The following is a 144,179-nucleotide window of genomic DNA, read 5'->3' as shown; positions in this document are numbered from 1 at the left end:
ATATATTTCACAAAACACTTCAAAAAATTGGAAAAATCCAGAATGACACGTTTATAACGCTCGCAATAAAAAAATTAAAAACAACCGTTTCTACATCAATTCAGGATAATATTTATACACAAATTATAATTCTAATAAATATTAAGTTGGACTAGTATGACCGTTAGCGAAAAGAATTCATCTCTTATTCTAGGTAATAAAATAGAACAACAGTCAAATATTTGATTGTATTTCACAAAAAAGCTTCACAAATGATATCATTTCGATACTTGCATGTTTAAAAAATTTCATGTGCGATAAGTAACCGTAAAAAAATTCTCAAAACTAAAGTATTATATAAAAATCTTAATCAATAAGTTAACTCGTAATTATGATTAAATTAATCGTTAAAAATAATATACGTAAAGATGTAAGATTTTATCTTATAATAGAAAAAAAAAAAAAAAGTTACGAAGCCTCTTTGAGATTTTATAACCTTTAAAAATGCGGAATACAAACCTCAGCTATATTATTGAGCAATCCAAGAACTTTTGTTTCTACGTTAGATTCATTTTGAAAACATTCAAGAACCTCTAAAAAAAGTTCCATTCCACCTTCTGCAAGAAAAACCTGACAGGTCATAGCGCTTTCATCCGTTAGATTCCATAACGCACTTAAGGTAAATTTCATGGTAATATCAGCAGATCTCACTTGAATTTTTGATCGTACCATTGAAAGAAGTTTTGCCATATATTGAGGCTTAGCACCAAGCATTGATGTTTCTACTGTAGAAATTTTAGCAGCCAAAATTGAGCAAATAGCAACTGACATACGATTCATAGAGACATCATCAAATGCAGAGAGACAATTCATTACTAACTTAGCGCACCTAATAACATATGAAAAGTGATTATTTTTTTCTAATTAAAATTCTAGCAATAAAAATAAATTCATTAAATCAAAATTAGTTTTTGTAATATATTAGTTACAAAAATCAAGGAATAATAAAAAAATGTAAAAGTCTTAGACGATTTTCAAAACTGTAGTCAGGAACAAAATTGTAGAGAGAAATTATCATTATTCAAGAGACAAATTTTTTTCTACAATTAAGCTTAAAAAAATTAGGAAATTTTTTTTTCAAGTCCAAATCAAAATACTCAAAACTTAATGCTTCGATTTTTATTTTTTTCAAACTCTGTATCAATCATCACTATCTAGCAACCTTTAAAAACATTTCAGATTTTTTTTTATTTCTTAATTCTTGTGGGTAATGTAGAAATGCTCAAATCTCCTTATAGTGACCAATTCCGTATATTATAATTTCTTGTAGTACCTGATCTCTTTTAAGTTAATATTAATACTTATTACCGTCGTATTTTAATTTCCTTTAAAATTGCACGACTCATAGTGCGAAGCATAATAGTGCTTTAGGATCGATAAATTTTTTTTAAACTCAATTTTTTTATGCGAAATATTGTTTTGCAATAAGAAGTTTTTTCATCATATTTTAGAAGTTATAAATCGAAATTATTGCAAAGTATTTTTAATGTGTAATTTAAAAATTTTAAAGTATTAAAACTTTTTCAAATATGTTCCGTGTAATATTTAATTAAACTTATGAAAAATTGATACGTAGTACTTTACGTGTGAGGTATCACACGCCAAATCGATTACTTGAGGACCTGGCTTTCTTCGATTTGGTAAAAAATTTTTTTTTTCATTGCTCTTTTTCAGATTTTCCGGAAAAACAGAAAACTTTTCGATGATGACTTTTTTTATATTGAAAACTGACATTTTTTACAAGTTTTCAAATTTTTTTAGGGTTTTTTTTTTATTTTTACGGATGAAAAAAAATTTTTTTTCAATTTAAGAAAAAAAATAGAAATCGAACGACCTTTCTGAAAAAATTTGAAAAATGAGAAAAAAATGTGAACCAAATCAGAGGTAGTCGGGTTCCAAATTAGTCGATTTGGCGTACAATACCCCATACATACTCTGCGCTGTAGATTATTTTAAAGTGCGTTACTGAACTGGGATCAGATCAGCTGTAGTAAAGGTTCTAAGATAGAAGACAGGATAAGTTGCTTTAGATAAATAATCTAGTTTACTTGAAAAAGAGTCACTATAAGAAAATTGAAGTATTGTAGTAAAATATATATATATATATATATATATATATATATATATATATATATATATATATATATATATATATATATATATATATATACAATAAAAATTATATTACCTGTATTTATCGAAAGGAACATCTTGTAAAATTCGATCGCTACATAAAGTTAATAGAGTATTTTTTTGCAATTGATAATGATTAGGATAAGACTCCATAGCTGTGAGTGTTAAATCAACTATTTGTTTAAGAATAAACGGATGTATCTTCGTAGCTAATTCACCTTTAGTTAAGTTATAAAGACAAGCTGTCGCGGCCATCTGTACTTTAAACTCTTCTGGATGAGCTCTCATACCTGGTATCACAAGTTTTATCACATCAACTCGTGGCTCATTAAAGTGTGGAGTCAACCGAAATAGATTGTACAAACATTTTTGCACATATGTTGGTCTATGCGGATATCTTCGCAAAGCTTCTAGAATTTGAGCTTCTGTAGCCATACCGCTCACCTTAAAAATAGTAATAAACATTTGTTAATAAACAAAAGTTGATAATATGATTTAACTATAAAATATTTACTTTTTTGCTTAGTCGAAAAGTAAAGGAAGAAAAATAATTTTTTGTGATATCAACCGCGAAAGATGGATTTTCGAGCAACACACAGAGGGCGCAAAGAATACGATTTCTGACAATCTATAGTTTAGTTAATTTACCTCGCACTAGTATCGAAAAGTAACTTCTCTCTCTCTCTCTCTCTCTCTCTCTCTCTCTCTCTCTCTATCTGTCTCTACATTTTTGCACGATTACGCTAAAATACGCTATAGATGAGTCGAATTATCTTTTAATTCGACAAACGTCCGCTGAGTGGAGTAAAACTCGCAAAAAGAATCTAAGCGACAGTTGAATCTTGCAAATGTAAACAACTTTAACATATACATGCGTTTAATCCATCACTATTTAATATCGTGTGACATAATTCTTGTGCCTTTAAATAAAATAAACAATAATTGAACATTCTTGACTCTTCTCTCAAATCCAACTTCCGCAATTGATATGACAAAAAATTATGTTCGATACTTAATGCTCAAAGGTAGGGACCCTGACAAACTTGAAGTGAAGGCACACGTTTAAAGCTATGGATACATTCTCATCAAAACCTCGTATTATATCCGGACTCGCTACGCTCGTCCGGATAAATAACTCGGTCTTGATAATAATGCGCCCATAGCCTCAAACTTGTGACGTCACTTCAAGCCGTCAAAATCCCTACCTTTGCGCATACGTATCGAAAATAACTATTTTATTGTTAAAGGTTTTTTTAAAGACTTCGATTTCATAAATAATATATTATCATTTTTACTTGTATACCCATTGGTTTTAACAAGACTGTAACCGATACTTTCCACTTTATGCTATTACCACAGTTATTCCACTTTTTATTCTCCGTATATATTGTTAATTTGCGGCTGTGGACCGACTTGTGCTTTCGTACTGCCCCTGATTAAGAAATCTAATTTGAAATAATTTAAATGCATCGGATTTGAATACTATATAGATATTCAATTAACATGAAGGTAATCATTTCAAATCATCTTTCTGAATCAGGGGCATTCGCCCTATTCCTCACCTCTTTTTTCTATAGGCTGTTGGAATAGTGACATGGGGAAACCACAGAAAAAACCCATGCCAGTACAGTTCGGCTACTGGAGCGACCCCCGGCGGTTGGTTTTGAAACTATTCTAACAACCATCGGGGCTCGAACCCTCGCCTCATGACACGATGTACGAATGGACTAATGTCTTATCCCACTCGGCCGTCATGCCGCTTGATTTCATAAATAATAATTAAATCAAGAAGCTAAAGCATTTTTCAGAAAATCATCTAAAATGTAGAAAATATTGTGAGCCGTAATGATTTGTGGAATTTTTTTTCTTACTTTGTGAGATTCAATAATATCAACAATCAGTTGGTCAAAGAATCTTTATTAGTAAGTACTAGAATTTGAATTTGCGCGCGCAAGCGCGCGCCTGACTGTAGCATTTGCATATATTTTCATGCTTATGATATATTTGACCAATCACGTTACGAATAGTTTGTCTTATTGTGTATATTTTCATATTTTTCATCTAAATTATAAGAGTGGATATAAAACTTGATTGTAAAAACACTGTTTTGATAACAATATCTTTCAAGCAAATTAATCGATGAAAGTTGTAACATTTAACGAATTTTTTCTCGGTCTAAAGCTTATTGTATTTTCAAATTGATCAAAAGTAGATTAACGATTATTTTTTGAACAAAATTTCTGTAGCAGTTGTGAAAATATTTTATCAACTTTAGATATTTATTTTGAATCTATGATCCGAATCGAAAAATATGAAAATCAAAAAATATTTATACGAATTAATAATTAATAATGAATTAATAATATATATACGCTAGTTAAAAAAGTTATTATAAAATGCAGACTATGATCACTTTGAATCATTCTTATACTTAATCAATCAAACTTACACTTCTAATCAAACAAAAGTAACTTGTGAAATGAATAAAGTATAACTTATTAAACTTACAATCAATCCTGGTCTGTAATCTTTATTGGCGGGATTAATTAGACTATCTTCATAACAAATATTTGAGTGCACAAGTCCCAAAAATTCCAAATGTGGGTGATTCTTCAAAAATTCTTTAAGATCTTTTACTTCGATTTCGTCTTTTCCAGAAATATCTAGGCGAGTAAGATATGGCATGCAATTAACTGCTCGCAGTAGGTCTGTTATCTTTGATCGAATAGGAGCAAACATCTCGAACGAGTTCGAATCTTGCTCGTCAGAAATATCAAGGTTTCTAAGTGAATCAAGTTCCGAAAAAACAGTTTTGAGATTTCCATATCCAGTGATTCTGAGTTTATACATAGCAAGACTTTTCAAACGATTTTTACATCTTTTTAACGGTGTGATGTCATCTACTCGTGTATCTGAAATATCCAGACTCTCTAATAAAGGCAAATCTTCAACAATTATCTCTAACCCATGTTTGTTAAACTCTGTTCCAGAAACATTTAATGTGTGAAGAGCTCGTAATTTACTTAATGCCATAAATACACAAACTCTAAAAAGTTGAATTATAAATCATTTTTATTTACAAATGAAACTTTGGAGTATTCGGATTATTTTCTTCTTACCGAGAACAATCTATAAAGCTTCCTTTAGCAACACTTAATGATCTAAGATTATTTAAGCTCCATTGTCCAAGGCATCCTATTAAATCATTGATGGTAATCCTAAGTCCATTAACTTCTAAATCAATAATTTTATGTTGTTTAAGAACTTTTAAACCTTTAACAGAAAGTCTCGAAGCATCGTTGAGCCTTACGTGTCTACCAGACATATAATAATTAGTAAGACATAATGACAAAAATATTTCTCATCAAATACCTCAATATGGTCGTTCTTGAATCAAATAAAGTTATTGTGAGATCAGATAAGGCTTTTTTTTCACAAAGAGAAGCTAATAATTGCTCAGAAATCTGAGTTGGCAAAAAAATATCTGGATCCTTGAAATTCAGTCTCGTTAAGGAACAAAAATTGATATCATTTACTGATGAAGCTATTGATGATGTAGTTACTGCTAAACTATTATCATCGGTGGTGTTCTCAATGAATGGCTCTTCTAAAATGAAAAAATTTAGAATTTTATTTCGGAAATCGTTATGGTTATTATTTTACTGATAAATACCTTCTGAACTTGCTGTTAAAATGGGATTGAAATTTGTACGTCCGGAATTACTTGAATGAAATTCACAAAGCGCTAAAACGTTATCACAAATAAAGTCAACACAAACTTCTTGTAGACTTCTTGGTGACTCAAACATTTTTAATCTTAATTTATAACTGTTCAAATATAATCTTGAATATTAATGATTAACATTAATAACTGCACCTATAATCTGTTTGCATGAAAAATTTTTATTTGTATTATTATATGTTGTATGTAAGTTAAATAAACTGGTTGACATTAAAGTAACAATTTTTTATTGAAATTATGACAAAAAATACATCTGCATAAGTAGATAAATATGTAAATGAATTCATATACATATATATGTATGCATACTTCTATAAATATGAATCTATACACATGTAATATATATATATATATATATATATATATATATATATATATATATATATATATATATATATATATATATATATATATATATAAAATGTAAATACGCTAATTTTTTTCCCCTTTACGTATATCTAATTTAATCATTTCATCAAATCGGATATCTAAGATCAAATTCGAGCTCAGTAGATCGAAATTAATAAACGTAGATCTAAAAATTTTTTCCTAATTATTCGATCAACAAAAACCATTCTTTCAGTCAACACTTATTAACTTGTAAATTGTGTGTAAATATGTTGAAGTCAAAAAAAAATAGGTAGAAATTTGACATTGTTATTTACTTACCCTTATAAACAAAACTACTTAGTAATAATTAACGAACAATAATTGTATGCATGACATTTTTTCATAATTCAATAGCGAAAAGTAATACTGATAAAAAAATATTTGCTTACACCTTAATTATAAAATAAATTGTAAGCTTAATAAAACTTATCACATCACATTTAAAAAGAATATGATATCTTTTAGAATTCACGTGTCATTTAGTATGAAATAAATAAAATATTTTTCTCATAAGCAAACTTAACAGATTTTAATGAGGTAATCCTAAATAAAATTTTTAATGTATTCTATTATTATTGAAATTTTTACCAATACGCACTTTATTATCACTAACACACTAACTAATTTCAGAAAGTGACGCGAGTTTTTGTTAATACTAAACTTCTGCAATATCGCAAGATGTTTTAGATGTCACTACTAGTTAATTTGGCGGAAACTTCAAAAACTAAAATTGACACGCGTAAATCATGTTGTTTGAGTATATTTATTAAGGATAGAAACAGAAAGTTCCAGGGATAGTTTTCATGATCAACGGCTTTTAAAATTTCTATTTTTACATTTTTACAAATTGAAAAAAAATTTTTTTTGACAATTTTTCAAGGAAATTTTTTTCTTTCTTTTTTCATAAAGTGAAACACCGTTATCGATCAAAATGTCAAAAAAAAATTTTTTTTTCATTCTGTTATAGATAATTTACGTTTATAAAACAAAAACATGAACCTTTAATTTTTTTTTCAACAATTTAATGGAATCTTAACATAAAAAATTGAGATGAAATATATGTGAAGCCATCAATTTAGTTGTGATGTGATTGGTCGAATATATCATAAGCATGAAAATATATGGGGCATTCCATGCCAAATCGACCACTTTTGACACCGACCCTTTTCGATTTTTCTGAAATTTATGTATCTTTCTCTACACTATTGGAAACAATTTTCAGAATTTTTTCAAATTTTTTTACCCAACCAAAAAAAAGTTACGAGTTATTTAAAAAAATAGCTTTTATTTTGTTAAATAACCATAACTTTTTTGAAAATTGACTTTTTAGGATGTTTTTTTTTTTTAATTTTTAACTTCCTGCTAAGAAAATTAAAATCCCGCATTGATCGCCACATAGAGCGTCAGAATCGGTTGATGCGTTCGTGAGATATCGTTGTCGAAAAAAATCGAAAAAAGTGTTTTTTTGTAATAACTCCGAAATTTTTTATTAGATCAATTTTTTTGTTCAAAATTATTTATAGAGCTCAAAAAACTACATCGATCGCCACCAACCTCGTGGAAATCGGTTAATTCATTCAAAAGTTATAGCAGTTTGAAAATTTAAAAAATCGTGTTTCATCGAACTTTGATAATATTTTTGAGCTCGAAGAGCTCCAAACCATAGGAAAGCTATCTCTTTGAGTTCGGAGAGCTCAAAATAACACACAAATTATATTTTTGAGCTCGAAGAGCTCAAAAACGTCATGAGTGCAATTTTAAGTGCCTAAGTATGGAATTGCAGGGATGGCCTTCAGGGTCAACCGTTTTTCTAATTTTTTTTTAAATATTTGTTTTTCGTTATACCACTTTGAAAATTTTTCAGCAGATTTAGAAAACTTCAAAATCCGAGTAAAAAAAGTAAAAACAATAATTAAAAGTGACAATCATCGATGAGATTTGATTATTTTTCAATAAAGTTAGATCAAAAAATAAAAGAAGCATTGAATTATTTTTTCGTATTTTTTTTTCCAAAACTACATGCAAAAACAAAAAAATTAAATTGTTGTTCGAACCATTTTGGAGAAGCGCATGAACTTTCAAAAATTTCGAGGCAATTAATTTAAAACAAAATTTGTTTGAATCTTTTAAAATTATTTTTCTCGGCAACTGGTAATGTGTGTTCAGGAACTTACTACATGAGACATCTGTATGTATGTCTATACAGTCTATCAGTCTAAAATTAAGTGATACAAACGCCATCTACTGAATAATCGACAAACTTTATTAAAATCCTAATAGTTTTTATTCCCTGATAGCCACCTTACCTATAACTTACTGTCAATCTACGTCCGCAATTTGAAGCAAACTTGACGGAAAGAGTTGGCAAAGCGAGCGATTACCTCCCTGATAGCCACAGTTTCAGACCAACCAAGTTGGTGTCAGATAGTTGCCACCAACTAAACGACAACTTGCGGTCAACTTCCGAATTTGTAACTGTTGGCGTCAAGGTGGCTACAAGTTTCTGAGAAAAACAAGACCAATCTACTGCCGCAATATGTCGCCAGATTTCTTGAGAAACTTGTCGTCAACTTGGTGCGAAAGAGTATCGAAAGCAATTTTTGCCGACAACTTGGTGAACAACCGAGTTCATTTCCAAGACTTGCCGCCAACTTGGTGACAAGTTGCGGCAGTAAATCGACGGAAAGTTGCGACCGACTTGGCTATCAGGGCTATTAGTTACCTATAACTTACTCTTTAAATAGACGTCAAAACTTGCTGTACAAGTATTTCCATCAAATTGTAGTAAAGTTGAAAGGAAATTTAACTATACAAGTTTGATTGTTAACTTGTATTCAAGTTGCGGCCGTAGATTTCCGTCAATTTGCTTACAACTGTTGTTGTTGAGTGAAGAATTACCACCAACTTGATGTATAAATTAACCGTAACTGCTGGAAGTCAACACTTACTGAGAAAGCGCTGGCTATCAGGGTTGTTTCACGTATATATTTCACCAAGGAGTTCTTCAGTGTCAACTAAAAATTGCTTTCTTAGCAGTTCAGATTTGATTTTTATTGTGGATTGATTGTTTTTTTTCTTAATACCCAAAAAATCATGATTTACATCATGTCTACTAATTTTCCATTTAATCGTTGTAGTAATCAATTTCATATCAAAAACCATTTGAAAAAAATGAGTTTGCGTAAAGCAAATCAAGATTGCCAAGAAAAATTAGGTATAAGGTAAAAGACCCAATACCGGAATGACGAAAGGTACATGACTGATTTTTATTACTAAGAAAATATTCAAATGGTTCATTAGTAATAATAATTCATCCAATCTCATATAGAATAAATATGTAGTTACACGAAAATAATTAAATTTATCAATTTTGTCGAATTTAATATTAAAAAAAACATGTTTTTTGAAAAAGTCTAAAAGACCCAGTATCGGAACACCTTAAATGCCTAGTCCTAATACCGGAATATGGTTGACCCAATACCGGAACGATAAATAAAACTAATTTTTTTAATCTAAAGAGTCCGCTTTTCGTAAGCTGGATTAATTAAATAATTAATTAACAAATCATAATACTTTATGTGAATTTTTCTGAATTTATAAAACGAATTTATAAAATGTTATCTTCGACTTAACTTTCGGCATCCTACTACTACCTATAACAAATTAAGCAGTTAATTCAGAACTCAAATGACATGTATGCATAGTGAAACTAACAATAATTATTTAATATTAAAAAATCAAATAAATTTTTACTAAAAATCAAAAAAAAAAAATTAAACGATTCGAGGTTATACTTGACGACACTTATGTAAAAAAGAAAATTTCAAAACAGAAATTTGCTTTTGTTCTTCAAGTTAAAATTTACGAATATTTGAAACAATTTTTATAATAAAATTACTTTCTGTATTAAATGTTATTTCACAAAAACTTTTGTTGTTGTGCTTGATGTAAACAATCAACACAGTATATATTGTAAATGTAAAATAAATAATATTGTAAATAAATAATATCAATATGGCTGACTGTTCCGATACTGGGTATTAGCTCATTTCGGGTGTACCAGTAGACGAACAGTAAATTTTAAATAACAATAGGGTTTTTTTTGTATTATCAATTAATTGCATCGAATTCTTAGTATTTGTATTAATACATAAAAAAAAAATTTTAGTGAAAAGTATTTTCATTAGGTTTCTATGAGCTTAAGATCATCGAGTGATTTCTTAGCAAAACCATTAAGAGACCTTGATAAGTCAGAAATCTAAGACTATTGACATCATTAACATTTTTTTTTCAATATTTCCAATATAATTTGAAGTTTCATTCATATTTTATTATGTAAAAAAAAGATTGAGGTTTCTAGTAAAGAAAAGTTTGTTTAACTTGATTGAGTACGAGATAAAATATAAAATAATAATTGTCAAATCGTTCCGGTATTGGGTCTCGTTCCGGTATTGGGTCTTTTACCTTATGTGGTAATTTTTACATATGCACAGAATGCAAACATAGAGTTTATTCGAATGCAAGTTCGTCAGACATTAATTCTTCAGTACCCACGTTATGAGAATTTTACTCACGCTCGGTTTCAATCTCAATTATTCTTTTAAATTCAAATGGAAAGACCACTTGAAATTTTTTTTACCTTCCGAAAATTTTATATTCTTTTCAACTGTTTATTAGAAAATTACTTATTTTCATTATAAATAAAAAAAAAAATTTTTTTTTGGAAGACTGTGAGATTTTTTCTCATGACGAGAGTAAGTATTAAAGGTTGTTAAAAATCGAGCTATTCGGCTCCTTACGGTGTAGATCGGTCCTTTTCGGTAAGCGCTCCGCCGCCATATTTGTTTAGATCGTATGTTAATTAAACGTGAGATTTTTTCTCATGGCGAGAGTAAAGAAGGTGAGCCGAATAACGTGGGTTCTGAAGGGTTAATGAAAATTCTAATCGTTCTAACCTTACTGATGTTAATCCAAATATTACTGGTGAAAATATTGATCATGACGTTAGTTATGAAGAAGACATGGATGTTGATGACAATAATTATGAAGGCAATTCTGATCAGGATCAAAGCTTCTTTTCATTTTTGATCTAACTTTATTGAAAAATAATCAAATCTTATCAATGATTGTCACTTTTAATTATTGTTTTTACTTTTTTTACTCGGATTTTGAAGTTTTCTAAATCTGCTGAAAAATTTTCAGAGTGGTATAACGAAAAACAAACATTTAAAAAAAAAATTTTTTTTTCATTAAAAAAAAAATAGAAAGAAAAAAGATACCACTCTGAAAATTTCAGGGAATTCGCAGAAAATACTGAAATTTTTTATAAAAAAAAAAAAAAAGTGTGTGTGTACTTATGTACGCACGTAAGAAGTTATATTTCTTTGACGTAACAAAATAAAAATCTTTCTAAATATTTTAACTATCGCGTTATCCTACGTTTGTAGAAAAACACTAATAATAGAAAAAAAAAGTATTTAATACATTGAAAGTTTTATTATAACGCATTATCTAATTAAATAAAGTTTATTTAAATAGTATAAAAAAATTATTTCTACATAATTAACCCTTTCCCGGTCGACCTTGAATCCCTACTCTCAATTTGAATCGTACGTCCCAGGAAAAAATGATCAGACCTGAAATCCGACCTGTTCATGTATGATCAGGCCTGATCAGACCTGTCCATGCCTGTTCATGTCTGAATCGTTAAATACGCTCAAACCTATTCATGTCTGAAGTGTTAAATACACTTAGACCTGATCAAGCCTGTTCATGCCTGCTCATGTCTGTTCATGCCTGCTCATGTCTGTTCATGCCTGCTCATGTCTGTTCATGCCTGCTCATGTCTGTTCATGCCTGCTCATGTCTGTTCATGCCTGTTCATGTCTGAAGCATTAAATACGCTCAGACCTGTACATTCCTTTTCATGTCTGAAGTGTTAAATACGCTCAGACCTGATCAAGCCTGTTCATGCCTGCTCATGTCTGAAGCATTAAATACGCTCAGACCTGATCAGATCTGATCAAGCCTGTTCATGTCTGAAGCATTAAATATGCTCAGACCTGTCCATGCCTGTTCATGTCTGAAGCGTTAAATACACTCAGACCTGATCAGACCTGTCTATGTCTGATCTAGCCTAAAATAGATAAGGATTAAAACTCCATATATCAGCTGACAAGAACTGTTCATACATGATTTGCCCTCTTAAATGATATTTTAAGTCTGGAAGAAAAATTTTATCGAACTATAGACTGCAGTTCTATTTTGAAAATTAATTTGTTCCGTATGACGTATCAGTTTCTATCCCCTTATAAATTTTAAATGTACAACTTTTATCAAAAATTTCGACTTATATAAGCATGAACTTTTTAATTTTCCATGCCAAAACGATGATTTTTAACGATGAATTTTGACGCAATGACATAAAATTTTTTACTGTGTTCCATTGAATACGCGAAAAATAAGATTATTTAGTAAAAGTTTGAGTTTGATAGCGTGAAAATACCAAAATATATCAGTTGATATCGATAGGCGATAAGTCCTTTCAAGGTGTCTGTTATTATCTTAAGCTACGCCTTGATCCATTGCAGTAGTGTCAAAGGCTGCTAAATTGTAGAACAAATAATTCTTCATTTCCTATACATTTTAATTAAAAAAAACTTCAATTTTAAAAGAAAAAAATAAAATTATAATCACGGAATAAACCTTGAAGAAATTTTTTTTTTACTTTACATAGAACCAAATGTTAATGGAGCGAAAAAAATACATAGCCGTCCCAAATAAATCACTCTAATATACACAGTAAAAAATTTTGCGTCATTGCGTCTAAAATCTTAGTGTTAAATATTTAACACTTTTATGTGTAAATTTAACATTTATTCTGTTAAAAGTGTTAATTATTAATAATTAATAAATTAAGTATAGAACTCCGTTAACTATAAGGATAAGTCATGTATAAAATTTAAATTACTTAAAGTAGTTTGAAAGGTACGCTAGAGTTAAGATAAGTCATTGAGTCAACAGGTAAAGTGTCAGTCTACCCGAGTCGAAATTTTATTTTGCTTAAATTCTGTTTCAACCTAACTAGACTAAAGTCAGAGTGTGCTAGGTTGAAATAGAGTTTAAGATATAGCGATCTACGTTGAAATTCATTTCTGTTTCAACCTAGTAGCGCCTACTTAACTGCATTTTCAGGCGAGTTAAGGCCGAGGAAGGTTCTTAATAAAACCCTGTTTCATTCTTTTAGAGCCTAGCTGGGCTTGCGCAATATATAGGATTTTTTTACCTCAGACGAAAAAGTGTCAGGCATGGTTTTATTAAAATCTATTTCAACCTTATATAGCCTAAATTAGTTTATATTCATGGTAAAAAAAAAAAAAAAAAAAAAAAGATAAAAATTATTAACCAATTGTTAGTTACTTCAAGTTATTATTTGCTTGACGGTCAAGGTAATTATATCTATCAGTAGTCTATCTAATTCTGATGAATCCTAGAAAAAAAATTAGATGATGAGTTAAATTATTTTTCTTTACCTTTGCGTCGTAACTTATGTTGGTATTTTTATACACTTTAGCTCATCAATTTACGAATCTAAGTTAAAAGCGTTTTTTTTGTGTAAAGATTTTTTTTTAAACCAAAAGAACATATATCAAAAACATTAATATATCATAGACTTTAGATTTTACAATTATGTTTATTTTTCAGTCAATCGAAGAAATAGAACTTAAATTGTTATCTCGGCCTTTTCCCTCTTAAACAGAACCATAAGAACTTATTTAACTTTTAGCTTTTTTTAACGTACGTACATGGAAAGGTGAAGTATGACGGCCCTCTTCAAGAATTTTGCCAACAAATTTTTAATTAATTTAAACTTCTTTAAGCTAAAAACAATTTCTTAGCATAAGAATTTTTGTTCATGACTAAAGATAATTTCATTCTTATTAATTATCTTGTTGCTTTAATGCTCGCCAATCAATTTAATTTAATAGTTAATTTTATATTTTGTTGATGGCAAAAGTCTTTAATAAAAAAAAAAAAAAAAAAGAAAAAAAAAACGAATTAAACCACTGAAATAATTGTATTTGTCTTTTTGCCATTAATATTCATCAATTGATACATTTTCGAAATCATGATAATAATTTTTATTACTATTATTAACTTCGAAAAATTTATAAAGTTTAAGTCTCTGTTTCACCCTAGAAAGCCTACGCAATAAAATTCTCATTAAACCCCAGCTCATTCTTCTACAACCTGATTTTAGACGTATAAGGTTTAAATAGAATCTTAAAATTTAAACTAAACCCCGACTCAATCCTCCTCACCCTGACATAAGACGAGTTAGGTTGAAAAAGGTTCTTAAATCAGAGCGGCATATGTCTACATCAAAGGAATCAGGCTCTACTAGGTTAAACTAGAGTTTTAAAATTTCGACTCGGGTAAAGAGCGCAACGTACATGGTTCGAATCCCTGTCGGCACCAATCTTTTTTTTTTTTTTTTTTTTTTATGGACCTCATCTCATCAGACATGAACAGATCTCATCAGACATGAACATGCCTGGCAAGGTCTGATCAGACCCGGTCATTTTTCATATCTGATCAAACCTGAAGACTCATGCCTGTTCATATCTGATCAGATCTGATCATTTTTTCCCGGGGTCTTATTCTTAAATTGAGAGAGATATAGTCTATTTTTTAGAGAGGGGCAAATTTATCGGTAGATAAGTACCGACATGTCTTCGGAAGGTTCTGGGTTCGAATCCCAGTCCGAGCTATCTAATAATTTTTTCTCGCATATTCTATAAACTCACATTAAGATGATCCTCTCCACATTCCTTTCTCAATCCTTTCCTACCAATATCCTGTTACGTGAATGTGGAACGCTTCACGTAATAATTACCGTAACTCCTATTCTTTTCCGCTTCACAGCATTATTTATATTTGTAAAAATGTGGAACGCTTCACGATTTTGCGTGTCATCCGCAAAGAGGGCCGGAAAAATGGTAAAAGGGGACGCTTGTCTACACTACCACAACTAAACTTTCACTCATACAGCCTTACAACGGACTTTGATTGGCTCTATCCCCACTTGACTCACATCTAGACTTACCGATACTCCGAGCCGGGAAGGGGTTAAAAAATCTGGGAATCGGTTGACCGTGCAGGCCAACCCTAGAACTTTCTGCTAAGTTTGCATTTCAAGCACCTTAAAATGTGTTTTTTGATGGGTGGACATCAATGACCCATAATCCGATTGCCCAGACCTAGTATTGGACACAATTCTTTTACCCAGAATTCGTTTGCCCAGATTTTTATGATACAGTGCATCTTTTACCCGGAGTTCCAATTATACAGAATTTCTATTACACAGGCATCCGGTAACACATGATATCTTTTACTCAGTAATTCATTTACACAGGTTTCTTTTGCCCAGACTCTTCAATTTGATCTCAGTAGTTCTTGCAATAAATAGCGCCAGCATAAGTAATTATAATTTGAAAACATTTTTTTTATTTCAACAATTAACAAATCAGAGCCGCCTTATTTTTCTGTAACATTTGTTAAACTCCTGGGTCATTCCATGTAAAATCGACCAATAGTTGGAATCGACCCCTTTCGATTGGAACGAATTTTGGTTTGAAGTTTTCTTTTATCATGTAACAAAGTTCTGCCAAAAGAAAAAAAAAATAAAAAAAAAATTTTTCAAAAGATATGCAAATTCAAAATTTCGCGATTTTTACAGCTTTTGAATTTCATTTTTGTAATATCTCGAACGCTATTATAGATACAGGAATGGCCTTTCGTTTCTTAAAAAGGGACACTTGGTGCTACTGAAAAAAAAAAAAATATTTTGGAAAAAAATTTTGAAAAATGCCAAACAAATTTTGAATTTTTGAAAATCGTCAAAAATGACGATTGAGATTAAAATTTTGGCTCATTTTTTTTCGTATATAATACCTTGTACTGATCTTAAAAGATTCTGAAAATTTGAGAACACTGTTTTTTGTTTTTTTAAAAATATGAAATTTTGAATTTCAAGAAATTATTTTTTTTTATTTTTTGTAACTTATAAATAAGGTAAAGTTATGCAGATACATAGTATTATAATTTTGAAATAAAAAAAATTAGGAAAACGGTTGACCCTAAAGGCCATCCCTGCAACTTCCCGCTAATTCCGTCAATACCTGACCGCTTTTTTGAGCTCTTCGAGCTCAAAAATACAATCTGTGTGTTGTTTGGAGCTTTCCGAGCTCAAAAAGATGCTTTTCTATGCTTTTGAGCTCTTTGAGCTCAAAAGTCTGATAGAAGTTTCATAGAACACTATTCTTTGAATTTTCAAACTGCAATAACTTTTGAATGAATGAACCGATTTTTACGCTGTTGGCGGCATTCTACACAATTTTTTAAACCTCATGAAGAATTTTTAAATTTCAATTGGTCAAACTGTAAATTTCGGAGTAACTCCAAAAAAACACTTTTTTCGGTTTTCTTTCGTTCACGATATCTCTCGAACGAATCAACCGATTTTGACCGGATTGGCGGCGATCGACGTGGTTTTTCAAGGTTGAGAGCTGATTAGTTTTTGAAATCGATCGGTTGAGCCGTTTAAAAGTTATCCCAAAAAAAAGACTTCAGAAAAAATTTTTTTTCCTATTTTTTTTTTAGATTTATCCAAATTTCTCAAAATCTATCGGTCTGAATCGGTTCAAATTAACAGGAAATCTAAGTTTGGCGAAGTCTTTTCGAATGGCACCAACCGCGATGAAATCGGTTCAACCGTTCAAAACTTATAAGAGGTTTACATACTTACACACACACACACACACACACACACACACACACACACACACACACACACACACACACACACACACACACACACACACACACACACACACACACACACACACACACACAAACGACCACATCAGCGTCCTCCGTAAAGAGTGTCATAGAAAGAGAAGAATCTCCCAGCGCGGCTATCAACGGCTCAACTCAGTGGAGCTGATCGCAGAGTACAAAAAGGCGCGTCGTGAACTGAATAAAGCCATCAAAGAGAGCAAAAGAATATGCTGGAAAGAGCTTATATACGAGATGGATAAAGACGTGTGATGTAGGTCTTATAAGGTGGTTATGACCCACCTGAAAAAACAACAAATGCCATCACCTACGTGTCCTCAACTTCTTCAGAAAATCGTCACTGCACTGTTCCCACAGCAACGCAACTTCGATTACCAGTTGGCGCCAGGTGAACTGGACGACATTCCACCTGTCACTGAAGAAGAACTGCTGGAGGCCTGTAACCGTGTAGGGAATAATAAAGCGCCGGGATTGGACGGAATCCCTAATATAGCCTTGAAAACCATCATAAAGGCAGCTCCAACATTATTCCTCGACGCTTATAATGCATGCCTCAAGGAGGGGACATTTCCTCGTAAGTGGAAACAGCAACGATTGGTACTGTTACCTAAAGGGAAGAAACCACCAGAAGAACCGTCATCTTACCGACCACTTTGCATGCTAGATACGGCGGGTAAGATATTTGAGCGCATAATTCACCAGAGAATTGAAGCAGTAGTCGACCCACTCCTGGCAGACAATCAGTATGGATTCCGGAAAGGACGATCAACCCTGGACGCAATCAAACAGGTTGTTGATATGGCCAAGGAAGCAATCGCAGGAACCAGATGGAAAAGTGGAATGAAGAAGTATTGCCTGGTGGCGACACTAGACATCAGAAACGCCTTTAACTCCGCCAATTGGAAATGCATCATGCAGGCCCTCCAAGAGAAGAATGTACCAGAATACCTGCTTAAGATCGTAGCAAGCTACTTTGAAAACAGGGTCCTGAAGTATGACACGAAGAACGGTCCGAGGGAGTATGATATTACTAGAGGGGTACCACAAAGTTCAGTTCTAGGCCCGCTCCTGTGGAACATTATGTATGACGGTCTATTAAGACTAACTCTGCCAAGAAACGTCAAACTCGTAGCATAGAACCTGCAACTGGCGCAACACAAGACTGAGGCAGTACTTATCACCAGCAGAAAAGTGGTAGAGACCATTAAGCTGAAAGTCGGCGAACAAGAAATTACATCACAACCTTATATCCGATATTTGGGAGTGATGCTTGATGCCCGACTCAACTTCAAGCAGCAAGTGGAACATGTCAGTGCCAAAGCGTCAGTAGTGAGGGCTAGTCTCGCACGACTGATGCCGAACGTCGGAGGCCCAAAACAGAGCAGGAGGCTATTATTGTCATCAATAGTCACATCGGTGCTCACTTACGGAATATCCATTTGGGCCGACGCATTAAAGACGCAAGAATAATGGAGAAAGGCTGGACCAGTATATCGACTGAGTGCCCTACGAGTAGCTAGCGCCTTCCGCACAATATCAGAGGAAGCAGTGTGTGTTATTTCCGGTACTCTGCCTCTCAGAGTCCTAGCTGAGGAAAGACGGAACCTATATCAACGAAAAAGGTCAACCACACTGAGCCCTGAAGAACTTAGAAGGGAAGAACGGCAACACAGCATCGCAAGATGGCAACAAGACTGGAATGCTTCAGAGAAAGGTCGGTGGACGTACCGTCTCATACCTCGGATTGATGTGTGGTTCAGCCGGAGTCACGGTGAGATCAACTATTATTTAACGCAGATGTTATCAGGACACGGATGTTACCGGAAGTATCTTCACCGCTTTAAGCACGATGATACCCCAGAGTGCCCGTCCTGTCCAGGGGTCAATGAAGATGCGGAGCATGTTTTCTTTGTGTGTCCACGTTTCAACCAACAGCGCGATGAGTTGGGGAATATTCTGAAAAAGAGAACCAAACCAGAGTCAATAGTAGAAGCAATGTTGTCGTCAGAAGCTGCCTGGAACGCCACAAGCACTTTTACTGCAAAAGTGCTTACCGAGTTGCGATCCACTGAGAGGAAAAGAGCGAAAGACAGAATCTAAAAGGAAGAAATAACATCTTAGCCACCAGAAGGAAGAGCGGCAGCTAATTCCTCCCCCCGCGAAGAAATGCCTTACGGCGGTACCATGGGGGATCAGAGGATAGAAGAGAAAGGGGTTTAGGGTTTAGTGGGTAGGGGCGTCAGCGTCGAGTTTTAGTATGACGCTGCGTCGAGTCGCCACATATCCAGGCCAAACAGCTATGCCTAGAATCCGTAAAAAGGATTCCCCCCCCCCTAAAAAAAAAAAAAAAAAAAACACACACACACACACACACGCACACGCACACGCACATTAGGGTGGGCCAAAAAAAACTTTTAATTTTTTTTTCTTTAGCTACCGCGAAAATATCGTCCAAAATGACGAAAAAAAAAATTCTGGTAGAGTTTGAGCTCTTAATATCAATATCTAGATGTGACACATGATGATTTTTGATTTCTCATTTAAATAACACGAGATTTTTTTTTTTTTTTTGGAATTTTGATATATCTCAACGAGTTATTGTGTAGTGAAAATAAATAGATATTTTTGTACTGTTTATTTGCTACTTGCTACTTGTTACTTGCTACTTAATATTAAAAATACATTAGAAATAAACTCTCTTTGTTGCTGTAAGATGGACAGCGGGGTTGTAGGTCCACCTCAGTATACCCCTCCCGTGCGGTGTGTTTTCATGCAGGGATAGGTATACGGTCAGTAACAATAAAGTAGTAATTAGGTGTAACTTAGGTGTAACTTAGGTGTAAATTAGGAGTAAATTTGCTACTTGCTACTTGTTACTTGCTACTTAATATTAAAAATACATTAGAAATAAACTCTCTTTGTTGCTGTAAGATGGACAGCGGGGTTGTAGGTCCACCTCAGTATACCCCTCCCGTGTGGTGTGTTTTCATGCAGGGATAGGTATACGGTCAGTAGCAAAAAAGTAGTAATTAGGTGTAACTTAGGTGTAACTTAGGTGTAAATTAGGAGTAAATTTGCTTCTTGCTACTTGTTACTTGCTACTTAATATTAAAAATACATTAGAAATAAACTCTTTTTATTTGCAACTCTTTCTATTTGCAACTCGATTAAAAGTTATTCGCAGTTAAAGTTCAACTTAAAATAATATACGATGACTTTCACAAATTTTTATACTTTTTAACAATAAAACGGCTTAAAATCATAAAACAACATATTTTTCGTGATTTTTCTCGTTTTTACTTCCCTAGCAGTTTCGACGACTCAGCGTAAACTCGGAGCTTACGCGGAGTTACTATGGAGTATACTCCCTCTCGGAGTTTAATCGGGGTATAAGCGGAGTTTACGCGGAGTTTACGCGGAGTTTTAGAGGTGTATGCAAGGAGTATTGTGTGCAGTTACGACACGGAGTCACAAAAGTGTATTATTAGAGTTTTCGAGAAGTTTTTGACGAGTTTTTTCGGAGTCGCTATGGAATTTTCCTCGCGTTTTTGTCGAATATTTTCGGAGTTGCAGTGGAGTTTTTCTGGCGTTTTCGTTGAGTTTTTGATGAGTATTTTCGGAGTTGCTAGGGAGTTTTTGTCGAGTTTTTTTCGATGTTTTGCAGAGCTTTATAAGAGTTTCGCTGGTGTTTTTTCGGAGTTTTGCTAGTGTTATTGTGGAGTTTACTCGCGATTAATAATACTTCATGGCATGAAAATTAACTTTGATTTCACACAGATGACTATAAATAAATCATTTTTCAATTACGGTATACTTTTTATTAATTAATTAATTTATTTATTTACAAGTTGAAATATATTTATCTACATCGAATATTCCAACAAACGGAAACGGATTAGCGCTCAATGCGATTCAATACGTTTTTGGAAACGGATTGAATCGTATTGGAAAGTATAGAATCGGATAGGGCAAATTAGAAGTAGAAGTTGAATTGACCGACAGAGCCGATAGTCTAGTCAACATGTGCCTTTTAGGTCAAAATTTTTTAACCGCCTCGGAAAATTATGATCGAGGTGTCATTCGATTCGTAATCGCATCAAGAAACTTTTTGAAAAATTTGGACTGGCGCTGACAAAAATTACAAAAGTTATAAACAATTTAGTTAAAAAAAGGGGTTTTGTTTTTTGCGAATATCTCAAAAAGTATTTAAAATTTTTGAAATTTGAAAAAAGATACAAAAAGAGAAAGAAATTTCCTAAAAAAAACTTCTGCCTCCCGGAACTCTAGGATCAATATTTATAATTTTCTAGAGGGTTGAAAATACGGCCGAAAACAGGAACTCTCGCTTACGTAAGCTCCGCCCACTTCGGACCTTTAATAAGAAAATATTATTTAAACTTATTAAATATGAAAATTAAGAAATGAAAAAATTCAGGCACCTACAGGATAGATCAATGAACAATAATCCGGCGATCAAAAATTGGAGTACCTTCTTACGGGGCGTCAGACTTCTAGTTCTGGAGAAAATTTATTTTCTCAGGTTCGAGCTGGTGGTGATATTCACCCTAAACTTCGCCAATATTACGCTACCGAATGCGCTTGATTGCAGTGGCTTAGTATTTATGTGTCCCTGCGTCTGTATCATATGAAGACGATGATGAGCCGTACTACATTGAATTTCTCAAGCAAAAAAAAACTGAACTCCAAACTACTAATGATGATTCACAAAATTTCCTTGAAATTCCGGTAAATTGTAAATTATCCGAAATACAAAACTATGGGCTTTATTACCTTTGTGGTTGGGCAGTGTTTACTTGTGCGAACGGTTGTAATGATTGTGAGGCAGCAATAATCTCTTCAGTTCCTTTGCCTAACGCGAGTACGGCTTGGACGGATGCAATAAATCGAGAAAACTTGAAACATCCGACAGAGGCAGTATATACACTTTTGAAGACTGCGGAAGAAGTTTTTGCTACTTACAGAAAATCTCTTCTCCATTTGCAATCTGTGCATGAAAAAGTAATGAAGAGTGTCCTGGAAACTGCCGATCAATCATTAGTCTTCCCAAAATGTCATGGTATTCGCGACAAAATACTCGGAAAATTTATCTCATTGCGACTCCATGTTCTCGCAAAAGACATTACCGAGAAATTGCCGAGTTTCGAACCCGGACTTGGTAAATGAAAAGTTATCAAAAAGTGTAGGCGCCACAATAGAGCTTAACATACTGATGTGAGAGGTAAATCATAAACTGCGTTTAGGAAAAACCGGTTTAACCGGAGAATTTACGGATGCAATAAAAAAAGTTATTTAAAGGTTTTTATTTAATTATGATTATTTATTATTATTGATAGAGGGTGAAAATAATTTTTTTATGCAATGATTATTGATTAAATAAAATTTATTATTATTGCGAGAGTTAGCATGAAAATACTTTAGTTGCCGGTTAGTGTGTCTGACACACTCGTGGTGGCGCGACCGCTTGACACATTTCCCATCATGCATTCCAGGATTGGAATACCTTCTTATATATTATCTTAGGTCTTGCTGGGTCCCGCATCGGGCGCCTCCCCAGGTGGCGGATAGGGGAATGCCCGGCATATCTGCACGTCAGATGCGTCGGGTACCGAGGAAAGAGAATACTCGGGGTGGACCAAAACCTAGCAAAAGATGGTATGGAAATGTCAGAACAATTTCAAACATCGTCTACGGTGCAGAGGAGGGATACCTCAGTGCCGGCGAGGGAAGGCGTACAAACGGGCCTGAACTCGTCGTTATCAAGCGACCGTTTGAACAGTGGAGTAGACCCCATGGCTCTGCTGTCTAGCAATGCTAGCAATACTACAGGGAGTAAAGAAACAGCTCTGATGGAAGTAGACGCACAGCAAACAAACTTTCCTCCAATAGGTGGAAGACCTGTTGCTCCCGTCAACACTCATACATGCCGAGGGAGGATAAACTCTCTACCGACTGTCACCGGTCAACAATCGCCAATGGAACGGCTCGGTAGCAAGATCGAAGAATTATCTGAGTTCATAAAGGATAAACGAAATCTCCACCATGAACTCAGAAAAATAGTAGCGTCCATTGCCACGGCATATAAGTTGGCCAACAAACCAGCAACGAAGTCGGCGAGAACTACGCAAACATCTCCGGATCTGAACAAAAAATCCCAGACGTTTTCGGTCACTCCTGAGAAAACACAGTATAGAGAAGAGAAAAACAAGAAGAGGCCGCTATCCACGCCCAGCCCTTCCTCGGAAATCGATAAGCCAGCACATAAGAAGACAGCCCGGGGTGATACCTGGACCAAAGTAACTCGGAAAAACAAGAAAAAGGAAGAACAGGAGCCAGTGGCTCAATCTGCTACAGCCCAAAACCAGCCAAGCAATGTTGGCTCCAAGAAACCGAGGAGGAAGAAGATAAAAACTAAAGCTGTGCTTGTCCAACCAGCTGAAGGGCGAACATACGCCGATCTCCTCAAGGAAATCAAAGCCAAGGTTAATCCGACAGAGACTGGAGTAGACATAAAGTCTATCAAACAAACGAAGCGAGGGGGCGTTCTTCTAGAAATAGGTCGCAAGACTGAAAACACTACCGCATTCACGGCTGCGATAAAAACAGCAACTGCTAACATCGGTACAGTCAGAACGCTTACACCAAAAGCAACGATCGAGATCCTGGACTTGGATGCCATCACTACTGAGAATGACGTCCGCGAAGCACTCAAACGTGACTTCACCGACAGCCTGGAGATCAAACGGGTAAATTTGACAAAGCCTACTCGACGGGGCAACCGGGCAGCCTTCTGCGAGATAGACGAGGCTAGCGCGTTCAAAATCCTTGACAAGGCTCGTATAATGATCGGATGGGTCAACTGCCGCATTCGACCAGTTGTAAAAGTAACACGCTGTATCAGATGCCTCGGATACGGGCACGCGACGAACTCCTGCAAGGGGCCTGACAGAAGCAAGTGCTGCTTTAAATGCGGGGGAGGAAACCACAAAGCTGCAGACTGCGTTGAACAGCCAAAGTGCTTCCTCTGTACACAGGAACAAGAAGCTCCAGATAGCTTATGTCATATTCCAGGCTCCGGGGCTTGTAAGGTATTCCGCACCGCACTTGCCGAAGCTACGAAAGGGCAGAAATGACACGCATACTTCAAGGAAACCTGAATAGATGTGCGTTGGCGCAGAATTTACTTCGCCAGCGAGTCTTTGAAGAGAGGATCGACGTTTGCTTCATCTGTGAGCAATATCTAAACCTCCAAGATAGAGCATGGTTCGCAGACAAAACTGGCACGGCGGCATTCTGGATTGCAAATACAAAGAACGTTACCACCATCAACAGCGAAAGTGGAGCAGGTTTTGTCTGGATTCAAACCCCCATAACCTACTTCATGAGCGTTTATCTCTCACCTAACGAAGGGATTAGTGTGTTCCGACAGAAACTGGCAAATATGGAGGATGTGATTACCAAGTTCGACGGCGAAGTTATCGTAGCTGGTGACTTCAATGCTAAATCGGCTGAATGGGGCGCTGATTTCTCCGACACCAGAGGCAACGAGGTCGCTGACGTCGTGGCTAGACTCGAACTCATAGTGCTAAGTACTGGGAGCACCACGACTTTCAGAAGACCAGGGTACCAAGAGTCCATCCTCGACATTTCGTTGGCGACTCCAAAAATTGCCAACATGATTGAAAACTGGACAGTATCCGAAAAATACCGTGGCAGTGATCACCAGTTCGTGACATTTAACGTTGGATTGGCATCTGCTCCGGTATCACAACACGACCTTTCTAAGCGAAAGTGGAATATCAGAAAGCTGGATCTAGAGGCACTGCGAGCTTCACTTGCACGGAGCTGGTCTATCCTTCAGAACAACCCGACTCCGGATACTTGCAGCGAGACAGAAAGGACAGTACTAAATACGATGAAGGAGATTTCCGCCGCATGTGACGCCTCTATGCCGCGGTTGAAAAACCGGAGTTTTCGCAGGCCGGCGTACTGGTGGTCAACAGACATAGCGCAACGAGAGCCGCCAAACGCTCCCCAAGCCAGGACTTGTATTCAAAAGAGTACAAGCAGGCCAAAAAGACGCTAAATCGAGCCATCAAAGCAAGTAAAGCAAAGTTGTGGAAAGAGATCTGCAACGATCTCGACAATGACATCTGGGGTAAAGCCTACCAAATTGTCGCCAAACGACTTGGAAAGGCTTCACCAGAGGCGCCGAAGTCTCCAGCCTTAATGGATAGCATCGTAGCGGAGCTTTTCCCCAAACAACCGCCGCGGGAGAAGAAACACTACACTAAAAACAACGAAGTAACGCCCTTCACAACTAAGGAACTACAAGACGCGGCCAAGTCACTCAAAACAGGAAAAGCACCTGGACCTGATGGCATCCCGGCATCGGTGATCAAGATTATAGCCCTGGAATACCCAGACTTACTCCTGAACACCTACAACGCATGCTTGGCAACTGGCACCTTTTCCGCGGTCTGGAAACGGCAGAGATTGGTTCTCTTAGACGAAGGTAAGGGAACCCCCTTAACACCTTCGTCGTTTAGACCACTCTATATGCTAGACATTGCTGGAAAACTGCTCGAGAAGCTCATACAAGGGAGACTTCGCAACGACATCGACCGTGCTGGAGGTTTTGCCACCAACTAGCATGGCTTCCGGAAAGGTCATTCGACAGTCGGAGCGATCAAGAAAGTCATAAAGACAGCAATACAAGCATGGTCTGGTAGCCTCAAAGCTCGTAAAGTATGTCTTCTCCTCACGCTAGATGTCAAAAACGCATTAACAGCGCAAATTGGGGAGACATTTTAGACGCTCTGGAGCATAAGTTTGACGCGGAGCCACAAAATCTGGCACTAGTCGACAACTACCTTGACGATAGAAAGCTAATAGTGGAAACTACTGAAGGCTCACAAGAATACGCTATAACGGCTGGCGTGCCGCAAGGCTCAATAATGGGGCCTGATCTATGGAACGCAGACTACGACGAGCTCCTTGAAATCCCGTTGCCAGAGCAAGTAGAGCTAACAGGCTTTGCAGACGACGTTGCAGCCACTATAGTGGCGGACAGCGTGGAAGAGGCCAAACTAGTTCGGGAAACCATCGACACCGTCGAGACTTGGCTCGATAAGCATCACCTAAACTCGCCAAACAGAAAACCGAGATGGTCGTTTTGACCCGTCAAAAATGGTTTCCAAAACCATTCGCTATGCACATGGGAGGAACAATGCTGACGTCAACAAGGGCCCTGCGGTATCTAGGGGTAATGATAGACGAGAAACTATCTTTCCGTGAACACCTTGACAGTGCATGCAAGAAAGCCAGCAAGACTTTGTCTAGCCTAGCACGAATTATGACCAACACCATGGGACCAAGAACAAAAAAGAGAAGAGTTCTTCTAGAAGCAGTCCACTCGGTACTGCTTTATGGAGCGGAGATATGGGCAAACATATTAAAGCAGAAGACCTACCGGCGAAAGATCGCAGCAGTACAGCGGCGAGGCACTCTCAGGGTTGCCTGCGCCTACCGCACAGTTTCCGAAGCGGCTGTATTGGTCATTGCAGGAGCCGCGCCCATCGACCTATTAGCGTTCGAAAGAGCAAAACTCTATGACGCTAAAGACAGTGATGATAACATGAAGGACGCAAGAACGAGGATAAAGGCAGAAACGCAGCAAGAGTGGCAGGACCGATGGTCATCGGGAGAGACGGGCAGATGGACGGCGCGCCTGATCCCAAACATCAACGTCTGGCTCTCTCGAAAGCACGGGGATACGGACTATTTCCTGACCCAGCTATTGACGGGACATGGGCAGTTCAATGCCTATATTTTCAAGATGGGTTTGCACAGCACACCAACGTGCAAAGACTGCCCGGATAAAATCGGCGATGCCGAACACACATTCTTCGAGTGTGCTCGATGGAAGGAATACAGAAAAAGCACTGAAGAGATCATAGGCACCAGGCTCTCCCCCTCAAGCCTGGTGACCTATATGATCAAACAAGAGGAAAACTGGTCAGCTGTTGCAGTTTATGCACAGCACCTCCTGAAAGACGAAATCGCAGAAAGGGACCAGTAGCCAGGAGTAGGCGTCGTGAGACGCAGCACGACTGGATTGAAGTAATGCTAACGCGGTTCCAATCCAGTTCTCCCCGTACCATCTAGGGGAGAGGGGAAGAGGAATGTTTTTTTTAGTGGGTAAAAATCTCCACACTACCGACTATCGATATCTGCCGGAAGATGGGCGGCAGAGTTCACGATACCGGTGTCTTTTGAAGATCTTTTTTCGTACCTCTTTACAAAAAAAAAAAAAAAAAACACACACACACACGCACACACACACACACACACGCACACACACACACACACGCGCACACACACACACACACGCGCGCACACACACACACACACACGCGCACAAACACACACACACGCACACACACATACATACTCGGGGCAGAAGAGATACTGCTACCGGGCGCGTCTCCCCGAGCGGATGGAAGAACGCTCGCTGTCCATGGATGACACTTAATCTCTTAGTTGATGAGGTACAGCGGGTAGGAGCCAAGCAAAATAGCCAAACAAAATAAGCTCCCGTGGACAAAACTCCCCTTCAATGGGTTGGTCACACTAACTGACCTAGCAAGACGATTGGTTCCTGCTGTAACTCACTGGGAGTGTCCGGAACCTGTATCGTAGTTTCCGACGATGCAGGCCACGGCTGATGTGAGCTTACTCTGCCGAGGTGAAAGTTGCAGTAGTGGATCAGGAGCCAGCCACTTCGGGCCTTGATCAGGAAGTACGCAGTGAGTGTTAGAGATCGGAATCTTCACCGCTCCGAGCGAGTCTAGTCCGTCCGTGTATTCCGGGACTGGCTAAGTATCGGCTAGGCCTCAGGGAACTGGGGTAGGAGTACTATCTCCGAGGGTACACCCGTTCCTAGTTATGGCAACCCGCTCCACTCCGTACGATCCGCTGGTAAATCAAAAAAGTATGAGTAACTTACAGGAAACAAACAAGAATAGAAACGGGCTTCATGCTCAACAAGCAGCGATTGAAGCAAGCGCTGACATGAAGAGAACGCAAGCGTTGGAGCGCCTTGAGAAGCTGACCATTGAGCTGCAAGAGTTTGTACAAACTAAGGTCAATATCCACAAGGAGATAAAGACCAAGACAACCGGTGTAGTCAATGCTCTTGGAAGATTCAAGAAACTGGACGAGGAATGGCAGTCATCACGACGCCGCATTGAAACTGAAACTGAGACGGAAGAAGCAATGGACACTGGAGCCGACGGTGACGGTGAATCTGCTGCTGAGGACAAGGGTGAAACTGACACAAGGTCTGGAAAGAGAAAGGACCGAGATTCGCCAGAGCCAACCGACAAAGTCACAAAGAAGAAGGACTTGAAAAAAAGCCCTCCCCAACGACTGGCAGGGCAGGGCGACGAACCTAAGAAGATGACTGACTGGGAAAAAGTACAGTCTAAGAAGGAGAAGAGAAGGCTAGCTAGAGAGCAACTCTCAAAACAGCCGCCGAAGGAGCCCAGGCCAGAGCCTAAGCGGAAAAAACCACGCAAATGGATCAGACCCGACGCACTGATCATCCGCCCGGCCGAGACAACAAAGTATGCCGAGATTCTGCGTCGTATAAAGCAGGACGTCCCAGATGAGCAGGTTCGTTCAACTGTGGATAAGATCAACAAGACCAGAAGTGGTGACTTGTTGATTACGATTTCGAGGAAGAGCACTGACAAAGGCCAAGGTCTGCAAAAGACGATCGCGGACATCCTTAAGGAGGAGGCCAAAGTGATTTGCAAAGGGCCACAGGAGACCATCGAGATCCGAGATGTCGATGACGACACGACGAAAGAGCATATTCAGACCGCTCTAAAGAGGGAAGCTGGAGAAAGTTGTGAAATCCCACCAGAGGCAATCAAGATCCGTAAAGCCTTTAGGGGTACATAGACAGCCACAGTGTCACTACCAGCAGCTGCAGCACAAAAGTTACTGGAGGGAAACTGCAAAATAAGGATAGGCTGGTCTAATTGCCGAATGAGAGCAACGAAGAGACCTATACAATGCTTCAAATGCTGGCACTTTGGGCACTTCGGATCGCAATGCAAAAGCGAAGTCGACCGGTCTAAGCTCTGCATAAGGTGCGGAAAAGAAGGACACAAAATTGCGGATTGTAAAAATCCAGCTAAATGTGCACTGTGCTTTGAACGGCACGGCGTAGAAAAGGCGGCTCACCATGCAGACACGAACAGATGCCCCATCTTCCAAGAAGCGCTCCAGAAGATAACGAAGCCAAGAACATGAAGATAGTGCAGCTCAACTTCAATCATTGTGAGGCTGCGCATGACCTGCTCATGCAAACTGTGCGCGAATTAGAGGCAGATGTAGCACTTATAAGTGAGCCTTATAGACATCTGAGTAACCAACCCTGGGAATCCGACAGCACTAACAAAGCCGTCATCTGGTCCTGCGGTAAATGTCCTTTTCAGAGAACAGTCAACAATAAAGAAGCTGGCTTCGTAGCAGCATGGATAGATGGCCTCCGCTTCTACAGTTGCTATGCACCACCTAGTCTCTCTAATGAGCATTTTGAAGACTTCCTTGATCGGCTAACTGAGGACGCAAGAAAACACTTTCCCGTGGCAATAGCTGGTAACTTCAATTCCTGGGCAACAGACTGGGGCAGCAAGTTCACTAATACACGTGGAAAAGCACTTCTCGAGGCAATGGCCACTCTGGACGTGATCCTTCTTAATACCGGTGACACGCCAACGTATACTAAGGGAGAGGCAAACTCAACTGTCGACCTTACATTTGTCAGCAGTTGCTTAGCTCGAAGAGGCTTTTCTTGGAAAGTATTGAACATCTATACAGCCAGCGACCATAGTGCGATACTATGGGAAATATCAACTGGCCAGAAACTAACAAGAGACAACAGGAGCGCTAGCGCGGTTGGGTGGAAAGTTAAGTCTCTCGACCCCACTGCTTTAGTAGTAGCCTTAGACTGCAATCCGATCATCGTAAAAACTGCTGAAGAGAAGACCAAGGACCTAATGAGAAGAGTCACCCAGGCTTGCGACGCTAGTATGTCTCGGAAACGTCGCATAAATTCAAGACCTTCAGTGCACTGGTGGAACGATCACATTAGTATTCTACGCTCAAAGTGTCTTAAAAAAAGAAGAAAGTCTCAGCGTGGCTACAGACGATCTAACTCCGCAGAGCTGTTGGCAGAGTATAAAAAGGCCCGTCGAGAACTGAACAGAGCCATCAAAGAAAGCAAAAGACGTTGCTGGAAGGAACTGGTCGCAGAAGTCGAGAAAGATCCTGTAACGGAGTACACGGGGCCTTCTTTACCCAGAGAAGGTCTCCAATCCGCGTGAGTTAGTTATCGACTGATCCCCCAGAGCGCTGTACTCCGAAGTACTCGCGCCTCTAGCTATAAGTTAGTGAGTAAGTCCCTGAGAGGGAAACGTCGGCGAGGAGAGTGAGTGGGGGAGACGGAGCGAAGAAAGAAACGTACCGACAAAGCTCAGAATATTCATTGTGACCGAACAGTCAAATCTAGCGGTCGCACAAAAGTTAACAAACATCAAAGCACAGGTAATTATTTTTATTTCGCTCAAGATATAGTGGAACGAAGCGATACTAATCAATTAATTTATTGCTTGCTAGGCCTTCTGCCAGCTTGCGTAAATTGATTTTAATTAGTGATAATTTCTAATGCTTATTTGCGGTTACAGATTTTGTAAAGTATTCGAGGAACGAGTGACGGTGACCTGGGTCTCGCCGCCAAGTAGATTCATCCACCAAAGAGGGACTTGTACCAGCAACGACGACAAGAAGTTGTAGCTCCTCGAGGGAGTTCATTAGCGTCGTAAAGGAAAACTCCAGGTACAAATAAAATGTCTCAATAATATCTTGGTGGTGCGGTATCAGCCAGGCATTGAAGTCGGCTGAAGGTCATCGCCATTTCACGTTCGGTCACAATCATTAGTTTAAGTATTATATCGTAGAATTTACTTAATTATTATATTGAAATTTATTTATTAGAATTTACTTGGAATATTATTTGGGATATTATTTAAAGAATTATTTAAAATATTGTTTAGAATATTCTTTAGGAGGTTAGTAAGAATTTATTAAAAATAAAATTCACAATGAAATTAAGAAAAATCCAGAATAAAATTAAGAATGAAGTTAAGAACAAGTCGGGAATAATTACTAAATATTTAATTAATGAAACCAGGAATTATTTCGGATTGTTAATTAACTACGTAGGCAGAGTTTGGACTGACTTTACCAGGAATAATTTCGGTTGGCCATTTCATGACTTCGGTGCCATGTAGAACAAAATGTCATCGATAATCGAGTTGGTCGGATTTATTTAATTAATTGCTTAAAATAAAATCAGTAAAATGTTTTAGAGGAACTTTAGTAAAAATCATTGGCAGGGTGGAAAGAAGAAATACTGCTTGGTGGCTGCTTTGGACATCAAGAATGCCTTCAACTCCGCTAACTGGGACTGCGTTATGCGGGCTCTAGAAGAAAAAAACATACCAGGATACCTTCGCAGAATAGTAGCGAGCTACTTCACGAACAGGCTCCTGAAATATGACACGATGAATGGTACGGAAGTGTACGAAATCTCCGGAGGAGTGCCACAGGGATCAGTCTTAGGTCCTCTGCTATGGAACATCATGTATGATGGCCTCCTGAGAATAGCATTGCCTACGGGAGTCAAACTTGTAGCATATGCGGATGACGTAGCTGTCGTGATTGTCGCAAAGCACCTCGAAGAGATAGAAATGGCATTTGATATTATCTTATATTCAGACGAGTCAATTTGTGGATGAACATGATGAACTTGCAACTAGCCAAGCATAAAATCGAGGCAGTGCTCATCACCAGCAGAAAAACGGTAGAAACCATCAAGTTGAGAGTCGGAGAACAAGAAATCACATCACAACCATTTATCCGTTATCTGGGAGTGATGCTGGATGCACGACTCAACTTCAAGCAGCAGGTGGAACATGTCAGTGCCAAAGCGTTAGTAGTGAGGGCTAGTCTCGCACGGCTGATGCCTAACATCGGAGGCCCAATGCAGAGCAGGAGGCTACTATTGTCATCAGTAGTCACATCAGTGCTCACTTACGGAATATCCTTTTGGGCTGATGCACTGGAAACCCAAGAATCATGGAGAAAAGCTGGACCAATATACCGACTGAGTGCCCTACGAGTAGCTAGTGCCTTCCGCACTATATCAGAAGAAGCAGTGTGCGTCATTGCTGGAACCCTACCTCTTAGAGTTCTAGCAGAGGAAAGACGGGCCCTTTACCAACGAAAAAGGTCAACTGCACTGAGCCCTGAAGAACTTAGAATTGAAGAACGGCAGAAGAGCATAGGCCGATGGCAACTACAATGGGATGCTGCAGAGAAGGGTAGGTGGACGCACCGTCTCATACCTCGGATCGACATTTGGCTTAACCGGAATCACGGTGAGGTCAATTATTATCTTACGCAGATGTTGTCGGGACATGGGTGTTTTCGAGAGTATCTACACCGCTTTAAGCACGATGACTCTTCGGAGTGCCCGTCCTGCCCACGAGCTGCTGAAGACGCGGAGCACGTCTTCTTTGTATGTCCTCGTTTCGATCCACAGCGTGAAGAACTGGAGAGGATCCTGAACCAGAGAATGCAACCAGATTCACTAGTGGAAGCAATGTTGTCATCAGAAGCTGCCTGGAACGCTACCAACACGTTTGCAACAGAAGTCCTTAAAGACTTGCGTTCCACCGAAAGAAGAAGAGCAAATAGCAGAAGATAGAAGGAAGGTAGTTAACACCTTAGCCACCAGAAGGAAGAGCAGTAGCTAGATCCTCCCTTCACGAAGTAATGCCTGACGGCGGTTTCCATGAGGGATTAAAGGAAAGAAGGAAAAGGGGTTTAGGGTTTAGTTGGTAGGGGCGTTAGTGTCGAGTTTTAGTATGACGCTGCGTCGAGTCGCCACATATCCAGGCCAAACAACTATGCCTAGAATCCGTAAAAAGGATTCCCCCCCCCCCGCTAAGGGAAAAGAAAAAAAAAAAAAACACACACACACACATACAGACATAGTGACACCCTCGCGGGAATAGTCAAGAAAGCTTCCTAGGACCTCAAAACGTCGAGATCTGATGAAAACTCGATTTTCGAAGAACGAGGTAAAACCAATATCTTCCCGATTTTTGAAAATTTTCAATTTTCTTAGCGGGAAGTTAAGAATGTTTTCAAATTATAATTAGTTATGCTGGCGCTATTTATTGCAAGAACTACTGAGATCAAATTGAAGAGTCTGGGCAAAAGAAACCTGTGTAAATAAATTACTGAGTAAAAGATATCATGTGTTATCGGATGCCTGTGTAATAGAAATTCTGTATAATTGGAACTCTGGGTAAAAGATGCACTGTATCATAGAAATCTGGGCAAACGAATTCTGGGTAAAAGAATTGTGTCCAATATTAACAAGGGGAGGATACGACCTTGGGGAAACCGATTTTGATAATCTTTGACGTAGTGGTAGTACACTATGTGGGTATACTACCTCTGAAATACTAAAGTGCAATACTCAAAAATGGCTGAGAAAAACGCACTCAAAGTTTACCCAGCACTATAATATATTAATAGGTAAATAATTGATACATTAAATTATTCTTTAATAAAAAATTTTTCAATTTTAAACTTCATTTCTATAAATTATCTGCGGTGGTACAAACAAATAATAAGTCGAAAATTAAATGGAAAATTATACATTTTTTTAATTAATTAAAGCAATATTTTATAATTACGTATTATGAGATATTATTACATGATCCTGAGTGATACTTATGATAAAAACATTCAAAACAAAAAGTTTTTCTACACCAAGAACAACAAATAAATGCTGCTTTTTTACAATGACACGGTATTTTTAAACGGTCTAATGAGAAACACCCATCATTGACATTAGTAAAAAAATTTCTTGTGTCACAAAGCCCGCTGGCGAACCAGGCATATTCCATCATGTCTCGAAATATTGGCGCTGACAATTGGTGATGAATAATCGAATGAATTTTTATGCAATCCTCTCGGGAATGAATTTCATAATTCTTGTCTAGAAGTTCAGCGGTACTTTGCAATCGTTTGATAAAATTTTTCACTTGTCTATAGAAATAGACATCACATGGTTGAACTAACGGAGTACATTTTGGAGGTATAACTTTAAATGTGCATGTAGGCATTTTTTTATCATCCTGAAATATTTCATCATATAATTCTGGCTTCACTTGTCCTGTCCACGAGTCAATAATTAAAAGAAATTTATTTTTTTGAACATATGGCATTAAACATTTCTCTAGAAAATTTTTATAGAGAGTAGTTGTCAGTTTTCCTGATTTTGATGATGTGACAATAACATTTTTGTATTTTTTTAAATATTCTTCTACGTTTTTCTTTATTCTTGGCCCAAAATCACCTGTAGGCTCTTGCAAACAAATAAAAACATGTGGTAGTAATTTTCCAGATAATGTTATGCTATATTGTGCAGTATATGAGTGTGACACCTTGGTCATGTCTTGTACTTTTGCAAACACTGTTTTGCTTCCTTTTTCCGTCAGTGTCCTATTAAACATTGATTGGTATTGACATCCTGAAAATATGAATTTTAAAAATCTAATGATTAACTTCGATTAAATTTAATAATGGAATAAAAAATAATTAGTTTACCGTTAGAAAATTTATATACCTGTTTGATCTGTATTAATAACGAAGTCACTATCGAAGTTAGATATCAATTGTTTTGTTTGAATGCGAAACATTTCTGCAGAGGCGATAATTTCTGGCATGGTGTGAACTTCTTTGTCTGTTACAAATTTTTGTAATTTTGCGTTGACGAATGTTGTGTCTTTGTTTAAATTTTTACCCATGGGTCGGACGCTGTAAATTGAAGATTAGGAAACTGGCTGGCTGCAGCTAAAGCCCATTGCTGCAAATTTCGTGTAGTCACTTGTTGATAATTTTGTCTTGCCTCGACGAAGCGGTTATACGTCCAAGAATCAATCACATGATATTTATCGAATTTAGTTCCACCATGTTCAACATCTTTTTCCCATACTTTCAAATGATCCATTCTCTTCAAATGACTACATCCATTTTTTTGTAATGTCTCTAGTTTCCATGAAGGGTGAGCTTTTGCTATGTTTAAAACTTTAATTTTATATTCCAGAGGAATATAATCCATCATTTTGTTTTTTTTTCATCTGGAACATAGTCATCAACTGAATTATCTTCTACTGCTTCAAAATTTCCGTCTGGGCATTCTTCTTGAGCATGAATCAATTCTTGATCGCTTACGAACTTCTTTTTATTTAACATATCTAACGTATTATCATATAATTCTCTATCAATCAACATAGCATCTTCAGATAGAGTGTCAGAAGATGTTTTTGCAATTAAATCACTTTCAAGAAGTAAACCTTCATAATACACTACTCCATCTTTTAGCCGTTGCTTCGATAAATCACTATGTAAGGATGTATCAGGAGTGTTTTCATCTCCATGAGAAGAACTGGCTTCGCTTGATGACATTTTATAAATTATAAAACAATTTTTAAAGTAAATTTCACTGCACAAATACGTCTGTTCGTGTCGAAATTCAGAAACTAACTGCTATAGTCAAGCTTCTGAAAAAGTGGTGGGACTAACATAGGTTCAAGGACAACAACATGACTATTCTTCCGGTGGGCCAACAGAGCTCGAATCGATGTAATATGCTTATAAACAAATAGCTGTAGTTCCGCGAAAAATCATTCGATTTACTTTTTTTTTTTTTTTTTTTTTTTATAGTTATTGTGGTCTTCTATAAGTGAAAAAATCAGCTAAGCTCAAAAAAATTTTTTTGAATTTATTTGAATTATTTTCAGTTTGTCGATTTCTGCATTGAAAAATAGTTGAAATTAGGAAAAAATTATTTTTTTTTTCATATGAAAATTTTTCCGGCAGCAAAGAATATGAAAAAAAAATTTTTGTTTTTAATTTTTTTTAGTGTAAATATATAGTTAACAAGTTAAAAAAATATGAGCTCTACGGGGATTCGATGTCCGGATCCGAGGAAGGGGAAGCATCCTAGGACCTCAAAACGTCAACATCCGTTGAAAACTCGATTTTCGAAAAACGGGGTAAAACCAATAACTTCCCAACTTTTGAAAATTTTTAATTTTCTTAGCGGGAAGTTAAAAAAGGGGTTTTGTTTTTTGCGAATATCTCAAAAAGTATTTAAAATTTTTGAAATTTGAAAAAAGATACAAAAAGAGAAAGAAATTTCCTAAAAAAAACTTCTGCCTCCCGGAACTCTAGGATCAATATTTATAATTTTCTAGAGGGTTGAAAATACGGCCGAAAACAGGAACTCTCGCTTACGTAAGCTCCGCCCACTTCGGACCTTTAATAAGAAAATATTATTTAAACTTATTAAATATGAAAATTAAGAAATGAAAAAATTCAGGCACCTACAGGATAGATCAATGAACAATAATCCGGCGATCAAAAATTTTTATCGCGATTTTTCCAATAATTATACATTAATTAATTAACAATTTTTTGTAACACGAACATCAACATTGAAAGTGCGATAATTGTTAAACTATTAATCTGGGATTTTTTTCCTTTCATGAAGCTATTTTACAAAGGCTATAGAATAGATTCCCGTTGGAAAAATTAAAAAATTGTTAATTTTTACTTTGTTATTAACAATTTACTTAAGTTAAAAATTATCAATCTTGATGAAACATTGAAAAAAATATTTTTTTTATAATATTGCTATTGGTCCGTTTTCTTATGATCATAAAGTACTTAAAAATGATTTTTAATCATTTTTATCCCATATTGTTTAAAAAATTGTTATAAACAAATGCGTTGTTTATAAGACAATCAAAAAATTTTTTTTGATAACACAATCTTTAATGAAAATTATGATTTAGAAAAAAAAAACCGTTTCTTAAAAAAATTTTTTTATCGCTTAAAAACGCATTTGTTAATTAACTATTTTTTTTTACCACTTGTTATGAAAATTAAGGAACCATTTTTTTTTTTAATCATTACTCATCTTGCTAATGCAGAATAAAAAATATATAAGTAACTTTTGTCGTATCTGTTATAGTTAATGAGATATTTCGATTTTAAAAGCAAAAAAAAAATTTTTTTCCTCCAATTTTTATAAATAATTGCAAAAAAAATTATATAAATAATTAAGTTAGAGCATTGGTTTGGTTATAAATTTGTTGAGTAGCTAATTTAGCTAAATAAAGATTCTATTTGAATCACTCTATGTGGATAATAATATTGTTTTTCACTTTATTTATTATTTATCCTATTCATAACTTCCTACATAAGCAATATTAATAACAAATAAAAAAAGCGAGCGCGAAAGGTAAGTTTAAATCTACAAGAGAACTTAAAATTAAATAAAAAATCAAAAAATCAATTTTTTTCCTAAAACTGATACTGGGCTGTTTTTGTTGCATTTGTTAAAGTAAAAAAAAAATATAAATAAAAAATTCAATTGTTTATAACAAATTGTTTACTGTATAAACAATTAAAATTTGAACAAAAATAAAAAATTTTTTTCAAACATCGAAGAGCAAGATGAGTAATGATTAAAAAAAAAAATGGTTCCTTAATTTTCATAACAAGTGGTAAAAAAAAATAGTTAATTAACAAATGCGTTTTTAAGCGATAAAAAAATTTTTTTAAGAAACGGTTTTTTTTTCTAAATCATAATTTTCATTAAAGATTGTGTTATCAAAAAAAATTTTTTGATTGTCTTATAAACAACGCATTTGTTTATAACAATTTTTTAAACAATATGGGATAAAAATGGTTAAAAATCATTTTTAAGTACTTTATGATCATAAGAAAACGGACCAATAGCAATATTATAAAAAAAATATTTTTTTCAATGTTTCATCAAGATTGATAATTTTTAACTTAAGTAAATTGTTAATAACAAAGTAAAAATTAACAATTTTTTAATTTTTCCAACGGGAATCTATTCTATAGCCTTTGTAAAATAGCTTCATGAAAGGAAAAAAATCCCAGATTAATAGTTTAACAATTATCGCACTTTCAATGTTGATGTTCGTGTTACAAAAAATTGTTAATTAATTAATGTATAATTATTGGAAAAATCGCGATAAAAATTTTTGATCGCCGGATTATTGTTCATTGATCTATCCTGTAGGTGCCTGAATTTTTTCATTTCTTAATTTTCATATTTAATAAGTTTAAATAATATTTTCTTATTAAAGGTCCGAAGTGGGCGGAGCTTACGTAAGCGAGTTCCTGTTTTCGGCCGTATTTTCAACCCTCTAGAAAATTATAAATATTGATCCTAGAGTTCCGGGAGGCAGAAGTTTTTTAGAAATTTCTTTCTCTTTTGTATCTTTTCAAATTTCAAAATTTTAAATACTTTTTGAGATATTCGCAAAAAACAAAACCCCTTTTTTTAACTAAATTGTTTATAACTTTTGTAATTTTTGTCAGCGCCAGTCCAAATTTTTCAAAAAGTTTCTTGATGCGATTACGAATCGAATGACACCTCGATCATAATTTTCCGAGGCGGTTAAAAAATTTTGACCTAAAAGGCACATGTTGACTAGACTATCGGCTCTGTCGGTCAATTCAACTTCTACTTCTAATTTGCCCTATCCGATTCTATACTTTCCAATACGATTCAATCCGGTTCCAAAAACGTATTGAATCGCATTGAGCGCTAATCCGTTTCCGTTTGTTGGAATATTCGATGTAGATAAATATATTTCAACTTGTAAATAAATAAATTAATTAATTAATAAAAAGTATACCGTAATTGAAAAATGATTTATTTATAGTCATCTGTGTGAAATCAAAGTTAATTTTCATGCCATGAAGTATTATTAATCGCGAGTAAACTCCACAATAACACTAGCAAAACTCCGAAAAAACACCAGCGAAACTCTTATAAAGCTCTGCAAAACATCGAAAAAAACTCGACAAAAACTCCCTAGCAACTCCGAAAATACTCATCAAAAACTCAACGAAAACGCCAAAAAAACTCCAGTGCAACTTCGAAAATATTCGACAAAAACGCGATGAAAACTCCAATAATACACTTTTGTGACTCCGTGTCGTAACTGCACACAATACTCCTTGCATACACCTCTAAAACTCCGCGTAAACTCCGCTTATACCCTGATTAAACTCCGAGAGGGAGTATACTCCATAGTAACTCCGCGTAAACTCCGAGTTTACGCTGAGTCGTCGAAACCGCTTGGGTTGGTTGAGAAATCTCGAAGATATCTTGAAAATTACCGAAAAACAAAATTTTACGAATTCTTAAAGAACTATAACTTTTGAATGCGTCGTTCGATTTTCATTTTTAAAAAGGCATTCGACGCAGTTTTTTAAGAAGAAAAAATGTTTGGGTCATTCCATGTCAAATCGACAAATAGTTGGAATCGACCCTTTTCGATTTGGACAAATTTTAGTCAAAAGTTTTCTTTCCTCATATAACGAAGTTCTGCTAACCCGAGAAAAAATGTTTCTATATAATCATATATAATTGTATATAGTCATATATGACTATATATGATTATATATGGAATTGTATATAAGATTATATATATTTATATATGACTATATATGGAGCAATATACAGCCATGCAGGATTATATATAGTTCCATATACAATCATATATAAGTATATATAATTATATATAATCATATATAATTATGTATGATTATATATGGAGCAATATGAAACCAAGCAAGATTATATAGTTCCATATATAATTATATATAATCATACATGATTATATATGGAATTGTATATGAGGTCATATATAATCATATATAATTATAAATGACTATATATGGAGCAATATACAGCCATCCAAGATTATATATAATCCCATATATAATTATATATAAGTATATATAATTATATATGCTTATATATAATTAACATATATAAAAATTTTTTCTTTGAAAAAAAATTTTTTTTTGGTAATCACGAAAAGTGTAAAATGATGTTTATAATTACTTTTAAATAATTCTGAAATACAAAATTTGTTACATTTCCTATGAGATGTTTTGGTCTGCTCTGCTACTACCTAATAGTAAAATCATTATTTATTTTATTTAAATAAGTGTTATATTATGATGAGATTTGGTCAAATAAATAAATTATGAATTATGACTATCCAAATATATTATAAAATCAATTTTTATATTATATTTATGATAAACTCATATGATACATTATGTAGATCATAGAATCATTGTCGTCTAAGACAGCAGCACAGCAGACAGAAACTGCAAGACGCACGGAGATCACTAAAGTTAAGCAGCATTGAGCAGGGTTAATAGTTGGATGGGTGACCGCTGGTGTTATAGCCGTAAAATTATAGCTAGATATTTTTTTTTACATTATAATTGGTTACAGCGAATTGCGTAGGACCATATTAAATACTATATCCATAAAATTAACCCAATAATTAATTAGATGTAATAAATATATAATTAAATATTGTTATATATAATTATATATGATTAGATATGATTATATTTGGCCATTTTTCATATATAATCATATATAACCAATTTATATATAAATATATATAAATATTTTTTCTCGGGAAAGGAAAAAAAAAGTGTGTGTGTACTTATGTACGCACGTTAGAAGTTATACTTCTTTGGCGTAACAAGATAAAAATCTTTCTAAATATTTTATCTATCGCGTTATCCTACGTTTGTAGAAAAAACGACACTTATAATAGAAAAAAAGGTATTTAATACATTGAAAGTTTTATTATAACGCATTATCTAGTTAAATAAAGTTTATTTAAATATCATAAAAAAATTATTTCTACATAATTAAAGAAATCTGGAAATCGGTTGATCGTGCAGGCCAACCCTAGAACTTCCTGCTAAGTTTGCATTTCAAGCACCTTAAAATGTGTTTTTTGATTAATATTTGAGCTTTTCAAGCTCAAAGCACAGTTTTTCACATTTTGAGCTCGAAGAGCTCAAAATGTATTTATTACTCAACGATAACTTTTAAATGTATTGTTCGATTTTCTTTTTTAAAAAAGCATTCGACGTAGTTTTTAAAGCACAGTAAGAAAATGTACAGGTTTATATTGATTGGTTGAGAGATCTCGAAGATATCATAAAAAATATCGAAAAACAAAATTTTACGAATTTTTAAAGAACTATAACTTTTGAATGCGTCGTTCGATTTTTATTTTCAAAAAAGCATTCGACGCAGTTTTTTAAGAACAAAAAATGTATACATAGTTTTGTTATTAACTTTTTCGCACGCTTTGGAGTTATTTTTAAAAAACAAAAATTCAAATTTTTTTTTTAATTTCTTCGGAATGGCTTGATGAATTAACTCTTAATTCTAATCAGATCTACGTTTTGATAGACCCTTTTGAATGACGTGTCGTAGAACTCAATCGGTTGATTCGTTTTTGAGAAACCGTACGACAAAAATTTATTGACACACACACGGCCGGACACCTCGGCGAGAATAATCAGAATGGCTTCCTGGGACCTCAAAACGTGGACATCTGATGAAAACTCGGCTTTCGAAAATCGGACCGAAATCAATAACTTCCCATTATTGGAAAATTCGACGCAGTTTTTTCATCAAACAAAACGTTACGTGGTTTCATTATGATTTTTTCGCACGCTTTATATTTGTTTTTAAAAAACCATAAAAATTCAAATTTTTTTTTTGATTTTTTTTTAATTTCTTCGGAATGGCTCGATGGATTAACTCTCAAATCTAATCAGATTTAAGTTTTGATAAACCTTTTCAAATGATGTGTCGTAGAATTCAATCGGTTGGTTCGTTTTTGAAAAACCGTAATGGATTGAGATTTGCTTGGTAGAGATTATTTGGTTGAGATTTATTTGCATCAAATAGATCCTTATTGGTTAAATCTGAAAAATACATAAAATTTGTTAGAACAATAATAGTATTGTACATAATTTTCTAATCACCAAAAATTCACATAAAAACTTTTTTAAACACTTACTCTCACCGATACGTCCCCATAGAGTTAACGACTGATGTTGATACTGCATGTTTAACTCTAACAATTCTTTTTTTTGTTCTTTTACTTGAAGAAGTTCCTTTTTGAGCCTTTCATTTTCAAGTCGTAACTGTAGGCATAGATTACTGCAATTATTTGAATTATTCTCACTTTCGCTGTTGTCAATATCATTTGAGGACTGGTCATGTGAATCAAGTATTTGGATCTTATAAGACAGTGGATTAACATTGATCGGTCGATCGCTATCTGGTTTTTTCGTTCGTAAACTTTTTACACTTTTCAAGCGTTGAGTAATCGGGTCTGTTTCACGTTCATTGCTGGTACAATCTCGTTCCACTGAATAACTGCTAGATGGAGATGGAACTATATGTTCGGGTTCCGAATGGGAATTATTGAAACTGATTAAATATTTTTCAGGAAAAATTTTCAATCTATTTCGTGAGTTCAGCTTTTCCACATCTGCTTGTGTATCTAAAAAAATAAAAAATTAAAAAAAATAATAATTCTGAATAATATAATAACCATTCGGGTATTTAAAAACAAATTAATTCGTCAGGCAAAACTTTTTACTCGTAATTTCTTCTATAGACGACAGTTATATTTATTTATTTGGGGCATTGCAAAGGGGGGCAGGTTAAAGTTTAAAAAATGTCAGCGAAATCGACAAATGTCAAGGTCGAAAGTGGTCGATTTAGTGTGGCATGTTCAATGTACTTTCCGGTCATCTCAATGATCACAGAAAGCCTCTAAATTCTAAAAGTTCATTGTTTAACATTTAGCACAGTAAATATTTTTTTTTTATGCTATCGCCCAAAAAATTTTATCATTTCTTTTGGTTTTAAAAATTCATTTCTCAGTTCGACACAAAAATAAACGTAGCCTTTTAAATCGCCAGATAGTTTAGACGCTGTATTACGTTTTCGTTAACTTTTGAGGTCGTTGTAAAAAATGAAATTATTTTTATGTTTTATGACCCGCTGAAACCGAATGTCACCGTCATTTTTTCGAAATCCCCAGCCACCAATTGTTCCTAACCATGTGTTGAAACAATTGCTTAAAAAATAATTTTTTTGTGGATTGGTTATTTTTTTTTGTAATATTTTAGGCAATTTGAAGACGAAAGTTACTCTTATAAAATTTTCCTAAAGTTGACAGTTTCTAAGTTATGAATTTTTGAAAATCTAAAATTCTCGATGTTGACAAATTTAGATGATCAATTACATTTAAATAAATTACGTAATACTAGGCCTAAGAGCGAGAGAGACAGTAAATAGTCGCTTTGCGTATGCACCGCCGAGTCGAGCGAGTTACTCTATGAATGCAATTACTCTGATTATTTTTTTTATTTTTATACCATCCTTAAAGGAATATTATTGTTTTAATAAAAACTTTGAATATTCTGCTTTACGATCATGTAAATGAAGCCTAGTATAACGTAATTTTTTTTTATGTAATTGATCATCAAAATTAGTGACCATCGAGAATTTTCAATTTTCAAAAATTCATAACTTAGAAACTATCGACTTTAGGAAAATGTTATAAGAGTAACTTTCGTTTTCAAATTGCCTAAAATATTACAAAAAGAAATAACCAATCCTCAAAAAATTATTTTTTAAGCAATTGTTTTAACACATGGTTATAAACAATCGATGGTTGGAGATTTCAAAAAAATAACTGCGATATTCGGTTTCAGTGGGTCATAAAACATAAAAATAATTTCATTTCTTACAACAACTTCAAAAGTTTACGAAAACGTTTTACAGCGTCTAGACTAAGATTATCTCGATACTGTTTTTATGATTTGAAAGATAAGGTAAAAGCCGTAGTAGCTGCTCGTGTACCAATACATGCTCACATATTTGTAAATATATGTAGATACACAAATGTAGATATAAAAATACATAGAGTGAGCAGATACATGAGCCCTCGGCGCGTAACCGAGAGATCTGGGTTCGATTCCCAGTCTGGACTGTCTGATTATTTTTTCAATTACGGAAAAATTCCCACTGAGTAGGTCCCCCCTTTTCCCTATCCGTTCTTTCCCAACTCCCTTAAAATTTGCTTTAATATGGCGTAAAATTATTTTCTTTATGTAATACCGATTATTTTTTTTTAATAAATTTAGAATTGAATATATTTTATTAAGTCTCTTTGATTTAGTCAATTATGATGAAATTTACGTGCTAAAATCGTGGTCAAATACAATACACTGTCATATCTGTTCAAGTACTGGATACTTTACCTTATGTTTTTTGTTTCTATGATAAAAAATTGTAATTACAACAATACTTGGTGCCAATTTAAAAATTTCGAATTTTAATTTAATGCAAAAATAATAAAATTTCAATAATTTTCTAACTTGTATAGCACATGAAAACTAATTAATGCTGATTTCATTGTTTAAGGGCGTTGACAATGGAAGAGAAACCACCGAAACGTTATAAATTATTTTTAAAACACGATTATTATCCGGCTTGCGTGAGCAGAACAGAACCCTTAAGCGATGGACTGAAAGTACTGCGTCAGTTACAAGAGAAGCAGAAGAATTTAAAGCAAAACGTAAGTATACGAACGTAACGTTGGATAAATTTTTGATAATAAAAATATTTAAAAAAATATAATAATAACAATAATAATAGAACCTCATACTACCTGAAAAATATTAATTTTAGAAAGAAGAGAAGAAAGTTGAATTGAATAGTGAAAATAGCTTTTTGAAAAAATGGTTGTCTGTAAAGTCGGTTTACGGACGATATTTTTACGTGATAACGTCATAAAGAAATATTGATTAAAATTGAATTCTTTTATAAATAAATTATTTATAATGAACATTAATTATTTTATAAATTTATTATTTATAATTATTTATAAGACGTTATCACGTCAAAAAAAAATGCTTCCGAATACTAACTAAGTTAACCAATTACTTAATTTTTAATCAAAAATTTTATTATTATATTAATAATTATTATTTTAATAATTTATTAATAAATTTGTTATCATTATATACAATTTAAAATATTTATTTCATCGAATTTCTATAGCAAAATATTTTTTATTTATTTTTTTAGATAATTCAAGCAGGCCTTTGAATATTTTTGACCTAAAAAATTTTGTAAAATCTTCAATTGATCGCGGCCCGACTAGAAATTACTTTGGGATTACCCAGCGTATACATCTGGACCTGATTGGGTCCCGAAGAGGCATGCCCAATTGGGAAATCCTTATAAGGGCCTAATTAGCCCCCAATCGGGCAATCCCAACGTAAAAATAAAAATTTTTATTCAGTTTTTCTCAATAGGGCCCTGTGTGGGGCCTAAATGGGAAATCCCAACGTAAAATTAAAAATTTTTATTCAGTTTCTCCCAATAGGGTCCTGTGTGGGACCTAAGAGGGATAACCCAACGGAAAAAAAATCCAATTTCTAAATTTTCCCCAGTGGGATCTGTGTGAGATCTAAGAGGGATAACCCAACGAAAAATAATAATAAAATTGCTAAGTTTCCCCGAGTGGGATCGGTGTGGGACCAAAGAGAATTTTCCCAACGTAATGTAAATAAGGCATCGATGGGTTTTCCTAACTGGGCTCGTAGTAGTATCCAATTGGGATAACCCAACCTGAGAGTAGATGCATGAAGAAATAATCTTTAAATTTAGACAATCGTTTATTTATATAAAAAATCAATCACCCAAAGATCTGTGAGCTTATATTATTAGCATATGTTCATTGTAAATTAATTAGAAATAAAAATAAAAATTAGCCGATAAGTATAGAAAAGAATTAGGAAAAAAAATCATTTAACATTGATAAATAAAAACTACAAAATTTAGCTTCATCAAATTTTACATAACCTTATATTTTGAAAAATTTAATTTTACGAGATTAAAAATACATTGTAAAAAATCGGAATGAATTCGGAGTAAATCTTAATCCAAATTAAAATTTAATCCCATTACTCGAAGTTTTGGTGTAAAGTAATTAAACAATTTACGTGTAGAGTGAATCCGAAGTTTTTTTAGCGGAGTTATTTTAGATTAATTTGGGATCAATTCCAGATTAAATTCAAGTACTCCACAGAAAGAAAAGGTTCACTTGAGCCAAGAAAATATTTTTCTTCCTAATTATTTTCTTGAGCGAAAAAAAAAATTTTTTTTGGCACAATAAATTTCACTTATTCCAATAAAATTAATTTTCTTGCTTTAAAAAAAATTTATCTTTATCCAAGAAAATTTATTTAAATCAAGAAAATCTTGTTGTTTTGGGAAAATTCAGCCTCTTGCTCCAAAAAATTTAGTTCTTGATAGAAGTAAATTTTCTTGTTTTGAGAAAATTTCGCTCTTGCTCCAAAAAATTAAATATAAAGATAGAAGTAAATTTTCATCAATATTTTTATTGATTAACATGTCAAATGGTAAGATCAAATAATATTTCATCATTTTTTTTCATTCAATATGTATAATTGCTCGCTAAAATAATATGAAATGGGTATCAAATATTCACAAGAAAAATTTTCTCAAGGTGAGAAAATTTTTTTCTCAGCTGAAGAAGGTAGCACTGCTTCCCTAAAGTATCTAAAAATCTTGATCAAATATAAAAATTTATTGTATCAAGTATTTATGATAAGTTGAATTAAGAAAAAACTACTTCCACCAAGAATAAAATTTCAAGAAAAATTTTAACTTCGGCCAACACAACTTCGGTCTTCCTTCAGGCATCCGAAAATTTTCTTAAACCAAGAATTTTGCTCTCCAGTAAAGGAATTCTCCTTTCTGTGTGAGTTCTTAGACTGAAATACATTTTGATGTTGCTGAAACAAGATTCATACTCAGAATTTTTACTTCTTATTATAAAAAAAACTTTTAATTGAAGATAATTTTTATTGTCAGTATGAAAAATTCAATTTTTGAAAAATATCCAATTTTTGAGGATTTACATTTGTAAAAGAATTTATATTGTAAAAAAAATTAAACTTTTTCATAATTAAATTTTTATCCATACAATAAAATTTTAAAAATTAACTTGCATTTCAAAAAAATTTTAATTTTCAAAAAAAAATTTTTTGTGTTAGTATAAGGGGGATTCCAAATTAAATCGGACAGTTATAAGGAATTTTATTTTTTCAATTTTTTTACATTTTTCAGTAAATTTTTTTTTTTTATTTTTCAATTTTTTATTTAATTTATACAAAAATTGTATTTTCACGTCAGTAAAGTGGATAAATAAAAAAAAAAAAAACAATTTCTTAAAGCTTGAGCATAACATGAATAATGTCTCAGTCAACCGGTAAAGTTCATGTATACGAGATAGGAACTATCCTCATCAGCACCTTCGCTTGGACCAGCGGTAACGTCAAGGACTGAGGACCCAGAGGATGCAAGTTCGAGCCCAACTCACGACAAGGATTTTTTCGATCAACGATTTCATTTCAATTCAAATTAAATTTACTAATGGGGTCTAATATAATATGAGTATCTGATCCCAAATTATTTTTAATCTTTTCGAAAATCATAATATTTTTTCTTTCAAAATTTAGATTGGGTTCTGATAGGGATTTCCCCCTTGGGACCTAAAAGGGATTGCCCAATGAGGGCCGCATAGGACTTTGCGTGACATCCCCATGTGGGGTCCTAGTCTAGTCGATAAGCTGAAAATGGTACAAAATAGAGATACTGCTCTTAAAATTATGTGCGATAGCTCATTGGATCCGGAATGACGTCTAGAAAAATGTGCCAAAAGCGTGTATTAGCACTTAAAAAATTGCAAAAGTTATAAACAATTAAAGATGAAAAGAAAATGTCATTTCGTTTTTTGCCAATATTTAATAAACTATTGATATTTAAGAAATTTCAAAAAAAGATTCTGAAAGAGGAGGAAATTTCCAATAAAAAACTCCCAACTCCCGGAACTCTATCTCCATTATTTATAATTTTAATTTAACGCTGAAAATAGGTCCGCGCGTGACATTTTTAGGATGCGCGCGTGGCGTCAAAAGCGAGTACGGCACATTAATTAATTTATTTAAGGTATTGAATATTTTTTTTTAAATTTGAAAAAATTATAGTGTGTTCTGAACACTATAATTAATTTATTCCCGTTGGAAATTTTTCTTAAAGTTAATTTTTCAACAAGTTAAACAATTGTTAACTAACGAAATTTTCTCGAACTTCCGTCTTAATTGTAAGTGAAAAAAAATGTTTAAATAATGGTCGTAAAAAATTTTCGCTTAGTAGAGCCTTTTTTACATATATACTTAACAAGATCGTGCCATAAAAGTTAAAAAAATATTTATACTTTGTTTATAACAATTTTTTTACTCAAACAAAAACTTAAAAATCCAAGTAATGTTGTTAAAAAAAATTTTTTTTTTCTAAATCATCATATTATCGTTTTTTTATTAATACAAGATATTTATTGATTTGCAAAAAAAATTTTTCCCGCCATTTGTTGATAAATTTTTTATAAACAAATTGATTAAATCAATATTTTTAAAAAATTTTTTTTCACAACTTTATTACATTACAAATACTATGATTTAAAAAAAAAAATTTTTCCTTAATAACAATTTTTAATTGTTTATAATCATTTTTTTTATATTTCTATTGTTTAAATAATTAGTTAAGAAATTATTTTTTTTCTAAAAATCATAATTGACAGTCCTTTATAAAGTAACAAAAAAAAAATTTTTTTTTATCAACAATTCTATTGTTTGTTAACTTACCAATTTGTTATAAACAAATTTTCAACTTTTTTTTATTTTTTTTCTAAAACTTCTAAAATTAACAAAAACAACCATATATAACAAAGTATCGAAAAAAATTTTTTTCAATTTTTTATTGTACTTTTAAAAAACACGTGTTACAAAAGTTGCAGCGGCTGCTTCGTTTGTCTACTAAAAAACTAAAATAACTTTTAAACTATTAGAGATACGAAAATAAACATTCTAGTCGATTTTATAAATGGTTAAACTATCTTTTAAATGAATTATTAAAAAAAATTTTAGTTATTACTAATTTATTGTTACGTGCATTTGTTTATAAAAACTTATATTTTTTTCGATGTTTTTCGAACTTTCGTGACTTCTAACTTTTTAAATAATGAAGATGACGATGACGAAAATGAAAATTGTGAATAAAGTTGTGAAAAAAAATTTTTTAAAAATATTGATTTAATCAATTTGTTTATAAAAAATTTATCAACAAATGGCGGGAAAAATTTTTTTTGCAAATCAATAAATATCTTGTATTAATAAAAAAACGATAATATGATGATTTAGAAAAAAAAAATTTTTTTTAACAACATTACTTGGATTTTTAAGTTTTTGTTTGAGTAAAAAAATTGTTATAAACAAAGTATAAATATTTTTTTAACTTTTATGGCACGATCTTGTTAAGTATATATGTAAAAAAGGCTCTACGAAGCGAAAATTTTTTACGACCATTATTTAAACATTTTTTTTCACTTACAATTAAGACGGAAGTTCGAGAAAATTTCGTTAGTTAACAATTGTTTAACTTGTTGAAAAATTAACTTTAAGTAAAATTTCCAACGGGAATAAATTAATTTAGGTGTTCGGAACACACCATAATTTTTTCAAATTTAAAAAAACATATTCAATACCTTAAATAAATTAATTAATGTGCCGTACTCGCTTTTGACGCCACGCGCGCATCCTAAAAATGTCACGCGCGGACCTATTTTCAGCGTTAAATTAAAATTATTGCGCTACGTGTACCAAGATTATTTACACTTCACCAAAAAAATTAATTAAACACGATGAAATAATATGCGACGAATGTGAAGAAAAAATTAAACTAAATTCTTTTAATGAAAATTACTTTTTATCAATAAATCTTCAATATCAATTAGAACAGCTTTTATAATCGAAAAAAATTTATTCCTCGATAATAAAAAGCTTTGATTATGAATATCACGGTAGCTCGAAAATTTCAGATATTACGGACTCAGAATCATTTATTAAATTTGCAAACCACAATGAAAAAACTATTTATTTGAATGTCAGCACTGACGGAGCTCCAATTTTCAAAAAATCGAAAAGAAGTATGTGGCCTTTGCAAATAATTATAAACAATTTACCACCCAGACTTCGATTTAAAAACGTGATTATTGCGGGCTTTATGATAGTTAAACACGAACCTACTCCAAAATTGATGAATTTGTACATGGAAAGCTTTATTCAACAAATTAATAATTTAAATAAAACTGGATTAAACATAGTTGACGGCCAAGACAAAATTAAAGTTGCCGTTTCCAATTTTTCAGCGGATTCTGTTGCTCGAGCAGTATGTCAAAATAGAATGAAACATAGTGGGTACTTCGCCTGTAGTTATTGTTACATCATGGGAGAAACTTCTGAAGGTGCAAGACACTTTCCATTCAGTGGTAATATCGAAGAATTGAGAACTCATGAATCGCATATGAAAGATGTTACAAAGAGTATTGAGAAGAAACCTAAACTTGAATGTCGTGGGGTCAAAGGACCATCAGCATTGTCATCTTTACCAAATTTTGACATGGTATGGAGTTTTCCATTTGACAGCATGCATACCTGGGATTTAGGTGTAACGAAATTTTTGTGGGAGTTAATATTAAAAGGATTAAATAAAGAAGAAAAAATTAGAAAAACAGTTGACCCTGAAGGCCACCCTGCAACTTCCCGCTAATTCCATACTTAGGCGCTTAAAATTGCACCAATGACGTTTTTGAGCTCTTAAAAAATTTCCAATAAAATTTTCACACACACACACACACATACAGACACCGTGACAACCTCGCGGGGATAGTCAGGGAAGCTTCCTGTAACCTTCAAACGTCGAGATCGGATGAAAACTCGATTTTTGCAAAACGGGGTGAAAACAATAACTTCCCGATTTTTGAAAATTTTAGCTTCAAAATACAATTTATGCTTTTATTTGAGCTTAAAAATACAATTTATGGGTTATTTTGAGCTCTCCGAGCTCAATGAGATTGCTTTCCTATGCTTTTGAGCTCTTCGAGCTCAAAAGTCTGATAGAGATTTGATAAGACACTATTTTTTGAATTTTTAAACTGCAATAACTTTTGAATGAATAAACCGATTTTCACGCGGTTGGCAGCATTCGACGCAGTTTTTCAAGCCTCACAAAGAATCTCAAATTTTGAATTGATCGCGCTAGGAATTTCGGAGTTATTCCGAAAAAACACTTTTTTCGGTTTTCTTTCGTTCACGATATCTCTCGAACGAATCAACCGATTTTGACCGGACTGGTGGCGATCGACGTGGTTTTTTGAGGTTAAGAGCTGATTAGTTTTTGGAATTGAACCATCAAGCCGTTTAAAAGTTATTTCAAAAAAACCACATTTGAAAAAATTTTTTTTTTCAGTTTTTTGAAGATTTCTCAAAATCTATTGATCTGAATCGGTTCAAATAGTTTTCAAAATCTAAGTTTGGTCAAGCCCTTTCGAATGGCACCAACCGCGATGAAATCGGTCAAGCCGTTCAAAAGTTATAAGCGGTTCACATACTTTCACACACACACACACACACACACACACACACACACACACACACACACACACACACACACACACACACACACACTCGGGGCAGAAGAGATACTGCTACCGGGCGCGTCTCCCCGAGCGGATGGGAGAACGCTCGCTGTCCTTGGATGACACTTAATCTCTTAGTTGATGAGGTACAGCGGGTAGGAGCCAAGCAAAATAACCAAACAAAATACGCTCCCGTGGACAAAACTCCCCTTTAATGGGTTGGTCGCACTAACTGACCTAACAAGACGATCGTTCTCTGCTGTGACCCACTGGGAGTGACCGGAACCTGTATCGTAGTTTCCGACGATGCAGGCCACGGCTGATGTGAGCTTGCTCTACCGAGGTGTAAGTTGCAGCAGTGGATCAGGAGCCAGCCACTTCGGGCCCTGATCAGGAAGTACGCAGTGAGTGTTAGAGATCGGAATCTTCACCGCTCCGAGCGAGTCTAGTCCGTCCGTGTATTCCGGGACTGGCTAAGTGTCGGCTAGGCCTCAGGGAACTGGGGTAGGAGTACTATCTCCGAGGGTACACTCGTTCCTAGTTATGGCAACCCGCTCCACTCCGTACGATGCGCTGGTAAATTAAAAAGTATGAGTAATGCACAGGAAACAAACAAGAGTGAAAACGGGCCTCATGCCCAGCAAGACGCACTGCTACTTAGTGCAAAGATGAAGAGGACAGATGCGCTGGCACATCTGGAGAAGCTAGTCTGTGGACTGCAGGACTTTCTCCAAACCAAGCAAAATGTCCACAAGGAGATCAAGTCGAAGTCGACGAACATCTACAGTGCCCTGAGAAGGTTCAAAAAACTGGACCAAGAATGGCAGGAAATCCAACAACAACACGGTAATATCGTGATGAAGACGAGTGTGACAGCGGTTCCACCAGCAAAAGCCGACACGTTTGTCGAGGAGATGGACACAGGTGGCGAGGGTGACGTCGAGTCAGTTGTCGGAGACGGAGAGGAAACTGGAACTGAAATCAGGCCTGGGAAAAGGAAAGAACGAAATTCCCCAGACTCAATGACCAGCCGTACTAAGAAGAAGAAGGACCTTAAACCAAGTCCCCCGAAAAACGCGGTAACACAGAACGGCGGAAAAAAGGAGGTGAATGAATGGCAAAAAGTCCAGTCAAGGAAGTCCAAGAGAGAGCAAGCAGTAGAAAAGCTCCAGAAGCAACCGCCGAAAGAGTCCAGGCCAGAGCCTAATCGGAAAGAACCGCGCAAACGGATTAGGCCGGACGCACTGATCATCCGCCCCGCAGAGACGGCAAAGTATGCTGAAATTCTGAAGCGAATAAAGCAGGACGTCCCTGACGAACAGGTCCGTACTACAGTGGATAAGATCCAAAGAACTAGGACCGGGAGCTTGCTGATTACGCTTTCGAGGAAGAGCGCTGACCGAGGCCAAGCCTTACAGAAGACCATCGCGGACATCCTCCAAGAAGACGCGAAGGTAATCTGCAAAGGGCCACAGGAAGACGTCGAAATCCGAGATCTTGACGGTACCACAACCAAGGAGGATATTCAGGCTGCATTGCAAACGGAAATCGGAGAAACCTGCGAGATACCACTAGGGACAATTAAGATTCATAAGGCCTACAGAGGTACTCAGACAGCTGTTGTGACACTACCAGCAGCTGCAGCGCGCAAGATATTGGCAGGAAGCGGTAAAGTCCGGATCGGCTGGACCAACTGCCGAATCAGAGCTACGAGGAGACCAATCCAATGTTTCAAGTGCTGGCACTTTGGACATCTTGGATCCCAGTGCAAGAGCAATGTGGATCGGTCTAAGCTATGTATTAGGTGCGGACAAGAGGGACACAAGATTGCTGAATGCAAAAACCCAGCGAAATGTGTATTATGCGCGGATCAAAGTGCGGAGAACTCGGCTCATCATGCCGGCGCATCCAGGTGCCCAGTATTTAAAGAGGCACTCCAGAAGATAACAAACAAACAGACATGAAGATATTGCAGCTAAACCTAAACCATTGCGAAGCTGCACATGATCTGCTTATGCAAACAGCAAGAGAACTAGAGTTAGACTTAGTAATGATAGCAGAGCCATATAGATACCTGAATACCCAGCCTTGGGAATCTGACAGCACCACCAAGGCTGTCATCTGGTCCTGTGGTAAGCATCCCTTCCAGAGTGTAGTTAACAATGATAATGCCGGCTTTGTAGCAGCAACAGTTAACGGCATCCGTTTCTACAGCTGTTATGCACCACCTAGCCTATCCATTGTTGAATTCACTGAATTCTTGGACAAACTGACCGAGGACGCCAAGCAGCATTATCCAGTCGCGATTGCCGGTGACTTCAACTCCTGGGCAGTAGACTGGGGCAGCAAGCAGACCAATGCGCGAGGAAAAGCACTACTGGAAGCTTTAACTACACTAGATGTAGTCCAGCTCAACAGTGGTGATACGCCAACCTATACTAAAGGGGAAGCAAGCTCTATTGTAGATCTCACTTTCGTCAGCAGCAGCCTCATCAGTGGGAAATACGACTGGAAGGTGATGGATATCTACACAGCCAGCGACCACAAGGCAATTCTCTGGGAAATATTACATGACCGGAATACAAGAAGACCAATCAAGTCACTCAATACCATTGGATGGAAAGTGAAGTCTTTTGACACAAGCACATTGATAATAGCCCTGAATAGTGAACCGATTACTACTGGACCCGCAGAAGAAATGACCAAGGACCTGATGAAAAGAGTTGTCCAGGCCTGTGACGCAAGTATGGTCCGGAAATGCAGCATAAGCCAACGCCCGGCAGTACACTGGTGGAACGACCACATCAGCGTTCTTCGGAAAGAGTGTCTAAAGAAAAGGAGAATATCCCAGCGTGGCTAACTCTGCGGAGCAGACACACACACACACACACACACACACACACACACACACACACACACAGACGGTGAATCAGTCGCGGAAGACAAAAGTGAAGCCAGCAGCAAGTCAGGTAAGAGAAAAGACCGACCTTCTCCTGACCCAACAATCAATCGAGTCGTGAAGAAAAAGGATATGAAGAAAAGCCCTCCACAAGGAGAGGCAGTGCAGACCAGAGAACAACCGAAGGCGCTTGATTGGAAAAAAGTACAGTCTAGGAGCGAAAAGAAGAAAGAAAGGAAGAAAGAGCAACTCCTGAAGCAGTTGTCTGAGAAGTCACCACCTGAGCCTAAGCGGAAAAAACCGCTAAAATTCACCAGAGCGGACGCATTAATAATTCGGCCTGTTGAAAAGGCGAACTATGCTGAGATACTGCGCCGAATAAAGAAGGAAGTCCCTAATGAGCAAGTCTGCGATACGGTTGATAAGATCCGCAAGACTAGAGACGGAGACATGCTCATCGAGCTCTCTAGAAAGAGCACTGACAAAGGACAAGCTCTGCAAAAGACGATCCAGAGTATCCTGAAAGAGGAGGCCAAAGTCATCAGTAAGGGCCCACAGGAGCAATTAGAAATCCGGGACATCGATGACACAACAACTAAAGATGACATCCAGGCGGCGTTACAGGAAGTAGCTGGAGATAGCTTTGAGATACCGGAAGGAGCTATCAAAATCAGACCAGCCTACAGAGGTACCCAAACTGCGCTAGTAACACTACCAATAACAACAGCGCAGACAGTACTGGGAGAAAGGGGCAAGATCAAGATCGGCTGGTCGAACTGCCGGGTTAGAGTTGTGAAAAGACCACAAGCATGCTTCAAATGCTGGCACTATGGATACGTTGCTGCCCAGTGTAGAAGCGGAATAGATCGATCAAAGCTCTGTCTTAAGTGCGGACAAACTGACCATCTAGTAGCTAAATGCCCTAATGAAGCAAAGTGTATGTTATGTGATGAAAAACCCGGCTCAACAGATACTGCCCACCGGGCTGGTTCTAGTAAATGCCCAGTTTTCCAAGAAGCTCTCCAGAAGACAACAAATAAACGAGCATGAAAATATTACAGCTAAACATTAATCATTGTGAGGCTGCACATGACTTGCTTCTGCAGACAGTGCGTGAACTAGGGCCTGACCTTGTACTAATAGCTGAGCCATATAAATGCCTTAAAGGCAAATTATGGGAAACGGACACGACCACTAGGGCCGTCATTTGGTCCTGTGGCAAGCTCCCATTCCAGAGCGTAGTTAATAATTGCAATGCCGGCTTTGTAGCAGTATCAGTAGATGGCGTTCGCTTCTATAGCTGCTACGCACCACCTAGCCTCTCTATTGTTGACTTCACTAACTTTCTGGATCGACTGACAGAGGACGCGAAGCAGCATCATCCAGTCGCGATAGCCGGCGACTTTAACTCCTGGGCAGCAGACTGGGGTAGCAAGCTAACTAACGCACGAGGTAAAGCGTTACTTGAGGCTTTTACTGCATTAGACGTAGTCTTACTCAACAGTGGTGACACACCAACCTACACCAAAGGAGACGCAAGTTCCATCGTAGACCTCACGTTCGTCAGTAGCAGCCTCGCGAGAGGTAACCTCAACTGGAAGGTGCTGGATATCTACACTGCCAGTGACCACAACGCGATTCTCTGGGAGATATCAAATGACCAGGATACTAGAGGAACTAGTAGGTTACCTAACCACATTCGGTGGAGAGTACAATCTTTCGACGTGGGTACGCTGACGACTGCTTTGGATAATGGCCCGATCACCGCTGGATGCGCAGAAGATCAGACTAAAGAACTTATGAAAAGAGTGACCGAAGCTTGTGACGCCAGTATGCCACGAAAACGAGGCATAAATAGAAGACCCGCGGTGCACTGGTGGAACGATCACATCAGCGCTCTTCGTAAAGAATGCCTCAGGAAAAGAAGAATATCACGGCGTGGCTTCCGTCGACCTAACCTTGCAGAACTGGTGGCAGAGTATAAAAAGGCCCGTCGGGAACTAAACAAAGCCATCAAGGATAATAAAAGACGCTGTTGGAAAGAACTCGTCGAAGAAGTGGAGAAGGACCCATGGGGCAAACCGTACAAGGTGGTCACGGCCCACCTGAAATACCAGCCAATGCCGTCGCCTACGTGTCCGCGGCTCCTAGAGAGGATTGTTACTGTGCTGTTTCCTCAACAACCGGTATTCACCGGCCAGTTAAGGCAGCTAAACCCTGAAGACATTCCATCTGTCACGGAAGAAGAACTAATGGAGGCTTGTAACCGCGTAGGGAATAACAAAGCGCCGGGACTAGACGGAATCCCTAATATTGCCTTGAAAACAGCCATAAAGGCAGCACCAACGTTATTCTTGAAAGTTTACAATACGTGCCTCAAGGAAGGGACATTTCCTCGGAAATGGAAACAACAACGACTGGTTCTACTCCCTAAAGGAAAAAAGCCACCAGAAGAGCCGTCATCTTACCGTCCACTTTGTATGCTGGATACAGCCGGTAAGATATTCGAACGCATAATTCATCAAAGAATAGAAGCAGTTGCAGATTCACTCCTGGCAAACAACCAGTATGGATTCCGAAAAGGACGATCAACCCTGGACGCGATCAATCTGGTTGTTACTACGGCCCAGGAGGCAATTGCAGGAACCAGATGGAAGGGTGGTACGAAGAAGTACTGCCTGGTGGCGACGTTAGACATCAAAAACGCCTTCAACTCTGCTAACTGGGACTGCATTATGCAAGCTCTTCAAGAGAAGAACGTGCCAGGATACCTAAGTAAAATAGTAGCTAGCTACTTCACGGATAGAGTCCTCAGATATGACACAAAGGACGGTCCGAAAGAGTACGAAATCACCGTAGGTGTTCCGCAGGGCTCTGTTCTTGGCCCACTGCTGTGGAATATCATGTATGACGGGCTTCTAAGGCTAAAGATCCCAAGAAATATTAAACTTGTAGCGTATGCGGACGACGTGGCCGTAGTGATTGTCGCTAAACACCTGGACGAGATTCACCACATGTTTGATCTAGCATTCCAGCAAGTAAACCAGTGGATGGACACAATGAATCTTCAACTGGCGAAACATAAGACTGAGGCAGTGCTTATTACCAGCAGGAAAGTGTTAGAGACCATCAATCTTAGAGTCGGCGAACAAGAAATCACATCACAACCTTATATCCGATATTTGGGAGTGATGCTTGATGCCCGTCTCAACTTTAAACAGCAAGTGGAACACGTCAGTGCCAAAGCGTCAGTAGTAAGGGCAAGCCTCGCACGATTGATGCCTAACGTCGGAGGCCCAAAGCAGAGCCGGAGACTATTGTTGGCAACTGTAGTCACATCAGTGCTTACGTACGGAATATCCATTTGGGCCGATGCGCTAGAATTACAAGAAGCATGGAGAAAGGCTGGACCAGTATATCGCCTGAGTGCCCTAAGAGTAGCTTGCGCCTTCCGCACAATATCTGAGGAAGCAGTGTGCGTAATTTCTGGAACTCTACCTCTCAGAGTCCTAGCTGAAGAAAGAAGGAACCTTTACCAACGAAAGAGGTCAACAACACTGAGCGCAGAAGAACTCAGAACGGAACAAAGACAGCACAGCATCGCACGATGGCAATCTCAGTGGGATGCCGCAGAGAAGGGTAGATGGACAAATCGTCTCATACCAAAGATCGACATTTGGCTGAACCGGAAACACGGAGAGGTCAACTACTACCTAACGCAGATGTTGTCAGGACATGGCTGTTTTCGGGCTTATCTTCACCGCTTTAGGTATGACGATTCTCCGGAGTGCCCGTCCTGCCCTGGAGTCACTGAAGATGCGGAGCACGTTTTTTTCGAGTGCTCGCGTTTTAATCCACAACGTGAGGAGCTGGAGAGGATCTTGAAGAGGAGAAGTCAACCAGAGTCAGTCGTAGAAGCAATGCTGTCTTCAGAAGCTGCCTGGAATGCAACGAACACTTTTGCCACAGAAGTGCTTACAGAGCTGCGTTCCATCGAGAGAAAAAGAGCAAAAGACAGAATCTAGAAGGAAGAAATAACATCTTAGCCACCAGAAGGAAGAGCGGCAGCTAATTCCTCCCCCCGCGAAGAAATGCCTTACGGCGGTACCATGGGGGATCAGAGGATAGAAGAGAAAGGGGTTTAGGGTTTAGTGGGTAGGGGCGTTAGCGTCGAGTTTTTAGTATGACGCTGCGTCGAGTCGCCACATATCCAGGCCAAACAACTATGCCTAGAATCCGTAAAAATGATTCCCCCTAAAGGGAAAACACACACACACACACACACACACACACACACACGCACACGCACACACGCACACGCACACACACACACACACACACACACACACACACACACACACACACACACACACACACTGGAGACTTCAATAGCTGGAGACTTCAACGCCTGGGCAGTGGAATGGGGCAGCAAACACACCAACGCTCGAGGTAAAGAACTACTGGAAGCTTTTTCTACGTTAGATGTAGTATTGTTAAACAGCGGCGATGCGCCGACGTACACTAAAGGAGACGCAAGTTCTATTGTGGATCTTACTTTTGTCAGCAGCAGCCTCATCAGAGGAAACTACGACTGGAAGGTGATGGAGATCTACACGGCCAGCGATCACAATGCGATTCTCTGGGAAGTATCAAAGGACCAGAATCCTAGAAGACCGGCTAAGAAACTTGACATCGTTGGGTGGAAGGTGAAATCCTTTGACCCAGGTGCTCTAGTAGCTGCCCTAAATAGTGAACCGCTTACTACTGGATCTGCAGAAGAAATGACCAAGGACTTGATGAAGAGAGTGACCCAGGCTTGCGACACCTGCATGCCTCGTAAACGGGGCATGAACCAAAGACCTCCGGTGCACTGGTGGAACGAACACATCAGCTTCCTACGGAAAGAGTGTCTCAAGAAAAGAAAAATATCTCAGCGTGGTTATCGGCGGCCTGACTCAGCGGAACTAGTCGCAGAATACAAGAAAGCTCGTCGAGACTTAAACAAAGCCATCAAGGATAGCAAGAAGAACTGCTGGAAAGAGCTAATCAACGAGGTGGACAAAGACTTGTGGGGCAGACCTTACAAGGTAGTCATGGCAAACTTGAAATACCAGCCAATGCCGTCTCCTACGTGTCCTCAACTCCTACAGAAGATCGTGACTGCACTGTTTCCACGACAGCGCGTTTTCAACTACCTGTTGACACAAGACGAACTGAATGATATCCCACCTGTGACGAAAGAAGAACTGATGGAAGCTTGTAACCGCGTCGGGAATAATAAAGCGCCGGGATTGGACGGAATCCCTAATATTGCCTTGAAAACATCTATTAAAGCAGTGCCAGCGTTATTCCTCGATGTCTACAACATCTGCTTGAAGGAAGGGATTTTTCCTCGGAAGTGGAAACAACAACGGCTGGTACTACTTCCTAAAGGAAAAAAGCCACCGGAAGAACCGTCATCTTATCGTCCACTCTGCATGTTGGATACAGCCGGTAAGATACTCGAACGTATAATCCACCAAAAGATAGAAGCAGTTGTCGATCCACTATTAGCAGACAATCAGTACGGATTTCGAAAAGGACGATCAACCCTGGACGCAATCAACCTGGTTGTCGGTATAGCCAAAGACGCAATCGCCGGTACCAGATGGAAGGGTGGAACGAAGAAATATTGTCTGGTGGCAACCCTAGACATTAAAAATGCCTTCAACTCGGCCAACTGGGATCGCATCATGCAAGCTCTTCAAGAGATGAACGTACCAGGATATCTACGAAGGATAGTCGCTAGCTACTTCACGAATAGAGTCCTTAGATATGACACGAAGAATGGTCCAAAGGAGTATGATGTTACTGGAGGCGTCCCGCAGGGTTCTGTTCTCGGTCCACTTCTCTGGAATATCATGTACAACGGATTGCTGAGACTGAAACTACCAAGAAATGTCAAACTGGTAGCGTACGCGGACGACGTAGCCGTAGTAATCGTCGCCAAGCATATTGATGAGATAAATCATATGTTCACGATCACCTTTGAGTGAATTAACCAGTGGATGGACACAGTAAACCTACAACTGGCTAAACAGAAGACCGAGGCTGTACTTATCACTAGCAGAAAAGTGGTGGAAACGATCAATTTAAACGTCGGAGACCAAGAAATCACATCCCAACCATTCATTCGATATCTGGGAGTGATGCTCGATTCCCGACTTAACTTCAAACAACAAGTTGAACACGTGACCGCCAAAGCATCAGCAGTAGTGGCTAACCTAGTACGATTGATGCCCAACATCGGTGGCCCGAAGCAGACAAGGAGGTTATTGCTATCATCAGTAGTTACATCGGTCCTCACGTATGGGATATCCATTTGGTCCGACGCACTTGAGACCCAAGAATCATGGAGGAAAGCATGTCCGGTTTACCGACTGAGCGCGCTAAGAGTAGCCAGCGCCTTCCGAACAATATCAGAGGAAGCAGTGTGCGTCATTTCTGGAACTCTGCCGCTTAGAGTCTTAGCTAAAGAAAGACGGGCCCTTTACCATCGAAAGAGGTCAACTACACTGAGCGCTGAAGAACTAAGAACAGAAGAACGGCAGCACAGCATCTCGCGATGGCAACTTGAGTGGGACGCCGCAGCAAAAGGAAGATGGACACACCGCCTCATACCAAAGATCGACGTTTGGCTGAGCCGAAACCATGGTGAAGTCAACTATTACCTAACGCAGATGTTGTCAGGATATGGGTGCTTTCGAAAGTATCTGCACCGCTTTAAGCACGACGATTCTCCGGAGTGCCCGTCTTGTCCAGGGGTTATTGAGGACGCAAGGCACGTTTTCTTTGTGTGTCCACGTTTCGATCCTCAGCGTGAGGAGTTAGAGAGGATCCTGAACTGGAGAATCCAACCAGAGACAATAGTAGATGCAATGTTGTCGAATCAAACTGCTTGGAACGCTACAAGCACTTTTGCCACAGAAGTGCTTACAGAGCTGCGTTCCATTGAAAGAAAAAGAGCAAATGACAGAAACTAGAAGGAAGGAAAAATAACACCTTAGCCACCAGAAGGAATAGCGGTAGCTGGATCCTCCCCTCACGAAGTAATGCCTGACGGCGGTTTCCATGAGGGATTAGAGGAAAGAAGAAAAGGGGTTTAGGGTTTAGTGGGTAGGGGCGTTAGGGTCGAGTTTTAGTATGACACTGCGTCGAGTCGCCACATATCCAGGCCAAACAACTATGCCTGGAATCCGTAAGAAGGATTCCCCCCCCTAAGATAAAAAAAAAAAAAAAAAAAAAAAAACACACACACACACACACACACACACACACACACACACACAGATGGAAGGGTGGAACGAAGAAGTATTGCCTGGTGGCGACCCTAGACATCAGAAATGCCTTCAACTCCGCCAATTGGGAATGCATCATGCAGGCCCTCCAAGAGAAGAATGTACCAGAATACCTTCTTAAGATCGTAGCAAGCTACTTTGAAAACAGGGTCCTGAAGTATGACACGAAGAACGGTCCAAGGGAGTATGCTATTTCTGGAGGTGTACCACAAGGTTCAGTTCTAGGCCCGCTCCTGTGGAATATTATGTATGACGGCCTATTAAGACTAACTCTGCCAAGAAACGTCAAACTCGTAGCATATGCAGACGACGTAGCCGTAGTGATCGTTTCCAAACATCTTGACGAGATAAACCATGTGTTCGATCTCACTTTCGAGCGCGTTAACCGGTGGATGGACGCAGTGAACCTGCAACTGGCGCAACACAAAACTGAGGCAGTGCTTATTACCAGCAGGAAAGTGGTAGAGACAATTAAGCTGAAAGTCGCCGAACAAGAAATCACATCACAACCTTATATTCGATATTTAGGAGTGATGCTTGATGCCCGACTCAACTTTAAGCAGCAGGTAGAACACGTCAGTGCCAAGGCGTCAGCAGTGGGAACAAGTCTAGCACGACTGATGCCGAATATCGGAGGGCCAAAGCAGAGCAGAAGGGTACTGTTATCATCTGTAGTCACATCGGTGCTTACATATGGTATATCTATTTGGACCAACGCTCTCGAGATGCAAGAATCATGGAGGAAGGCTGGACCAGTATACCGACGGTGTGCCTTAAGAGTCGCCAGCGCCTTCCGCACAATATCCGAGGAAGCAGTGTGCGTTATTTCCGGAACTCTGCCTCTCAGAGTCCTCGCTGAGGGAAGACGGAACCTTTATCATCGTAAAAGGTCAACTACACTAAGCGCTGAAGAGCTCAGAACTGAAGAACGGCAAAACAGCTTCGACCGATGGCAGCTCCAGTGGGACGCTGCAGAAAAAGGAAGATGGACGTATCGTCTTATACCGAGGATCGACGACTGGCTGAACCGGAGTCATGGAGAGGTTAACTACTACCTTACGCAGATGTTGTCAGGACACGGCTGCTTCCGAGCCTATCTTCACTGCTTTAAGCACGACGATTCTCCGGAGTGCCCATCCTGCCCAGGTGTCGCTGAAGACGTGGAGCACGTGATCTTTGCATGTCCTCGTTTTAACCAACAGCGCGATGAATTAGAGAAGATTCTAAAAAAGAGAATTCAACCGGAGACAATAGTAGAAGAAATGCTGTCATCAGAAGCTGTCTGGAACGCCACGAGCACCTTTGCCACTGAAGTGCTTACAGAGTTGCGGTCCATCGAGAGAAAAAGAGCAGAAAACAGAAACTAGAAGGGAGATAGAAATAAAAAACATCTTAGCCACCAGAAGGAAGAGCGGCAGCTAATTCCTCCCCCCGCGAAGAAATGCCTTACGGCGGTACCATGGGGGATCAGAGGATAGAAGAGAAAGGGGTTTAGGGTTTAGTGGGTAGGGGCGTTAGTGTCGAGTTAGTATGACGCTGCGTCGAGTCGCCACATATCCAGGCCAAACAGCTATGCCTAGAATCCGTAAAAAGGATTCCCCTACAAAAAACACACACACACACACACACACACACACACACACACACACACACACACACAAAGCGCAGAGAACTCTGCCCACTACGCCGGCAACCACAAATGCCCGGTATTCCAAGAGGCGCTTCAGAGGTTAATAAACAAAAGAACATGAAGATACTGCAGCTCAACCTCAATCATTGTGAGGCTGCGCATGACCTGCTCATGCAAACTATCCGCGAACTAGAGCCTGACTTAGTACTAATAGCAGAGCCTTACGAACACCTGAATACCCAGTCTTGGGAATCTGACAGCACTACCAAGGCTGTCATCTGGTCCTGTGGTAAGCATCCCTTCCAGAGTGTAGTTAACAATGATAATGCCGGCTTTGTAGCAGCAACAGTTAACGGCATCCGTTTCTACAGCTGTTATGCACCACCTAGCCTATCCATTGTTGAATTCACTGAATTCTTGGACAAACTGACCGAGGACGCCAAGCAGCATTATCCAGTCGCGATTGCCGGTGACTTCAACTCCTGGGCAGTAGACTGGGGCAGCAAGCAGACCAATGCGCGAGGAAAAGCACTACTGGAAGCTTTTACTACACAAGATGTAGTCCAGCTCAACAGTGGTGATACGCCAACCTATACTAAAGGGGAAGCAAGCTCTATTGTAGATCTCACTTTCGTCAGCAGCAGCCTCATCAGTGGGAAATACGACTGGAAGGTGATGGATATCTACACAGCCAGCGACCACAAGGCAATTCTCTGGGAAATATTACATGACCGGAATACAAGAAGACCAATCAAGTCACTCAATACCATTGGATGGAAAGTGAAGTCTTTTGACACAAGCACATTGATAATAGCCCTGAATAGTGAACCGATTACTACTGGACCCGCAGAAGAAATGACCAAGGACCTGATGAAAAGAGTTGTCCAGGCCTGTGACGCAAGTATGGTCCGGAAATGCAGCATAAGCCAACGCCCGGCAGTACACTGGTGGAACGACCACATCAGCGTTCTTCGGAAAGAGTGTCTAAAGGAAGGAGAATATCCCAGCGTGGCTATCGACGACCCAATCTCTGCGGAGCTGGTCGCAGAGTACAAAAAAGCCCGTCGATTACTGAACAAAGCCATCAAGGATAGTAAGAGGCAATGCTAGAAAGAGCTCATCAACGAGGTGGACAAAGACCTGTGGGGTAGACCGTACAAGGTGGTCATGAATCACCTAAAAGTCAAACAAATGCCGGCACCCACATGCCCACAACTTCTGCAGAGAATCGTTACCGCGCTGTTTCCGCAGCAACGCGAGCTTCACTACCAGTTAGCTCAAGGAGAACTGGAGGACATTCCAACTGTCACGGAAGAAGAACTGACGGAGGCTTGCAACCGCGTAGGGAATAATAAAGCACCGGGATTAGACGGAATCCCTAACATTGCCTTAAAAACAGCTATAAAGGCAGCACCGGCATTATTCCTGGATGTTTACAACACCTGCCTCAAAGAAGGGATTTTTCCTCGAAAGTGGAAACAGCAACGGTTAGTGCTGCTTCCTAAAGGGAAAAAGCCACCGGATGAACCGTCATCTTACCGCCCACTGTGCATGCTAGATACAGCGGGTAAGATATTCGAACGCATAATTCACCAGAGAATTGAAGCAGTAGTCGACCCACTCCTGGCAGACAATCAGTATGGATTCCGGAAAGGACGATCAACCCTGGACGCAATCAAACTGGTTGTTGATACGGCCAAGGAAGCAATCGCAGGAACCAGATGGAAGGGTGGAACGAAGAAGTATTGCCTGGTGGCGACCCTAGACATCAGAAATGCCTTCAACTCCGCCAATTGGGAATGCATCATGCAGGCCCTCCAAGAGAAGAATGTACCAGAATACCTTCTTAAGATCGTAGCAAGCTACTTTGAAAACAGGGTCCTGAAGTATGACACGAAGAACGGTCCAAGGGAGTATGTATGTATGTATGTATTTATTTAATATGCCAAGGCAATTAGCCGAATGGCAAAGGTTTGTACATAGTTTTATAAATTTTCACTTAGAATTTTAATACAAAGTAATAAACTTAAGTGTAGGTGTACATCAAAATCTTATTTATAAAATAACAATTATAATTTTATTTTAGATTTAACTTTTGTTTTAATTTAGATTAAATTTGATTTAATAAATAACAATGTAATATTTATTCTAATCCACGTATTTAACAATATAATGGTAGTTGCTTTGACTAGTAAGTAACAATAGTTTGTAAGAATATTAGAATATATACAGAAGCCAACGTGAAGGTAATTTACTGAAAGTCAAGTTCTAAGAAATAGTCATAGATCTTTATTTTAAACACTTCTAGACTGCTTGCATTTGCAATTTCTGCAGGTAAATTTTGCCACAAACGTATTGTAGTTACTACAAATGAATTTTCAAGATAATTTGTAGAAAAATTTGGCAATTCAAAATTTACATTATTCGTTTTTATAGCTAATCTTTCAGAACGTCTAGCTTCATCTTCAACAAATAATTCCCTAAGGTATGCTATTTCTGGAGGTGTACCACAAGGTTCAGTTCTAGGCCCGCTCCTGTGGAATATTATGTATGATGGCCTATTAAGACTAACTCTGCCAAGAAACGTCAAACTCGTAGCATATGCAGACGACGTAGCCGTAGTGATCGTTGCCAAACATCTTGACGAGATAAACCATGTGTTCGATCTCACTTTCGAGCGCGTTAACCGGTGGATGGACGCAGTGAACCTGCAACTGGCGCAACACAAGACTAAGGCAGTGCTTATTACTAGTAGGAAAGTGGTAGAGACAATTAAGCTGAAAGTCGCCGAACAAGAAATCACATCACAACCTTATATTCGATATTTAGGAGTGATGCTTGATGCCCGACTCAACTTTAAGCAGCAGGTAGAACACGTCAGTGCCAAGGCGTCAGCAGTGGGAACAAGTCTAGCACGACTGATGCCGAACATCGGAGGGCCAAAGCAGAGCAGAAGGGTACTGTTATCATCTGTAGTCACATCGGTGCTTACATATGGTATATCTATTTGGACCAACGCTCTCGAGATGCAAGAATCATGGAGGAAGGCTGGACCAGTATACCGACGGTGTGCCTTAAGAGTCGCCAGCGCCTTCCGCACAATATCCGAGGAAGCAGTGTGCGTTATTTCCGGAACTCTGCCTCTCAGAGTCCTCGCTGAGGAAAGACGGAACCTTTATCATCGTAAAAGGTCAACTACACTAAGCGCTGAAGAGCTCAGAACTGAAGAACGGCAAAACAGCTTCGACCGATGGCAGCTCCAGTGGGACGCTGCAGAAAAAGAAAGATGGACGTATCGTCTTATACCGAGGATCGACGACTGGATGAACCGGAGTCATGGAGAGGTTAACTACTACCTTACGCAGATGTTGTCAGGACACGGCTGCTTCCGAGCCTATCTTCACCGCTTTAAGCACGACGATTCTCCGGAGTGCCCATCCTGCCCAGGTGTCGCTGAAGACGTGGAGCACGTGATCTTTGCATGTCCTCGTTTTAACCAACAGCGCGATGAATTAGAGAAGATTCTAAAAAAGAGAATTCAACCGGAGACAATAGTAGAAGAAATGCTGTCATCAGAAGCTGTCTGGAACGCCACGAGCACCTTTGCCACTGAAGTGCTTACAGAGTTGCGGTCCATCAAGAGAAAAAGAGCAGAAAACAGAAACTAGAAGGGCGATAGGAATAAAAAACATCTTAGCCACCAGAAGGAAGAGCGGCAGCTAATTCCTCCCCCCGCGAAGAAATGCCTTACGGCGGTACCATGGGGGATCAGAGGATAGAAGAGAAAGGGGTTTAGGGTTTAGTGGGTAGGGGCGCCAGCGTCGAGTTTTAGTATGACGCTGCGTCGAGTCGCCACATATCCAGGCCAAACATCTATGCAGAACATCTATGCAGTACATTTATAAAAAACATCTATGCCTGGAATGCGTAAAGAGCATTCCCCCCAAGGAAAAAACACACACACACACCCCGTGTCGGGCTTGCTGGGTCCCGCATCGGGCGCCTCCTCAGGTGGCGGATAGGGGAATGCCCGGCATATCTGCACGTCAGATGCGTCGGGTACCGAGGAAACAGAATACTCGGGGTGGACCAAAACCTAGCAAAAGATGATATGGAAATGTCAGAAGATTTTCAAACATCGTTTACAGTACAGAGGATGGATACCTCAGTGCCGGCGAGAGAAGGCGTGCAAACGGGCCTAAACTTGTCGTTATCAAGCGACCGTTTGAACAGTGGAGTAGACCCCATGGCTCTGCTGTCTAGCAATGCTAGCAAGGTTACAGGGAGTACGAAATCAGCCCAGATGGCAGAGAACGGACAGCTGAGCAACATTCCTTCAAAAGTGGAGGACCTTTTGCTCCTGCCACTAATCAAACCCACCGAGGAAGAATGAACTCTCTACCGACCGTCACCGGCCAACAGTCACCAATGGAGAGGCTCGGCAACAAGATTGATGAGTTAGCCGACTTCATAAAAGACAAAAAGAATCTCCACCATGAGATCAGAAAATTGGTTTCGTCTATTAGTACGGCATATAGGCTGGCCAACAAATCACCAACGAAGTCGGCGTCAACGACTCAAACATCTCCGAGTCTGAACAAAAATCACAGCCACCTCTGACCACTCCTAAGAAATTACCACAGCAAGGAGATGGCAACAAGAAGAGGCCGCTGTCCACGCCCAGCCCTTCCTCAGATATTGACAAGCCAGCACAGAAAAAGACAGCCCGGGATGATACCTGGACCAAAGTGACTCGGCAAAACAAGAAAATGAAAGAACAGGAGCCAGTGACTCAAACTGCTACAGCCCAAGACCAGCCAAACAGCGGTGGCTCCAAGAAACCAAGGAGGAAGAAGACAAGAACTAAAGCTGTCCTAGTCCAACCAGCTGAAGGGCGAACATACGCCGATCTCCTGAAGGAAATCAAGGCCAAGGTAAGCCCTGTCGAGACGGGCGTAGACATAAGGTTTATTAAAAAGACGAAACACGGAGGCGTTCTCCTTGAAATGGCTCGAAAGTCCGAAGACAGCAAGGCATTCACCGATGCAGTAAGGGCAGCCACTGCAAACATCGGCACAGTCAAGACGCTAACACCAACAACAACGATCGAGATCCTCGACTTAGATGAAATCTCTACCGAGAGCGAAGTCCGTGAAGCACTCAAACGTGAATTCACTGACAACCTGGAGGTCAAACGGGTAAATTTGACAAAACCCACACCACGAGGTAATCGGGCAGCCTTCTGCGAACTAGACGAGCCCAATGCGATTAAGGCTCCTTGACAAGGCCCGTATACGGATCGGTTTGGTGAACTGTCGTATACGCCCAGTAGTAAAAGTAACACGTTGTTTTAAATGTCTTGGTTATGGACACCAAACACGTCAGTGTGCGGGACCAGACAGAAGCAGGTGCTGCTACAAATGTGGCGGAGAGAACCACAAGGCCGTAAACTGCACGGAGAAGTTAAAATGCTTCCTTTGTGCTTCGGACAAAGATGCCCAGGATAGTCTATGCCATATTTCTGGCACTGGAGCGTGTAAGGCATTCCGCAAAGCACTTGCAGAAGCCATGAAAGGTCAGAAATGACACGCATACTACAAGGCAACCTGAATAGGTGCGCCTTGGCGCAAAACCTGCTGCGCCAGCGTGTTTTCGAAGATAAAATTGACGTCTGCTTTATCTGCGAGCAATATCTAAACATCGAAGGTAAAACATGGTTCGCAGACGAAACGGGCACGGCAGCAATTTGGATTGTGAACACAAAGAACGTTATCGTCAACAACAGCGGAGGTGGAGCAGGTTTTGTCTGGATTCAAACCCCCACAACCTACTTCATGAGCGTCTATCTCTCACCTAACGAAGGGATTAGTGTGTTCCGACAGAAACTCGCAAATATAGAAGATGCGGTCACTAAGTTCGACGGCGAAGTTATCGTAGCTGGTGACTTCAATGCTAAATCGGCTGAATGGGGCGCTGATTTCTCCGGACACCAGAGGCAACGAGGTCGCTGACGTCGTGGCTAGACTCGACCTCATAGTGCTAAATACTGGGAGCACCACGACTTTCAGAAGACCGGGGTACCAAGAGTCCATCCTCGACATTTCGTTGGCGACTCCAAAAATTGCCAACATGATTGAAAACTGGACAGTATCCGAAAAATACAGTGGCAGTGATCACCAGTTCGTGACATTTAACGTTGGATTGGCATCTGCTCGGTACCACAACACGACCTTTCTAAGCGAAAGTGGAATGTCAGGAAGCTTGATCCAGAGGCACTGCGAGCTTCACTTGCACGGAGCTGGTCTACCCTTCAGAACAACCCGACTCCGGATACTTGCAGCGAGACAGAAAGGACAGTACTAAATACGATGAAGGAGATTTCCGCCGCATGTGACGCCTCTATGCCGCGGTTGAAACACCGGAGTTTTCGCAGGCCGGCGTACTGGTGGTCAACAGACATAGCGGAACTTCGCAAAATGTGCCATCAACTACGTCGCCGCGCAACGAGAGCCGCCAAACGCTCCCCAAGCCAGGACTTGTATTCAAAAGAGTACAAGCAGGCCAAAAAGATGCTAAATCGAGCCATCAAAGCAAGTAAAGCAAAGTTGTGGAAAGAGATCTGCAACGATCTCGACACGACATCTGGGGTAAAGCCTACCAAATTGTCGCCAAACGACTTGGAAAGGCTTCATCAGAGGCGCCGAAGTCTCCAGCCTTAATGGATAGCATCGTAGCGGACCTTTTCCCCAAACACCCGCCGCGGAAGAAGAAACACTACACTAAAACAACGAAGTAACGCCCTTCACAACTAAGGAACTACAAGACGCGGCCAAGTCACTCAAAACAGGAAAGGCACCTGGACCTGATGGCATCCCGGCATCGGTGATCAAGATTATAGCCCTGGAATACCCAGACTTACTCCTGAACACCTACAACGCATGCTTGGCAACTGGCACCTTTTCCGCGGTCTGGAAACGGCAGAGATTGGTTCTCTTAGACAAAGGTAAGGGAACCCCCATAACACCTTCGTCGTTTAGACCACTCTGTATGCTAGACATTGCTGGAAAACTGCTCGAGAAGCTCATACAAGGGAGACTTCGCGACGACATCGACCGTGCTGGAGGTTTTGCCACCAACCAGCATGGCTTCCGGAAAGGTCATTCGACAGTCGGAGCGATCAAGAAAGTCATAAAGACAGCAACACAAGCATGGTCTGGTAGCCTCAAAGCTCGTAAAGTATGTCTTCTCCTCACGCTAGATGTCAAACCCGCATTTAACAGCGCAAATTGGGGAGACATTTTAGACGCTCTGGAGCACAAGTTTGACGCGGAGCCAGAAAATCTGGCACTAGTCGACAACTACCTTGACGATAGAAAGCTAATAGTGGAAACTACTGAAGGCCCACAAGAATACGCCATAACGGCTGGCGTGCCGCAAGGCTCAATAATGGGGCCTGATCTATGGAACGCAGACTACGACGAGCTTCTTGAAATCCCGTTGCCAGAGCAAGTAGAGCTAACAGGCTTTGCAGACGACGTTGCAGCCACTATAGTGGCGGACAGCGTGGAAGAGGCCGAACTGCTAGTTCGGGAAACCATCGACACCGTCGAGACTTGGCTCGATAAGCATCACCTGAAACTCGCCAAACAGAAAACCGAGATGGTCGTTTTGACCCGTCAAAAATGGTTTCCAAAACCATTCGCTATGGACATGGGAGGAACAACGCTGACGTCAACAAGGGCCCTGCGGTATCTAGGGGTAATGATAGACGAGAAACTATCTTTCCGTGAACACCTCGACAGTGCATGCAAGAAAGCCAGCAAGACTGTGTCTAGCCTAGCACGAATTATGACCAACACCATGGGACCAAGAACAAAAAGAGAAGAGTTCTTCTAGAAGCAGTCCACTCGGTACTGCTTTATGGAGCGGAGATATGGGCAGACATATTAAAGCAGAAGACCTACCGGCGAAAGATCGCAGCAGTACAGCGGCGAGGCGCTCTCAGGGTTGCCTGCGCCTACCGCACAGTTTCCGAAGCGGCTGTATTGGTCATTGCAGGAGCCGCGCCCATCGACCTATTAGCGTTCGAAAGAGCAAAACTCTATGACGCTAAAGACAGTGATGATAACATGAAGGACGCAAGAACGAGGATAAAGGCGGAAACGCAGCAAGAGTGGCAGGACCGATGGACATCGGGAGAGACGGGCAGATGGACGGCGCGCCTGATCCCAAACATCAACGTCTGGCTCTCTCGGAAGCACGGGGATACGGACTTTTTCCTGACCCAGCTATTGACGGGACATGGGCAGTTCAATGCCTATCTTTTCAAGATGGGTTTGCACAGCACACCAACGTGCAAATACTGCCCGGATAAAATCGACGACTCCGAACACACATTCTTCGAGTGTGCTCGATGGAAGGACTACAGAAGAAACACTGAAGAGATCATAGGCACCAGGCTCTCCCCCTCAAGCCTGGTGACCTATATGATCAAACAAGAGGAAAACTGGTCAGCTGTTGCAGTTTATGCACAGCACCTCCTGAAAGACAAAATCGCAGAAAGGGACCAGTAGCCAGGAGTAGGCGTCGTGAGACGCAGCACGACTGGATTGAAGTAATGCTAACGCGGTTCCAATCCAGTCCTCCCCGTACCATCGATATCTGCCGGAAGATGGGCGGCAGAGTTAACGATACCGGTGTCTTTTGAAGATCTTTTTTCGTACCTCTTTATAAAAAACACACACACACACACACACACACACACACACACACACACACACACACACACATACAGACACCGTGACAACCTCGCGGGGATAGTCAGGGAAGCTTCCTGTAACCTTCAAACGTCGAGATCGGATGAAAACTCGATTTTTGCAAAACGGGGTGAAAACAATAACTTCCCGATTTTTGAAAATCTTCGATTTTCTTAGCGGGAAGTTAAAAAAAAGACTAGATAAAATGATAAATAATATTAAACCACCTTGGATTGTTGGGACTCTTCCAAAAACATTTAGTGACTTCAACAATTTCAAAGCTAAAGATTTTAATGCTCTATTACTGTATTATAGTCTACCTATCGGGATGGATTTAATTTGCGACGACATTGTATATCTTTTAGCACTATTATCTAAAAGTTTGTTTATTTTATCACAACATGAAATATATGAAGAAGAGTTGAACGCCTGCGAAGAAATGTTGATAATATTTGTAGGTAGCTTTCAACAATTTTTCGGTCAATCTGCTATGAGATTTAACGTACACCTGCTATTGCATGCGGTTGATTCGGTGCGTAAAAGTGGCCCTTTATGGACAAATTATACATACCCTCACGAAGGTAATATTCATTTTTTGAAAATGCTTGTCAATGGTCCTAAAGGTGTTGACCTTCAAATTGTTAAAAAATCGATTAATATAAACAGTTTGAAAACGGAATTCGATGAAAATATTAAAATAACAAATAGAAATGTGAAAACCTTTTGTGAAAATCTTTTTTCTACTACTGAAGAGTTTTTAACGGGTACTATGTGTAATGGTGTACTTTATAATCAAGCCGACTGCGTATCATCAAAAAGTACTTTAAATAAAAAATATTATAATAAATGTGTTTATTAAAAAATTATCTACACAACTATGTTCTATAAAAAAAGCATCAAATGGGATGATAGTTATATACAACTTAAAAGCGGTAAATTCGCTCGAATTCAAGAAATATTTTTTAGCGATAATAAAAATTTATTAACTGTCAAATTAATAGACGCTGAACAAATAAATATTAACGGTATAAACATGACTCATTTATGGAAAGTAAAAGTACAACGAGCTAATGCCGTACCAATGTCTTTAGAGAACGTTCTTAGAAAAATCATTTATATTAAAGGTGAAAATGTTGATTTTATAACATTACAACCTAGTAATTATAACGTTAATTAATTATTTCAAAGTTTAAAATAACGTTAATTAATTATTTAAATTGTATAGTAAAAATGTAACATAATTATAACTGTAGAATATAATGAAATGATTGTATTTATTTATTTACTTGCCGCAGACATTTTTTGTCTAGTTTATATTTATAATAAGTTACTTTTAATTGTATAGTTATGAACAAAGTGTGTATTATTATTAATAAAAATTATCTATTAATAAATTAAATATTTTAAATAACATTTTACTGTAATGATTTAAATAGGACCCTGAATAAAAACATTTATTAAAATTTAATTATTTGACATCTACAAATTTTTGCAATTTTTTTTTATTGAAAAAATTATTGAAAAAAATTTTTTTTTTAATTTTCATTCATAAAAAATTAGAAAAACTGTAAATGCAATGTAAAAAAAAATTTTTTTTGTTCTAATTTAATGAACCAAAAATAGACAAAAAAATTATAAACGTCGGCTAATTTTAGTATCATAAAATTTTTAAATATTTAAAATTATTTTTTAATATTTAAATACATAATTAATATATATTATTTATAAGAAAATTTACTTTTCAATAATAATAACATCTAACTGTATTATCAGTATCGTTGAATAAAGTAGAAAATGTTAATTTAGTTGTCGGTATAGAAGAACTTTTAGAAGTTGGTAAAATTTTTACTATACCCTGATAGCCATCTTAACTCAAACTTTTATTCAATCTACTGTCGAAATTTGTAGCCAACTTGATGAAAAAAGTTGCAAACCAAACGTTTTTACTTAAGTTGTCTACAAGTTACACTGCAATTTGACGTCAAGACTTGTAGTACAAGTATTTTATTCAAGTGGTAGTAAAATTGTAGTACAATTTAACTAAAAGTTTGGTGTTAACTTGTATTCAAATTGGGGCTGTAGATTTTACTCAATTTGTTTACAACTGTTGTACTGTAAAAATTTACGGCAAACTTGATGTCAAGTTAACTGTAACTGCTGAAATCCAACTACTTTTAATCAAAGTGTGGCTATCAGGGTACCCTATTAGCACAAGCGAAACGAAGTTCACGTAAACCTGCGGCCGGAATTTGACGTAAAGTTTACGCTAACAGTAGAGCAACAGTTATACTTATAACAGTTGACGTGAAGTTAACGTTAACTTTCTGCAACTTTGCGTTAACTTTGAGCGAACCTTTCGGAAAATTCCGGCAATAGATTTACGCTAACTTGATGTGTAAGTTAAAGTCAAGTTCTGGGAAACTGTTGCAAATGCAGCGGTTGACGCGAAGTTAACATAAAGTTGACGTAAACTATTGAACATCAACCTAGTTGATGGTCAACCTGTGCTAACTGGGATAGTTATCGAACACTGACGGATCGAATTGAATCGTATTAGCAGCCGAGACCAGTGATTGCAGTTTCAATCGGCTTAGCGAAACGAATGGAAATTTTGAAAAAACGTTTTTAGAGATAATAGATAATTTAATAAACTATTTTACCACAAAGCGTTTTTTTCAAAAATTTCATTCGTTTCGTGAAACCAATTGAAACTGCAATTGCTCTGCTGTTGGGAGTGTGACAGAGATAGTTCCGTTGAACTCCGTGAGAGCAAAGCGAGAAAAAGATGGTCTCGCCTGTTAAGACGGATTGAAAAACGAAGATTTCAGAAATTGGATTGAATCGTGTTAAAGCGGATAGGATGTTGAATCCGATTCAATCCGACCCCGTTTGCTGGGCAAATTCCATATTTAATCGACGATTATTTGCTTCAACGTAATTATTAGTTTTGTCTCTACACCCAAATACAGAAAAGTTTTTTGGTTTTATTACCTTCAACCAATATGATTCATAGTAAAGAAGAAATTGATGGAAAGCTGCATGAAACGCACTGTATGATGTAAGCAACCAATTATAGGCAGGTATGATTTGATGACTTGGTAACAATGCTAAAGTGATTAATTTTCGAAAAAAATCTTGTCCATCGTCCCAATCGTTTAATATATCCAGCAATTTAATCTTTTCAGCTTTTTTCATTAATGCCTATAAATTATAAACCATTAATAATTTCAACTTTATTTCATTTAATGTGCTTACCTATGCATACTTTTAAATATAACTTGTAAATATAACTTGTAACTATAATTTCTAAATATAACTTGTAAATATAATTTATAAACATAACTTGTAAATATAATTTGTAATTATAACTTGTAAATAATAAAATACCCACCTGGATATAATGAAAATAACAACCCTTTAAAACGGCATTCGGATAGAGTCCATGAAGGATATTTCTTAAACCGACTTCAAAATCAGTTGTTATTGATAAAACTTGAAGGTGTGGTGTTAATTGCTGGAAACGATTCATTACTGAATGGTAACAGGGCATACTTTTATGGGACATAAAACTCCAAGCCACGGGAAGCACCTAAAATTTTTGGTATTAAAAAATAATAAACCAAGTATTGAAAAAGTACTTACAGTATCATCGAAAGATGCCATTATAGTAAAGAACTGATAAATTTTTTCGTTTGGCTGTCTTGGGCATACTTTGTACGTTGCATCAATATAGAGATTTACATTTGTAAAGTTTTGCAGCATAATTCCATCTATAAATACCGTAGCTACTGATCCATCGGTTCCAATAATATTGCCAACATCTAAATTGCTATCATTTGAAAAGAAACGAGATCTCCATCGCTGGGAATTTAACAACTGAACATATTCTTGAATTGTCTTTGGTACTCGAGGACAACTACTTTTGCACCATCCTTGCATTGTTTTTACAATACTAATGTATGGTACTAATGTGGATGCACGTAAATGTTTGTAATAATATTATTTGTATAAAAGTCTAAAATTAATTATTTTTAAAATGTACACAGAAAAAAATGTTCACTTGAGCCAAAAAAATATATTTCTTCCGAATTATTTTCTTAAGGGAAAAAAAAATTTTCTTTTGACACAAAAAATTTCACTTATTCCAACACAATTAATTCTCTTGCTTTAAGAAATACGTATCTTGATCCGAGAAAATTTATTTTTCAAGAAAATCTTGTTGTTTTAAGAAAATTCAGCCTCTTGCTACAAAAAATTTAGTTCTTTTGACAGAAGTAAATTTTATTCTCTCGAGAAAATTTCTTTTTTGCTCCAAAAAATTAAATATCTCAATAGAAGTAAATTTTCATTAATATTCTTATTGATTAACATACCAAATGAGAAGATCAAATAATATTGAATCATTTTTCTCATTAAATATGCATAATTGCACGCTAAAATAATATAAAATGGGTATCAAATATTTAAGAGAAAATATTTTCTCAAGGTGAGAACATTTTTTTTCTCAGCTGAAGTAAGTAGTGCTGCATCTCTAAAGTATCTAAAAATCTTGATCAAATATAAAAATTTATTGTATCAAGTATTTATAATAATTTGAATTAAGAAAAAATTACTTCTATTAATAATAGGGTTTCAAAAAAAATTTTTACTTCGGTCAACACAACTTCGGTCTTCCTTCAGGCCCCCGAAAATTTTCTTGAGCAAAGAATTTTGTTCTCCAGTCAAGATATTGTTCTTTCTGTGTATTGTTAAATGTTATTGAAATCTAGTATACTGATAGAAAGACTAGCTTGACTCAAGACGAAAATTCTTGAACCAAGATTACTACAAGAAAAACGATCAATTTCTTAATAATAGAAAAAAAACTCTTGAGTCAAGAAATTTTTCTTTAAATCCAGAATTTTATCTTAGCTCAAAAATTTTTTTTATCAACTCAAGAAATTATTTGATTCCCTTATGATAAAATTTTTTTTCTTCAGTCAATATAACCTTTCTATCAGTACATGCTAACAAAAAGTTTATGATAAATAAATTTATACCTAATACTTATTTCGTTAAAAAGAATACGTAAATCACGCGTAGTAGATGTTACAGAAGAATGCAACTCATGTTTGAAATTATAAATCAATTCAATATCATAATTTCGAATATGGTTGTGATTTCTTGTTAAAGAAACAAAGGGTGATTCAATCTTCTTCACTCCTCGAGCTGGACATCTGCGGCGACTTTTCTCACGACATTCAAGATAATATATATATATATATATATATATATATATATATATATATATATATATATATATATATATATTATATATATATTTATATATTATATAAATAAGATCTAAAGGTGTCAACAAAAATGAAATCTACTTTATTAACAAATTAAATGATTGAAATTTAATCAATTAAATGCATATCTTTGCATATTAGATACTAAATAGATACATTTACATAAAGCTGTTATTTTTTAATATATATTTATTGCAAACCGGTCGTAAATTTTTTATTTATATTTTCCTAAAAAAATTGAATTTGAAATTTTCATCAAAAATTAAAGTAGTTCTATCTATATGTATATTATTTCATATCGCTAGGGGACATATTGTCGCGGGATTTATTTCCTCTTCTCAGAGAAACATAAAACAAAAAACTACCGACTTTTGTTACAACCACCGCATTCTTGGCTTATTCTTACTTATGTTAACTATCATAACTACGCGTTATTTTATTAACTTAACTGAAAATAACTGAATTTCACCAAATAAAGTGAAAAAAACCAGTGGTTTATACAAATTAATGCAGTATTGACAAAAGAAAAATAAAAAATAATAATATATGAATTAAAAAACAGCTAAAATTAGTTATTAAAATGATGCCGCGTATAATTAGTGAAAATGGCCACTCTTATATAGTCGAAAAGGTGTTACATGGACGAAGGTAAATATTTAAAATTTGTTTAATTCATTTGATTTAGTGATAATTTAGTAGATAATTACATAATACTTGTTAAACTTTTGCTAATAGTGATAGTATTGTGAATCAAAAGTTAGCTGACTGAGCCCATAATTTTTTTTTTAATTAATTGAATATCCTGTAATTTAAAAAAAAATTAAATTTTTACAATTCTTTCAAAATTTGAAAGATTTTCTAATTGATTTCTAACCACAAGATATTTTATTTAAAAAATAGCAGGTGCAGTGGGCTAAATTTTGGCTTGCACGTTAGTATGATACATGATGATACTCTATAAGCATCAATAATTAATAATTATTCTTTTTTTTATAGTTATTTGCATTGCCGTTTACGCTTGCGAGATCGCTGTCCAGCTCGTGGCGTAAAAATTTATAACAACCCTATTATTTTAACTAAAATTCATCATCACTCGGGAGTCTTGCGACTAAATCAAATGCGTTCAAGATTCAAAGCTGCACTAACAGCGTCAGTCCGTCAGACTTTTCTTCCCTTGCATGTAGTGTATGATGAAGTGGCTGCTCGGTAAGATTAATTTTAAATTATTTTTTGTTAAGTTTATATACTAATGAATTATTATACTAATTTATTAGTTTATTATACTAATGAATTCAACTTGACTAATTATTCTACTTATTATATATTTTAGTTTTGCGGATCCGGTTGTTGCCAGTTCACCGTTTGAAACCGTACAAAGACTGATGGCTAATTCTCGACAAAGATTTGTTCCTGATGTTGTAGAAAATTACGTCGATTTAATCAACACATTAAATAATCAAAATTATTTTCGACTACGCGAATACTACACGAACTACTCGATTGAACTTTCAGATTTGCATGATGACGCCCTGATTATGGGAGATCCAAGATTGATAGCTGAATTTGCGTTTGAAACATTTTATTTTACGACTACGACGAGTGTCTTGCCTCAATTAGGCAATACGCGTTTAATAACTAATATTGTTGCTCAATACCATAATAATGTAAGTGATTTTTATTGTCATCTTTTCTTTTTTTTTTAGTATTTTTTTAATTTCATCTAATTTAATAATTAGTAGATTTCATAGAAATCTAACTATTGCATTGGTCCTCATGACGGAACTTTTGAAAAATTTTGCTATATTTCGACTCAGCTCGTCAAGCGAATTCAGAAAATGCATATGGTTCAAAAGTTTATATATGTATGTATTTATATATATATATATATATATATATATATATATATATATATATATATATATATATATATATATATATATATATATTTATATATATATGGGATATAACGCGGCTTGTCAGGACGATAGCGTCGCCAATTTACAACGGATCTCTACCAAACTCAACATACTTATTCTACAGATAAATACCAAAGTCAAGTTCGAAGATGAGCTTAATCGGTCAAGTAATTTAGAAATACGAGGATTTCAAAATTTTGAAAATCATAAAAATTCATATTTCTTCACTTTCTTACTCGAATAACTTTTGAATGGGATAACTTATTGAAATTCTGTAAAATGCATCCGAAAGCTCTTTAAATAAGCTTTAATGTGAGTACCATGTCATATGTGTAGTCTCAAAATTATGCCCCATTCCCCTATGCCAATTATGAAATTTGCTATTGCACTGGTTTTAGTATTTGTCCGTCGATATATATTTTTGTCGATTGCATATAAGTTAAAAGCCCTAGTTCTGTATACAATCTTCGTTATATTTTTTTCTATTCATGATAAAATCTACTTCCATTTCGGCTGCCGAATGGTCTTTTTACTTTTTTTTATTTAATGTAATACACTTCTTCACAATAATTAATCATAAAATTAATATTTTATAGGTTTTTCCTGTTGCAACAATTTTATGGTCCAAAATGGATGCAGACGTAATTGCAGAAGTTTTAAACCAACTTTCTGCCGGATATTTAGTCGCCATTAATATTAGATATATTTTTGGAGACTTATATCTGAGAGATTGTTTGAAAACAGCTTTCCCAAATGCTGAAGTAATAAGTACCTATGATAGTTTTTGTCGGGTATGTATAATTTCTTAGTCAGTTTGAATTTAAAATTTAAACAGAAAAAATAAAATATAATTTTCGATTTTTTTGTTTAGATGATTCATCAGCAAGCAATCAATCATAATGTTGATTTTCAAAATCTCGACCAAAAAAATTTTATGATTAAAACGATAGGTATTACTCTCCTTCCCGAAGATATGATGATCGACGCATTTGATGACTTAGTCAACACTTTGAGTGTACCGGTTCGTGCAGCGCTGCAAGGATTCATCAATTATCTGTCAAATAGCTGTATTAATGGCAATCTCCTGGTAAATTTCTACAACTCTCCGAATGCCTTTAATAATGCGGCGACATTAGCAAAACGGGACTTACAGAACCGTGTAGGAGTTAATCCTACCGCTTAGGATTTTCTAAGTAATTGATTATTGATTTGATAATTATTTTTAATAATTTGCTTTACTTATTTCTATCAATTGGATTTACTTATTTCTATCAATATTAATTTCCTAACAAATTTGCTGAAAATTTCATAATTTTGTTTTTTTTCTTTTTTTTTTTTTCCAGAAAAATACATCTTGTACATGCATGCGATGCGAACAGGTTTGAATCGGCTCCAGGCGAATCCAACAACTGTACTTACTCGATTCCCTCGAGCTAACAATTCTTGCCTAAGAATACCATTATTACGCCGATTGTGGAGACTTATAACGCGACGCGAGATCTCTATTAATGGATTCTTGGAAAGATCTGTTTATGTTCAAGATGAATACTGCGATAATTTAATCTTTACCAATGAATTATTACTTGAACATCAACTAATCAAAGTAGAAGTTTCAAATGGTAATGAATTAATGATAAATTATTATTTATTAAATTTAAAACTACATAGAAAAAAGTTCACTTGAGCCAAGAAAATATTTTTCTTCTTAATTATTTTCTTGAGCGAAAAAAATTTTTTTTTTGACACAAGAAATTTCACTTATTCCCACAAAATTAATTCTGTTGCTTTAAGAAATGCGTGTCTTGATCCAAGAAAATTTATTTGAGTCAAACAAATCTTCTTGTTTTAAGAAAATTCAGCTTCTTGCTCCAAAAAATTTGATTCTTGATAGAAATAAATTTTCTTGTCTTGAGAAAATTTCTCTCTTGCTCCAAAAAATCAAATATCTCGATAGAAGTAAATTTTCATTAATATTCTTATTGATTAACATGCCAAATGGGAAGATCAAATAACCCTGAATAAAAAAAAGTATTGAGACAAAGAAAAAAGTATTGAAAAGTATTGGATTGATTAGAAAACCAATACTTTTCAATACTTTTTTCTTTGTCTCAATACTTTTTTTTTTATCAGGGAATATTGAATCATTTTTTTCATTAAATATGTATAATTGCACGCTAAAATAATATAAAATGGGTATCAAATATTCAAGAGATAAATTTTCTCAAGGTGAGAAAATTTTTTTCTCAGCTGAAGTAGGTGACGCTGCTTCCCTAAAGTATCTAAAAATCTTAATCAGATATAAAAATTTATTGTATCAAATATTTATGATAATTTGAATTAAAAAAAAATTACTCTCACCAAGAATAGAATTTCAAGAAAAATTTTTACTTCGGCCAACACAACTTCGGTCTTTCTTCAGGCACCTGAAAATTTTCTTGAGCCAAGAATTTTGTTCTCCAGTCAAGAAATTTTTCTTTCTGTTTATAAACTTAACTTCTACTTAAGTCATAGAATAACGTAATACTTACTTCAATTTTTTCTTATACAGTATTTTATTTTATTACAGATTTGATTGTTAACGGAGAGGCCCCAAGAATGACGTGCTCAATTTGTGGCATGAATCCGATTGAAATGGTCTGCTTACCATGCCTGCATACTCAAATGTGTCGGCAATGTTCTATTAATACAAGAGATGCTGCCAGGAATCGCAATGTTCGAGTTCAATGTCCTTTTTGTAACCAGCCTGCACAATTTGAAGCTGGAAAATTTCGCCGCAATCCTGACGGAAGTATTCTGATGGTTTGCGAGCAGTGTGAGGTTGCTGAAGTTTCAATTGGATGTGTACCCTGCTTACACATTCGTTTCTGTGAAGGATGCTACGAAGAAATGACTATAAATGATATTTCGATTTGTTCAACGTGTGGACAGCGAGCAACATTTCGAAGAGGCTACTTTCCGTAAGAATTGCAAATTAAATATAACTAATAAAAAAAATTGATGATTAAGATTTAAAAGTTGTTTTATGGCATATTGAAAAGGTAAGAAAAAAACAATATGCATGTTTCTCCCAATTTTTCTAAAAAACAAAAATTATTTTATGTATGGGCATTCATATTAATCTAATTATGTCACTAAAAAAAATATAATTAAGATTTTATAGTTAATTTCTCAAACATTAACAAATGTCAGAGAAATTATTTTATCTGTTCGTATTCATATTCATTTAATTGTCACTAAAAAACATATCGCATTCCATAATAAAAATTCTGTTATTTTTTCTAAATTCAAAAAAATTTTTAGTTTGAAGAACATTTTTTTTTTGTATTTCTCGACGTTTCAGGTAAAAATAAGTTGATTCTCAAAAAAAATTTTTTTTATACGCCCTTATGGCTCCCGGGACCCACCTCGGATGCCATAAGGGCGTATAAAAAAAAATTTTTTTTCGGGAATCAACGTATTTTTGTATAAAGCGTGCAGAAATGTAAAAGCAAATTTTTCTTCAAACTAAAAATTTTTTTTGGACTTAGAATAAAAAATAGAATTTTTGTTATACGCCCTTCTGGTTCCTAGGTGCCATAAGGTTCCCAGGGGCATCTGTAACGCGATATGATTAAGATTTTATAGTTATTTTCTCAAACATTAAAAAATGTAAGAAAAATTATTTTGTGTTCGTAGAATTAAAATTTATAGTTATCTTCTCAAACATTAAAAAATGTAAGAAATTTTATTTTATGTGTTCGTATTCATATTAATTTTATTATGTCATTAAAAATGTTTTAATTATAACACTGTTTGTATTAAAAAAAAAAAAAAATAATCCTTATAATTTTTTTGTGTGAAAATTAATAAATAAAACTTTCATTTAACAATACTTATTAATTAATGTTATAGTTATTATAATCATTATCATCATCATCAGGTCGTTCATCACAGTAGCAGAGTAAATTTATAATAATAACATAAGCAAATATAATAATAACAAATTATAATAATATTTCCAATCGTTTATTACTGATAATTAATTATTATTGCAATAATAATATTTAAAAATAAATTTCCTAATAACACAATGTGTTGAATTTAAACGAACTCTGTTATGTTTGTAGATCTGTTCGGTGAACAAGGCCCAGTAGCGATTAACTCGCTCCTGGGGGACTCCCAATTCCACGAGCCGCACCTGTCGACCGCTAGTTTTCGCAAAAACTAACCGCCTATGAATGCTTAGCTTGACTGATCACGCCATGTCTCGGTGGTATGATTGGCTGATCGCTCCGCTGACATGCGCAATCAGCCTTCTTCCCCAAGTTGACGAGGAAGAAGACGCATTATTATTATTATCTTTCGCTTCCACGCTTTCGTTGCAACAAGTCGCCATTAATTCCGCTTTACTTTCGCTTATTGTTAATTAACCGCATTTCGCTATTTTTATAATTTAAATTGCTTAAATTAACCGCTAATAATTCGCTCTAATTTGTTACAGATAAATTGTGTTATTAGTGCATTTATTTCACCGCTTTTACAGTGCCGGCAGAGTGTTCACCCACGTGTCAACCGGTATCGCTTGTGCTAACCACGCTGTGTATTATAAATCCGCTTTTATTTAAACAATCCGCTATTTAATATATTAAATATAACTTGTATTTAGTGTAAATAAATTTATAGTGTTAATTTTGATAATTATTTACGCGTTTTAATTGAGATATCCAGACCTAAACCTGATCCCCGCTTTTCCGCTCTTTCAACATTTTTCAAGATCTCTGTTTTATTTGTTGATCTATCGTAAATCTACATTATCAACAATCATTAATAATAAATTATGTCGTCTAATATTTGGTGGATCATAAATATTTCAAACTTTTTTTTCGAACGATTTGCCATTTAATTAAATATCATTCGTAATATTTTTTTCGGACTTACAATATTATTAATTGGTGAGTGATTCGAAAGCTATTCAATTTTACATTTAATTTATTCTGACAGTTATTTTACGGTAAATTTACTTTTCTCTCTTTTTTATTTTTGTACATATCGTTTTTCGTTCTCTCTTCCACTGCAAGACGTCTCTGGCACCCGAGTGTTCAACATCCAACATCATTATTATTCGCGGGAAAATCTAAACAAATGTAGAAAAAATAAATTTTATAGAAAATTAATTATTTAGATCAAAATTATCAGTGACAGGTTGTGTTTTACTATTTTCAGTTTATACAAAAGTAGACAAACGACTATATAAACATGTAGATAATTTATCAACGACCATTAAAAAAAAAAAAAAAACTGTCGAGAATTTAGAGAAATTAAAAGGAATATGGAAAAACGCAAAAAGCTATATTGAAAAAAATTCGAATCGAAAGAACTTATTATTTGACTTAATGCATCACTGCTTAGACAGCGAAAATGAATACAATATGATAATTTATATAAGAAAGAATATTTGCCAACTAGTATATTTTATCTCACGAGCAAGTTTTTACCAGCATGAAACTATCAGAGATGATGCATGTCGGAAACGATTAATTCTTTGATTTTCAAATAATTAACATTTTTTAAATCTACGGAAATTCTATTTACCTATTTCAACAAAAATTTTTTCCTTGATGAAACTAAATTTATGCAGATATTTATTTATGCAAATAAATTTATGCAGATATGGATTTATTTTTTGATTCATACTTAGTGAATAATTTATATAGGAATGAATGATCAGTAAACATGTTTTTTTTTTTTTTTATTTCACAAATCAACAAAAGTTCATTCACAACTAATAGATATATGATATATTTATGGTGTTGAATTTGTATAAATTATCTTTCGAGTATCTATGGATATCTACATATCAGTAGATAATGTTGAAAAACCGACTCTTATGTGATAACTGTTGGTTTGTCGCGACCAGTATGTTTTTTCAGTTGACACAATTCTAGAGCTATATGTACTAATGGATTTAGAGCTTCATGCACATCTTTCAAGATTTCAGATTGATCAGATTTATAAGACTCAATATACACACGGATTGTAGCTCCAGTACTACCGGTTCCAGATAATCTATAAATTATCCGTGAACCATCGTCAAATAGAATTCTGTAACCCTGTAATTGAATAAATGGAAAATTTACTGTTGATGTTACAATATTTAAATTATTTACGATTTCATAGTATTAGTGGCTATTTTATACCTGTTTGGTGGCGGTACTACCATCAATAGGATCTGTATATGAGTAATTGTCAGCTGTTTTGACAATATATTCTGTATTATTAAAACTTAATTTGCTGGACTTGAAATTAGCTTCTTGAATTTTGGTATCGACTTCCATCATTACTTTGTTTGCATCATCACTATTACAATTTTCGTAATCATAACGGACAAAGAAGTTCCTCCCATATTTCATCCAGTGGTCTTTCAGAATATCTTCTATAGATTTTCCTAGTTTTGATATGATATTAAGCCATGCAAGACATGCCCAAATACCATCTTTTTCCCGAATATGATCAGAACCGGTACCGAAACTTTCTTCACCACACAAAGATAGATTATTTGAATCCATAAGATTACCTGATCAAATATTTTATAAAAATTACTACACTATGAAAAATAATAAAAGAGAATGTGTGTTAGAATTTTCCGATAATATGCCCTTTAGCATGACAACAACCTTGATGACTGCATGTTTTGCTTATTTTATGAAGACACTAAGGTAAAAGCCCCAATAGATGATCATGTACCAGTATATGATCACTCCATATATTTGTGAATATTTGTGAATATAGATATAGAAATACATGGAGTGATCATATACTGGTACGTGATCATCTATTGGGACTTTTACCTTACATGCTATTATCCTCTCGTTATCTCGATTGCGGTAAACATCCCGAGTCGAAAAAATGATCTTAAATAAGTTTAATAAATCAATTGTATTACATAACGAGTAAGTTCATGTAATTTTATTTTTTGATTTGGGGTATCACTTTTTACTATGATCTAACTAACATTGCGCTGATTCAATTATAACTGAATAAAAAAAATAAAAAAAAAAAAAAAGGCCATTCGGCATCAGAAATAGAAGTAGATTTCATTTCTGTGGACAAAACAACTGTAAAATTTATTAAAATTGATCCCTGATTAAAAATATTGATTGAAAAGTATTGGGAATCAGTCACCCCATGTAAACTGTATATCTATATATACATGAAAAAGAATTGAAAGTATTAAAAAGTATTCAAATTTCATCATTTTTAACCCTTTTCAATCAATATTTTTAACCAGGGATCCTAAGATGGATATTTTTTGAATTAGAAAAACATATAAACATGTAAATTAAAGCTTCATTTCTCAGCTTTAAAATTCATTTTACAGACATTGAATATCTCGACGCGTTCAAAAGTTATTTGAAGGAGAAGTAATGAGAATGTGAAATTTTCAAAATTTTTAAATACTGTAATTTTTAAACTAATTGATCGATTGAGCTCATATTTGAATTTGATCTTCGTAATCGTCTATAAAAAAAGTATGTTGAATTCCATTAATGTTGACGCTATCGCCGTGACAAAGCGCGTTATATCGTATATATATATATATATATATATATCTATATATATATAAGAGATTCCCACCTATATATTGACTCATCACGATATCTCTGGAACCATAAGGCGTAGCGACTTGAAATTTGGTAGGAATATTCGTTTCGCCGAGTAGAGGTCAGCTAAGAACGGATTTTACGAAATTCCACCCACAAGGGGGGTTGCGGGGGCATTAACAATAGAAAATTCTCATTTTTAACCTATAGCTCCTATCGACTTCAAATTTGGTAGGAATCTCCTATATGTGATGTAGAAATGATCTAAGAGCGGATTTTACGACAATCTACTCCCAATATGGATTGCGGGGGTGGACGTTAACAATGAAAATTAAAAATTTTCGACTTTTAGCTCCTACAGACTCCTAATTTTGTATGAATTTTGTGTAAGTGATGTAAAAATAATTTATGAACGAATTTTACGATATCCCACTCCACAGAGGAGTGCGGGGGTGGGTCTTAACAATGAAAATTTTAAATTTCCGAGCTGTAGCTCCTAAAGGCTCCAAATTTGGTAAGAATCTGTTCTACGGGATGTAGAAATGATACAAGAGCGGATTTAATGACAGCCTACCCCCAAAATGGATTGCGGGGGTGGGCATTAACAATGAAAATTTTAAATTTCCGAGCTACAGCTCCGACAGACTCATAATTTTGTATGAATTTTCTGTAAGTAATGTAAAAATAATTTATGAACGAATTTTACGATATCCCTCCCCACAGGGGGGTGCGGGGGTGGGTTTCAACAATTAAAACTTTAAATTTTCGAGCTGTAGCTCCTATAAGCTCCAAATTTGAAAAGAATCTATATATATATATATATATATATATATATATATATATATATATATATATATATATATATATATATATATATATATATGAGATTTCCACCTATATATTGACTCATCACGATATCTCTGGAACCATAAGGCGTAGAGATTTGAAATTTTGTAGGAATATTCCTTTCGCCGAGTAGAGGTAAGCTAAGAACGGATTTTACGAAATTCCACCCACAAGGGGGGTTGCGGAGGCGTCAACAATGCAAAATTCCCGTTGTTAAACTATAGCTCCTACACGCTCTAAATTTGGTAGGAATCTCCTATATGTGATGTAGAAATTATCTATGAGCGGATTTTATGATAACTCATCCCCAATAAAGATTGCGGGGTAGGGGTTAAGAATGAAAATAAAAAATTTCTAAACTATAGCTCCTATAGGTTTCAAATTTGGTAGGAATCATTTATATGTGATCCAGAAATGATCTAATAGTGGATTTTATAACAACCTCCTCCAAATATGGATTGCGGGGGTGGGTGCTAACAATGAAAATTTTAAATTTCTAAGCTAAAGCTCCCATAGGCTCTAAATTTGGTAAGAATCTGCTATGTTTGAGGTAGAAATGATCTAAAAGCGTATTTAATGATAACCTACTCCAAATATGGATTTCGGGGGTGGGTGTTAACAATTACAATTTTAAATTTCCGAGCTATAGCTCCTACAGACTCCAAATTCGGTGAGAGTCTTCTATGTGTGATGTCGAAGTGATCTAAATGAGGATTTCAATAAATTCTACCTTCAATAGCGATTGCGGGGCTGAGTGTTAGAATTTTCAATTTCAATTTCCAAACTGTAACTTTTATAGACTCTAAATTTGGTAGAAATCTTCCGGTATAATTTTCCTGTCAAGTTCAGCTGAGAATGGATTTTATTAAATTCCTCCCCCAAAGGGGTTTGCGACGGCGTTAACAATGAAAAATTCCCGTTCTTAAACTATAGTTCCTATCGACTCCAAATTTGGTAGGAATCTTCTGTAAGAGATATAGAAATAATCTATAAACGAATTTTACGATATCTCACCCCACAGGGGTTGCGAGGATGGGTATAAACAATGAAAATTTTGAATTTTAAAGTTGTAGCTCTTACAGACTCCAAATTTTGTAGGAACTTTCTGCAAGTGATGGAAAAATAATTTATGAACGAATTCTACGATATTCTACCTCAAAGAGAATTGCGGGGGCGTTAACAATAAAAAATTTCCGTTTATAAACTACAGCTCCCATATATTCCAAATTGGGTAAGAATTTTCTGTAAGAGATGTAGAAATAATATACGAACGAATTTCACGATGGTTCATCTCACAGGGGTTTGTGGGGGTAGTTGTTAACAAATAAAATTTTTATTTTCCAAGCTATAGCTCCTACAGACCCCAAATTTAGTAAGAGTCTTCTACATATAATATAGAAATTATTTAAGAAAGGACTTTACAACGAATTACCTCCAATAAGGATCGCGGGGGTGGGTGTTAACAATGAAAATCTCTCATTTCCAAACAAAAGTTTCTATGGACTTGAAGTTTTGTTGAAACCTTTTGTTTATAATGTAGAAATTTTCTCGCATAGGATCTTATGAAATTACTCTCCCATATAAGAGTGTGGGTGTGATAATTGTCAAAAAATTTATACTTTCCAAATACAGTTCCTACAGACATAGAATTTGATAGAATCGCAAGAGAAACAGGAACTTACGGGAATGGCCTCCAAGGCCAACGGATTTAAATATTTTCCTTCTTTAATAATTATATTTTCTCACAACAATCGTCTCTTTGGCAGCGGCATAAAAAGTCATTGTAAGGTTTCCAAAATTTAACTTTACATGTAGCTATTCACTCAACGGACTAAGAATTTTACATACATTTTATTTTTGCTGATCACATAACCCATGAATTGTTCTTATTACCGGATCGCGGGAACGTAACAAATTGAAATGAATGCATTTTCTAAGCACTTGAGATGTGAAAAAGGAATTTAGCTATTTATTCTAAGAGAATTCGTTAAAAACATGTACAAATAAGTTTCTATGAAAAATTGATGTCACGGAGGAAATTTAAATTAACGGCAAAATTCGTCACGCTTTAAGCTAGCCAAATTTCAACTTCACTTATGAGACGCGCAATTTACCTGAGAATTACTTTAACTGAAACTTTCAATGATCATTTCAAATTTTTTTCTTTGTTTCAGCCATTATTCATTTTTGAAAAAAAACCACTGGAATGTCATAGTGATTGCACATTAAAATTTACAATGAATATTAGCTAGAATAATCACAGGGATAAAAGGTACGGGCCAATCTGATGAAATTTGAAATCTGTACAAATCTAAACAATACTCCCATTAAATTTCAAGTCTAGATCTCTAAAAATACAATTCTATGAAATGCCCAGCGGAGCGGGCGGGTAACAGCTAGTAAATATATATATATATATATATATATATATATATATATTAGGGTGCTTTTTGCGACTATTTTTTTTTCGCTTCCATCCCGAAATTTTGTTGGAAATACACCCAAAAAAATTCCCTGAAAGTTTGAGCCCTTAATATTAATATTAAGTACTCCTACACAGCGTGTGAAGATTTCCCATTTGAATTATACGAGAACTTTCATTTTTTTTTTTTAAATTTCTATAGCTCAGTGGCATTTCATAGCATCGCTTTGACCATGGACGGGTTTTTTTCAGAATTAAATGCTCTACAAAAGTGTCCATTGTCGCGAAGTCGTAACACATACTGGCGGGGTAGTACGGACCGCCAAACCGAATTTTTTATAGAATTCTTGTTTTTTCACTCATTATCTCATAAACAACAAGACATCCAGAAAAAATGTAAATGATAATTTTGTAGGAAATTCAATTCTCTACAAAAAAGGTCCTCAGCACCAAATCACTAAGATCGATATTTTCTGAGATATTAATCATTGAAGTTTACCTAGCATTGAATTTCCACAAAATGTTGAATCAAATCTTAAAAAATATTGATTTTTTTCTTTTTAGGAGGTACAGGGAGTTCATCCTCAAAATCAGAATATGTTCGTTTCAACCCACTGGAATTTGATGATAGACTACAAAAACTTGCTGGCATCGAATGTAGCGATAATTTCATGCCTAAAACAATGTTTTCAGAATTAAATAAATAAACCCAATCGATTCAAATATTTTTCAAATTTTATATTCAGCTTCTGTTATCCAGAAGCAAAGATATTTTTTGAATTGAGTTTCCGTCAATTTTCCCCAATAAAAATAAGACAAAATGATATATATGTGTTTTAAATTTATTGGTTACAGAGACTTTAATTTTTTAATAGCGTGGGAATTTTCGACTGCGAAAAAATCGAAAACAAATTTTTTTTTTATTCAAGTCAAAATTTTTGTCAAAATTGAATAAATTTTGATTTATCTCACTTATTCAGATTTACTTGATAAAAATTTTACCAAAAATGATAGACTAATAATTAGAAAAAAAGTTATGAATCTAGAAACAAATTTTAAAATATTGAAAAATTATATAGAATTCAATTTTCAGAAAATGAGGTTAAGAAAATTAGAATTTTAATGCGAATTAAATTTTACAAGTAAGTAGAAAAAATATGAGTCTAAATTATAAGAAATTGTTTTCGATTATTAAAAAATGATTGATTGTTGAGCTTGATAATTTATAGTTGTATGTGAGAAGAAACTAACCAATTTCGTCTGTATTATTCTCATTATCTTCATTTGTTATCTCCTGTTCAGTGTCAGATTTATTCTGAAAAGTTTCCACCGGCAAGAAATTAGTAACGGGCGAGTGAAGATTGGTTTTCCCTTTTTGACACTCATTCAGAAATTGTTGCTGCTCTTTTGGCAAATTCTTAACCATTGTGGAATTCGAAATATCGAACAATTTATCTAGTTTTTGGTTAAACTTTTCAACATTCTGTTTTGTGCTTTTGATTTTTTTCCCTCTTGTGATGTGTCTTCACTTTTAGATATTCGGCATAAAATTTTTCCAACTTCGTAAGACTGTGCTGAGGACGTATAGTTGGAATCTTGAAACTAGCCCGAATAGTATTAGTATCGTTAATAACACTAGTAGCACTATTTCGAATAGTTAATTTTAAAGACTGATGTTTATACATAAAAAATTTAGTAAGTCACGATACGAAGGCAGCTTATTATCATTTATTTGGCTTCTTTCGAATCCAATTAAATAATTCCAAGTTTTATTACCAATTTTTTTCACTCATTTTAATGATGGTTAAAGTCGACCTAACCTCAAATTTAACAAAGTATACATACAACGGCGTCACACTGATCAATGCCCACTAAGCTTTGTTCTTACTCTCGCGGGATTAGTACGCGAAAACAAAGAAAGCGCTGCAATTAAAGGGGAAATTTGTTGAACGCATTCAAGGTCAAGTGAAAGCTCAGTAGTACTACCAGAGCAAGAAAAATAAACCGCAATTAATCAGTATCACAATACACAGCAACAAAGAAACATCCTATATTATTCGTAATGATCATACACAATATATTTTTATCTAGAATTTCATTGAAATTGAATTATTAAATGATAAATTCAAATATTATGGGGTGATTTAAATGAGAAATTTATTTAAAAATAAAAAACTTCAGAAAAATACAATTAAAAATTTTTTACGTTAAATTTGTAACTTAATCAATAAGTAATTACTAATTATAATTATGATACGAATAGAAAAATCATTATTTTTTAAGATTTGATTCAACATTTTGTGGAAATTCAATGCTACGTAAACTTCAATGATTAATATCTCAGAAAATATCGATCTTAGTGATTTGGTGCTGAGGACCTTTTTTGTAGAAAATTGAATTTCCTACAAAATTATCATTAACATTTTTTCTGTATGTCTTGTTGTTTATGAGATAATGAGTGAAAAAACAAGAATTCTATAAAAAATTCGGTTTGGTGGTCCGTACTACCCCGCCAGTATGAGTTACGACTTCGCGACAATGGACACTTTTGTAGAGCATTCAATTCTGAAAAAAACCCGTCCATGGTCAAAGTGATGCTATGAAATGCCACTGAGCTATAGAAATTTAAAAAAAAAAAAATGAAAGTTCTCGTATATTTCAAATGGGAAATCTTCACACGCTGTGTAGGAGTACTTAATATTAATATTAAGGGCTCAAACTTTCAGGGAATTTTTTTGGGTGTATTTCCAACAAAATTTCGGGATGGAAACGAAAAAAAAAAATAGTCGCAAAAAAAAAGCACCCTAATATATATATACATATATAGATAGATAGATAGATAGATATATATATATATATATATATATATATATATATTAGGGTGTGCCAAAATGTTATTCCCGTGGAGAACCTTTTAAAATTGGAATTTTGAGTTCCGCTTTTGACAGGGGCTGTGTTTGGGCATTTCCTAAGATATTTTGGGGGGAGACGTTGTAGTAGATTTTCATAGAATTTTTTAACAGAAGCTTAGTTTGGGCGTTTCCGGTGAAAATTCAAAATTCTGCCGGCAGGTCAGCGATTTTGATGCCGATTTTTTCCTCAAAAATACACCTTAAAAGAAGACGATCCTGAAAATTTGGACCCGATATAATCAAATCCGGCCGCTGGAGAATTTTTTGAATTTATAAAAAAGTCGATTTTTCACTGGTTTTATATTATTTGTATCTCAGCTTTTATATAACTTAGACTTCTTGTCTAATTTAATTAGTAGCTTACCGTAAGATGGGCGGTGTGGCTTAATGTATATAGAATAAGCGTATATAGAATAAGCGTAAGGAAATTTAGTATAGACCGGATAGCTCAAATGGTAGAGTAGCCGACATGTCTTCGGAAGGTTCTGGGTTCGAATCCTAGTCCGAGCTATCTAATAATTTTTTCTCGCATATTCTATAAACTTACATTAAGATGATCCTCTCCACATTTCTTTCTCAATCCTTTCCTACCAATATCCTGTTACGTGAATGTGGAACGCTTCACGTAATAATTACCGTAACTCCTATTCTTTCCCGCTTCACAGCATTATTTATATTTGTAAAAATGCTTACCGTAAGATGGACGATGTGGCTTAATGTATATAGAATAAGCAAAAGGAAATTTAGTATAGACCGGATAGCTCAAATGGTAGAGTAGCCGACATGTCTTCGGAAAGTTCTGGGTTCTGCGCAAGGATGACACGCAAAATCGTGAAGCGTTCTACATTTTTTACAAATATAAATAATGCTGTGAAGCGGGACAGAATAGGAGTTACGGTAATTATTACGTGAAGCGTTCCACATTCACGTAACAGGATATTGGTAGGAAAGGATTGAGAAAGGAATGTGGAGAGGATCATCTTAATGTGAGTTTATAGAATATGCGAGAAAAAATTATTAGATAGCTCGGACTGGGATTCGAACCCAGAACCTTCCGAAGACATGTCGGCTACTCTACCATTTGAGCTATCCGGTCTACACTAAATTTCCTTTCGCTTATTCTATATACATTAAGCCACACCGTCCATCTTACGGTAAGCATTTTTTCAAATATAAATAATGCTGTGAAGCGAGAAAGAATAGAAGTTACGGTAATTATTACGTGAAGCGTTCCACATTCACGTAACAGGATATTGGTAGGAAAGGATTGAGAAAGGAATGTGGAGAGGATCATCTTAATGTGAGTTTATAGAATATGCGAGAAAAAATTATTAGATAGTTCGAACTGGGATTCGAACCCAGAGCCTTCCGAAGACATGTCGGCTACTCTACCATTTGAACTATCCGGTCTATACTAAATTTCCTTTCGCTTATTCTATATACATTAAGCCACACCGTCCATCTTACGGTAAGCATTTTTACAAATATAAATAATTCTGTGAAGCGGGAAAGAATAGGAGTTACGGTAATTATTACGTGAAGCGTTCCACATTCACGTAACAGGATATTGGTAATTCTGTCCAGCGGCATTTTTCTTAGTACACGGAGAAAAAAGTGTTGCTATTATCACGATACAGTATAGTGATGATCACGATCCACGTATGACTATACTTTAGATGCGCATATGTCTAGTGGATCGTAATTATCACGATCCACATGGATTCGGATATCGAATGTCTATATTGCTATGGTTTATAGATGATTATTAGTTGTTTTTGATTAAATGTTAATTATATGTTATTGCAGATTATTTTTTTTTTTTTAGTTTTTTCGTATATTATTGATATAAACATAAATACGAATTCCTTGTATAGCTTGATTAGTTTAAAATTTTTGTGTAGTTTATATGACAGTCAAGAATTAGGTTAGGTTTAAAAATGTTTAAATAATGACTGACAGCAGTTGGAATTTATTTTATATGACTTTTTTTTTTATTTTTAAAAATATTAGCCTAGAAATTTGTCCCTGATAAAAAAAAAGTATTAAGACAAAGAAAAAAGTATTGAAAAGTATTGGTTTTCTAGTCAATTCAATACTTTTCAATACTTTTTTTTTGTCTCAATACTTTTTTTTTATTCAGGGGTATTATTGATATATTCATTAAAAATACGCAATTATTTTTATCATAAGAAAAATATTTTTTAATGGAATTTTTACTTCTTTATTACTCTATGTACTGTATAAAAAAAAATAACAAATTTTTGCGTAAAGTAGTATGGGATCAAATTATTTATGCTAAAAAAACCTTTTATGAAAACACAAATTTTATTTATTTAATACAATATATAATGTTCATTGTTTTTCTTTATCAACGCAGTAGAATTATACACAATAACCACGGACACAGCATTAACACAATTAACATAGGAAGATTTATTTCTTTACTAGACCTTCAAAAAACGACACGAGTTTTTCAAGATTCCACTCGAGTAATTTATCAACAACCCAATTGTCCATATCGCTGTTAATATAAATTGGTGCAATTATCGCTACTTCATCACCAAAATTGTAAATAAATAAACTCGTAAGTTTCAGACTTGGTTATGTGTGGTGGCGCTGAACGCGTCGTGAATAGTGATAATCACGATCCGTTTCGCTGTAGTAAGAAAACGTTTTGAGATATTCACTACACAGTTGAACGTGGTATTCAGTATTCACTGTTTCGAGCATAACTGTATTCGTATGGTGAATATGACAATACTGTTTTGAGCTAATCACGATACTTCGTTCACGATCCACTGGATCGCTATAATAGCAATACTTTTTTCTCCGTGTAGACTCTCTACTTTTAAGAAAAAAATAAGTATTTAGTCTAAACTCATATAGGGCTTAGCTGACAGCCTCTAACTAACGAACTGTTTTTATTAAATTTTACCTATTTGAAAAACACTAGTATATGTACAGTGTTTGAAGTTGAGGATCGACCAGCAGCTAATGTCTTCTATTAGGGTATACTTTAGTAGAATCTATGCAATTTTTACTTGATTGCTTCTATTAAGTAAATTTATAGCCATCTGAAACCAATCAAATTTTAAAAAATCGCAGTTTTCAGATGGCTAGAACTTTTTTCTCGGAACTTCAATTTCCTTCAGACTTTCAGGAAAGTTGCTTTATCATGTTCCTAAAAAGCCCTGAAAATTTGGGCTAGGGAATCGAGCTTGTATTCAAGTTATGAATTTTTTAATATTGCCAAAATTGCGTTGTTGAATATAATATTTGCTGATAATTTCTTACCTTCTATCGAATTATTCATATCTTATTGACAAGTAAAATATTAATATTCTCTGTACATAGATAGAGCTGCTATCAGTAATCATTTAAGTAGCGTCTCAAGTAGACATTTTACCATCAAAAGCGCTATCGTTCTTATATTGTTTGAATTTGTATCAAGAGTTGCGCTCGGGCTATTTTGTGACTCAATTTATCCACCTCGTGGCGTGACTGAGGTACCAATATTATCCTACGCTCATGTAAGCATTCAAATCTACCTTGAACCTTATATTTTCAGAGAAATATGGGTATCTGATGCTGACATTCAAAAACATCATAAAAAATTGAAAAAACGATTTGATTCTGTGAAAACCATGAAGGACACTCGAATTATCCATTCTTTTACACCAATCAATGACAATTCTTTAGAAGTAAGAGTGACTTTTTTCGACAAAGATTGTAAAGTAGTTAAACTTAATTTATAAATAAAAATTTTTCAAATTTTCTACAAAAGTCATTTCCTTTATATTTTTTTATACTTTTACGTAATATTAGAATACAAAATACAAATAACTATAGATTATGTTCCTAAAATTATTTTTGTTTTATTCGGTAATCATTATTCTATACGCTTAAGTGATGACTATTAAAGAATTCCTTAATTAATTTAACGCAGTTTTAGCAATATTAAAAAATTCATAACTTGAATACAAGCTCGATTCCCTAGCCCAAATTTTCAGGGCTTTTTAGGACCATGATAAAGCAACTTTCCTGAAAGTATGAAGGAAATCGAAGTTCCGAGAAAAAAGTTCTAGCCACCTGAAAACTGCGATTTTTTAAAATTTGATTGGTTTCAGATGGCTATAAATTTACTTAATAGAAGCAATAAAGTAAAAATTGTATAGATTCTACTAAAGTATACATAAATAGAAGACATTAGCTGCTGGTCGATCCTCAACTTCACACACTGTACATATACTAGTGTTTTACAAATAGGTAAAATTTAACCAAAACAGTTCGTTAGTTAGAGACTGTCAGCTAAGCCCTATATGAGTTTAGACTAAATACTTATTTTTTTCTTAAAAGTAGAGAGTCTACTGAGAAAAATGCCGCTGGGCAGAAGTTTTTAAGTAATATAGAAGCTGAGATACAAATATTCGAAAATCAGTGAAAAATCGACTTTTTTAAAAATTCAACAAATTCTCCAGCGGCCGGATTTGATTATATCGGCTCCAAATTTTCAGGATCGTCTTCTTTTAAGATGTTCTTTTGAGGAAAAAATCGGCATCAAAATCGCTGACCTGAGTGCGCACACTTTCGTCGAGAAGTAATGGATCTGTCTATACATATATATATCTATATCTATATATCTATATCTATTCTATTCTTATATATATATATATATATATATATATAATATATATAATGTAAGAGATTTCCACCTATATAGTCACTCATCACGATATCTCTGGAACCATTAGAGCTAAAGACTTGAAATTTGGTAGGAATATTCTTTTCACCGAGTAGAGGTCAGCTAAGAACGGATTTTACGAAATTCCACCCCCAAGAGGGGTTGCGGGGTGTTAATTGAAAAAATGCACATTTGAAAAATACAGCTCTTATAGGTATTAAACTTAGTCAGGATATTCTTTTTGGCATGTTTGAATTTACTAAGAACTAATTTTATGATATTCCACCCCCAGAAGGGAATGCGGGGGCGTTGAAAATTAAAAAAAAATTTTTATCTTCCAATCTATAGCTTTTAGAACTCTAAAACTTGACCAAAAAATTTTTTTTAGCATCTTTGAGTTTACTAACAACTAATTTTATGATATTTCACCCCTAGAGGGAGTGCGGGGGCGTTAAAAATTAAAAAAATTGTTTTTTCCAATCTATAGCTTTTGAAACTCTGGAACTTGGCCAGAATATTTCTTTTGGCATGTTTGAATTTACTAAGAACTAATTTTATGATATTAAACCCTAAGGGGGTTGTGCGGGGGCGTTAAAAATATTAAAAATTTGTATCTTCCAATCTATTGCTTTAAGAACTTTAAAACTTGGCCAAAATATTTTTTTTGGCATGTTTGAGTTTATCAAGAATTAATTTTATGATATTCAACTCCAAGAGGGTTGTGCGAGAGCGTTAAAAATAAAAAAAAAAATGTGTATTCCAATCTATAGCTTTTAGAACTCGGAAAATAGGCTGGAATAGAGTTCGGGAATAATGCCCTTAGAAAAAATGCATGGTGTAAAATAAAAATAAAAAAAAAGTCAAAATATTTAATTAATAGCTGCAATAGATCAAAACTTGAAACGATTTTTTATTTCGTCCTGTTAAACAACCAAGAATAAATACTTATCTATATATATATAAGAGATTCCCACCTATATATTGACTCATCACGATATCTCTGGAACCATAAGGCGTAGCGACTTGAAATTTGGTAGGAATATTCCTTTCGCCGAGTAGAGGTCAGCTAAGAACGGATTTTACGAAATTCCACTCACAAGGGGGGTTGCGGGGGCGTTAACAATAGAAAATTCCCATTTTTAACCTATAGCTCCTATCGACTTCAAATTTGGTAGGAATCTCCTATATGTGATGTAGAAATGATCAAAGAGCGGATTTTACGACAATCTACTCCCAATATGGATTGCGGGGGTGGACGTTAACAATGAAAATTAAAAATTTCCGACTTCTAGCTCCTACAGACTCCTAATTTTGTATGAATTTTGTGTAAGTGATGTAAAAATAATTTATGAACGAATTTTACGATATCCCACTCCACAGAAGAATGCGGGGGTGGGTCTTAACAATGAAAATTTTAAATTTTTTAGCTGTAGCTCCTAAAGGCTCAAAATTTGATAAATATCTGCTATATGCGAGGTAGAAATGATCTAAGAGTGGATTTTATGACAATCTACTCCCAATATGGATTGCGGGGGTGGACGTTAACAATGAAAATTAAAAATTTTCGACTTTTAGCTCCTACAGACTCCTAATTTTGTATGAATTTTGTGTAAGTGATGTAAAAATAATTTATGAACGAATTTTACGATATCCCACTCCACAGAGGAGTGCGGGGGTGAGTCTTAACAATGAAAATTTTTAATTTCCGAGCTGTAGCTCCTATAGGCTCCAAATTTGGTAAGAATCTGTTCTATGGGATGTAGAAATGATTCAAGAGCGGATTTAATGACAGCCTACCCCCAATATGGATTGCGGGGGTGGGCGTTAACAATGAAAATTTTAAATTTCCGAGCTACAGCTCTGACAGACTCATAATTTTGTATGAATTTTCTGTAAGTAATGTAAAAATCATTTATGAACGAATTTTACGATATCCCTCCCCACTGGGGGTTGCGGGGTGGGGTTTTAACAATTAAAATTTTAAATTTTCGAGCTGTAGCTCCTATAAGCTCCAAATTTGAAAAGAATCTGCTATATGCGATAAACTGAAACTAAGGAAACGACCCAAAGTCGAAGAAAGTATTTACTAGCGTTATAGATTGAAATATAGATTAACTATCAAGTTGAAATACTAAAATAAAATAATAACTTATAAAATTAGTGTAAGAAAAGTAGATTTAAGTGAAAGATGTATCAGAGTTTGTTAGACAAGCTGTACATCTGGTGCCAATAAATCTATCTATATATATATATGAGATTTCCACCTATATATTGACTCATCACGATATCTCTGGAACCATAAGGCGTAGAGATTTGAAATTTTGTAGGAATATTCCTTTCGCCGAGTAGAGGTCAGCTAAGAACGGATTTTACGAAATTCCACCCACAAGGGGGGTTGCGGAGGCGTTGACAATAGAAAATTCCCATTTTTAAACTATAGCTCCTATCTACTCCAAATTTAGTAGGAATCTCCTATATGTGATGTAGAAATTATCTATGAGCGGATTTTATGATAATTTATCCCCAATAAAGATTGCGGGGTAGGGGTTAACAATGAAAATAAAAAATTTCTAAACTATAGCTCCTATAGGTTTCAAATTTGGTAGGAATCATTTATATGTGATCCAGAAATGATCTAATAGTGGATTTTATAACAACCTCCTCCAAATATGGATTGCGGGGGTGGGTGCTAACAATGAAAATTTTAAATTTCTAAGCTAAAGCTCCCACAGGCTCTAAATTTGGTAAGAATCTGCTATATTTGAGGTAGAAATGATCTAAGAGCATATTTAATGATAACCTACTCCAAATATGGATTTCGGGGGTGGGTGTTAACAATTACAATTTTAAATTTCCGAGCTATAGCTCCTACAGACTCCAAATTCGGTGAGAGTCTTCTATGTGTGATGTCGAAGTGATCTAAATGAGGATTTCAATAAATTCTACCTTCAATAGCGATTGCGGGGCTGAGTGTTAGAATTTTCAATTTCAATTTCCAAACTGTAACTTTTATAGACTCTAAATTTGGTAGAAATCTTCCGGTATAATTTTCCTGAAAAGTTCAGCTAAGAATGGATTTTATTAAATTCCTCCCCCAAAGGGGTTTGCGACGGCGTTAACAATGAAAAATTCCCGTTCTTAAACTATAGTTCCTATCGACTCCAAATTTGGTAGGAATCTTCTGTAAGAGATATAGAAATAATCTATAAACGAATTTTACGATATCTCACCCCACAGGGGTTGCGAGGATGGGTATAAACAATGAAAATTTTGAATTTTAAAGTTGTAGCTCTTACAGACTCCAAATTTTGTAGGAACTTTCTGCAAGTGATGGAAAAATAATTTATGAACGAATTCTACGATATTCTACCTCAAAGAGAATTGCGGGGGCGTTAACAATAAAAAATTTCCGTTTATAAACTACAGCTCCCATATATTCCAAATTGGGTAAGAATTTTCTGTAAGAGATGTAGAAATAATATACGAACGAATTTCACGATGGTTCATCTCACAGGGGTTTGTGGGGGTAGTTGTTAACAAATAAAATTTTTATTTTCCAAGCTATAGCTCCTACAGACCCCAAATTTAGTAAGAGTCTTCTACATATAGTATAGAAATTATTTAAGAACGGACTTTACAACGAATTACCTCCAATAAGGATCGCGGGGGTGGGTGTTAACAATAAAAAATCTTAATTTCCAAAATATAGCTTCTAAAAACTCTAAATTTGGTAAAAATCTTTTATTTCTCATGTAGAGATCATCTCACAATGAACTTCAATAAAGACTATTTCCGATAGGAATTGCGGGGATGGGTGCTAAAATCTAAAATTTTAATTTCCAAACTGTAACTTCTACAGACTCTAAATTTGGTGAGAATCTTCGTGTATGATGTCAAGTTCAGCTAAGAATGGATTTTCTCGAATTCTAAACCTAGAAGGGATTGCGGGGGTGTTAACAATGAAAAACTCTCATTTCCAAACAAAAGTTTCTATGGACTTGAAGTTTTGTTGAAACCTTTTGTTTATAATGTAGAAATTTTCTCGAATAGGATCTTATGGAATTCCTCTCCCATATAAGAGTGTGGGAGTGATAATTGTCAAAAAATTTATACTTTTCAAATACAGTTCCTACAGATATAGAATTTGATAGAATCGCAAGAGAAACAGGAACTTACGGGAATGGCCTCCAAGGCCAACGGATTCAAATATTTTCCTTTCTTAATAATTATATTTTCTCACAACAATCGTCTCTTTGGCAGCGGCAAAAATAGTCATTGTAAGGTTTCCAAAATTTAACTTTACATGTAGCTATTCACTCAACGGACTAAGAATTTTACATACATTTTACTTTTGCTGATCACATAACCCATGAATTGTTCTTATTACCGGATCGCGGGAACGTAACAGATTGAAATGAATGCATTTTCTAAGCACTTGAGATGTGAAAAAGGAATTTGGCTATTTATTCTAAGAGAATTCGTTAAAAACATGTACAAATAAGTTTCTATGAAAAATTGATGTCACGGAGGAAATTTAAATTAACGGCAAAATTCGTCACGCTTTAAGCTAGCCAAATTTCAACTTCACTTATGAGACGCACAATTACTTTAACTGAAACTTTCAATGATCATTTCAAATTTTTTTCTTCGTTTCAGTCATTATTCATTTTTGGAAAAAAACCACTGGAATGTCATAGTGATTGCACATTATAATTTACAATGAATATTAGCTAGAATAATCACAGGGATAAAAGGAACGGGCCAATCTGATAAAATTTGAAATCTGTACAAATTTAAACAATACTCCCATTAAATTTCAAGTCTAGATCTCTAAAAATACAATTCTATGAAGTGCCCAGCGGAGCGGGCGGGTAACAGCTAGTATATATATATATAAGGTATTTAATATATCTATATGTACATATATATACATATATATATATATATATATATATATATATATATATATATATTAGGGTGTTCCAAAAAAAGTCGATAATTCTTTTTTTTCGATTGCAAGTGAAATTTTTTTTATATATGCTATAAAAAAAATTCTGTAAAAATTTGAGCCGAATTCGAAGATTTACCATTGGTTTAACATGGAAAAATGATTTTTTAACCTTCGTTTTTCCTGCAAACTATGTAGAACATTATTTTTCGGAAAAACCATCACTGATCCTTCTTCAGTATTAAATTCTGTAAAAAAAAGCTCTTAGGGTTCAGTCTCTAACGTCAATCCTCTCGTTTTTATTTACGTTAAAAAATATAGATTTTTTGAAATTTCGATTTTTTCCATTTAATGTTTTAAAATTTTGATTCAGTGTTTCACAAATCTGTGCCAAGAAAATTTTTTATATCACTTTTGGCTCCAAAATTGTGAGGTTTGCAATAATTATTCGCTATAATAATAAATTTTACAAAAAATTTCAAAACCTATCAACAAAATTTCTTTATAACAGTCAACAAAACGCTGTATTTACGCTTCAATTCTTTCAATTTTATTATTTTTTTTATTTAATATAACAGTTTTTGGCTGTAACATAGAATTTACACACGGCCAAAAACTGTTAGGGGAGGGTGGGGCACAACGGCCCACTTAAGTTAATTATTTCTTTTTGTGGTTTCTAACCATTAAATTTGTTTATTTTCCGTCTATTTCGAATAAATCAGTCGAAATTTTGCAGAAAATCGAAAAAAAAATTTTTTTTTCTGGGGCACGACGGCCCACTTACCAAAAAAAGCACATAAAAAAATGTTTTTTTATTGCAGTAAACTTCATGAAGCCATTACCATCAAAATCTGGAGATTCTCCTCCCAGAAAAAGTCGTAGAGAGAAAACCACGATTTTTACGAGTCAAGTATCGCCGAGAACTCAAAGAAAAAAATTAGAAATACGGCAGACCCTGACGGCCATCCCTGCAACTTCCCGCTAATTCCATACCTAGGTGCTTAAAATTGCAGCAATGATGTTTTTGAGCTCTCCGAGCTCCAAAATACAATTTATGTATTATTTTGAGCTCTTCGAGCTTAAAGAGATAGCTTTTCTATACTTTTGAGCTCTACGAGCTCAAAAGTCTGATACAGGTTTGATAAAACACTATTTTTTGAATTTTCAAACCGCAATAACTTTTGAATGAATCAACTGATTTTCACGCGATTGGCAGCATTCGACGTGGTTTTTTCAGCCTCATACAGAATTTTTAAGTTTAAAATGATAAAACTAGGAAATTTGGAGTAATTTTGAAAAAACACTTTTTTCGATTTTCTTTCGTTCACGATATCTCTTGAACCAATTGACCGATTTTGACCGGCTTGACGGCGATCGACGTCATTTTTTGATGTTAATAGCTGATTATTTTTCAAAATTGATCGGTTTTGCCATTTAAAAGTTATTCCAAAAAAATGTCGGAGTTATGTTAAAAAAACACTTGTTTCCAAATATTTCGTTGAGGATATCTCTCGAACTAATCAATCGATTTTTACGTTCTTGGCAGCGATCGACGCGGTTTTTTAAGCTTAAAAAATTATTCTATTTCATCAGAAACGATCCGAAAAGAAATGTCGAAGTTATGTGAAAAAAAAACACTTTTTTCGGTTTTCTTTCGTTCACGATATCTCTCGAACGAATCAACCGATTTTGACCGGATTAGCAGCGATCGACGTGGTTTTTCAAGGTTAAAGGCGGATAAGTTTTTGGAGTTGATCGATAGAGCCGTTTAAAAGTTATTCCAAAAAAACCACTTTCAAAAATAAATTTTTTTCTTAGTTTTTTTGAGATTTTTCAAAATTTCTCAAAATCAATCGGTCCCTGATTAAGAAATCTAATTTGAAATGATTTAAATGCATCGGATTTTAATACTATATAGATATACAATTAACATGAAGGTAATCATTTTAAATCATCTTTCTGAATCAGGGGTCCGAATCGATTCAAATTTACAGGAAATCTAAGTTTGAGGGAACTCTTTAGAACGCCTTTTAGTAGGTCCCGATCGGTTTAGTCGTTCAAAAGTTATAAGCGATTCACACACTTACACACTTACACACACACACACACACACACACACACACACACACACACACACACACACACACGCGCACACACACACACACACACACACACACACACACACACACACACACACACACACACACACACACACACACTCGGGGCAGAAGAGATACTGCTACCGGGCGCGTCTCTCCGAGCGGATGGGAGAACGCTCGCTGTCCTTGGATGACACTTAATCTCTTAGTTGATGAGGTACAGCGGGTAGGAGCCAAGCAAAATAGCCAAACAAAATAAACTCCCGTGGACAAAACTCCCCTTTAATGGGTTGGTCACACTAACTGACCTAGCAAGACGATTGGTTCCTGCTGTAACTCACTGGGAGTGTCCGGAACCTGTATCGTAGTTTCCGACGATGCAGGCCACGGCTGATGTGAGCTTACTCTGCCGAGGTGAAAGTTGCAGCAGTGGATCAGGAGCCAGCCACTTCGGGCCTTGATCAGGAAGTACGCAGTGAGTGTTAGAGATCGGAATCTTCACCGCTCCGAGCGAGTCTAGTCCGTCCGTGTATTCCGGGACTGGCTAAGTATCGGCTAGGCCTCAGGGAACTGGGGTAGGAGTACTATCTCCGAGGGTACACCCGTTCCTAGTTATGGCAACCCGCTCCACTCCGTACGATGCGCTGGTAAATCAAAAAAGTATGAGTAACTTACAGGAAACAAACAAGAATAGAAACGGGCTTCATGCTCAACAAGCAGCGATTGAAGCAAGCGCTGACATGAAGAGAACGCAAGCGTTGGAGCGCCTTGAGAAGCTGACCATTGAGCTGCAAGAGTTTGTCCAAACTAAGGTCAATATCCACAAGGAGATAAAGACCAAGACAACCGGTGTAGTCAATGCTCTTGGAAGATTCAAGAAACTGGACGAGGAATGGCAGTCATCACGACGCCGCATTGAAACTGAAACTGAGACGGAAGAAGCAATGGACACTGGAGCCGACGGTGACGGTGAATCTGCTGCTGAGGACAAGGGTGAAACTGACACAAGGTCTGGAAAGAGAAAGGACCGAGATTCGCCAGAGCCAACCGACAAAGTCACAAAGAAGAAGGACTTGAAAAAAAGCCCTCCCCAACGACTGGCAGGGCAGGGCGACGAACCTAAGAAGATGACTGACTGGGAAAAAGTACAGTCTAAGAAGGAGAAGAGAAGGCTAGCTAGAGAGCAACTCTCAAAACAGCCGCCGAAGGAGCCCAGGCCAGAGCCTAAGCGGAAAAAACCACGCAAATGGATCAGACCCGACGCACTGATCATCCGCCCGGCCGAGACAACAAAGTATGCCGAGATTCTGCGTCGTATAAAGCAGGACGTCCCAGATGAGCAGGTTCGTTCAACTGTGGATAAGATCAACAAGACCAGAAGTGGTGACTTGTTGATTACGATTTCGAGGAAGAGCACTGACAAAGGCCAAGGTCTGCAAAAGACGATCGCGGACATCCTTAAGGAGGAGGCCAAAGTGATTTGCAAAGGGCCACAGGAGACCATCGAGATCCGAGATGTCGATGACGACACGACGAAAGAGCATATTCAGACCGCTCTAAAGAGGGAAGCTGGAGAAAGTTGTGAAATCCCACCAGAGGCAATCAAGATCCGTAAAGCCTTTAGGGGTACATAGACAGCCACAGTGTCACTACCAGCAGCTGCAGCACAAAAGTTACTGGAGGGAAACTGCAAAATAAGGATAGGCTGGTCTAATTGCCGAATGAGAGCAACGAAGAGACCTATACAATGCTTCAAATGCTGGCACTTTGGGCACTTCGGATCGCAATGCAAAAGCGAAGTCGACCGGTCTAAGCTCTGCATAAGGTGCGGAAAAGAAGGACACAAAATTGCTGATTGTAAAAATCCAGCTAAATGTGCACTGTGCTTTGAACGGCACGGCGTAGAAAAGGCGGCTCACCATGCAGGCACGAACAGATGCCCCATCTTCCAAGAAGCGCTCCAGAAGATAACGAAGCCAAGAACATGAAGATAGTGCAGCTCAACTTCAATCATTGTGAGGCTGCGCATGACCTGCTCATGCAAACTGTGCGCGAATTAGAGGCAGATGTAGCACTTATAAGTGAGCCTTATAGACATCTGAGTAACCAACCCTGGGAATCCGACAGCACTAACAAAGCCGTCATCTGGTCCTGCGGTAAATGTCCTTTTCAGAGAACAGTCAACAATAAAGAAGCTGGCTTCGTAGCAGCATGGATAGATGGCCTCCGCTTCTACAGTTGCTATGCACCACCTAGTCTCTCTAATGAGCATTTTGAAGACTTCCTTGATCGGCTAACTGAGGACGCAAGAAAACACTTTCCCGTGGCAATAGCTGGTAACTTCAATTCCTGGGCAACAGACTGGGGCAGCAAGTTCACTAATACACGTGGAAAAGCACTTCTCGAGGCAATGGCCACTCTGGACGTGATCCTTCTTAATACCGGTGACACGCCAACGTATACTAAGGGAGAGGCAAACTCAACTGTCGACCTTACATTTGTCAGCAGTTGCTTAGCTCGAAGAGGTTTTTCTTGGAAAGTATTGAACATCTATACAGCCAGCGACCATAGTGCGATACTATGGGAAATATCAACTGGCCAGAAACTAACAAGAGACAACAGGAGCGCTAGCGCGGTTGGGTGGAAAGTTAAGTCTCTCGACCCCACTGCTTTAGTAGTAGCCTTAGACTGCAATCCGATCATCGTAAAAACTGCTGAAGAGAAGACCAAGGACCTAATGAGAAGAGTCACCCAGGCTTGCGACGCTAGTATGTCTCGGAAACGTCGCATAAATTCAAGACCTTCAGTGCACTGGTGGAACGATCACATTAGTATTCTACGCTCAAAGTGTCTTAAAAAAAGAAGAAAGTCTCAGCGTGGCTACAGACGATCTAACTCCGCAGAGCTGTTGGCAGAGTATAAAAAGGCCCGTCGAGAACTGAACAGAGCCATCAAAGAAAGCAAAAGACGTTGCTGGAAGGAACTGGTCGCAGAAGTCGAGAAAGATCCTGTAACGGAGTACACGGGGCCTTCTTTACCCAGAGAAGGTCTCCAATCCGCGTGAGTTAGTTATCGACTGATCCCCCAGAGCGCTGTACTCCGAAGTACTCGCGCCTCTAGCTATAAGTTAGTGAGTAAGTCCCTGAGAGGGAAACGTCGGCGAGGAGAGTGAGTGGGGGAGACGGAGCGAAGAAAGAAACGTACCGACAAAGCTCAGAATATTCATTGTGACCGAACAGTCAAATCTAGCGGTCGCACAAAAGTTAACAAACATCAAAGCACAGGTAATTATTTTTATTTCGCTCAAGATATAGTGGAACGAAGCGATACTAATCAATTAATTTATTGCTTGCTAGGCCTTCTGCCAGCTTGCGTAAATTGATTTTAATTAGTGATAATTTCTAATGCTTATTTGCGGTTACAGATTTTGTAAAGTATTCGAGGAACGAGTGACGGTGACCTGGGTCTCGCCGCCAAGTAGATTCATCCACCAAAGAGGGACTTGTACCAGCAACGACGACAAGAAGTTGTAGCTCCTCGAGGGAGTTCATTAGCGTCGTAAAGGAAAACTCCAGGTACAAATAAAATGTCTCAATAATATCTTGGTGGTGCGGTATCAGCCAGGCATTGAAGTCGGCTGAAGGTCATCGCCATTTCACGTTCGGTCACAATCATTAGTTTAAGTATTATATCGTAGAATTTACTTAATTATTATATTGAAATTTATTTATTAGAATTTACTTGGAATATTATTTGGGATATTATTTAAAGAATTATTTAAAATATTGTTTAGAATATTCTTTAGGAGGTTAGTAAGAATTTATTAAAAATAAAATTCACAATGAAATTAAGAAAAATCCAGAATAAAATTAAGAATGAAGTTAAGAACAAGTCGGGAATAATTACTAAATATTTAATTAATGAAACCAGGAATTATTTCGGATTGTTAATTAACTACGTAGGCAGAGTTTGGACTGACTTTACCAGGAATAATTTCGGTTGGCCATTTCATGACTTCGGTGCCATGTAGAACAAAATGTCATCGATAATCGAGTTGGTCGGATTTATTTAATTAATTGCTTAAAATAAAATCAGTAAAATGTTTTAGAGGAACTTTAGTAAAAATCATTGGCAGGGTGGAAAGAAGAAATACTGCTTGGTGGCTGCTTTGGACATCAAGAATGCCTTTAACTCCGCTAACTGGGACTGCGTTATGCGGGCTCTAGAAGAAAAAAACATACCAGGATACCTTCGCAGAATAGTAGCGAGCTACTTCACGAACAGGCTCCTGAAATATGACACGACGAATGGTACGGAAGTGTACGAAATCTCCGGAGGAGTGCCACAGGGATCAGTCTTAGGTCCTCTGCTATGGAACATCATGTATGATGACCTCCTGAGAATAGCATTGCCTACGGGAGTCAAACTTGTAGCATATGCGGATGACGTAGCTGTCGTGATTGTCGCAAAGCACCTCGAAGAGATAGAAATGGCATTTGATATTATCTTATATTCAGACGAGTCAATTTGTGGATGAACATGATGAACTTGCAACTAGCCAAGCATAAAATCGAGGCAGTGCTCATCACCAGCAGAAAAACGGTAGAAACCATCAAGTTGAGAGTCGGAGAACAAGAAATCACATCACAACCATTTATCCGTTATCTGGGAGTGATGCTGGATGCACGACTCAACTTCAAGCAGCAGGTGGAACATGTCAGTGCCAAAGCGTTAGTAGTGAGGGCTAGTCTCGCACGGCTGATGCCTAACATCGGAGGCCCAATGCAGAGCAGGAGGCTACTATTGTCATCAGTAGTCACATCAGTGCTCACTTACGGAATATCCTTTTGGGCTGATGCACTGGAAACCCAAGAATCATGGAGAAAAGCTGGACCAATATACCGACTGAGTGCCCTACGAGTAGCTAGTGCCTTCCGCACTATATCAGAAGAAGCAGTGTGCGTCATTGCTGGAACCCTACCTCTTAGAGTTCTAGCAGAGGAAAGACGGGCCCTTTACCAACGAAAAAGGTCAACTGCACTGAGCCCTGAAGAACTTAGAATTGAAGAACGGCAGAAGAGCATAGGCCGATGGCAACTACAATGGGATGCTGCAGAGAAGGGTAGGTGGACGCACCGTCTCATACCTCGGATCGACATTTGGCTTAACCGGAATCACGGTGAGGTCAATTATTATCTTACGCAGATGTTGTCGGGACATGGGTGTTTTCGAGAGTATCTACACCGCTTTAAGCACGATGACTCTTCGGAGTGCCCGTCCTGCCCACGAGCTGCTGAAGACGCGGAGCACGTCTTCTTTGTATGTCCTCTTTTCGATCCACAGCGTGAAGAACTGGAGAGGATCCTGAACCAGAGAATGCAACCAGATTCACTAGTGGAAGCAATGTTGTCATCAGAAGCTGCCTGGAACGCTACCAACACGTTTGCAACAGAAGTCCTTAAAGACTTGCGTTCCACCGAAAGAAGAAGAGCAAATAGCAGAAGATAGAAGGAAGGTAGTTAACACCTTAGCCACCAGAAGGAAGAGCAGTAGCTAGATCCTCCCTTCACGAAATAATGCCTGACGGCGGTTTCCATGAGGGATTAAAGGAAAGAAGGAAAAGGGGTTTAAGGTTTAGTTAGTAGGGGCGTTAGTGTCGAGTTTTAGTATGACGCTGCGTCGAGTCGCCACATATCCAGGCCAAACAACTATGCCTAGAATCCGTAAAAAGGATTCCCCCCCCCCGCTAAGGGAAAAGAAAAAAAAAAAAAAAACACACACACACACACTCGCTTGAGCTCGAAGAGCTCAAAAACGTCATTGGTGCAATTTTAAGCGCCTAAGTATGGAATTAGCGGGAAGTTGCAGGGATGGCCTTCAGGGTCAACCGTCTTCCTAATTTTTTTTTTTTTTTTAAAGCTTACGCGTCAGCCTTCAGGCCTAGACGCGTGGGATTTTTACGCCCCTTCCTACTATTTACAATACCATCTTTACTTTCTTTCCGCGGCTGTGGCTGACTTACAGTCTGTACCCGCATTTGCCTGTGTCCCACCCCTTAGCACAGTGACCAAGGAAACCACAGAAACTTGGCCAGGGTACAGTCGGCAAGGGAGCAAGCCTTGGAAATCGCAGAAAAATTGCGACTGCCAGGGCTCGAACCTACGCCTGAGCGACTGTTGTACGGGTAGTTTAAGACTTAAACCGCTCGGCCACGCAGTCGCCATAACTTCCCGATTTTTGAAAATCTTAGATTTTCTTAGCGGGAAGTTAAAAATGTTAATATTAATTCCTCCTTAAACAAACAATTGTATGATTTTGCGTCAGAAGAGTCGTTGATTATTTTTGAAAGGTTGGAACTCCTATCTGATTTGTTAAATTTACATCTTGATCAGTGGATATCGGACAAAAGTTACAATACTTGATAAAAAATTTTCTTAAATTTACACGTTATTAATTATTCTGCGGAACGGACAGTCAAGCTGGTGGAAGCGTACAATAAAAGCTTAACTGTTGATGAAGAGCAGAAGCAGTTCTTATTGCAAGTTGTAGCTATGCACAGAAAAAAATTTCCTAATACTAACAAGCAGACGTTAATTTCACCATTTGTAGAAGAATTAAAAAATAAAATTTTTTGTAATTATAACGATTAATTAATTATAATTTGACTTAGATTATTGTATTAAAACGAGTCAATACTTTAATTTGAAATTTTAATGCTCCAAAATGTACAATAAAATTAAATTATTCATGTAAGAGTAATAAATTGAAAATTGAATGGAATTTAGTGTATCTTTTTTTAAATGTTACCGTGTAACGGGCTATAACTTCGAAACTAATGGTTCTACAGTCTTTGACCAAAGAGATATTTTTGTAGAAAATTTAATTTTCTACGAAAACCATCAGGAAGTTCTTCGGAAAAAAATTTTTTTTCATAACGAAAAATCCACTTAAAACAAAAAAAAAATATTTTCTGTTATTTATATGGAAAATCGAATTTTTCGATAAGCTAAGCCGCTATTGGAATTAAACCATTTAGCCCAGCGGCATAATTTTTTATTTTTTATAAGATACCAAATTTTCTGGTATGACAGTAAAAAAAAAAATATCGTGATTTTTTAACATCATGGGATTTAATATATATTTATTACCAGTTAATAAATTATTTATTAAATACTATTTATTAAATGTTAATAAATATTTGTTAACAGTTAACAAATATTTATTTGAAATCAAAAGCAAAATAGCAATTTTCTTTTGACATTTTTTATAACCCGACAACTGGGATACATAACTGTAACACATGATAATAATTCAAATCACTAAATAAATTAACGTTTAGAATATTTAAAAATTTAAAAGATAATTATGAGCTGTGATAGAATTCGGTATGTTACAATAAACGTTATTATAAAGTAATATAATTAATGAAAATAATTTATAAAGATGATTTTTGTTTATGAGCAATCTTCATATCATATGACATTGCAAATGAAACAAATTCACTCAACAAAATATTTATTAAATATAATCATTAAAAAATGCTGGATCTGATTATATATTATTATATATTAATAAATGTAAATTTATAATTTACATTTGATTAGATATAATTATGTACATAGCTTTACGTTTAATTATACACATAGTCCTATATCAATTAGATCTGATCAGATATAATCATATACAGATTTATATATAATCATATATAGCCCTAGATAACTCAGGTCTAATCAGATCTAATTATATACAGGGTGTCCCAAAAGTCACGGAGGCCATTGTAGCATCTGATGAAAAAAATAATTCTGAGACGAAAAGTCCTTAGCCATTTTTCAATTAACCGTATAGATAATTAATTGTTAATTAAAAATAACGTCTCTTTATTTGTTAGAGAGAGAGAGCGCCAGTGTCCAGTAAAGTATGAGCCAAACAAAGACACAACTAACTGTATGACTAACTACAGTAGCGCTCAAAAGTATTTTGACAACATAAAATTTTTTAATATTTCTAAAATAAAAGCCTATCGGAAAATGTATTGAGTATAATGTAGAGTAGTGTAATTGCGACTATTTAAGCGTATCAAATTACAACTTGTTTGTTTACACACCGCGCCACCGAACGTACTTGACTTACCGTGAGCTCAAAAGTATTTTAACACGCATTTGACTTGAAAAACTCTCGCAGATTACTTGTTCCTTAGTTTTTATTATTACATATATTTACTTGTTGTGGTTACTTCAATATGCCTAAGTGCAAGGAATATTCTAGTGATTTTAAAAAAGCCGTTATTAATGCATTAAAACAAGGATTGAAACAAACAGAAGTTGCTCGTTTATTTAAAGTGTCTCGACAGTTAGTTAGCTTATGGAATAAAGTCTATAACAAAAGAAAAACTGTCGAAAGTAAGCCTTGAACAGGCCGCCCAAGAAAAACTTCTTCTTACATCGATCATATTATAAAAAAGTTATCAGCAAATGATATACGGATGTCCGCTGTAATGATAAAAAATGAATTAAAAGAAAAATATAACGTAGATATTCATATTTCTACTGTTAAACGACGCTTAAAGGTCCTAGAGTTATATGGCCGAAGACCGGCTAAAAAACCTTTAATATCGAAAAAAAACAGGAAGTCTCGTCTTGAGTTCGCGAAACGGCATCTATCGTGGTCAAGTTTAGAGTGGTCTAAAGTTTTATGGAGTGACGAAAGTAAATTTAATTTAATGTCATCTGATGGTATCAAGTACATTCGGCGTCCAGTAAACAAAAAATACGATTATCGGTATCAAATACCCACAGTTAAACATAGAGGTGGTAGTGTGATGGTTTGGGGATGTTTTTCACGGTCTGGAGTTGGACCATTAGTTCGAATAGAAGGAAAAATGGATCGGTTCATGTATGCAAATATATGAAAGTCTCAGATGTTACCATATGCTAAACATCACATGCCAGCTAAGTGGTATTTTCAACAAGACAATGATCCCAAACACAGATCAAAGCATATTAGTGACTTATTAAATCGTGAAAAAGTTAAAGTTCTTGAGCGGCCAAGTCAAAGTCCCGACTTGAATCCGATAAAAAATCTCTAGGAAGAATTGAAACGTAGTGTAAAAACCCAAAATTATTCAAACAAAAACGCTTTGTTTGAAACTCGTTACAAAAATTAATCGACTCAATGCCGGAGCGATGCAAGGCTGTCATAAAGGCCAAGGGATATGCTACTAAATACTAATATATTTATTGCTGTAAATTATAATTATGCGTTAAATTAGTTTTTTTTCAAAAATGTCAAAATACTTTTGAGCCACCATTTTCCTAATATTTTAAAAATTAAACTTTCTTTTATTACGAATAAGAACCTCTTTGACACTATTCTGTAGTTTATTCAAAAGGTGTTAAAAAAATAAATAAATGATTATTGTGTTTCATATTTATTTTTAATTAAACCATTAAATATATTTGTCAAAATACTTTTGAGCGCTACTGTAGTTTCTATAGCTAACGTAGTCACACATATTTACTTACACATTCACACGTGCAAGCGTCTTCGTTGGAACGCACTTGACTTGACACTAGTGCTCTCTCTCTAACGCATAAAAGGACGTTATTTTAATTAATAATTAATTATCTATGCGTCTGATTATAAAATGGCTAAGGACTTTTCGTCTCAGAATTATTTTGTTTATCAGATGCTACAATTACGTCCGTTACTTCTGGAACACTCTGTATAGATTTATATATAATCATATATAGCCCTAGGTAACTCAGGTCTAATCAGATCTAATTATATATAGATTATATATAATCATATATAGACCTAGATAACTCAGATCTGATCATATATAGACTTATATAAAATATACATACAATATAATAGTCTATATATGATTATATATATTTTATATAAAAATTTAGATATAATCATATATAATTCTATATATTCAATATATAATCATATAAACTTATAATCATATAAACATATAGGCAAATTATAATCATATAAACTTATATTATATATAAACATATATGATTAGGCAATATATAATCATATAAACATATGATTAGGCAAATTCATCTTTATAAATTATTTTCATTAATTATATTACATTATAATAACGTTTATTGTAATATACCGAATTTTATCACAGCTCATAATTATCTTTTAAATTTTTAAATATTAAAAACGTTAATTTATTTAGTGATTTGAATTATTATCATGTGTTACAGTTATGTATTCCAGCTGTCGGGTTATAAAAAATGTCAATAGAAAATTGCTATTTTTGCTTTTGGTTTTAAGTAAATATTTGTTAACTGTTAACAAATATTTATTAACATTTAATAAATCGTATTTAATAATTAATTTATTAACTGGTAATAAATATATATTAAATCCCATGATGTTAAAAAATCACTTATTAACAGTTAATAAAGCTCATTAAATATAAACAAATCCTTCTATCAATATCACCCGGGAAAAAATGATCAGGACTGATCAGACCTGTTCATATCTGATCAGGCCTGAAATTAGACCTGAGCAGGCCTGTTCATGTATGATTAGGCCTGAAATTATACCTGATCAGACCTGTTCATGCCTGTTCATGTCTGAAGCATTAAATACGCTCAGACCTGTCTATGCCTGTTCATGCCTGCTCATGTCTGTTCATGTCTGAAGCGTTAAATACGTTCAGACCTGATCAGACCTGTTCATGCCTGCTCATGTCTGTTCATGTCTGAAGCGTTAAATTCGTTCAGACCTGATCAGACCTGTTCATGCCTGCTCATGCCTGCTCATGTCTAAAGCGTTAAATCCGTTCAGACCTGTTCATGCCTGTTCATGTCTGAAGCATTAAATACGCTCAGACCTGATCAGAACTGTTCATGCCTGCTCATGTCTGTTCATGTCTGAAGCGTTAAATAGGTTCAGACCTTATCAGACCTGTCCATGCCTGCTCATGTCTGTTCATGTCTGAAGCCTTAAATACGCTCAGACCTGATCAGACCTGTCCATGTCTGATATCTAGCCTACACTGAGAGACAATTTTATTTAATAGTAATGAAATTTTATTACTATTTAATAAAACGTTTATTTGGCTAATCCCAAATAAAAATTTATTAAATATTAATTAAATCTCCTTAAATACTAATAAAAATTTTATTAAATACTAATAAATGTTTCTTAGTATGTAATGAATATTTATCTACATGTAATATAAAGAAAATTCATTAATCAACTAACTAACAAGTATTGATCAGTAATTAATTGAATAAATAATTAAGTAAAATTGAATTTTGTCGGAACTATATTTTGAAATACAAAGTCTACAACTGTTGTTATCCGAGTGGATGTTAATTTTTATGCACTTAAATTTAAAAATTTCACAAATGAATCGATAAGAGTTAGACATTATTTAATAAAATGAAAACAGAAGCAGAAAACCAGACAATGTAGAGACGCATTTGTTAAAAATAACGACTATGATTTCATAAATTCAATCGAATATTTATTTATTTTTATTATTTAAAATCTCTACATGTGATTCGTCATGACGTAAACAAATAGGTTAGGTTAGGATGTCTTGTTAAAAAATCTTAATACTATTTATTAAAAGACTTTACTGTGAAAATATATTTGAATATATTATAATTAATTGATGAATATTAATTTTTTTTTTTTTTTGAGATTATTTCTTTTAATGACTTAATATTCGTATTAATGACAGCAAACGAAAGCGTCGTTCGTGGTTATTTTAATAAACACATATTAGTATTTAAGAAAATTTTATTAAATACTTATGAAATTTTATTAATATTAACTAAATTTTTTTTCAAGTCCAAATAAACTGTTTTATTACTATTGAATAAAATTCTCTCTCAGTGTAGAACCATATGTTAATGGAGCGAAAAAAAATACATAGCCGTTCCGAATAAATCACTCTAATATATAATTAATTATTAATAATGAATAGATTAGGTATAGAACTCCGTTAACTATAAGGATAAATCATGTATAAAATTTGAATTACTTGAAGTAGCTCGAAAGATACTCTCAAGTTAAGATGAATCATTTGGTCAAGAGGTAAAGTGTCAGTCTAAAGAGCGCGAGGTGTACGGTTCGAATCCCCGTCGGCACCGATTTTTTTTTTTTTTATGGACCTGATCGAGTCAGACATGAACAGATCTGATCAGACCTGAACATGCCTGGCCAGGTCTGATCAGACCCGGTCATTTTTCATACCTGATCAGACCTGAAGACTCATGCCTGTTCATGTCTGATCAGATCTGATCATTTTTTCCCGGGCAGTGTAACTTTACGGAAATCATATAATTATATATGAATCATATATAATTATATATGCATTTTGTGATTACTATAAAACGTTCTCTGTTTTCATCTCAGAATCTGCTACTCCAATGATTAATAATCTTTTAAACTATAGTTTTTTGTGGATGAAATAATGGAACTGTATTAATTCATTTAACTTATAAAAATCGATTCCCGGGAAAAAATGAATTTGCCTAATCATATATATTTATATATGATTATATATTGAATATATAGAATTATATATGATTGTATCTAAATTTTTATATAAAATATATATAATCATATATAGACTAATATATTGTATGTATATTTTATATAAGTCTATATATGATCAGATCTGAGTTATTTAGGTCTATATATGATTATATATAAATCTATATATGTATGATTATATCTGATCAGATCTAATTGATATAGGACCATGTATCGAACTAAACGTAAAGCTATGTACATAACTATATCTAATCAAATGTAGATTATAAATTTACATTTATTAATATATAATAATATATAATTAGATGCAGCATTTTTTAATGATTATATATAATAAATATTTTGTTAAGTGAATTTGTTTCACTTGCAATGTCATATGATATTAAGATTGCTTATAAACAAAAATCATCTTTATAAATTATTTTCATTAATTATATTACATTATAATAACGTTTATTGTAACATACCGAATTCTATCACAGCTCATAATTATCTTTTAAATTTTTAAATATTCTAAACGTTAATTTATTTAGTGATTTGAATTATTATCATGTGCTACAGTTATGTATTCCAACTGTCGGGTTATAAAAAATGTCAAAAGAAAATTGCTATTTTTGCTTTTGATTTAAAATAAATATTTGTTAACTGTTAACAAATATTTATTAACATTTAATGAATCGTATTTAATAAATAATTTATTAACTGGTAATAAATATATATTATATCCCATGATGTTAAAAAATCACTTATTAACAGTTAATAAAGCTCATTGAATATAAACAAATCATTCTATCAATATCAGTGTAACTATATGGAAATCATATATAATTATATATGAATCATATATAATTATATATAAATCATATATAACTATAGATGAATCATATATAATTATATATGAATCATATATAATTATATATTAATCATATCTAATTATATATGAATCATATCTAATTATATATGAATCATATATAATAATATATGCATTTTTTGATTACTATAAAACATTCTCTGTTTTCATCTCAGAGTCTGCTACTCCAATGATTAATAATCTTTTAGACTTTAGTTTCTTGTGGATGAAATAATGGAACTGTATTAATTAATTTAACTTATAAAAATCGATTATGTATTCGATTTGCATTAGTTGTAGGTATTTCAAACTTTACTCTTCCAGTAAGTCTCGTAGGTAAACAGGTAGCGTGGTAGTCTTTAAAGCGTCAGGTCCCCGGTTCGATCCCCGCTCACGGTGAATTTTTTTCTATTTTTATAGAAATAATTATATATAACTATGTCTAATTATATATGATTATATATAATTAGATCTGGCCAATATTCAGGTCTAATTATATATAAGTTATTATATATAACTGTATTTTTTAGGCAAATTCATTTTTTTCCAGGTTATGTATTAGATTTGCATTAGTTGTAAGTATTTCAAGCTTTCCTCTTCCAGTAAGTCTCGTAGGTAAACAGGTAGCGTGTTAGTCTTTAAAGCGTCAGGTTCCCGGTTCGATCCCCGCTCACGGTGAATTTTTTTTATTTTTATAGAAATAATTATATATGATTAGATCTGGCCAATTTTCAGGTCTAATTATATATAAGTGATTATATATAACTATATATGATTAGACAAATTCATTTTTTCCCGGGAAACCCACAACAGACACTTACCCATGACTTGCTCAAGATGCATGATGTATTATTTATTTTATAGCACTTTTTTCCCTCCACTACTTGAAGATGTATTGATTCATTTGTGCTCATTTTAAAATAATTTTGTCTTGATCGATAAAACAGTAGGTCTATACTCTAAAAAGTTAAGCTGAATGAGATCCACTGATCCTAAAGTAAATATAGAAGGGGTAGAATGATGCGAACGGTCATTCGAAAACATTTGATCTTGAGCAGATCTTGAGCAAGTCTTGCACAAGTATATTCAACATGCTTCTGGTGTCAGTCTTTCTCAAGAATTGATATAGTTAGTTTATCGATAAGCATCTTCAGATTTTCTCAATTTTCTTATCCAATTCTTGAGCTGTAATCTGGCCGAAAGTTCTTGTACAAGGCTTGTTCAAGACTTGTCAATTGAATTTACTACGTATCTGGAGCAAGACCCACAGATAGAAAAAGACACTAACAACTATCGAAATTGAGACCAGACTTGCTCAAGCCTTGAAAAAGATTGCTATATGGGTTATTCAAGGTTTAAGTTAAGCTTATTGCAAATTTATGGATTATTTCACTTTTACGGTAAATTTATTATACCAGCACACAAAAAAAAAAGTTGTTTGTACTTTTGACCGGACCCACCTACCGACATGTTTATCGACCCGCTGAATCCAAATTTGGAGTTCGTTTGGCCCAGTCACCGTCTAGTTTTGAGTAAAATTAAAAAAACCCAAAAAAAGGCAAACAATTGCAGTCACAACGATGAAAAAATTTGTGTGGTCCCGGAGCAAGTATGATTTTCATGTACTTCAATTCACTGAATCTGAATCTAAACGATAATTAGTCCGTTGAGTCGTTAAAATTTGAAAAAAATTGCGAAAAACCGAAAAAAATTTCATTAAATCATGAAAAATCGAAATTATCAATGAAAAAAATTTTTTTGATTCAGATTGAGTATGAATTAGAATCTGAAGTTTTTTTTTTTTACCCCAGTAATGTTTCAAAAAGTTGACAAAGTTTTAAAATCTCTAAAAAATAGCATGTAAGGAGAAGACACAAAACCATATTTTCGAATTTCTGGCGCCGAGTTCCGTTAAAATCTGCTGTAAACGGAGCGCCAGACTACCGACTGTGTTTACTGTAAGCAGAACGGTTATTTTGAGGTTGCAAAATTTTATTTAATTCTACGGTACTGTTTTTTCCTAAATTGTATATTATAACAGTAATTCACACTTTATTTGACTGTTATTAATTTATTATATTCACTTATAACAATTAATCTACTTGAAATTATTAAATTTAATCAGCACAAACTATAGCAACGCAAAAATTTCGATCCTGACTTTTTTTCGATGGGCAAAGTGATCTGCCACAGACTAAATAATTCGAGAATGCATAGTAATCCTTCATTAGATGGGAAACTACAGTTAAAAAAAGATATTTCACAGCTTGCATCTACACCCGCCAGGGTGCACTGGAATTATTTTTACATAAACTGTAGTTTCAAGGGGATAATTTGCTATAAAAAATGCAACCAACGCCAGATTTAAGTTGGTACCAATTGTAAATTTTTATTATAATTACAAAAAATACTGAAATCCGAACAAAAACAGTTTCACTGTAAAAATGCCAAGTCTCACGTTCATAAGACTATTAAGAGAAAAAAAAATTTGTTTTTCTTTACAAAAATATATAAAATAAAAATTAAGTAACCGATATGATTGTTTATGATTTTCGGAAGTTAAAAAAAATTTTGTTATAAATTTAAAAATTAAGAAAAAAATTTTGGAACGTACTTGGTGTGCGTCATTGTGTATTTCAATTTTTTTAAAGTCCTAGTAAATAGATTTTACGAATTTCATTAAAAGTAAAATATTTTGCAACCGAGCACACTAAATACGTTCCAAATTTTTTTTTTAATTTTTAAATTTATAACAAAATTTTTTTTAACTTCCGAAAATCATAAACAATCATATCGGTTATATATATTTATATATTTTTGTAAAGAAAAAAACAAATTTTTTTTTTCTTAATAGTCTTATGAACGTGGACTTGGCGCGATTTTTTTTACAGTGATACTGTTTTTGTTCGGATTCTTTTATCTTCAAATGACCTACGAAGTGTGTTCCTTTTACGTTTTCTGTATTCTTCTGGTACTTTTATTATTAGCATTCAGCGAAAATCTGTCAGTGGTTGACGTGAGAATCCATAAAGTGTAGTTTGAGGTTCATTAAGCGACCTAAATTTTTGTAATTTGTCACCAATTCTTCAACTAACGTCCTGTAGTTTTCGCATTTTTTATTTCCTAAAAAGTTTTGAAACTAACCCAAGCTACTCTCTCCGTCTCGTTCATTTTTCCTATAAAATTTGCATCCTAAAATAGAGTTCGAATCTTGGGTCCATTAAAAATTCCTTACGATCGCTTGTGCACGGAAAAAAAATCCTATGAAAAATTACTATAGTAACATCGTAATCCAGGACTAGACTTTCAGTATCTCGATTTTTACGATGCTGCCGTCTACAGAATACAATTTGAATTATTGAAAATTACGATGTTATTTAGTAAATTTTTTTTCCGTAAGAGCAAGTGAATAAGGACGCATACTATATGTTTTAATAAAAGAGAGACAGAGTCTAGTAGTTTGCGACGCCACCACCGAAAGATGACCAACTACTGTATCGAGGGTCTTATTATGTGACTGAACAGAAACTTTAGATATTCCCTCCGATATCGTGAGGGGATAAACCTTGGACTTGAGGCGGAGAGGACACCGGGTTCGATTCCTGGATGATTCAGAATTATTTTTTCGGTGACCTTAACTTCTTTTTAATTTGAGTGATAGAAATTTACGATGTTGCATCGTATAAATTACGATGTTTGAGTTCTGGTCCGGCACTGCAATGTCCTATACTAAAAATTACGATGTTTTCATTGTAATTTTTCGTACAATTTTCTTTCCATCTACCTGCAACCAGGGCACTTCCTACTGGAGAGTATACTATTTCAAGAAGCAATTTCCATTCGTAATAAGACGGGATAATTAACATTTAGATTCAGATTTTACTCAAATCTAAACGGTGACTAGGCCAAACGGACCCCAAATTTAGATTCAGCGGGTCGAAAAACATGTCGGTAGGTGGGACCGGTCACACAGACACACACACACACACATACACATACGCACGGCTGGACATCTCGGCAGGAATGGTCAGAATGGCTTCCTGGGATCTCAAAACGTGGTATAACGGAGTGATCGTTACCCGTTAAAAGCTCTTTTATCCACACTCAATAGTTATCGACGGATCACAGTGCACTGTGTTCTTAAGCCCTCGTAGTCATAGTTTGAGACTAGTAAGTGAGTCCCCAAGGTGGAGGTGTCGGCGTAGTGAGAGTGGGAAGAGCAGAAGAAGAAAGAAACGCACCGACAAAATTCTGAAGAGTTATTGTGGCCGAACAGCCTAGCTATACAACACGTGGAAAAATCCTTCAACTCAGGTAATTATTTTCATTTCGTTCGACTAAAGTGGAACGAAGCGATAAACATTTATTAATTTAATGCTTGCTAGGCCGTTATACCAGCTTGCGTAAATTAATATTAAATTGTAATAAGTTCTAATGCCAATTTGCAGTTACAGGTAAAATAATTGTCGAGGAGTACGTGACGCGATGCGGTGACCGAAGTCTTTGCCGCCAAGCCGAATACCTCATCGAGGAGAGATTTTGTACCAGCATCGAGACAAGGAGCTGCAGCTCGTCGAGGGAGTGCAATCAAATGCAAAAAAATCTCCCAAACTCCATATAGAAGTAGTTAAATACATAATACACACGCTGTTAAAATTTAGAGACGATTTACCACGTCTAACCGAAGATAATTGCAATTGAAAATGACATTTTTACACAGGCGGTATGAGAAAAGAGAGAGAAAGACGCGAAGTTTTATTATTTTTGTATTGAAGAAATTTAAGAATTTCACGAAAAACTAATATAACTTAGATTAATACATGTATAATTACCCTACAAAATTCTGGAATTCCCTACCACATAGTTTTTGAGAAATCATTGATAAACTAGTAAAGTAAACAAATAAAGTCATGCGTGGAAGTAAGTGAGCAATAGCCCGTAAGAGAGGCAACACTAGCGCGTGACGAAGACAGCATTAGCATAAACTATAGATTGGGAAAGAACTACCTTAAGAATAACTCAGAAGTAAATTTTTAAATATTTAATTAATAAAACCAGGAATGATTTCGATTTGTTAATTAAACACGTAATAGGCAGAGTCTGGATTAATTTTACTAGTAATTATTTCAGTTAGTTAATTTATGATTTCGGTGCCACGTGAAAAATTGTTCTCTAGTACTTGGGGTTGAGTGAATTTATTTAATTAATTGTGTGAATTAAAATTATTTAAATATTTTGTGGTAAAGTTTTAGTAAAATCATTTGGATTAAAATTAATTAAAATCAGTAAAATAATTTCGAATCGATTTTTAATTGTTCAAAATAAAATTGTTTAAAGTAAAATTCGAGTCAAGAAATATTCGTTAAAATTGTTAATTTAAATTATTTAGTTAAAAGTAGAAAATAGTTTACTTGTAAAATTTCGTCAAAAAAAACAATTACACCAAAAATTTACTACAGAGACGCCAGACCTTGAGAGAGTCGGCCATCTTGTCCCGCGCTTAAACTCTTAGTAGAGGACACTCAAGGTCGAGAATAAAGTGTTAGTTCATTTTAAAATAAAAAAATCAAGTAAAATAAATTCTAAGTTTTCAAGAGGCGTAAAAGAAAGTAAAGTAAAATAATTTACTTTACAGTTATCTAGAGACAATTAAATAATTTAGTTAAAGAAATAAATTAAACAAAATGATTGATAAATTCTTAACTCAGAAAATAAGACACGTAAAAATAATTCACAAATTCTGGCAAAATAAATTCGGACGAAACAATTTATAAAAATAAATTAAATTAATTTGGGTAAAATAAATTTGTAAAATCTCGGACACAATAAATATTGTCGGCAGATTATTAAGACCTCTGTCGTCATATTTTAATATATTAATTCAAGGTACGAAGACCTCTTGTTATTAAATATTTATTGTCGTATTAACAAGACCACGGCGATAAATTAGTTAAGAACTTTAATTGGAATTTGGATTAGGATTTATGAATAATTGGAAAATGGATTTAGGAAGAATTAGTAAATCGGATTTTAATTGGAAAATTAATTTATATTAAATCGGAATTAATTTGGAAAATAAAATTTGGAAAAATAATAAATTAAATTTGGAAAGAAATTAATTTGTAAAAATAATAGGAAACATTTAGTGTGTTAGGTTTGCATAAATAATATTGTGTGTGGGTGTGAGTATCAATACAGTGTTGCCTAGGGATTCATGGTATCCTCCTCTGTTTCCTGGGCACACTTAGAAACCTTTGCATAAACGCCGAGGTGGGGGTGTAAAGGGAATAAGTTAGAAACCGCGATATAGACGCTCCATATGAAGGTATTGTCGGGAATAAGGGTTCTATGATAGGAAACCGTGTATAGACGCCCAGGAGGGGGTACACGGGAATAAGGCTTAGAAACCGCGGTTTGGTCGCTCCATAAGAGTGTACCGTCGGGAATAATTTACTTTAATAAAAACCGCTGCGTAGACGCCCGGGTCGGGGCGCAGACGGGAATAAGGCTTAGATTGTGTTGTTTATTTTGTAAGGGGTTTTATTCTTGTAAGAAGGGTTGGTTAAATAAAATAAGTTTTGAATAAGAATTTCTTTTAATGATTTCTGTCTTCTTCCTAGCAATCTCTCACGACCCTGTTTAATTACTCCGTGTTCTGGTCCAGTTTCTGAATACTGTGTTAAAAATTCAGTGGCGCCCTAAATAAATATTAGGGGCGACCAAGAAAAGCGAATAGACTCATTTCAGTAGAGATCCGATGAAAACTTGACTTTCGAAAATCGGACCGAAATCAATAACTTCCCTTTTTTCGAACATTTTCAATTTTCTTAGCGGGAAGTTAAAAAAATTTTTTTTCACACTGTTCGATTTGGTATGGAAAACCCCAATTATTAATTTGTAAGTAGACTGTGTAATTTAATATTATTAAAATAACAATTTGTATTAGTTGACTAAACGAAATCTTATTGATATTTATCAATTTCGTTCTCTGTTACGATTGTAAAAATATATTATTCGAAAAATTAAAATTATTACCAAAGTATTTCCACCCAGTCGGAACTTCAAAACAGGGTATTCCCGTTTGTTTTGCAACTTGATCTATTGCTGAACTTGTAGGCATAGATCTTGCATATCCCTTTATTCCAGTTTTTTGGAAATATGGAATTATTTTCAAGTGAGATGCTAAAACTGCTAAAGAATCTGATGGTGTAACAAAAATTGCATTTCTTCCGATTATCTGAAAAGAAATTTGAATAAAGTTAATTTATTAAGGTAGTACTACCGGTTTTAGAATTTGTGTTCGGAATTTAATGAAATTTGGCATATTGGTACTTTATAATATCATAATTGAGCAGTAAAATTTTTGGAAGCCTGGCGAGTCCTGAAAAAAAGATATTAATATTTACATATTTTTGCCTTTACCATTGATCCTTATGGAAAATTACAGACTTTATTCTATTTCACAAAACTGGACGTTCAGATTCTTATAAAAATTGAGACGAGAGAAAATAACATCTAGAACATATTTAATAACAATCAGTATGGTTTCCGAGCATATGAAAATATTTATTAATAAAAAACATTCAAAATTTGTCTCTGTCTCTCTTTCTCCAACGTGATTTAATATAGGGAAATCTACTACGTTAACCAAATAAGGTTAGATTTTGGGATTTGACTCTTGTGGTAAGTACTTGCGGTAGTACTACCTTAACGGGTCAATATCATATGCAATGCCTTTATATACTTCGTTGTCTTACCATATTTCTATCACCGTCGCCATCAAACGCTGCTCCCATATCATAAGTGCCATTTTTAACGGTATTTACCATAGCTGCAGCATATGTCAAGTTTGGATCAGGATGAAGACCACCAAAATCTTCTAGGGGAGTTGAATGAACAATGCAATCCTTATTCACTCCCAGTTCAACTCCAAAAATACGATTGGCATACGGTCCAGTAACTGCATAATATTATTTTTTTTTATGATGTACAAAATATTTTTTTAATTTTCATTCGCAAATTGTAATTACTAACATTGAACACAGAAAATAAATAGAATATTTTATATTTTATATAGATCAGTAAAATAACATATTACTCTCCCTGACGGATCCAAAGTGCGGTAGAGTACGGTAATGTACGGCAAATTTACGGTTGGGCACGGTAGAGTACGGTACGTACAGTGATTTACCGTAATACAGTATATTACGGAGATTGTACGGCAAAGTACCGCGATTGTACCGTGATTTACCGTTATTGTACGGAAAGATACCGTAATTGTACGGTAAAATACCGTAATTGTTAGTAAAATACTATAATTATCCGGTAAAAAAATTACTGTTTTTGTACGCTGAAGTACCATAATTGTACGGTAACTTATCGCTAAAATAAGGTATATTTGACGGTCGTTCACCATTGGACTACGGTAGCGCGGAAAGTTCAGAAGTATATATTCTACCGTATATTCACCGTACGCTACTGTAATTGTACCGTTCTATACCGTATTTTCACCGTTCTTTACTGTACGTTACGGTGTTTTACGATTTCTACTGTGCAAGTAGAATCCTACTGTAATCTACGGTGTCCATACGGTATATCGACCGTATTTTTACCGTATAATACCGTAATTCTACGGTATTTTAGATCCGCCAGGGCTTTTAATTTTGTTAATTTATTTTCCAAAAAAAATAATTTCAATTGCTATTTTTATCACATTATAATTAATATAGCTTGTTAAAACCCGCTCCATAAACAGCGTGTGAGTGAATACACCTTCTAAATCACGTCGGTTTCTCCGTCTACACGTATATATTTGAAAATATCTATATGTCTATATGTCATTTTGCCATATAATCATCCTTATTAAAAAGAGAAATTAAAAAAAAAAAATATCTCAATGCAAAATGTATATATCTAGATAATAATATTTTTTCCTTTGTATTTAAACATTTAAGTTATTATTCTTTCTCATATATTTGCGACTATTTAATTTTTCCTCCGCGTCTCAAGAAATGTCATAAAAGAAGTTTCATTTCAAAATCTTAAACCATTAAATAATAAATATAAAAACTTAAACTATTGTTCCATTAATGTCATAGAAAAAAAAATTTACAGTAGAACTTTTCCATAAATTTTAAGCTACGGGGCGAGAATTCACAAAATTCGAATTTATGGTGTAAGTAGTAAATATATGGTAGAAAGCAAGAAAAAAGAAGAGAGAGGAGTTCAAATTAATAGAACTTATACTATATTTGGGGCATTCTTTCATTCTTGACAACGTTTTTAAGATAGACTATGAAAGGAGTAGTAGTTAAACAATCAATTCTAACAATACCCGAGTCGAAATTTAGAGCCCATTTAGAACCTTCTAAAATCGAATCTATTTCTGACTTAGGGGCTCAAACTAGAGCCTGTTTCCATGTTTAAGTAGGTCCGGTTTTGGTCCCACAAGCGCTACAAGTTTCCGTTTTCGGCGCTTTAGGGCTCAAAATCGGACCTGATGAAAATAAAAATTAGATCCGATTTTGAACCCCTGAGTCCTCTTTTATTATTATTTTTTTATTAATTAATTTTTATTTCTCTTAGTTGCCACGACTGACCCATGCCTGGTTACCAGGACTGTGCCTTAGTCAATTTTCAAGTCTGCCTCATGCTATTCCATAAGAAATAATAAAAAAATTAATTTTTTAAGCATCATTTTTTTTTCTATTTGATTTTAAATGTAGAGGCTAACGCAAATTCAGACTGTTTGACTCTTATTTAAACCTAACTTTCGCTAATCATAGAAATAAAGTGAAAATCGCATCCGCCCTATCCGAGATTCGAACCCGAGCCGCGCGCTTGCTAGACCGATACCTAACCCCTACACTATACGACCGATGAGTTGTTATGCATCTCATCATTCTTATAAGCTAAATCTATATAATGATGAAGTGTGACGGTTTAATAATTTATGTTATTTAATATTGTGTTTTGATGAAAATTAACTATTTTTTACACATGGTTATTAATTAAAAACAATGCAAAAGTCAAGTCCTTATGTTACTCTAGAATTTGTACACCATTCTGTGGATTTTCAATATTTTATTATAAATTTTAATATTTAAAATTATCAATATTAAAAATTTAACTGTAAATTATTAAATTTTTAAATTTTTAAAAGACCATATCAATTTTGACGATATGTAATTGTTTTGGTTGAATAATAAATTTTAAATTTTAGCATTTGCTAACAAATATTCGTTAAACAATAAATTTTTACAATAATTTTAAAAATTCATTGTGTTGAATCAAGACGAAAAATTCTTGAATCAAATCAAATTCACTTAAACCAATATAAATTTCTTAGTTGAAGAATTTTTCTCTTCAGATCAAGAAGAAAAATTTTTTTAGTTAATAAATTTAATTTTTTAATTATTGATGGAAATTTTAATTAAATAATTGATAGAAAAATCAATTTTTAATAAATGTAATTTTCGTGTCATTTTGAGTTCTCCCAGCTCAAAAATCTGATAGAAGTGTAATAAAACACTATTTTTTGAATTTTTAAACTGCAATAACTTTTGAATGAATGAACCGATTTCTACACGGTTGGCGGCATTCGACGCAGTTTTTGAAGCCTCACAAAGAATCTTTCAGTTTAAATTGATCAAACTAGGAATTTCTAAGTAATTCCGAAAAAATACTTTTTTTGGTTTTCTTTCGACAACAATAACTAACTAACGAATCAACTGATTTTGACCGGGCTGGCTGCGATCAACGTGGTTTTTTGATTAAGAGCTGATAAGTTTTTAGAATCGATCGGTAAATCCGTTTAAAAGTTATTCCAACAGAACCACATTTGAAAAATTTTTTTTTTTAATTTTTTTGAGATTTCTCACTTTTCTCAATTTTTTAATTTCGATAGACACAAAAAAAATTAATACCATAAACTCAGTAAAAGGCCAAAAAAAGTAAGACAAGTTGAAAAACTCATATGATAATATTTTCTGAAGGTGGCCCATTTTGCCCCACATTTTCAATTTTTTATTTTCAATAAACAGAACAAATTAATGTCAAATACTTGGCAAAGGACTAAAAAAAACGTAAAATCAGAGAAAAACATTAAGGATTTCACATTTTTGTCTTAATAGGTCCGTTTTGCCCCCTCCCCCTTCTCTTACTTAATTATTAATTAACTTTAGATTTTCCATTGAATGGCCAAGGCTAAGTTATTCAGTCTTGACCTAAGCCCAGCACACCATTAAATAGCCAGAGCTAGATGACCCAGTCTTGGTTCAAGTCTGGTTCACCAAAAGAACGGCCGAGACTGAGTTGTTCAGTCTTGGCCCCGTCGTTCAACTCTGGGGACTCCTACATAGAAAAAAAGGTTCACTTGAGCCAAGAAAATATTTTTCTTCCTAATTATTTTCTTAAGCGAAAAAAAAAATTATTTTTTAACACTAGAAATTTCACTTATTCCAACAAAATTCAATGTCTTGCTTTAAGAAATACGTATCTTGATCTAAGAAAATTTATTTAAGTCAAGAAAATCTTGTTATTTTAAGAAAATTCGGCCTCTTGCTCCAAAAAATTTAGTTCTTGATAGAAGTAAATTTTCTAGTCTTGAGAAAATTTCTCTCTTACTTCAAAAAATGAAATATAAAGATAGAAGTAATTTTTCATTTACATTTTTATTGATTAACATGTCAAATGGGAAGATCAAATAATATTTCATCATTTTTTTCCATTTAATATGTATAATTGCACGCTAAAATAATATAAAATGGGTATCAAATATTCAAGAGAAAAATTTTCTGAAGGTGAGAAAATTTTTTTCTCAGCTGAAGTAAGTGGCGCTGCTTCCCTAAAGTATCTAAAAATCTTGATCAAATACAAAAACTTATTGTAACAAGTATTTATGATAATTTGAATTAAGAACAAATGACTTCCACCAAGAATAAAATTTCAAGAAAAATTTTTACTTCGGCCAACACAACTTCGGCCTTCCTTCAGGCACCCGAAAATTTTTTTGAGCCAAGAATTTTGTTCTCCAATCAAGAAATTTTTCTTTCTGTGTACATGGGTTAATTCATATTATTTTACTTTTTTATTTTTAATTTTTAATTTTTTATGTCATGAATAATTTAATTGTAGTTAATAAAAATTTATGAAGAGGCTAATATTGACGGACTTGAGGGTTCAAAATCGGACCTCTCGGTGAATGTTCGGATCTGTGGGTTCAAAATCAGAGCTATGGGACTACAGGGCTCTCAGTCGGATCTATTTCGGACTAAAGGGTTCTATATAGGCTCTAAATTTCGACTCGGGTATGCACAGCGAAAACTCAACGTTTTATCGAAATATCAAAAATATTATAACATATTATTTATTAATATTAAAAATAATACTATCAATATTTAATATGTTCATTTAAAAATGAGAAATATTTTTATATAATTTTTTAATTACATTTTTTATGAATGACAAAGCAAATTTTTGATTATAAATCAAAAAAACTCAATTCAAAACGCCCAATAATTGATCACACTATAATCTATAAACTTTTTAGAGGTTTTAAAATTATATGGCCCCAGCTTGTCAAGTTCTGGGTACCGCTTTGAAAATTTGGAGGTATAGTTACTAAAATTGTCACAGGGTTTTTATTCCCTGTGTGCGTCCCTCTCTGCGCCTAAATTTGGCAACAGATCCACACTCGGTGTGTCTCTGAATTCATTATTTTATATTTATTTATTAATTTATTCATTGAATTTATTACTACTAGTATTATTTATATTTGAAATTTCTAATATTATTGTTATTAATTTAAGAATTAATTCTATCTTTATTTCAGACATTTATAATGAATTATTTATAATTTATTATTTTATTATTATTATTATTTGTATGCATTGCCGTAAATCATTGTCATATAGTACCTAATTTTACTATGAGTGATAAATCATAGCCTTTACTCGCACGGGTGAGGCCCTACAATATCGATCGCGAGCAAAGAGTTTATTGAATTAGGGAAAATGGCTAGAGAAAACATTGTTGTCGAACACGAGGCCTCGAACGGTTTACGGTGACAAAAATAGAGCAGACACGCGGTGGCCCGCTTGGTGTGAGGTATACACGCGGGACCTCCGCTATTGTAAGGAGTGTGGATTTGGTGCCTTGGGTTGAGTTTCCTTTTTGGTGAGTACTCACAAGTTGAGATCGATTAATATCCGCACACCGCTGTCTCCTGGCTTAAATAATTTATTCTTTTATTGTTTAACTAAATTCACTATCGATTTATCGGGTCGATCCCGTAGCGAGTAAGGGTTATTTTAAGGGAATACTTGTACCTATCCCGAAAGCCTCGTGTGGGTCCCTGAAATGACCAGCAATTACTAATTAAAGCATTACACTTACATTAATTATTATTACGTTTGTAAATAATATTGAAAAGCTAATGTCTAAAATTATCGTTTATATTAGTTTAATTGTTTGAAATCTATTATATTTGTTCCATAAAGGATTTATTCTGTTATTTGGAAAGCAGATTTGGTTTTAACTAACACCGTTCATAAATAAATAATTTATTTTTGTTAATATTTTCTGATTCATTAATGATTTATTTTATGTAAGTTACTTCCCGGATTACTTCCCTGTCATCCGTCCTTTATTTTAGCAGGATCTTTCGGAATATTACATAGATTTAATTACTTATTGTTTCTTACTCGGTATTTTACCCTAATTTTATTTTAATTGTACTGCAACCTGCGCTTTTCATCCGCATTAACTCGAATCGTTGATTGATCGTCCGGCGCGGCCCCTGGAATTGTTATTATTTTTGGTAATTTTTCATAAAAATTACCTGGCGTCCAAATGTGCACTAACCCAGCCTGAGGGGTTTCCGGGTTAATTTATTATATATTTAAAAGGGCGAGCGTAAAATACCCTACCCAGCCGATATCTCCGCCATCGGTCGAATTTAGTTAAATTTTGGGGAAAAGTATTGTTACAAAATTTAATATAAAAATTATAGTTTATGTCTTTGCAAAAAATATGTATTATTTAGAAAAGACTATTTCATTGGGTGGTACAATTTTTTTTTAATTAAAATGATATACCGTTTTTCTTACTGATTGTTCAGTTTACGGATTAGTACTTTTTTTATGAAACAAATAGCATCAATCGACTCCCTGATTAAACAACTGAATTCGATCGAATTAAACAGAATTAAATTTTTAATTCTTTTGAATTCAGTTAAATTCTGTTAATTCGGTACCTAACTTTAAAATGAATTCTGTTTAATTCGGCAGGTGAGCCAGAATTTAGCCGAATTAAAACAAATTCAAAATTATTAATTCGGTTCAATTCTGTTGAATTCGGAAATAATCCTCGAATTTCTGGCTCTGACTCCGAATTAGACCGAATTAAAACAAATTCAAAATTATTAATTCAGTTAAATTTTGTCAAATTCGGAAATAATCCTCGAATTTCTCGCTCTGACTCCGAATTAAACCGAATTAAAACAAATTCAAAATTTTCAATTCAGTTCAATTCAGTTAAATTTGGAAATAATCCTTGAATTTCTGGCTCTGACTCTGAATTAGACCGAATTCAAACAAATTCAAAATTTTCAATTCGGTTCAATTCTGTTAAATTAGGAGATAATCCTCAAATTTCTCGCTCTGACTCCGAATTAGACTGAATTAAAACAAATTCAAAATCTTTAAGTCAGTTCTATTCTGTTGAATTCTGCAATAATTCTGGAATCTCTGGTTTTGACTCCGAGTTAGACTAAATTAAAACAAATTCAAAATTTTCAATTTGGTTCAATTCTTTCGAATTCGGAAATGATCCGCGAATTTCTGACTCCGACTCCGACTGTGACTGAATTAAAATAAATTTTAAATGTTCAATTTCGTTGAATTCTATTTAATTCGGAAATAATCCTCGGATTTTTGGCTCTGACTCGGAATTTAACTGAATTAAAACAAATTAAAAATTTTGTTGAAATCTGAATATTTTTGTATTAATTAAGGAAGTTCGAGCGTAACTAATGAGTCAAAATAATGTTAAAATTTTTTTTTAATTTTAGTCTTCCCAATATTCGTCAAAATTCTTTATTTTAATTTAAAATAATTTAAACAATTTAATAATTGATGATTTTTACTTATTTAATAAAGTAAAGTAATAAAATGACTTTCGTATTTATTACTTGCCGGAATAAATAAACAAATTTGGCAATAGCGCGCTTGATTATACTCATAACAGAGACGTGGATGAGTGTGTGAGTTAAACATCTCTGTAACTATACTTCTATCCTTTTCTTTTTTTCAGCTGTTGACGCGATGTTGTCAAATCTTTATTCGAATAAATAGCTGACGGTAAACGAGTTACAAACATAAAATTTGACTTTAAATATTTCAAAAATTATATCGGTAATGTATTATTATTAAATTGTTTTTATATTTTGCAATAATCCAAGTTTCTTGTGTATAATTTTTTATCCGTTAAAATTGGGAGGTTAATATTGAAAAAAATAATTAAAGTCTCGACAAAAGTTTATCCGCCATAAGAGCTCGTGTATAAGGAGATAAAATATGTGATTTTTAAAATTTAATATCTAAGTAACTAAGCGGTGAATCATTTTAAACTTTTGGGATTAGATAAATAACGTATTTATTTATACGTATACTTAATTTCAAAGCTCAAAGTTGGAAATTATTTTTTATGTTAGATTCGCTTGAACTTCCTTAACAGCCGAGACCAGTGATTGCAGTTTCAATCGGCTTAGCGAAGCGAATGGAAATTTTGAAAAAACGTTTTTAGAGATAATAGATAATTTAATAAACTATTTCACCACAAAGCGTTTTTTTCAAAAATTTTATTCGTTTCGTGAAACCAATCGAAACTGCAATTGCTCTGCTGTTGGGAGTGCAACAGAGATAGTTCCGTTGAACTCCGTGAGAGCAAACCGAGAAAAAGATGGTCTCGCCTGTTAAGTAAATAGTACTCTGAAATGAATAAAACTGTTTACTTAGATTATAAAATAAAATTTTCTACAGTAAGTAATTATAATTTCGTACGAAGAATAAATATTCATTAACGAAAGAATTTTTTTTCTCAATTCAAAATTTTCATATCCGAGAAATTTTTCTACTTGGCTCTAGAATATTTTGAACTCCCTTCCCGGCCATAATAGTATATTACACACTTAGAGAAGTAAAGTAAGAAATGTCTTAGATCACATTTAAAATTGCCTCGGCCGAGGCGAAGCCGAGGTTAACAAACATGTAATCTGAGGCTTTCTTATTTACTTCTCGAGGGGTGTATCCTATTTTTTTTGCTCGACAGCAAGATATTTATTATCACTAGAATTTATTCATTAAAACAAGACTTTGGTAAGGAAAAATCAAAAATTGATAACAATATTTCTCATTTGGATGAAAAATCCTTTCATAGATATTATTTTAATCATAGTTTTAGGATTTAATAACAATGAAATTGCGATAGTAAAAGATTTAAGACGATTCAAAATATAAAAAATTAAATTTCAAAGAACTCAGTAGTATTTCATTTACATTATGTTACAATTTTCAGATTTATTTTCCATACTTGAACAGAATTGAAAATTTCAATTTTTTTTTAATTTTCGCTCTGCCAAATTCCGTAGAATTGAATAGAATTAAAATTTTTAATTGTTTTGAATTCTGTCTTACCGAATTTAACAAAATATAACAGAATTGCGATTTTCAATTCAGTTGGATTTTGTTTTGCAGAATTCAACAGAATTGAGCAGAATTAAAATTTTTAATTCTTTTAAATACTATTTTGATGAATTTAACAAGAATATAACAGAATTGATATTTTTAATTCAGTTGAATTCTGTTCTGCAAAATTCAACAGAATTGAGCAGAATTAAATTTTTTAATTCTTTCGAATTCTTTTTTACCGAATTTAACAGAATATAACAGAATTGATATTATTAATTTAGTTGAATTCTGTTTTGCAGAATTGAACAGAATTAAAATTTTTAATTCTTTTGAATTCGGTTTTACTGAATTTAACAGAATATAACAGAATTAAAATTTTTAATTCGGTCGAATTCAGTTGTTTAATCAGGGCTATTTTCGAGATATCAACTTTTAAGTTAACAAAAATATAATTGTTTTGATTTATAATTGAAAAAACTTACAGAAATCTATGGCACGCCGTTTTACTTTTTAAAGCTTAAGATTTTCTACCTAAGGTTTAAATTATAATTAATATTTTTACTGTTTTTGAATTATGTTTGACATAATTTTTATTTGAGATTATTTTTTTGAAATCTATTTTTATTTCACTTTTGATAATGTTAATTCCATCAGCATATAGAAACGCAGGGTTTTGGAGCATTTTTCATTTTTTAAGATATTATTTTTTACAATTTTTTTGACATGTTTGTTAGGCAGAAATCAATTTTTATTTGGAATTTTTAGCTGTATGCATATTTGTCGATGTCATACATATGATAGTAAATTTTGTTTACGTTGTTGAGTATAGATAAAAATTTTTAGTCATCTTAGAAATTATGGTATAAGAAAACAAACGCATTTTTATTATTTAATACTAAATATGTTCTATGAAAAATTTTCTGAATTTTATTGAAGCTAAATTTTCATTAAGCTGATAAATTTAATCCACTCCCTAAAAATATAATGTACAAATATTAATCATCATTGAATATGATATAAATTTATTAAACTTAGGTTTCAATTTTATATTGTATCAAAAAAAGTAACTTTGATCATTAAAGTCTCAAAAGAATCACTATTGGATGACAAGTTATCCTATTTTCATGTAATTTTTTATCATTTAAATTTTAATTGATTAATTGATATTTTGTTGATAATGATAATTATGAATTTTGAGATTATGTTTACATGTATATGGAGCATTTTAATATTATTATTCAATAATTCTCTATCTAAATAATTACATACCAGAATTATGATTTATGTTATAAATAACTTGTACAGTTATTTTTTGTAGTAATGTTTTTAGTTCAAATGCTTTCAGTTATATTAATTATTATTATTGATAAGAGCTCCAGAAATTTATAAATTAAAAATTTCACAATAATTAGTGCGATGACGGAAAAAATACTTCATCATTGGAAATTTATGTAAGCAAAACAACAGAATAGTAAATTATGGAAATCAATTGAATTTTATTTAAACTATCAAAAAATATTACATAATAATTAAGTCGATCTGTAAGTTAGCAATTAAAATTATCAATATTGATAATTTTAATTCACAGGATGAATTAAAATTATCACTAGATGTTTAAAACATCAGTGCAGCCAATACAAAATCGCGCGATTTTATCGTCTCATTCAAAAGTAGTGTTATTGGTAAATGTAAATTTCAAGACACCCTCTCGTGGTCGAAAGCAGTACTACTCAAATCAGGTCATTTATTCTCATGGCGGTGACGTACTTGCCACCTGGCGTTAAAAAATTTAACTACTCAAACCAGGTTTTGGTAATAGGCCTTTTTACACGGTGCCATTTACCAATACTCAGCAAGGTTACTAGATGCGTTGTAACGACGACACCTCGTGGATTGGTGGGCTGTTTATTGTCACACAAGATTTGTTTATTAGTTTAAATTTAAAATATATCAATAAATGTATTTTAATAAATGATTCCCTGGTTAATATTGATAACATTTTATCTCAACTTAAATTTGTTGCTCGTTATAAATTAATCAAGAAAAATTGCATATACACTCGCTCGCATTAATGCTGGACCCTCCCCCCTCCGCAAATTTTTTTAACTTTCGGCTAAGAATATTGAAAATTTTCAAAAGTTGGGAAGTTATTGATTTTACCCCGTTTTTCGAAAATCAAGTTTTCAACGGATGTTGACGTTTTGAGGTTCTAGGAAGCCCTCCGAATGTTTCCGCGGTGATGGCCGTATGTACACGGAAAAAAGTAAACTGTAATATTCACTCGGATTCCGGTTAGTTTTTATAATTTCAAACAGTAAAGCGGACATCGGGGTGGCAAAAATGTAAATATTACAGAACTTAATGTAGAAAGTATAAAAGCCACAGTTTATAATTTAATATCCAAAGTAAGTGATTAGTAGTTTTCACTATAGTAAATAACGACTCTTTCATCTTTAAAAATTACAGTTTTAAACAGTAAAAAATGCCATTTCAATAAATAGTCCATATTATGAAGAGAAGGGGAACTTAGATGAAAGAGAAAGGGGTCTCACTCTGGGAGAATTTAACATTTCAAACAGTAAAAATTATACTTTCAAAATATACATTTTACCAGTCTAAGCAAGTCAATAATTACAGTTTGACTTTTGGCGTTGCGTTTAAAATTTACCATTTTACTTTGTAAATATTGACGTTGCTTGTATTAAAAATTTACTAACTTTATTTTATACTTTTTACATATCATAACATCATTTTTTAGGTACGAAATGATAAATATTAAAGTCTGAATTCTTAATTATTATACTTTAACATTTTAGACATTTACCTAGCGAATATTACTGTTTGAAATAGTATTTTCTTCCATGTAAAGAGTAAATTGTAACGTTTAAATTGTAAATATTACAATGTGAATAGTAAAATTACGATTTTACTGTTTGAAATGGTAATTTTTAGCAGTTGATCATTACTTATTATAAATCGACTGTTATTTATTACAGTTTACTTTTTTCCGTGTAAACCCTAATGGATGCGTCCGACATCGAAATTTGAGTTCCGACTAGTCGAAATGTGCACTAATCCGACGTCGGAATTGTAATTCTAAAATTCTTAACACTTACGTAGTATAAAAATCGTCAAATTGGTAAAATATGAATCATTTGATGAGGATGTTTCCGTATACTCGAGTCAGAATCAACTCTACGAAAGATTAAACCGACAGTCTCTGTTCTGAATATCAAATAACTGTTTCCGACGACGGAAATCTTTTTCCGACGTCAATATTATTTATGAATTGAAATTTTCGATATTAGTTGGCGATAATTTATTAATTCAAATTGTAAAAAGGGAAATGGTTTAACTAAGTTTTTCACTGTACTCAAGTCAAAATCAACTTTGCTAAAGATTGAACTAACACATTTAGTTCTAAGCATTAGCTCTCTGTTCCCGACGTCGATAATTTTTTTCCGATGTCAGTATTATTTATTACTTGCAACTATTAATAATAGTTAGCTATAATTTATAAATTCAATTGAATGAGTATAAATTAATAAAAAAGACTTTTTTCGTATACTCAAGTCAATATGAGCTCTGCCAAAGCTCTGCATGAACACACACAGCCTTTTTTGTGTCTGATTTTTTTTTTTCGACGTCAGTATTATTTATTACTTGCAATTATTAATAATATTTGCCTACCCTGAATAAAAAAAAGTATTGAGACAAAGAAAAAAGTATTGAAAAGTATTGGATTGACTAGAATACCAATACTTTTCAATACTTTTTTCTTTGTCTCAATACTTTTTTTTTATCAGGGTATAATTTATTAATTGAATTGAATAAATATAAATTGTTAAAAAGAAATTTTTCCGTATACTTCAGTCAAAATCAACTCTGTAATAGATTGAACCAACACATTTGGTTCTAAGCATCAGATCTCTGTTTCCGACGTCGGAAATCTTTTTCCGACGTCGATATTATTTATTACTTGCAACTATTAATTATAGTTGGCTATAATTTATTTATTGAATTGAATGAATATAAATCATCAAAAAAGACGGTTTCCGTATATTGAAATCAAGTTCAGCTCTGCAAAAGATTAACCGACACAGTCTGTTCTGACAATGAGTATCAGAATCCCGTTTCCGATGTCGGAAATCTTTTTTCGATGTTAGTATTATTTAAGACTCGCAATTATTAATAATGGTTGGCTATAATTTATTAATTGAATTGAATGAATATAAATTATCGAAAAAAAAATTATTCCGTATACTCAAGTTAAAATCAACTCTGCCGAAGATTGAATCAACACATTTGGTTCTAAGCATCAGATCTCTGTTTCCAACGTTGGAAATCTTTTTCCGATGTCATTATTATTTATTACTTGCAACTATTAATAATAGTTGGCTATAATTTATTATTGAATTGAATGAATATAAATTATCAAAAAAGACGGTTTCCATATATTGAAATCGAGATCAGCTCTGCAAAAGATTGAACCGACAGAGTCTGTTCTGACAATGAATATCAGAATCCTGTTTCCGAAGTCAGAAATCTTTTTCCGATGTCAGTATTATTTATTACTTGCAACAATTAATAATAGTTGGCTATAATTTATGAAGTAAATTAAATGAGTATAAATAAATACAAAAGACTTTTTTCGTATACTCAAGTCAATATGAGCTCTGCCAAAGATTGAACACACAGTCTTTTTTGAGTGTCTGATTTCTAGTTTCGGCGTCAGTATTATTTATTACTCGCAACTATTAATAATATCTGCCTATAATTTATCAACTAAATTGAATGAATATAAATTGTTAAAAAAGAATTTTTCCGTATACTTAAGTCAAAGTCAACTCTGCCAAAGATTGAACCAAGACATTTGGTTCTAAGCATCAGATCTCTGTTTCCGACGTCGGAAATTTTCTTTCGATGTCAGTATTATTTATTGCTTGCAACTATTAATTACAGTTGGCTATAATTTATTCATTGAGTTTAATGAATATAAATTATCAAAAAAGACGTTTTCCGTATATTGAAATCAAGATCAGCTCTGCAAAAGATTGAACCGACACAGTCTGTTCTGACAATGAGTATCAGAATCCTATTTCCGATGTCGGAAATCTTTTTTCGATGTCAATATTATTTATGACTCGCAATTATTTATAATGGTTAGCTATAATTTATTAATTGAATTGAATGAATATAAATTATCGAAAAAGAATTTTTCCGTATACTCAAGTCAAAATCAACTCTGCCAGATATTGAACCAACACATTTGGTTCTAAGCATCAGATCTTTGTTTCCGACGTCATAAATCTTTTTCTGACGTCAGTATTATTGATTACTTGCATCTATCAATAATAGTTGGCTATAATTTATGAATTTAATTAGATGAGTATAAATTAATACAAAAGACTTTTTTCGTATATTCAAGTCAATATGAGCTCTGCCAAAGATTGAACACACACAGTCTTTTTTAAAAGTCTGATTTTCTTCTCGACATCAGTATTATTTATTACTTGCAATTAATATTAATATTTGCCTATGATTTATTAATTTAATTGAATTAATATAAATTTTTAAAGAAGAATTTTTCCGTATACCCGGGAAAAAATGATCAGATCTGATCAGATATGAACAGGCATGAGTCATCAGGTCTGATCAGATATGAAAAATGACCGGGTCTGATCAGACCTGGTCAGGCATGTTCATGTCTGATCAGATCTGTTCATGTCTGACTCGATCAGGTCTTTAAAAGGAAAAAAAAAGATTGATAACGGCCGGGATTCGAACCATGTACGTTGCGCTCTTTAGACTGATACTTTACCTGTTGACCCAATGACATCTTAACTCTAGTATACCTTTTAAACTACTTTAAGTAATTTAAATTTTATACATGACATCCTTAAAATTAACGAAGTTCTATACTTAATTTATTAATTATTAATATACACAGTAAAAAATTTCGCGTCATTGCGTTAAAAAATTTTGTGTTAAAAATTTTGATGCTAAAGATTTAACACTTTTTTGTGTTGATTTAACAGAATAAATGTTAAATTTATACATAAAAGTGTTAAAAATTTAACACAAAGATTTTTGACGCAATGACGCAAAATTTTTTACTATGTATATTAGAGTGATTTATTTGGGACGGATATGTATTTTTTTCGCTCCATTAACATATGGTTCTATGTAAAGTAAAAAAAAAATTTCTTCAAGGTTTATTCCATAATTATAATTTTATTGTTTGCTTCTAAAAGTGAAGTTTTTTTTAATTAAAACTAAAATTAATAGGAAATGAAGGATTATTTGTGTGTTCTACAATTTAGCAGCCTTTGACACTACTGCAATGGACCGAGGCGTAGCATAAGATAATAACAGACACCTTGAAAGGACTTATCGCCTATCGATATCAACTGATATATTTTAGTATTTTCATGCTATCATACTCAAACATTTACTAAATAATATTATTTTTTGCGTATTCAATGGAACACAGTAAAAAATTTTATGTCATTGCGTCAAAATTCATCGTTAAAAATCATCGTTTTGGCATGGAAAATTAAAAAGTTCATGCTTACGTAAGCCGAAATTTTTGATGAAAGTTGTACATTTTAAATTTATAAGGGGATAGAAACTGATACGTCATACGGAAAAAATTAATTTTAAAAATAGAACTGCAGTCTATAGTTCGATAAAATTTTTCTTCCTGACTTAAAATATCATTTAAGAGGGCAAATCATGCATGAACAGTTCTTGTCAACTGATAAATGGAGTTTTAATCCTTATCTATTTTAGGCTAGATCAGTCATGATCAGACATGGACAGGTCTGATCAGGTCTGAGCGTATTTAACGCTTCAGACATGAACAGGCTTGGACAGGTCTGATAAGGTCTGAGCATATTTAATGCTTCAAACATGAACAGGCATGAACAGGCTTGATCAGATCTGATCAGGTCTGAGCGTATTTAATGCTTCAGAAATGAACAGACATGAGCAAGCATGAGCAGGCTTTATCAGGTCTGATCAGGTCTGAGCGTATTTAACACTTCAGACATGAACAGGCATGGACAGGTCTGAGCGTATTTAACGGTTCAGACATGAACAGGCATGAACAGGTCTGATCAGGCCTGATCAGGTCGGATTTCAGGCCTGATTAGATATGAACAGGTCTGATTAGTCCTGATCATTTTTTCCCGGGTACTTAAGTCAAAATCAACTCTGCCAAAAATTGAACCAACACATTTGGTTCTGAGCATCAGATCTCTGTTTCCGACGTCGGAAATTTTCTTCCGACGTCAGTATTATTTATTACTCACAACTATTAAATATAGTTGGCTATAATTTATTCATTGAATTGAATGAGTATAAATTAATACAAAAGGCTTTTTTCATATACTCAAGTCAATATGAGCCTTGCCAAAGATTGAACACTTACAGTCTTTTTTGAGTGTCTGATTTCTGTTTTCGACGTCAGTATTATTTATCACTCGCAATTATCAATAATAGTTAGCAATAACTCATTTATTGAACTGAATGAATATAATTTATTAAAAAATACTTTTTCAGTATACTGAAGTCAAGATCAGCTCTGCAAAAGATAACGAATAAAACGAATATTATCGAAAACAACCTAACAAACGACCGTATAATTAAAAAAGGTTAATGTCATACGATCGTTTGTTCAGCTGTTTTTCATAATATTCTATATATTTTTTTACAAATAAATCTTTCTGTGAATTTATTTTTAACTTTCCGCTAACAAAAACGAAGATTTTAAGAAATCGGGAAGTTATTGTTTTCACCCCGTTCTACGAAAATCGAGTTTTCATTGAATCTTGACGTTTCGAGGTCCTAGGAAGCTTCCCTGACTATTATTGCGATGGTGTGTGTGTGTGTGTGTGTGTGTGTGTGTGTGTGTGTGTGTGTGTGTGTGTGTGTGTGTGTGTGTGTGTGTGTGTGTGTGTGTGTGTGTGTGTGTGTGTGACCCTCTTATGACTTGAACGGCTTAACCGATTTCATCGCGGTTGATGCCGTTCGAAAGGACTTGACCAAACTTAGATTATGAATATTAATTGGACCGATTCGAACTAGTAAATTTTGACATATCTCAAAAAAGTTACAAAAAAATTAGGAAAACGGTTGACCCTAAAGGCCATCCCTGCAACTTCCCGCTCCCTCCATACCTAAGCGCTCAACAATTCACTCATTTTTTGAGCTCAAAAATATAGTTTGTGTGTTATTATAAGCTCTCCGAGCTCTGATAAGTAGCTATTCTGTGTGTTCTTTTGAGCTCTTCGAACAAACTGGTCAGATTGAAAATTTCATAGAAATTCTGAAAAAACATTCTTTTCAATTTTTTTCGACAACGATATCTCTCGAAAGAATCAACCGATTTTGACCGGGCTGGTAGCAATCGACGTGGTTTTTTGAGGTTAAGAGCTTATTAGTTTTTGAAATCGATCGGTTGAGCCGTTTAAAAGATATTTCAAAAAAACGAATTTTTGGAAATTTTATTTTTGAGATTTTTCAAAATTCATCGACTCAAATTTTGTAAACTGGTATCAGAATTATAAGGACAAAGAAACTCTTTGGAACGCTGCTTATTTCAATCGAATCGGATAATCCGTTCAAAAGTTATGAGAGATTTATACACACACGCACACACACACACACACACACACACACACACACACACACTCTCGGGGCAGAAGAGATACTGCTACCGGGTGCGTCTCCCCGAGCGGATGGGAAAACGCTCACTGTCCTTGGGTGACACTTAATCTCTTAGTTAATGAGGTACAGCGGGTAGGAGCCAAGCAAAATAACCAAACAAAATAAGCTCCCGTGGACAAAACTCCCCTTTAATGGGTTGGTCACACTAACTGACCTAGCAAGACGATTGGTTCCTGCTGTAACTCACTGGGAGTGTCCGGAACCT

The 144,179-nt window shown here is 35.0% G+C and overlaps 4 protein-coding genes and 2 long non-coding RNA genes across 7 annotated transcripts in view; 2 read left to right on the top strand and 4 right to left on the bottom strand.

Annotated features, from left to right (window-relative positions):
• The window catches only part of LOC123266822 (protein zyg-11 homolog B-like), a 7,621-nt gene extending 815 nt beyond the window's left edge, over positions 1–6,806 (bottom strand). The window contains exons 1-7 of one of the 2 annotated variants that reach the window (XM_044731266.1): positions 6,584–6,806; positions 5,846–6,056; positions 5,545–5,779; positions 5,292–5,486; positions 4,681–5,218; positions 2,228–2,616; positions 499–868 (exon numbers count right to left, since the gene is read on the bottom strand). In XM_044731266.1, the coding sequence (XP_044587201.1) occupies positions 499–868; positions 2,228–2,616; positions 4,681–5,218; positions 5,292–5,486; positions 5,545–5,779; positions 5,846–5,981 (1,863 nt within the window). In that variant the 5' untranslated portion in view covers positions 5,982–6,056; positions 6,584–6,806. The remainder of the gene's footprint in view (positions 1–498; positions 869–2,227; positions 2,617–4,680; positions 5,219–5,291; positions 5,487–5,544; positions 5,780–5,845; positions 6,057–6,583) is intronic. The other variant, XM_044731265.1, reaches the window with a different exon arrangement.
• A 27,140-nt stretch (positions 6,807–33,946) lies between these two features.
• LOC123266821 lies at positions 33,947–35,077 on the bottom strand. The gene is made up of 2 exons (XM_044731263.1): positions 34,956–35,077; positions 33,947–34,859 (listed from the first exon to the last, which is right to left on the bottom strand). Exons 1-2 carry the CDS (start codon positions 35,053–35,055, stop codon positions 34,024–34,026), a joined length of 936 nt encoding a protein of 311 aa, XP_044587198.1. The 5' UTR covers positions 35,056–35,077; the 3' UTR covers positions 33,947–34,023.
• A 50,330-nt stretch (positions 35,078–85,407) lies between these two features.
• Positions 85,408–126,523, bottom strand: LOC123266952 (phosphoglucomutase; the record flags this gene model as incomplete). The annotated part of the gene is made up of 4 exons (XM_044731399.1): positions 85,408–85,773; positions 85,861–86,237; positions 125,592–125,793; positions 126,314–126,523. Coding segments are annotated over 4 exons (1,014 nt in total), but the record flags the coding sequence as incomplete, so codon positions are not given.
• LOC123266953 lies at positions 90,584–92,016 on the bottom strand. The gene is made up of 2 exons (XM_044731400.1): positions 91,784–92,016; positions 90,584–91,207 (listed from the first exon to the last, which is right to left on the bottom strand). Exons 1-2 carry the CDS (start codon positions 91,956–91,958, stop codon positions 91,068–91,070), a joined length of 315 nt encoding a protein of 104 aa, XP_044587335.1. The 5' UTR covers positions 91,959–92,016; the 3' UTR covers positions 90,584–91,067.
• LOC123266955 lies at positions 108,422–123,343 on the top strand. Its single transcript, XR_006509921.1, has 4 exons — positions 108,422–108,456; positions 108,597–108,855; positions 110,127–110,128; positions 123,332–123,343. It is a non-coding gene; the product is annotated as an uncharacterized LOC123266955 (long non-coding RNA).
• Positions 111,169–122,778, top strand: LOC123266954. The gene is made up of 3 exons (XR_006509920.1): positions 111,169–111,356; positions 122,002–122,006; positions 122,768–122,778. It is a non-coding gene; the product is annotated as an uncharacterized LOC123266954 (long non-coding RNA).
• Positions 126,524–144,179: the final 17,656 nt, after the last annotated feature.

The sequence above is a fragment of the Cotesia glomerata genome, linkage group LG6 (assembly GCF_020080835.1).
Source record: "Cotesia glomerata isolate CgM1 linkage group LG6, MPM_Cglom_v2.3, whole genome shotgun sequence".
NCBI lineage: Eukaryota > Metazoa > Arthropoda > Insecta > Hymenoptera > Braconidae > Cotesia > Cotesia glomerata.
The sequence above is the reverse complement of the archived record's forward strand: the minus strand, read 5'-3'. Positions and strand labels throughout refer to the sequence as shown.

Coding starts and splice junctions, on each gene's coding strand:
- LOC123266821 (XM_044731263.1), bottom strand. CDS start 35,055: ATGCCAGAAATTATCGCCTCTGCAGAAATGTTTCGCATTCAAACAAAA. Junction 34,860..34,955: donor TATTAATACAGATCAAACAG/GTATATAAATTT, acceptor TCATATTTTCAG/GATGTCAATACCAATCAATG.
- LOC123266953 (XM_044731400.1), bottom strand. CDS start 91,958: ATGGTTAAGAATTTGCCAAAAGAGCAGCAACAATTTCTGAATGAGTGT. Junction 91,208..91,783: donor GAATAATACAGACGAAATTG/GTTAGTTTCTTC, acceptor ACATTGTTTTAG/GCATGAAATTATCGCTACAT.